At 35.6% G+C, this 138,907-nt stretch overlaps 1 protein-coding gene across 1 annotated transcript; it reads right to left on the bottom strand.

The window, feature by feature from the left end:
• Positions 1-992: 992 nt before the first annotated feature.
• On the bottom strand, positions 993-57,986 carry LOC120423148 (visual system homeobox 2-like). Its single transcript, XM_039586829.2, has 4 exons — positions 56,996-57,986; positions 40,877-40,930; positions 2,399-2,480; positions 993-1,441 (listed from the first exon to the last, which is right to left on the bottom strand). The coding sequence occupies exons 1-4, from the start codon at positions 57,342-57,344 to the stop codon at positions 1,300-1,302; spliced, it is 627 nt and encodes a 208-aa protein (XP_039442763.1). The 5' UTR covers positions 57,345-57,986; the 3' UTR covers positions 993-1,299.
• Positions 57,987-138,907: the final 80,921 nt, after the last annotated feature.

Genomic DNA, 138,907 nt, shown 5'->3' on the forward strand with positions numbered 1-138,907 from the left:
CGGGGTAAAACGGAAATCTCGCGCTGTTATTTATCACCCATAAATGTAATAATCCTGCCGTCGGTACATGGTTACTAGATCCATCCAGCCGTATAGTGCCATGTTCCGTCGGTTCTTGCGGTGGATCCGCGGGCGAACGTTGTGTTGGTGCGATGTCATCCCACCACAGCCGGCAGGTTTCTATGGTAGCAAGCCATGGAGCACGTATACTACCAAGCAACCGTCGTCGTCATCTTCTCCACTAGAAGGGGAAACTGCTACAACTTGGCGGGGACCGGATCTCCCAGCCTGCTACGAGGGATTGACCTGCGCATGCGAACTAATGGGCAATTTTTCAGTTATGCCACTTTTACTGGATGTTTTTTTATGATGTCCTTGTTAGCACTTTTTTCTTCTGCTCTCGCTGAACTAGTCCAAATTTATGAAACCAAAACTGGCTGCAATAAATTGCACACAAATTCAAGCATTTTTCACTGTAGTACTTTGCACATATAAAAAAAACCGTATGTAAATTGCAAACAAAAATTTTAATTAAATAATTCAATAAGTACTACGAAGTAGAGCAAAAAAAAAAGTCACACAAAAGGAATTTAATTCAGATCTGTCTTCCCGACCAGAGCGGAGCAGATTCCTCGTTGAATGTGTCAGCGTGCTCTCGAGTAGACTCTGCGAGAAAGTGTGAAGAGAGTAGCTCTGAAATGTATAACCACAACCACCACCACAGCACAGCATAGTCGTCTGTACAGCAGCAAGCAAACTGAGTGGCTCAAGTTCACAGGACCTGGAAGTGCCACCGGGGAGAAGGAAGTGGGGAAAAAAGAAGGTGAAACGGCCAACAAAAGGAGCGTGATTGTTAATTAAGACAAAAGCGCGCAGCCATATTGGAAATATTTTGCCAACACAAACACCTTCGTTTTATTCTGGAGTGCGAATTTGGCTTGCCTTAAATTTCCTTAAAGTGAAGAGATTAAATTACAACCGTTGTTGTTTTGCGTGTAGCATCAGCAGAGTGCGAATTTCAGCCCGACGGCATCAACAGATTTGGGAAGAAATTCCTACGCTTGACGACTATTGTATGTTTTGAAATGTCTGGTGTGGCTCATGATTCTCACCTGGACAACTCAAAACAATGCTAATGAAATTTTTAGAATATTTATGTGACAGCGATCAACGCCTTGCATATCATTATAAGCTTGATTTTCTTTTGTTGGTGCTGTCCTCAATGCAGTTTAGCATATAAATTCTACTTTCCATGTGACTCGTTCTGGATAATTGTTCTAATTAAAACAATATTTCATTTTATCTACCACGTACCTGTATCCTATCCTCTGGAAGATCTGTTTTAAGCGATAGCATTTCTCTAGCATATACATCTGGGTAGTGTGCTTCTTTGAAGGCTTTTTCTAGCTCATCTAACTGGTAGCTGGTGAATATCGTTCGGCTGCAAACAAATATAACAGGGAGTTATAAAAAGGCCGTCGGTACTAATGGGAGTAGGATGCTGGAATCAATCAGTGTCAATATTTAAGGATAAACGATTAATATTTTCATTACAAAAATGACAAAACAAATATTTTGAGCAATGGTTTGTAATGATTCATTTCAACAAGTATGTCTCATTCGAATAAAATACGAAATGTTCCAGAAAATAAGAACAAAACGGTCTGAACTTAGAAAAGGGGTTTAGCTTAAAGAAAAGAAGAGTAACACGAATCCGATTTCTTGAGGCTTTTCTTGACTGTCTTCACTGCTGCAGTGTTTAAAAAAATCCTTGCAAGCTGCGTGTCCTACTGTACACAGAAAAAAAATCATGGTAACATCTGGAAAGGGGTACATCTTTTATGTCAGAAAAAATGTGTAATTTTACCTCTGAAAATGTGTAATTTTACCACTTTTCTGTTGTATTGTCGCTTTTTCAGTCTAAATTGAGGTAAAATTACATCATTAAAGAGGTAATATTCAACCTTCCAAATTTACACAAGTTTTTACTGTGTACAATTTAGATGCAACTATGTGCGTATTAGGAAGAATAAAAGCAAACATTTTAAAATCTTGCTCCTCAAGCTAAAAAATGTTCTATGTTTATCTGGCCTCTGGTCCAATATTAGCGAATTCGGTTGATAGTATACGGTGAAGTATGAGAAGATTTGGCAGCAGGGTGTGCTATTTCAAGTGAAATAATCCTTAAAGTTAAGCTTTCATGGAAAATTTAATGCTGTGCAATTTGATTGTGCACAAATTTAACACCTTAGTTTTTTTTAAATAACTAAAGAACAGTCTTTCGCTACTGGAGTATTTTTTTTCTGGGGAAACTATGTGATTTGGCTGTAGAAGTATTATATTCATGAGTGATATTCATCATCATTTGTAATAGTTCTTCTACAGATTTGAGGCTTACCTATGCCTCCGCTTCTTTTTCTTTTTCTTGCCGTATCCATTGATATTTTCTAACGTGTAATCTTTGCTGGAATCCACTCCTCCTGTAAAGAAAAGATGAAATTTCATTTCAGTAATTATGGCTGATAAATATGTATTTACGAGTCATGGTAAAATTTCATCTAAAAAGGGGTACATCTTTTATGTCAGAAAAAAGGTTTTATTTTACCTCTAATAATGTGTAAATTAACATCTGGTAGATGCTAGTAAAAAATATCAAACCAGCGGTAGTTATATCTAGCTTACGTCCGCGCCCTAACCCGCACGGCCAACTCGCCGCTGAGTAAATTGGACGATCAAAGCCGATGTACCTCTATGCAGTAAATACAGTTTTCACAGCGGCAAGTTGGTCGTGCGGGTTGAGGCGCGGACTAAGTAAGCTAGATATAACTATTCTGCCGCTTAATTCAAATCCGTCCCATATGATATGAGTTAATGATGCTTTTTGGTTCGAATTCATGTAAACTATCAGAAACCCCAATAAAATTTAATACTTTGATCTAGAAAACCGAAGAAAATTCTTTTTTTTCGTGAAATTCTAACACGCAACCTTATGGGTGGGACAAATTTGACTTTCGTTTTTCTCGGCTTGCTGTTTTTACATATGGGACGGACTCGATTAGAGCGACAGTATTGCTAGTTTGATATTTTTTTTTGGGAGTACAGATATTTTTTCATAGTATCTACCAGTTGTAAATTTACACATTATTAGAGATGTACCCCTTTTAAGATAAAATTTTACCATGATTTTTTTACTGTGCAGAATAGTTAATGCACAAAATTATTAAAATGGCCAGATCATGACTGACCTAGACTAAATCGACCCTCATGATCCGAATATCGCGGTCGCTTGGCCGAATTTCTTAAGGGGTTACATACATGTAGAAAATCACATAATTTCATAAACCAGAAAATTTATTAAATCCGCTTAAAAGATGATTTTTAAACACTCCTGAAAGTTTCATGAAGATATTTTACGATTAAAATAAGTTACTGACGATTTAAACTGAAAATTTGGCCATGCGCAAAGCGAACTGTCAAACTTTGCGAGCGTTTTCCTCTTAACATCTCAAGATGGGATAGACCAAATTGGCTGAAATTTGGGATGAAGATTCTCAAGACATGACATTTTGCTTTTTTTTTAAATACAAAAATCAAAAACTTTCGATTTTTTTATATGCAAAACATAAAAATATTTTCATCTTTTATAAAAATAAACTTTTTGAAAATCGGCCTTCGTCATGCACACGAGACCGGTTTAAAGAGTTTTCACCAAAATTTTGAGCCCATTTGGTCAAGGCAGTGTTGAGATTTCGTGGCACCCGTTTTTTGAAACTGCTAACTTCATATAGCTATATATCAGCAATCATACAACCAAATGTCTTCAAATTTATTTTGTTAATAGTTGAAAATGTATTTTTTAATGTCCTGAAAACAAATTTGAAAAAAAGTTTAAGTTCGTGCTCAATTCAACCTCTGACATTTTTGCCGATTTACAAGTATGTAACCCCTTAAGTGAAGTGTATTGAGAAGTCGACAGTATCAAAGTATGAAGGCAAGTAATTTTTTACTATTTTTGGATGGAATCTGAATCCGATTATGACTTCTACAAACATTTACTGTGAATTGCTCAATTTAATCCAAAATGGCGTCCATTATGGCGTTGATGGAATATTATCCGATTGTCAAAACAAATGGTAATAAGCTTACGCCTGTCAAATCTGACTATTTTGATGGCGTCTAATATATTATTAATTTAATACCAGTTTTGGCTGCTGTGTTTTGATTATAATGCGAGATAATCATATAATGTACCAATTTAAACATTGATGAATCCATTGACACATTAGATATTATCAACAAAAAAGTTCATGATTGTTGATAGGTAACTTAAGTACACAGAAAAAAAAAATCATGTTAATATTACATCTGGAAAGGGGTACATTTTTAATGTCAGAAAAAATGTGTAACTTTACCTCTGAAAATGTGTAAATTTAACCACTTTTCTGTTGTAATATCGCTTTTTCAGTCTAAATTGAGGTAAAATTACATCATAAAAGAAATAATATTCAACCTTCCAAAATTACACCTTCCAAATTTACACAATTTTTTACTGTGTAGAAGTCTTCTTATTCTGCAAAGAATACAAAGAGGATTCTAAAAGTGTTCTCTCAACCGCAGATAGATTTGATGCTTCTCGAATCAACAAATTCATTTAACCTCGCCTTTACGACCGATCAGGACCAAAGATGTAAAGTAGTTGATTGCACATAAAAAGAAAATCAAATAGATTTAGCAAGAAAGCAGCACAAGAAAAGTGGCGAAAAAGGGCTAGATAACGATTGCTCTGGAGCGCATCGTCGTCGATGGAGACTATTCACAGAGTGAACCTTTCGCTGCCGGAGCTACTATTTTATTCATCATATTGTACAGCTGAGTCTCTATCTCTCACTCGTTGAGCGCTTGTTGGCTATTGTGAATTTGGGTGAGAGGGGTGAAAAAAATGCGCATGAATGGTAAAAGGTTACCCGGGAGTCGTGATCTCATCCTGGGTTGGGTTTGTTAGTTTAAGGTACAAAAGTGGCAACAGTAACGAAAAGCTTTGAAAAGCTGAGTCGAATTCGTATCATCACAAGAGGTATTTACAGTACACATTCTTAAAATAACCTTTAATTTATAGTAAATGTTAAACTAAATTTGATCGAAACTTTTCTATCCAATTTTAATCGACAGTGAAGTTCTATTTTTGTTGCAAAACTTCAACCATCCATATATTATGCAAAAATATATGCCAATAAAAAAGGACACACCCAAACCCAGCACCTTGTTCACACAAAGCCTTATTCACTTATTGATGTAAAAGGGTTGGTTATTGTGACAATTTGATTGCGGGTTGAAAGCGTGTCAATTTTCTCGAATTAAATAACTATCGCACAGGGTTGTCACAACCGTGCCATCTGAAGCTGCTTTTCACAAATTTGTAGCAGTCTGGTAAAGAAAAGAAAAAGAATAAAACATATTCCAATGTACTTTTAAACCTCGGCGCGTCTGTCACAGCAGCAGCAGCGAGAGTGAATATGTTGCGCCTTTTGTCGTCCTGTCAACCAAAATATCATTGAAACATAAAGGAAGTGGTTCCTTACACATATTCCGGGTTGCAAGTCAGAGTGAATTCTTTTTTATTTCCTTTCCCTTTTTATTTCTTTGGTAGACGGCGATGATAGTACCTTTCGAAACAGACACCTTTGCTGCAGCCAGGAGGATAATGCAACCAAAAAAAGTTTGCACAGGAAGAACAATTTTCACGTCATGTTTTTATACATGTGTCAAATGCACGCATATTTTGGGAATTTGTTGTAAATAGATATTTATGATTGGCAACCATATGTTGTACAGCTTCAAACGTGTTTTTGTTGCAAATAAAAACTTTCAAAAATATATTAATATTAACACACAGGAATTAAATTAGCTTCTTTTTCAGAAATTTCGTATGCTTTTCCGGGAAAAAATCTCATCAAATGTTGTAGATATAATGTCCAATTAGAATCAAAACATGTAGACTCTGTCGAAATGTGCATGAATAATGTATTGTGTATTGAAAAGTTATTTACGAAATGGTAGTGATTTTTAATATGACACAAAAAGAAATAATTTATTTAATGGATTATATTTAATTTCTCACAGTTAACATTGGAAACACAAAAATATATAAATTAAAAACAAATTAAATCTCAACTAGAAAAGCGTAGGTCACACTGAAAGGTGCCCAAGCCATACGACAGTTTGCTATCCATTATGAACATTCCATGGTTTCTTTTTCTGTACTCTGAATGACAATGACGACGACCAGACGAAGTAGTGAACTAATAAAACAAAAGAACCCTTCCCTGGAGCCACCATCCACTTCCTACAAAGTGTGCATAATAACTAATTTTGAGCTTCTGCGCAAAGCGAATTTTCTCATTTCCCAGTCCCTTTAAACTGGCCTGGTGTAAATGTAGTTGTACAAGAAACCAGCAACACACCAGCGACCCCCAAAACATGCACAGAGACCAGCTTTCAGCTGGTGGCGAGGGATTTGTAAATTGTGGTATGTTAGAGCAATGCCACGTTGTGTACACACATGTGCACATGTTCAACCCTTATACGAGGAAAAAGGTACACATGTGAGACCGAGACGAAACGTTTAATTTGTCGAAACCATGTACGTAAAGAATTTTCCTAATTTTGTTTTATTAGTTCTTTTAGGAAAATTAATTGCGTAATAATGAACATATATAATTCGGAATTGAAATTCTAACCCTTTCGGTAGGTTTGTTTTGCGGAAAACACGTGTGAAGATGTACCATCTACCGTAATCTGGTGTGAACTGGAACTAAAATCATGGAATTTCACAAAGTACTTTTCTGTGTGTTATTGTAGGCAGTTATACATGTAAATAAAAGTTCTTATCGGATCATTAAACCACGTGGTTTATGAGTAAAAAAAAAACATAATTGCAAATTTCGAAAAAAATAATGCTAAAAGTATCCAAAACGCTCTATACATTATTACTTTTATGCTAGTACCAAAAAATTTGAAAATATATGAATTTATGAAAATACAATGGCCTAACAATGTGTAAAAAGTAAAATTCAAACGAACCCGATGGAAATTTAACCAGTTCCTGATGTAAAATTTAAAAAAATATATACAAAATCTGTCACCATTCCCAGATGTAATATTTCCATCATATTTTTCTGTATTTCATTAAGGTGTTACATACATGTAAATCGGCAAAAATGTCAACGGTTGTTATGAGCACACACTGTTTTTTTTCTAAATCTGTTCTTATTATACTAAACTATATATTTTTAACTATTATCAAAATAAATTTGAAGACATTTGGTTGTATCATTGCCGAGATATAGCAATTTGAAGTAAGCAGTTTCAAAAAACGGGTGCCACGATATCTCAACACAGCTTTGACCAAATCGGATCAAAATTTTTGTGGAAACTCGTAAACTGGTCCCGTGTACATGACGAAGGCCGACTTTAAAAAAGTTTATTTTAAAAAAAGATAAAAATATATTTTTGTTTTTCATATAAAAATTCATCAGTTTTTGATTTTTGTATTTTTGAAAAAAGCAAAATTCCAAAATCTGGCTTCGTCATGCACACGGGATATGTCTTGGGAGTCTTCACCTCAAATTTTAGCCAATTTGGTCCATCCCATCTCGAGATATCGTGGCACCCGTAAATCAACTCAGTGTTTTGAGAAAAACGCTCACAAAGTTCGACAGTTCGCTTTGCGCATGGCAAAATTTCCAGCTTAAATCGTCTTTTACTAAGTTTAATCATAAAATATCTTTATGAAACTTTCAGGAGTGATTAAGAACAATCTTTTTAGTGGATTGAATGAATTTCCTGTGTTATGAAATTTTAAGTTATTCTAAATATATGTAACCCCTTAAGACATTGTAGAAATCTTTAGCAAAACAAAACATAGAGTAGTACGGGACAAAAGTGCGTACGGGGCAAAGGTGCGCACCAGCCGTTTTTAATACTAATTTTAACCTATATAGCTCATATTCGAGTTGTTGACTTGTTTTGAGGTCAATTTTATGTATTTGCAAAAATAATGTGAAAAACATAATTTTGTGAAAATTATTGGGAAAAGTAATTTTTGGGTCATTTTGATCTAATATTTGAAGTTTACAAAATAAGTTTTACAAAACACAATGTTCACGAACTCTTTGTGACCTTTTAACCAGTGTTTAGCCTAGCTAATTACCTTGCTAACGCTTAAAGATTTTTTTTTATATTCCCCTTCTTTTTATTTTTTACCATCATTTTTCCTATTAATAAATTTGCGGGCAAAGGTGCGCACTATTATTTCCATACATTTTTTTATGGAAAAAAATTCTAACACTTTGGATAACTTTTATTTCTGACGGTATGGATCCAAAATCACAAAAAATAAAATTTATGCAAAAATAGTAAGGGTTTCAGCCCTTAAAATTAAACTTTAGTTATATAAGTAATACTCAGTTCAAATAAGTCGATTTATCATACAATTATCTTGATTTGAGGTAAATAACAACCAAAAATTGAAAACTAAATAAAAAACTAACTTTAACACCATAAATAACTAAAAAATCACTTTGCCCCGCATAGTGCGCACCTTTGGCCATTGGAAGCTTTTCTTATGATAAAACGATTACAAACTATACAAACTGTTGAACCCCTTTAATTTATGCTCTACACCAGCGATTCTCAACCTTCTTCTAGGCTGGTACCCCCTACCATGTAAATCAAGTAGGCCCGGTACCCCCGTTGAGAATCGCTGCTCTACACAATAAAAAAAATATGGTAATTTCACGTCTGGGAATGATGACAGATTATGTGTAAAAAAATGTGTAATCCATTAACTTTAACTAGAACTAATTTTGCCGATTTAAAAATAGTAGACGAATGTAAATATCTTGGTGTCATTGTAGACAATAAATTGAATTGGTCGTCACATATTAATAATTTATTGAACAAACTCAACAAGATTATTGGAATTATCTATAAAATTAAACACAAATTAACTGCTAATGTACTTTTGATAATTTATCGTTCATTGATTAATTTTCACTTATCTTGCATAACTTCAGTTTGGGGAATCTCCTGTAATATTTTGATAAAAAACCTCAAATAGCCCAAAATAAAATCTTATGAATACGTTATAAAAAACCACTGCGAAGTCACTCTGACGATTTGTACAACATTAACAAACACATCATTCCTGTCTGAGCTATTTATGTAATTCAAACATGTTGCTTCATTTATTTATGTTTACATGAACAAACTCACAATAATACAAAATTCAAGTTATCTAACCATCAACACTTTTATTTCTTCTTTCTTTTTATTTTGCTTCCTTCCAAAACTCAGTTTAAAAAGTTAGTTTCCGACACAACTATCTTTATCCTATATTTTTGCCTTTATCGCCATAGATTATGCACTTTCTTTTATATCATTTCAGATTTCTCTTGCCAGGATCGACCAAACTTCTTCAGAGGTGGAAACCAATGGAGTTTGACTGGATATTTAAAAATAAAATGTAAACACTAAGATTTATTGTATATTGCATTGAATGATGTAGGTTTTTGGTGCTACTGCTTTGAAGGCTTTTCCTGCCGAATAAAAAATCATTCAATCAATTAAATTGGATTAAGAGGTATAGAGTTGTAAACCTGGAAAAATTGCCATTCACAACGAAATAAAATATGTTTTACAATTTGGCAGTTGATAAGTGAAATAAATATTAGGGTGGCTTGACATGCAGAACATCCATTTTCTGGTCACAATCAGGCCTCAAAACAACCTTCAAAAAATGGAGAGCGTTGAGAGCAGCATTTCATTTTTGTAGCAACATAACTTTTTTCTTATTTGTCCCCCCTCCCCCCCCTTAAATTCATTTTTTTTCACTCATATTTTTTTAAATTGATTAGAATATTTGGTAACATTTTAATGATGCCTCCTGGCTCGAACTATAGTGCTAAATGCATTCGAAAATTTTGAAACCATGGATTGTGATTTCAATTTTTATTTTTATCTACACATCACTTTATCCAATCACATTTCACTTCAACATCTCAATCTAACTTATACTTTGCAATGAGGTTCTGACATAGAAATGAGGTTCTGAATCGGTCAAAATTAAGACATAAAAGCTATCTTGAACGCCTACTGGGCCTAAGATAAAAGTAAATTTTTTCAGTTTAGGAAATTGTTAAGATATTCTTGATAATGAAATATTATTCAGAAAGTTTCGTCCTAGTTTAGTAAGACTTTGTTGAGAAAGTCTGATTTGATAGAAGCTTAACTTAACACAATGCAATGATCAGTCACAGTTTGGCTCAAAATCATTAAATTATTACTTTTTCTCAGTTCCAGAGGGTACAATAAAAAGTATTGGACATATTAAGGTCTGAATTTTTCAACTTGACTAGTTTCAGTTAACCAGACAAAGTCCAATCCTCTAATCGTATCCTCTGAACGGTATCAACTTCCATCCTGGAAAACTTTCAGTTTCATTACGTAGCGAGTCAGATTTTACGAGCCCCCCTACCCCCCTCCTCCCACCCTTCCCTCCTCCATCCTCTAGAGCCGTAAATTTTTGCACACAGTCAGATGTGGTGTCGGCTTGTTGTCGGTGGTGCTGGTGTGTTAGTACGAGTTCTACGGCTCTGATGGCATTTGTTTAGCCTAACCGGAAGCATCGGGTGCCTTCCTGGATATGGCAAGTTTATGTGCGTACGTACCACCACTAAACCGACCGGCTCGAATGGCCGTCCGTGGTGGAGAGCGAGCAGCACATACTCGGCAATAGCGAGGTAGAGGGTTATGTATGTATGTACACGTGCAGGATCAACGTGTGTACGACGTGCAAATGTGTGAAAAATTGAGGCATTCACGGCATTTCACAAATTAACCATCAACTCACATGAGAGCTCCGCTTCGTTTAATTAAGGCAGAGATAATCGATAAATCACTAAACCGACGCTAGATTGAATTTAATTAAAACAATTATTGTCCTGGAATAACGTTTAAATTAAATATTTATTCACACGACACATGAGTGTGTTGCGTATGAATGGTGTGTGGGATGCTTGTATAAATTGGGGACAATTGAATTTGCCGTCGATTCTCGATGCTTGAATGTTAAACAAATCTATTTCCAAACCGCGTGAATTTGTTGAAGTATCGTAAATGAATGATAAACAAATCGCAATTCAGTATCCGCATCGTATCAGAAGTTGACAAGTTTCAAAAGTTGTACGTGTAATTCAACTCCACCATTTCCAGCAAACTAATTGAGTTGCAGGCCCTCACCAAGTTTATGCTTTATGGTCAATTATTCACCATTTTCCCACACACCACAATCGAGAATGGATGTGCAGTTGGCAGCGGCTTCGGCGACGATGGGTTCCTTCTTCGGCCGGAGTAATATGATACTGTATTTTGTTACAATCTGATGAAGATCATAACATACACACGGAGTGACTGAGTGTCAACCCGGGGGTAAATCAATAGCAAACACAGTCTGTCGGCTGTCATCGTGGTGGCGGATGGGACAATTAACGTGGCACCCTTTGGACCAGGGGTACCGAGTTTTTTGTGTGCAGAGTGTTTATCTTGGCGTGCACAGTGTCACTCAAATCTTACTGACCGGTTCGTATGGAAAGTTGTACCACTCATTATTTTTTTTTAAAGAAAAATACGACCAATTAGATATTAAATCTCATTTGGGTGAACAGGGACAGCGATTGCTTGTATGTATAAAAATTTCAACTTTGAAAAGCGATACCTTTAGATTATGATCCTTGTTTGGATCTTACTGATTTCAACATAATCAGTTTAAGTGACCTTTTTTTTGCTTTAACAATGTTTCATCCTCCATCTGCATTGTTAAAGGTTGAGTCACGAATACAAAACGCGGTTCAACGAGTTTAATACAACAAACAGCCAAAAATTTATCAAATTGATGCTGAAAAATATTTTTCAGTACTGCTATTTTTGGCCATAAAAAAATAGAATGATTCGTCATCCGAGAATGACAGTAATTGTAAGTACTAACGTTGTAAAATTTGCAAAAAAAAAAATATCATGCTTCAAATAATATAAAGCACATCCTTGAAACTTGGCAATAGAATGTTATAGTTGATTGTATTTCAGCTCCACACCCATCAAATTATGTAACCATTCAAGAAAGCATACCAAATTACCTAATTACCGTGCAGTTTTACATAATCACTATTTATTAAAAAAATATTGTTGGATTGAATTGACAATTAATCATGCAAATTATGTGCAAAGAATTTTTGTTTTGTTTTTTATTCATGGGATTTTTATAATGTTTACTGTTATTTACGGTTTTGTAATTGGAAAAATGATTTAGGATTAGCATGCCAGGATCTGCGCTGAAGTTCAGCGTGTTAATCAATAGCTGACCTGCATAGCTAGCTTTCAACACTGTGGGATATGTTAAATAGTTACCTGTGGACTCGGAATTTGCAAAATAGTTCCAGCTGTGTTACTGTAATAAATCCAAAAATAATTAAAATGCAAAACAACAGGTGCTTCATTGATGACAACTCTGCCCTGTTTTTTTGAATTTCAGATTTCCTAGTTCTACACTTTTCTCAGGTCAGATCAGGTAGAAGGTCTTTTTTGATATGAAGTAATCAAAAATGGCGGGAAAAATCAGGGGACAAAAACAATATTGCATGTTAGGGTAAGTTAAAAAAGCTCTTGATTTTTTGGAAATTGGAATTTGTTTTCGTTAAACCTTACAATGCATTTAAAAAAAACCTTTTTTTCATACAAATGTTTAAACTATGGCTTGTTATTTCAATTTATATATTTTATTTTGCCCTTTCCTTCCCTGGACTCAGAAAAAACTCATGGAGCAACCTATTATGATGGTTAAATGAAATTCTGGCTGGCAGACATTTTCTTCTTATCCATCCGTATAACAAAGCGCTTTTTCTCAAACCACAAAATACTCGAAAAACAATATCTCTATACCTCGCTCCGCCATAATGAGCATAGCATCTGCATTACCCAATCCAATTATTTAATCAGCAAAAGTACCAATAGGACTACGGTGTGCCAGGAGCCGAGGAAATACAATGAGGGGGTAAAAACCAAAGTATTTCGCCCGCAGAATAAATCCCTCCTTGGTGCTTGCCGATTGAAATCAAAAAGAAGTTAGAGCGCGGATTGAAGGAGGAAACAACGATTGGGGAACATAGCTTGAATTCATGGCTTAAACGAACGGTACCATAGAACCAGCAAGCATAAAAAGACGACGCCACACCACACGACGGAGCACGACGCCGCGATGGTGGGTAAAAGGTAAATTTGGAAAATAAAGGAAAACGGGAATAATATCATTAAAAATACATCCTCTCTAGGGAGCACTTCGCTGAGCAAATCTTTTCATCAATTCAATTTCCAATTATGCAATTTTCCATTACTGAGTCGGGCAATACAAATGAACACACCCATATATATAACTGCTCGAACAACAAATACAAGCGAGCTAGGGGATGAAGGCAAACTACGCAGGGTTATTTTTATGTACGGTTGTGTTTCTTGTTTTTTAGCTTAACTAAATTCTATCTTTGATTGTATGCTTTATATTAAAAACATTAAAAATAACAGTTTACTTAGCACAGAAAAATACAAAAAAATATCATCACAAGAAACGCTAAGATTTTGTTGTCACGAATATATATTCTATACCTACAAGCACAAACGACACCTGAATTTAGTCCGCACGTACATCAAGCAATGAAGGATGACAGATTCACAACAGTAAGTACCGTCATCTGGGGTGAATTTAAAAAGAGGAGAGTTTCTCTACATTCGCTATGCGGTTATGCATGTCATATTAAATTTGGAACTTATTGAGAAACTCCATTTAACTTTTATAATTTAGGACATTATTAATAATCATTGAAATTTGTACGCTACGAACTTTCCCTTTCTACACTTTTAGATCAATCGTGTATGTGAGCGCCTTGTCAAAGGAGTATTATACTAAAAAAGGGCCCTAATAGATCGACAACGATCATCAAAAAATATAAAAAAATATCAAACTATCGGTGTTTTATTGTATGGAAAGTTACTCAATGCAGTCCAGTCAGGAAATATTCTACCAGAGCTGGTTCTACCAGAATCCTGCTGGAATGACAATTTCTGCTGGAATGTTATTTCTGTTCGAGAAACAATAAAAATATAGCGTTTCTACGGTGTTTTTGTTTTATTATTTGTCAAAAATTTATTTAATATGATTAAATATGAAATTTGGCATCATTAGTTATGCAAAAACTGCCGGAAAATTACCTGATGAATATAATACCTTTATCGGGTTTTTTTTATTTGTATACAAAACTACTTACATAGTTTGGTAGAGAAGTGTTCAAAAATGCATAAGAAATCGTTCTCAGCATTTTTTTTTCAAAGTTTGTTTACTATACTTATTAAAACATGTATATATAGAATTTTTATATACTCTTAAAGAGCCATGTTCTTCTCATTAAAACGAGTTCGAATTCGAAAACGAACTGCATTATCGGATTCTTTGAACCAATTTCATATTAAAAACGTTACTTAATCCACCTTTAGGGGGTTTGTGCCTTCCTCGCATTCATAAAGTGAATACACTACACAGCCTCAAAAAAAGTACTTATAACTTTTGATAGGGTTGTAAGATTTTCAATTTTTTTAGCTTGTTGGAAAGGGTTTTTTGATTACCTGTCCAACGATGGGTGGCATAATATATCCGGACAACTTTTTTATCAAAATATTTGAGATCCGGCCTCAAAAAAGTGTATAAATAACACTTAAGTGCTCATAACTTTTGATGGAGTTGTCAGATCTTCAATTTTTTGAACGCGTTGGAAAGGTCTATCAAATACCTTTCTAACAATATATAGCATTACGAGTTTTCTTACAAAAACAACCCTTTTTACAATCTTCCGAAGTTTAGCTAAAATCGTTTTTTTAGCATAACTTTTAAAGTACTTTTCTAAACTTCTTAATATTAACTAGGGTCTTGTGGGACCCCAAGACGGATCGAATGAGACTAAAACTGTCCAAATCGGTTCAGCCAGTCCGGGGATAATCGGGATACTTGAAGGTGGGTCTACGGGGTCGAATAAAGAAGTTCATTTTTCGAGTGATTTTATAGCCTTTCCTCATTGAGGTGAGGAAGGAAAAACTATCACAATGTGGTCAGTGCTTTCCTCACTCCTTACCAAAAAATGTTAAAAGCCCAAATTTGGAATTCATTGATATCTGAAATCAAATTTGGGTTTGGTAAGGAACCACTAAAACCAAAAGAGTACATAAACATTGACATTAACATTAACACTTGAGTGATGGTCATAACTGGAGGCAGGGTTACCAAAACTGTAGACTCGTTAGAAAGGTCTTTCGATAAACTATCCAAGGATGGGTCAGAGGTTTCATCCGGACATAGTTTTCATTTAAAAAAAAGTGAAATCCGGCTTCAAAAAGTGCATAAATATTACATAAGTGGTTATAATTTAAGACAGGTTTGTCAGATCATTAATATGTTGGACTGGTTTGGAAGACAAAATCAAATCAAATTATCCGCTCTACAGCATTGCCTTGGCGTTCTCGATTGTTGAGGCAAATGCAAACCTCTTTTTACACCTTAGCTTCCATCCACCCCGGGATTCGAACTGACGACCTTTGGATTGTTGATCCAACTGTCTACCAGCGACTCCACCGAGATAGGACCCAGAGAGACGACTCCTACACCTGGACTGAGCTAACGACCTAACCTTTTTAGGTTAGTCCGGAGCCAACATTTACTTCCCGTCCGACGGAAGGCGTGATCAGACAAATCTCATCTCGAAAAATGCCACCGGGACCGTCTGGGATCGAACCCAGGTCGACTGGGCGAGAGGCAATCACGCTTACCCCTACACCACGGTTCCCGGCACGGTTTGGAAGACCTGATAACCTATTCAACGACAAGTCAGATAAGTTAAATCCGGCTTCATAAAGTACGTAAATGAACATTTAAGTGCTCATAATGAATTACTTTAAGAGGAGTTTCGGTTACCTATCAAACGATTTATAACATTATGATATTTGATACAATTTGTAGCCATTTATCTAGCATCTGCATATATGTGAAAACTTATTTTTCTACATAACTTTTGAACTACTTATCGAAACTTCAAACAATTCAAAATTGATCCCTGATCAATCAGGCCGTCCCAAAAAAAAATGAAAAGTTGTCAAATCTTCGGTGCTCACCCCTAGAATGATAGATTAGGATGTCAGGAACAATGTTTTCATACAACAAAAAATTCCCAAAAATGGTTTACAACTCGCGCGCGGAGCTTGAATGAAAAAAGTGCTTTTTCGAGTATTTTTCAGAAATGCGCGTAACAATCATACTAAAGTCATTCAAATTTGGTCGCCTTGAGCTTCAAGTTATAGTTTAATGTCCCCTGAACAAATTCCTGTACAGACATAGTCCACTCCCCAAAACGAGCCAAAAAAATTTGCAGCCAAAACTAATGCATTCAGCTTATAGGAAATTTTACGGAGATCATTTAGCTTTTTTTAAAATTCAATTTATGTCCACGCAAAGCCGAGATATTTACGTTTTAGTGAACAAAAGGTGACGAATTTTCTAAATTCTTGGTATATAAGCGTTTTTAGCATAAAACATTGGCTACTATGATTACAAACGGGAAAGCATATATTTTGGAAATTTTTATTTTGCTCGCTCAAAAACGATATTTGTTCATAATATTTCATGAAAAAACATGAGATTTTCTCACAATGTGACGTAAACATGCATTAGTTTTGGCTGCAAATTTTTTTGGCTCGTTTTGGGGAGTGATTTTTGATTTTTTTTGGCTAAAAACATAATTTTTTCTCCCTAAAACACCCTGCCATGCCCAAACACAAGCTTTAATAGACTATGTCGGTACAGGAAATTGTTCAGGGGACATTAAACTATAAATTGAAGCTCAAGGCGACGAAATTTGAATGACTTTAGTATGATAGTTACTCGCATTTCTGAAAAATACTCGAAAAAAGCACTTTTTTTATTCAAGCTCCGCGCGCGAGTTGTAAATCATTTTTGGGAATTTTCTGTTGTATGAAAACATTGTTCCTGACATCCTTATCTATCATTCTAGGGGTGAGCACAGAATATTTGACAACTTTTCATTTTTTTTTGGGACGGCCTACTGATCAGGAATCCGAGATCCATTTTTCGTTACACCAGTGCTAAATTTGGGACTCGTAATTACAAGCGAAATAAAATGTAATTATCGAATCTGCCATAAAAAAATCATGTTAAAAATTCGTGGTTTTTTGTAGCTTTGCAGGAGTAATTTTTTTGAGTGATTTGTTCTTTAAAATTCAAAAAAGCAGACAATTAAAAAAAATGTTGTAACATAAGGGGTTTTCTCGTAACCATAACGAATTTTGTTATCGTAATTCTAAAAAAATAGTCGTTACACTCAGAACTGGGCATCGGCATATGAGAAGATAAAGAGCACGGTTTGGTAGCAAAGAGGTACTTTGAACGAGGATAAGTGGCGAAATGGCCGAGAGTATTATCCTCATGGGGTACATTTCCCTTTGAAAAAATGTTTCACCATCGAGAATCGAACTTATCGAATCTGGCATTTGCCATATCGGCCGCCATAGATCGATGTCTAAGTGACGGTCATTTGTCCATATAAGCCACTCAATCGGATGAACTGTTTCAATGAACGAATAATCACGATTTGTTGGTGTTGTAAGCGCGAGAGTACATTCCTCTCATTTCAATTCGGAAGGACTATCCGCTCGATCTTTAACTTTGGGTGTACATGAAAGTCAATTTTACACCCAATTTCCAAAATTACCCTTTAGAACAAAGTTTCACTCAAATCGAAGAGGGGTCGAGGCAACTGCTGTATGAGTTGGCAGAGAATGACCCTGATAGTTTACCAACATTTTACCAAAATCACTCCCTCGTGGACCACCGATCAGTGAGGTACTCCTGGATATTAGCTCCTGAAAAGTGCAAAAAATGCCTCACGGCAAGAAAAAGAGGCGGTCCTCGCCAGCAGGATCGGCAGATTTGAAGAAGCTAAAGAATGCCGTAGCGTTACCTGCAAAGCCAGGCAGTTTGAGCAAGGACGCTCAAAATTCGTCTGGAAACCAGTTCGCTACCCTCCCTGTGGACGTGAGCGAGAAGGAAGAATTTGAACGACGGGAAAAGTTGCCACCCATTTTTGTGAAAACATCGTCATCGGATTCGGTGCGAAAGTGGCTGACCGGATTTATCAAATCTGGTGCTTTACGAGCTTTCATTCGCTTGTGTGCTGATGGACTCAAAATTCTGCTACCTACCAGAAAGGATTACAACTACGTTCGAGATTTCCTGAACAACACCAAGATTGAATACTACAGCCATTACGATCCACGTAAACGCCCCATTAAACAGGTTCTCCGTGGCCTGTACGACATGGATGTGAGTGTGCTGAAAGAAGAGCTCAAAACTCTTAAGTTGAACGTGATCGAAGTCTTCAAGATGACGAGACACAACAAGGACATCAAGTATCGTGATCAACTGTACCTGGTTCATCTCGAGAAAGGATCGACAACGCCGTCTGAGCTGAAAGCAGTTCGGGCAATTTTCAACATCATTGTGACTTGGGAACGTTATCGTCCAGTGCACCGTGACGTGACACAGTGTTCGAACTGCTTGCAGTTTGGGCATGGTGGAAGGAACTGTTTCATCAAGAGTCGTTGCTTGCGAAACAATCAACGAGAACATCGAAGCGAAATGCTTCAATTGCGGCGGCGACCATTCGACCAAGAATCGGAGCTGCCCAAAACGTGCTGAGTTTGTAAAAATTCGGCAGCAAGCGACAACGAGGCACCAACCAAATCGTCGCAAAACACCACCAGCATACACGGACGTGGATTTTCCTGCTTTGGCGTCGCCAGTAGCAGGATCTGTTCCAAATCTGCAGCCATTGCCGTTGAATCAGCGGCAAAGCGTTGCAGAGAATACAACACCTCCAGGCTTCAGTCAGCAACCGAGGGAAAACCAACCAACATCAACGGGTGAAGGCAGTAGTGCCCTGTTTTCACCACAAGAACTTCTGAACATTTTCATCGAGATGACAACAACACTGCGTGGTTGCAAAACTCGCCAGGAACAAGTAAGAACGCTTGGAGCATTCATTTTAAAATACAGTTCGTAGTTTACTCGTCCTAATGATTTTAAATATTTCAATGAATTTATTTTTTAGTTTTAAGTTAGGATTAGTTGTTAAAGTGATTTTTTTTTCTTTTTTACCCAAATGTATTCGATTTAATGCAATAATGTAAAACAATTTGAAGTAAATAAAATAAATGTGATCAGTTAATAATAAAACGAAAAATACAACAAAGATGAAGAGCATTAGGCCATACCACTTAGCATGTAAAAGAAATGTAATTATTTTTATAAAGTTCAATAAAGACATATTTAATTTCAAAATTTCATTTTACCAAAATATGGCGGCATTTGAAGAACTTTACTGTAATTCGTAATGACATGATAAAATTTTGGAAGTGGAGATTTTTTCAAAACAGTTTAAAAGAATATATTAAAAGGTTTAATTTACTGGAGGTCATTTTTAGCCTAAAACGTACGTTAGGAACGACATTTTCCAGCAATGTTTTCTTAAGATGTCTTCTACATAAAGCATTAAATAGAATTACATAGGGAAGAACTTGGGAAATTGCAAAGTTACGTAAAAATACGTTTACCCCAGCTCACTCCTAGACCCAATGTCAAACCCTGACAATAATTTGGATACAAATGTTCATAGTACAAAACTAATATTATGGCAGCAAAAAAAATATTTTTCTGAAACATAATGAAGGTTTTATCCCATACCCCAGAATGACCCATTCCCAAGAATTCCACTCTCCAGAATGGCCCATTCCCCAGAATGATCTATTCACCAGAATGACCCATTCCCCAGAATGATCCATTTCCCAGAAATATTTAGGATCTTGAAAAACATGTCATCTTCCCCATTTGGTATAATGCCCTTCAGCATAACGCCGTTTGGCATATCATATTTTGGCATAATGGCGCATAATGGTCAGTTGGCATAATGATATTAAATTTTCAACATTAATTCAATATTAGAATCGCTTTAAAGAAGCCATCGCGAATTGTGGTAACTGCTGAATCTAGTTGATTTTTTTTTTTTCATTCTTTAAGACGGGAAAACTCTCTTTACTGAAATAACTGATGTTAAATTTAATTTAATTTAAGGGTACACCGCAACGAAGGAAGTTGTTGTCTTATTATTCCAAAATTGTCAAACTTACGGACCCAATCCCGCAACAACGCGATTGTAAAATTAGTCAAACTTTGTTGTAAATTACTTTATGGACAGTACTTTAGGGGATGAATGGAAAATCATATCGATATTTCCCGTAGATTCGAAGATACTAAAATGTCTGTAACAAAAATTTGGGTGCAAAATTTCTGGTTAATATGCACCGTTAATCAATTAAAAAAATATATGAAAATTGAAATAACAATGCATAATCTCAACATATGAATGCAAAAAGTGATTTAAAATGCATTTTACACTAGACCAGTTGTTTTGCAATCATTAGTTTTCAAAAGATGTAAGATTTGACGAAAACAAACATTTTAGCGAAAAAAAAACTTTTTGCGAAACTAAACATCAAAATTTTTCCAGAAATCAAATGATTTTGAAATTAATTCAGACATGCTAAAAATGATACTAGACGCAGGGAAATTGAGCTGATTGCATTTAAATTTCCATAAAAATTTTGAAGTTAAAAAAAATATTTTTTTGAGCCAACTTTGAAGGGAGGGGGAGGACAAAAACATTTAATAAAAGTTGTACCAGCCTAAGTGTATGAAAGTGATTTTAAAAAAGCCAAGCATTTGTTTTATTTTTAATTATTCATTCAGGTTGTCTTCCCATACCAATTTACAATCCGTGATTTCTTAGCTAAAAATTATATAAGTATGAAATTGTTTGTCTTTTCACATCCTTTACGATTAGTGATTATTAAATTTTTGTGTGACTATATTTTTCAGAATTTAATATTCTGTATAATGTGAAAATTTAGCCGGGACCGTGGTGTAGGGGTAAGCGTGGTTGCCTCTCACCCAGTCGGCCTGGGTTTGATCCCAGACGGTCCCGGTGGCATTTTTCGAGACGAGATTTGTCTGATCACGCCTTCCGTCGGACAGGGAAGTAAATGTTGGCCCCGGTCTAACTTAGAGGTTAGGTCGATAGCTCAGTCCAGGTGTAGGAGTCGTCTCCCTGGGTCCTGTCTCGGTGGAGTCGCTGGTAGGCAGTTGGACTAACAATCCAAAGGTCGTCAGTTCGAATCCCGGGATGGATGGAAGCTAAGGTGTAAAAAGAGGTTTGCAATTGCCTCAACAATCAAGCCTTCGAATACCTAGTTTCGAGTAGGAATCTCGTAATCGAGAACGCCATTGCCATTGCTGTAGAGCGAATAATTTGATTTAAATGTGAAAATTTAATTGGCTACTGTACTGCCCTTTAGGGCAGCAAATGGCCAAGAAGGTTAAAGCTGCATAATTTAAATTTGAGTAATACGTCATTTCAAGCTGAAAAGGTTTCTTGAATGCATTTCAACCCCGCAAATACAAGGGCGGGACCACGTTTTCCATGGTAACATTTGAATCACAGTCAGGCGACTGTTGACAATAGACGCAGCAGCCATCTTTGAACTTTGCGGTTTTATTCACAAAAACCCACACTTGCAGTCATGCATTGTTTAGAGGCGAATAATCGTAAAAAGGTGAGTTTTCCCGTTATGTGGGTGGAGAGGGAGAAAAAAGAAAACCAAGGGTTGCTATGATACACGCCAATTCGCTTCACTCATATTCATAATCATTCAACACCGCTGCAACCAATAATCATTTGCAGCCGTCAGAGGAAAGAAAAAGCCTACTACGTTTCTCATTGCGGAATATTAAGAAATATATGCAGAGTCTGTCTATGTCGCGGTTATTGTATGGAGTGGAATTTTCATATATCATACATAACATACATACACGCCTGTACAATTTCTGCAAACACACATACATATGAAAAGTCACAGAGTCCGGATGTAGAAATATGCTGAGTGAGCAATGCTCTTTATTATCCAATCTAGCGTAAGTCCAATGATGAAGGCTGGCAATCACAAAATTCTTAATTATGATGGCAATTCCCCAGTACACATAAGCCGCTCACGGATAGATGTGTGTATATGTATGGAATGTAAGAAAGAAACAACAAAAGTGGCATACACGCATATGGGGGGTCGTCAAATGTTCTCAGTCCATCAGTCAACCCTTTCTCACTCCCTCTCAGTCGTTTGCGTATTTGCTATCTCGGATTTGACTGCGGTTGCATTGGAGAAGGGGCCATTCAGGCCGAATCCACTGAACAAAACCACTCCATGATGCTCATTAATGTTAGCCCCTTCCATGGACGGTGATGATGGTGCTTCATCCATCATGGCCTGCTGCTGTAGTTTGGCCTGCATTAAACGAATCTAAATTTTCTAATAAGATTATTATTCAGAAGAGTTGATAATTCAAACATAGATTTAACGCGGTTTTGGGAGGTCAGCGATCGTCCACGCTCCATACAAAAACTATTTGTTTTGTATGGAAATTTTCCACGAGTAGGGAAGGGTCTGAGATTCCAAAAAAAAGTGTCCTCGTGGTTTATGGATGGTCCCATATTAACATCGTTCATTGAGTCAAGTGAAAAAATACATTTAAAAAGGAGAGGATCGTCAAAATATGTGGAAACTTTTGGGGCATTTGAACCTCCCTCCCTCTCGCATTTCCCACACAAAAATCACGGTCAACTTATTTTTGTTTAAATTTTTGTTTACATTGCATAGCAAAAAAAAAACTGTACGGTGGTACGATGTTTTAATCATCTCAACTCAAGTTAAAATTTTAAGTAATTATTTTAAAAACATCTCTAGAGTTTTCTTTCAAAAGGTCCTATAAACATAGGGAATCCCATAGCTTAGGCCGTTGCAATTATTTTTTGAAGTCTTTGGAACATATTTTTTTGCCCCCTGATTTTTTGAACGAATGTTGAAGGGAGGGGGGCGACATAAATTTTGAAAAATATTTGCAACGGCCTTATAGGACATTAAAAATAGAAAACTCCAGGTAGGTTTATACCTAGTAAGCATGAACTGTTTTATGTTAGATAAAGCCGTAGTAAATATTTTTTAAAGTTTATGATGCCCAAAAGTTGAAAAGTTTTACAGCACTGTACTGCCCATGTTCACATAAATGTCCCATATGCAAAAACAGCAAGCCGAGAAAAACGCAATGGAAGTTTGTCCCACACATTAGGCTACGTGTTAAGTTTTCACGAAAAACAGGATTTCCTCTTGATTTCTAGAACAAAGTACTGGATGTTATAGGCTCTTTTGAAAGAGCACACGATTTTGAACAAAACTGCATCAATAACTCAAAAGTGATGAAAATGCATATGGGACATTTATGCAGTGTAGTAGGTACTGAAAAGTTCACATTTTATTTAAAATTCCATTCAAAGGATGTTTTCGGAAATGCAAAAAAATGTGTATGCAACTCGCTACAAAATCTGTTTTTTTTAGCAGCGTCGTCTTTCTGTACAACTCGTACAGAATAAATCTACTTTTTGCAACTTGTTGCATAAACTACTATTAAATTATTTTTTATTGCAATTATGTTTTCATTCTATAGTGACGAAATTTCTTCACAAAAAATATTAGTGCTGAGAAGTTGGCTTATGTAAGACTCGTACATGATTATTTTACAACTAGTTTGTTTGTTTGTTTTTTTTTTGTGTCCCAGAACTGGAGTTGACATTAACATCAATAACCATTTAATTTTTGTTGAAGATTTATTTACCTCACGGTTTTCCCAGACTACCTATGAAAATGTAACAAAATGTGTCAATTTTGCGGGTGTTTCAGGGCACGATCCTCTTGGTATACTGAGCCCGAATCTCAATCACAGACAACAGAGTTTCATTGGTTGCGTCAAAGCTGGCGCCCCGGCTTTGAAGTTTATACGAGGTTTTACCGTAAAAAAAAAACAAAATGGGTTTGAATCATTTCAGCAATATCCACGCAAAATTGACACATTATGGGTTTGTTCAAAAATTACGTCCATGTATAGGGGGAGGGGTGGTCTAAGGTATGTGACAGCCCATGTTAAAGGTATAGGAAAAGTGCGTGACAGGGGGAGGGGGGGGGGGTCTGAAATCCCCAAAATCATTGGCCGTAATATTTGAACAAACCCTATGTTTCGTCCCACAATTTTATCAATGGATCAGTATCATATCCGTTATAGCCATAATGTAAACAAAACCATCAGGCAATAAATACACATTTAAAAATATTATTTATGAAAACGCCAGAAATAGCCAAACTCAAATAATTAAATATTTGGAAACCATCCATAAACCACTTAGACAATTCGAGGGCGGGGATAAAAAAATCTAAATGTCAAGCCTAAATTTCAAAACATGAACCAAAAAGTATCACAAAATGCTTTTCACATTTATAAAGCTAAGCTACTGTCACAAAATTGCAAAATATCAATGAATTTGTTAAAAAAGAAAAAAAAAACATTTTATTCCAACAGTTTTACACCTGTTTTCGAACTGCGGTTCCAAAGTCAAGCACAAAAGGGAAATTTTTGAGGTTCTTTTTTATTCGACCCTCTCCGCAATCAATAAAACTTTGTAGACATGTTATCCTATGCTTATATTCCAAATTGGACTGGTTTTCTAAAAAAAAACACTGCAGGAAGAAATTATTGAATTTTAAATAACAATGTAAAATTGAAAGGTGCGTTGTAAATTTTTTTTTCGTTCACATGTTTTTTTGTGAAAATAGTCTGAGATGTTAGAAAAAGTCTCACAAATATGCAGGATGATTTGTCTCTCCTAAAAAAATACAAAAAAAAAACATTTATTAAACCGTGGTCAAATTTTCAAAAGCCGATTGCGGGAATCGATTTTTAGACAATTTTACATAAAAGTTTCCATTGTCATAAGTCCAACCCCTGTGGAGATACAGCGGCTTTAAAAGTAAAATGTTGAAAAATAGGGGGTTTGACCATTTTATATGACAGAAATGATTTTTCAAAAAATCAAAAAACAAATTATTCGCTCTACAGCATTGCCTTGGCGTTCTCGATTAAGAGATTGTTATTCAAAGGTGTCCGAAGGCTTGATTGTCGAGGCAATTGCAAACCTCTTTTTACACCTAAGTTTTCATCCACCCCGGGATTCGAACTAACGTCCTTTGGATTGTGAATCCAACTGCCTACCAGCGACTCTACCGAGACCGGACCCTGGGAGACGACTCCTACACCTGGACTGAGCTAACGACCTAACCTCTAAGTTAGACCGGGGCCAACACTGACTTCCCCGTCTGACGGAAAGTGTGATCAGGCAAATCTCGTCTCGCAAAATGCCACCACCCAGTCAAATCAATCCGAATTCTGAAACGGAATCTAATTAGAATCGTATACAAAATCCGCTTCAAACGCAACAACCGGTTCGAACACGGTTGACCATTCCGTGCTTTGTCCCGAAGTATGGTTAAATTTGGTTGTTAGATACAAATATATTAGTGCATGTACGAGTGTCAAACTGGTTCTGACATGAAATCCCTTTGGCCAGTTATCGCACTTCAGCCTTTTTCAGGGTCTGTCAATATAGCACGACAACATTGAAACTTCTTTCATATGAAGAGTGATAACAATGCATGGAGTATTTTCGGTTTTTATTGAATATCTCAGGATTTAAATCAATATTTGGAGATCCTTGAAGGTCAAAAGGTGAGGCATTGAGGGCTGCACAAAATGGCGGTCTCAGATCAATTTTGCTCAAGATTTGGGACAAGATATTTTTTAATTCATTTTATTAGGTCCTTTTAGGTGCTGTGACCAGGTAAGGACCGAGGATCGGTAAACAACTAATGTATAACAAAAACAACTCCATACACTCCATACTTGGAGATCATGTAACTGACGAGGGTTACTTGCTCCAAGCGGGTCTTGCAGGTCTTGATCATGCCGATGTACTTGGAGAAAATGCCCCACAGCTCAGCCGAACTGTAGAGCACCTCCCCGGCTTCCTCCTCCGTGGCTCTACCGTCTCGGGAGCCACTGCTTCCTTTGCTGCTTTCTGCGGGTATAGGGCGATCTTTTGATTTTCCGTCCGGAACTGCCCCCTGCAGCGAAGGGTACTCCACCGGCGTGAACGCCGGAACTGCTGGACTCTGCTTCTCCGCCTTCCGTACCGACGGTTTTGGTTTCGACACCTGCTGCCACCGCTGGATGAAATCCACACGCTTGGGGCAACTGCGGTTCGTGGCTTCGTGGGCCCTAGAGCAGTTGGCACACCGATTTGGTTCGGCTTCTTGGACTTTGCAGAAAAAACAACCGCTGTCTTCAGCTGTCAGACGAAAACTGACAACAAAATGATAAAGCTAATGATTCGATTCCTAAGAAACCTTTGGATAATTTAAACTATGGATAATCGAGTGTTTACTGTATTTTCATTTTACAATATTTGTAAGTCGTGTGTTCAAATCTTGAACCGGGATGATGAAGTTGTGAAGTTTTAAATACCAGAATACAACACTGTGTCCTATAAATATTCATTTTGGCCTTCCTCACCTTACTGAGGAAAGGTTATAAAATCACTCGAAAATTAACTTCTTAATACGAGCTCCTATACCCACCTTCACGTATACATATCGACTCTGAATCAAAACTGTTTGGATGTGGATGTGCGCATCGAAATATTCTCATTCAATTATCTCAGAACTGGCTGAACCGATTTGGACCTTTTTGGTTTCATTCGATTTGTCTTAGGGTCCCATAAGTCCCTGTTAAGAAATATATAGTTTAGTAATGTACTTCAAAAGTTATGCTAAAAAAAAGCATTTTGAGGAAAGTTCGGAAGATCGTAAAAAGGATGTTTTTTGTAAGAAAACCCGTTATGTTATACATTTTTAGAATGGTATTTGAAAGACCTTTCCAACGAGCCCAAATCAGCCGGATCCCAGATATTTTAATGAAAACGTTGTCCGGATCGTTGGGTAGGTAATCTAAAGACCTTTCAAATAGGTCCAAAACTTCGAAGATCTGATAACCCTATCAAAAATTATGAGCCCTTAAGTGTTATTCATACACTTTTTTGAGGCCGGATCTCAGATATTTTGATAAAAAGATAAACGGATCCTTCAAGCGACCCATCGTAAGATGTGTAATCCAGGGATGCCAGATGAAATTTTGAGTTATCTGCAAATTTGTTTTTCAAATATCTGCAAAAATCTGCAAACTTAAATACACGTAAAACTAGGTTTATGGATTCGTATCCTACAATTTTGTTTAACTAAATTATGATGTTTAACTTAAACAACGTTTAATGTATGTTTTATGTACTTAAATCTGTGTGAAAACAAATTATTTAGCTACAATTATTTGCAATAAATTCCATTAATTTGAAAAAAAAAATGTAATAAAATGTAGATTACCTTTTCGATAAAACGACAAACAATATTTTTAAAATTAAAACATTTTTATCAAGATATCTTTTGTATTTTATTTCTCAATGTGTTTTTCTATTTCAAGGTTAGGCTAATATCAAAATACTTTTCAGGGGTTTTTCCAATGTGTTTCGAAAACAAAAATTTTACAAAAAAATTAACTGCCATTTAAAATAATTATAAATAAATAATTAGGGCACGGTTCTTAGTTTTGTGATACTTTTGAATAACTTAACAAAATGTTAAAATAAAATTAGCGATAGTCTTATTTCGTGCTGTATTGTATCTAAGGAAATTATTGTTTCAACGGTTTAAGCAGATTTCACGTAATTATAAATATGTTTTTGAATCTCTAAAGTCCATGTAGCATATTTTCAGATAAGTTCAATTTTTTTCATGACTATTTTAATGGCTTATTCTTCTTGTACCACTTTACATGAAATGTTTACTATTTGTATGGTCATGTCAGTTATTAACATAAACTTCAAAATTATTTTATTTATTATAAGTGGAAAGGAGTTTTTGTTGCATCTCGCAGTTAAAATACATATGCGATAATTTTCTAAATTGATACGAAAATTCTTATTTATTTCAAATATTTATACGTCTCTGAATTATAATTCATTCATACAAAAATTTATTGTTCGCTATTCATGATAAAAAAAAAAGAAAATAAATGGGAATCAAAATGCTGAACTAAAACAATTCAATATATTTTTTGTGATTTCTAAAGATTCTGTTCAAAAATATCACAACAACTTAAAAAAAAGTTGTTTATAATTTTAAAACTAATTTCAATAACTAATTTAAATCTCTCCCGCTCATGGTTACTTCAGAGTACCAAAATTTTGAACTTTAATATACTGACTCAACTTTTCATGGTGCTTCAAGTTGCAGTTGTTCATGTAGAATGTATGCTAACATATCTCCAAATTTAATCAAATTTGGTTTAGCACAAGCAAAGTTACAGTGCGAAATGTAAACAAAAATGGGCCAATTTCAGGGGTATAAATAATAACTGTTTCCAAAAGCCCGTAAAAATTACCAAACGCGACATTTTATGAAACAAACCTTGGACAAGAACCCCTGTGAATAACATTGTGAGTTTGGACCGATTTTGAGTGTTTTTCAACCTTTTCCATTAGGTGCACCAGAGCACCACCTGGGCATATGAGCAACTAAATATTCAGGAGCACTTTTTCCAAATTACAAAAAAAAAACATTTCAATCAAAACAAAAGTTTATAAACGTTAAGACCATTCAAAAACAAGACAAAACATTGTTATTAGACCGATGGTTTTATTATCTTCCTTAATTTTGATGAAAATGGGTGTTTGTAAGTTTTGAATGAGCCAATCAAAGAAATCTGAAAGTGCAGAGATTTTAGAATTTGTATTTCATACTTCAGAAATATGGTCTTACAGAAAAGAATTAGTAGTTTTAAACAAATTTCGATGCATTTTTAAACAACTGAACCAATAGACTTGAAGAAAATCAGTTTTTGTAATATAGTTGCTTAGTAAAAGTTGCTTATCCTATGGGTGCGCCACTTCAAATTCAACTTTTTTGCACCAATTCGATGTTTATGGGTTAAAGTAAAGTATTTCCATTATTGTACCAAAATTTTACCATTTACTTTTTTTTACGATAAGCAAACAGCTCTGGGCGTTAGAGGGTTAACGAAATAAATCAATGTTTTACATTTTTAATTTTCTTGTAAAGCCGTTGAAAATATTTTTCAAAGTTTATTTCGCCCCTCCTTCAAAATTTGTCAAAAAAAATCATAGGAAAAAAAATTATTTTTCAAAAACTTCAAAATTTCAATGAAAATAAAAATTAAATCAACTGAAAACAATCATGTTAGGGCTGGATTGAAAATATTTTGAATTTATATGAAACTCCAATGCACAGCACCGCAAAAAACTTTTTTTTTCGCGAAAAATAAAATTTTCGTCAATATTTAGATATTTTGGAAACTAATGATTGCAAAACTACTGGACAGGTGTATAGTATAATGCATTTTAAAACACTTTTTTTATTCAAATGTTTAAACCATGGCTCGTAAATTCAATTTTTAATCTTTTTTTTTTTATTTTTTTGCTCCCACCCCCTCGACTTTGGTCAGAGTCGAGCGACATAAACTTCAAAAAATATTTGCAACGGCCTAATTTAAAAAAATAATATAATGAAACAGTTAACCAAAACATAATATTGTCGATGGTAAAATATTTCAATAGTTCATCACTAACAAATTTTTTGAATGATTTTGTGATCAGAAAATCACCAGGCTAGCTCAAATCTGGCCCTGGAGAATCCAGAATATCTCCAGCCAGGAAACCGGAATCTAGGTTTTGAGGCATCGTGTTCGGTGTTAAATTACTGAGCGAACGAACCCAAAAGAACTAAAATTGGTTTAGTTTGAGCCAAGATATGGAAATTATTGAATATTAAAAACCCAAGTGATACTTAAATGGTTAATAAATCTGTAATGTAAACATTAAAAACTGTAAAATACGGTCCACACCAAAATCTCCTAAACCTTCGCAATTTGTTTATTATGGAAAATCAAATCACGTTAAAAAAATTTAAGTCGTTGAGCTCATTTATGCCCCAAAATCATCTGAAGTGATCTGGAAAAATGTAACGTGTGTAAGAATGTTTATAAATATGTACCCTTTAGGCATTTCAAACAATATGTTCAGAAACATAAAAAAATAAACCTAACTCTAAATTTTGTGAAGTAACTCATGCTGAAAATTGTGGAACAATGAGTTAGTTAAAAGATGAATTCTTAAAAATATTAAAAAAGATGATAAAATGTTTTTTTTTATATTGTGTTTGTTTATTTGTTTATCACAAGTAAATCTGTACAACTTCATAAAAGTAAAACTTGGATCAGTCGAGTCTGGGCTGTATGTGTTATCATAAATAAAATGATTTTTTTTTGTTAACATGTAAAAGTTAACACTTTATTGTCGTTTTTCTCCTCGATAAACTCGATAAACAAAAAAAAATGCAGTCGTTTTGATACAACACGCAGAAAAATAGGGCATATTTGAATCAACAAAACATTTTGTTGATTTGAAAATCAAGATTTTTGTTGAATCAACGCTAAACGTCAAAGCAACTTTTTCAAAACAACAAAAGATTTTTGTGGAATTGAGAAAATCAAGGTTTGTTTCAACGCAAAATCGGCGTTGATTATATTCAACAATTTTTTTGTTGAAACAAACCTCGTACAGGCTGATTCTACAAAACATTTTTCTGCGTGAAACAGTGATGAATCCATACTCTAATCTTCTAGCAAAATCGATTAATCTTTTGTTTGATATTTTCGCTCAATCTTTCCCTTAACGGTCCCATAAATTTAAATGCATGGAGAGACGATTGTTGCATATTAAAATAAATAAAAATATGTTAGATATTAAACTTCATATTAATATTGCCAAAGTGTTTTTTAAATAAAAGTTTCATGTTCTTATTTTTTTGTATATTTTAATCAAAACTGAATTGAAAAGCACTTAAATTGCAATTAATGTTTTAATTAAACTTATGTATGCCGCTAGCCTATAGTCCTATAGTTCCATTTTTTGTGAGTTTAATTCATCCTCCAATACCCATTTATTTATTTTATTTTATCCTGTGTTTTAATTTTTGTCCAGCATATTCTGGATTTATTTTGTTAACAGTTGAGCTTTGTTACAAGAAATTCCTCCAGATTTGATATTTTTGTGTACCATTAATAAACCATGCATTAAAAAGGTTTGATGGTGAAATGGTATTGAAATATGTATAAAATGAAGATTTTATGTTATATATAAATTGAATCATTTTACTTCTATAGTGATTTTGCTATTTCATGTTGAATATTAAAAAAAAAATAATCAAAACTAATGCCATGTGGTCTTTCAGACAACTAGAAACGCTTTAATTTTTTTTTCTGTTTTTAAGTTTATCTTCATTGGATTCTTCTGTGAGCAAAAATTTCTTTTTAAATATCTATTGTATTAAAAACTAATTCTAATTTTTTTGAATCATTTTTGTGCTGCCAAATTTTTAAGAAAAATTGCAATAGTCGTTAAGAAATTTAGAATTATAATTATTGTAATGAATCTAATTAAATAAAAAATAGGCGTGGAAAAGAAGTATGCAACTAACGTTTTTTGTACAATTTACAAAAAATATTTGAAATATTTTGAAATGATTCGAAACACAAACCCAAAATTAAAAACAAGGCAAACAATATGTGTTGAAATAATTTTATTTTAATCACTTAAAAAAACTAAACTTATCATTCTTTATATGTGAACGCCTTAAGTTATCTATACATCAGACAAAATCATACATGATTTTTTTCTTTTACATCTAGAGTTTTTCTTTAAAAAGGTCCTATAAGCTATTGTCTTTCATATGTTTATAGGACCTTTTCGAAAAAAAAATTCTAGATATGTATTGTAATACAAACAGTAATGAAGAAAGTGCTACAAATTCATTAGTAAAAGGGACCTCTTTATTAGGAATTCGTATTCATGTATGATTCTTTTGCAATTTGTCGTTTAATATATAAGAAAAAAATAAAAAGATGAGATGAAAACTAAAAAAAACATTTGCAACATCATTGTTGATTGAATTGGGATAATATTTGTTACAACTTGTTAGTTTATGTTTTTGGCAAATTGAAATTAGCTGTTTGTCATAAGCTTTAAGCTAACAAAGATAAATAGGTTATCTAAAACAAAACTCACTGAAACAAATCATCAATCAAATTTGGCTGTAGCGGTTCAATTAAAAAAGATACTCCGTACATTTTGACATATTCGAAAAAATATTGATTTTGACCAACGTTTTACTACTGAGAACCACATTGAAAATCTTATGTAACTTCGCACTTCCATTTATTTTTTTGTTTTTAAAAATAATCAGAGGTAGACTTAATACTTAATTAATACTTAATACTCAATACTCAAATTGAATTTATTTATGTTTCCTAGGGTAATTCAAATTCGAGCTTCTTCGGAACTACCCCCTGAAATCAAAGATTGACACATCACTACACTCAAAAAAATGAGTTCGCGTAAACGTGAACAGCGTTCATGCCAACGGGAACCAGGAAGAAAACTGTTCAACTTTTATAGTGCATTGCACCATGAAAGTGAACAGTTTTCTTCCTGGTTCCCGTTGGCATGAACGCTGTTCACGTTTACGCGAACTCATTTTTTTGAGTGTAGGATATATTCCAAATTTGAGCTCATTCTGACCACGGGTTCCTAAAAATATGGTGTCTTGAGGAAAGTTTTTCTAAAATTAATGAAAGTTCTACATCTGAGAAATGGTTAGAATCGGATAACTATTGCGCCCTCCAAGGGTAAAAAAGTGAAACAGTTGTCATTCTCCATACATTTTAACGATTTCTCCCATACAAATTTCATACGATTGGTCAGAATGAGCTCATATTTGGAATTAGGGTTTTTTTTAACAATAGCCAAAATCTTGGTAAACAAGCAACTTCAACCTTTTGAACACCTAGCTTTGAGTAGGAATCTTGCAGTAGAGTATACCAAAGCCATGTTGTAGAGCGCACAATCTGATTTCTGGAGCAACATTTGAAAGGGGCGGTACGACATTGCTCTTACGGCCTTTCCTCCCATTTAAACGCGTGTAATGAAAGGCCGTAAGAGCAATGTCGTACCGCCCCTTTCAAATGTTGCTCTGGATTTGTAATTTTTTTTGCGACAATTCTTAAGTGATTAAAAAGAATACACACAAATAAAAAATACTCTAAATTTAAAAAGATCGTTCGTTGGATTAAAAGTTCGCGTTGGTGAATATTCGTAGAAAGTTCAAACTTTTTAATTTAAAAGTTAAAAAGTTGTTGATACTACCATGCATTTCTGGAACAAAATCGTTGTATAGGTAAAAGTTTTTTACTTTTAATATAAGAAAAAACTTTTTATGGCAAGAATAAATAACATTTAACATTACAGTGATGATGATTTTCGAAACATGTGATGGATTTTATTTCAATATTTTAATATTAAAACAGTATGTTTTCGATTTTTTTTTTTTGTATTTAGCGGATCTGCTTATGGTTGGCCAACTTCCGCGTCCGATTCTTACGGTACGCCACCGGTCACGTTCGAAGGCCCCAGGCTGAACAGGTTACGGATGGATGTTTCGCTGGGGAGCAACATAGCGGCCTTTATTTTGGAGCGCGACAGCGATGTAGAGAACAGGGTGGTCTCGTTGCCGGCCATCATTAGGACAGGCTTGGAGGAGTTGGCCATTGGTTGATGATTTGGCAAGGGAAGTCGACTTTTTTTGGCTGGGAAGTGAAGCGCATGAACGGATAGTTCACGATCACTTCGAGAATGATACAGATATTGCCAACTCGGCGTCAAAGTTCATCCGGCCGAAGCTGCGCCGTTGCGAGATGAGCGTTTGCGGGCGGGAGTTGCTGAAAGAGTTTTGAAGTAAACGAAATTGGCTAGACACTGAACACATTCTCAATACTCACCTGTAACTTCTTCGGTATTCCAGGTAGATGTTCTTGATCAGGTTCGTCGGATCTCGCTCCAACCGAGTACGTCAACTGCAGAACTTGCGGCTTTCGTACAGACGGTCCATCCAGAACTGGTGCAAACTGTTCTTCTGGATGTTTAGGTAATAATCGTCAATCCCGCAACGAGAAATTGACTGCGGACCCTAAGGACATCCCACACTGTCCCGTCATCACTTCCGGCACATAATGCTGCTGATGGTCGTAAACCGCCGGCACCGAGTGCAACATCCGCGCTGACCACCTCCAATTATGCCGCTACTCGTCGTTTCCCTCTTCCGTCGGATCCTTCTCCTCACCGTGAAAATTAACTTTTTCGTACTTGTTCAAAAAGCGGATGTAAATCTGCTTCAACGTAAATCTCATCTACCCACCTCGGGCCACCACCACCGAATACAACCGGTGCAAATCCACATCCCGACCTCCGATCTTCGGCAACCACACAAACGGCGTCCTACAAAAACAAACAAAATAATCTCAAACTCCAACAAACACCCAAGCTTCATTCTTACCCATTTCGGTCGTGAAACAGCTGCAGGTCCTGCAGGAAGCTGCAGCCATGGCCTTATCCTTTTGAAAACCAACTTTCCCCTAATCTCCCAACCTTGTTCCGCACCCGCACCCGAGCCCGCACCATCCTCTTTCGAAGGTTTCCGCGTCCAAGTCCAGGCAGCGGCCGCGTTCGGTTATGATAGTCGTTGTGGACCTTCAATCACCGGAATTACCATAACGTTTGTTTACATTTTGGACTTAGGCGAACACGGTTACACGAGAACGACAAAATGAAAGAAATTTTACAGTCGAATTAAAAGTGAAAACTTTTAAATCAGTGAGCAATGAGATTTTCAAAAACTGTAGCAGTAAAAGTTTTCATTTTCAAAACAAGAAAAAAACTTTTAATGTAGCAAATTTTAACAACTTTTTAATTCTAAAGTAAGTTACTTTTGTCATTACAGTAATATTTTTTTGTGTGTAGTTGGTAAAATACTTGCATATTTTGACAGTAATCAAACTTGATGTGGGTCTAAGAAGATTTTTTTCTGAATTTATAAAATGCTCTGTACAGTTGGGTTACTCATCTTATTCAAAGAAATTGTCACAGAAGGATTAAAGTTTTTTTTGCAAACCTCACCGGTAAAATATCTGCAAAAATCTGCAACAAAAAAGTTGTCTGCAACAAATTTCGGAAATCTTCAAATTTGCAGAGAAATCTGCAAATCTGGCATCCCTGGTGTAATCAAAAGACCTTTCCGTTGAGCATAAAAGTTTTAAGATTTGATAACCCTATCAAAAGTATATTAATGTGAGGAAGGCATCAACCACCTTAAGGTGGATAAAGTAACGTTTTTTAGGGGAAGCCATTGCATCTTTTCGTCATCTTCTGTCGTCTTCATTGCCGCCGTTGTCGACTCCATGTCTGGCGAATTATTCTACTCGCTTGGCCGGCAGTAATAAAAGTATAAGGAAAGCAAAACTCAATTTGTACAATCTCATTATACCTACTCGAGGAACGGATTCGGCACTCGGTGTACGATATTCAACGGCAAGCTGCTCTTATGTATTCGACGAAGTCTGCTAGCGACGATGGTCGTCGTTGTTACATAGAGTACAAGCACAGAGAGAGAGAGAGCGTGGAAGAGAGTTCCTTTGCCTCCATCACAGGGCAAGAGAGGTTGGGGTTAGCCTTAACGGCTAACCCTCATTGCGCATGACTCAACTTTTCGGAAGGGGAAAATCTGTGAGTTTGCTATACACGATTCGACAGAGATGGCAAGTATTGCCATCTGTACACAGGGCGATTTTTGAACGTCACACTGGATCTAATTTGCGTCTAACTGAGCTGGAAATTGCTACCTAATAGAAGGCACTCGGGGTAATTTGATAATGATGAGTAATCTGTTGTAAATATATTCACAGACGCACGAACACACACATTCACAAACACTCCCAAGTGCAAATGTACATAGAAAAGTGCTGAAATGTCTCTTTTGGTCCACTTTTTACGATCGATTCTGCTCGATTGTATGGAATGAGACGTTTCTATATTACAGGGCTAACTTTTCGTTTATGCATCGTAAACGGAACCGGAAATATGGGCCGTTTAAAGTGAATGAAACACTTCCACCAGATAAAATCGATTACTTTACAAAGAAACAAAATTAAACTCGTGAAGCTGCGGTTAAAGCATAGCCACCATCATAGAATGGCATTTTGTTCGAGTAATAAAATATGGAGATTTCAACACCGACGGAACAAGAAAACCATTCATTCAAGCATATTACAACTTGGCATGCGGATTTAACTGATTATATCTTTTGGAAATTTGCGTAGCCTTAGAAAAAGTTATAAATACCTTCTTTTTGCCTTCCTCACCTCACTGAGGCAAGGCTATAAAATCACTCGAAAAATGAACTTCTTAAATACGACTTTTAGATATACCTATCGACTCAGAATCAAATTCTGAACAAATGTCTGTGAGGATGTGTGTAGACATGATTTTTTTTTTCCACACGATTATCTCAGAACTGGCTGAACCGATTTTGGCCGGATCCGCCTTATTCTGTTCGTTTTGGGGTCCCCTAAGACCCTATTAAATTTTATTCTGTTTAATGAAGTACTTTTAAAGTTATGCCAAGAAAAAGTTTTTTTGTAGATGCAAAAAAGGGTGATTTTTGCATAACCTCAAAGGCCGGATCTTTTTGCTTACACGCGAGAGTCGCGCAGCATGCGTAGGGATTTTGGTCCACGCGGGGGATTGGCAGCCACACCCCCTTGCATGCGTATCGCCCGGTTGCCACATTACTTAAGCAGTGTCTGCGTCTCTTCTGGAAAAAAATCTGTATTGATTATGTTGCTGCATCATTTTGTCTCGACAAAGATTTACACGAACTTTTTAATTATTTTTTTTATAGCTTTTGAGACTTTTCTCCTTTATTTTGGAGAGTTGGTAAAAAATTAATTGAAAATTGCTGTTCAAGTAAAATCAATAATTATAAAAAATAAATGAAAAAAAAAACTCTTAACGGTGCACATCAACCAGAGCTTTTGCACCCAGATTTTTGTTACAGACATTTTAGTATCTTCAAAACTACGGGTACTATCGAAATATTTTTATATTCATCCCCTAAAGTACTGTCCACCAAGTAATTTACAGCAAAGTTTCATTAAATTTACAATCCCGTAGTTGTAGGATTGGGTCCGTAAGTTTGACAATTTTGGTATAAGAAGACAACAACTTCCTTCGTTGCTGTGCACCCTTAAATTAATTTGTAAATACAACCTAAAATACAACATGAATGCGAGGAAGGCACCAACCACCTTAAGGTGGATTAAGTAATGTTTATTGTAATGCTTTAACAATTTAATTGAATGAAGTATTTAGATTTTTATTAGAAGGTTACTTTTGTCTTTGTTTTGTAACGTTTCAAAAATCATTTTGTTTGCATTTCTTTTTCCTCTGATTTTTTTATTTGGTTAAAATTTTCGATTATTTGCCGATATTTGTTTTACCTACACGAGAACGGTTAAATCCTCTGCCCACTGAGAAATGTAACGACTCGATCAGTAGAATAAAATCGGGCTGACGAAGGCCGATGGGGTCGTTACATTTTTCAGTGGGTGACAACTTCGAATATGATCTTGGATCGAGGGGTCAGTTCCAGTCAGACATTAAATTAAGCAATAAAACATGGTAGAATTGTATGTTTCTTTTATTATTCTACTTTAGTAGGAACATATTTTGCAAGGATTATTCGCTCGTCATTTTACGATTATAATTTTTTTTTTTTGTACTCTTACAGTCGGTAGCATGAGTTTAATAACTGACTGTGTTTAATCAGCATAGATTTTACCTGAGAAAATGATTGATTTACCTCTGTAAATTTTTATCACAGATTTAATCTTGCACGGCTTCGTCGCGTTATGTCTGCCTTGGCTTTAAACAAAATATTTTTAAATCATGCATCTTTTACACTATACTGATGGTATAAGTTTAATAAAAAAAAAAACTAACTCTGCTTGATTCGCCCGCAATACCTTTCGGGGTATATCCTAGGGTTCTACCTCTCCTACTAACATTGAGTCCAAAACCTCCCTACAAACATCTATACCACTAAGATGACGTAGGGGTCCCTGCGCACTTTAGATAGGTGTTTACTAACATTCCTTCATTTCCCCGAGGATAGCTTGGACCCGGCGTGGACCCCCTTATGCCCTGGGCTGTATTACACACTCATCAAAAGATGAAAACATGGTATCTCCCGTATTGGATTATTGTTCCGGATGAGGGTCTAACACAACCAGACCAAACAGTGGGATAAGCGTTGTGTAGCCTTCCGGTGGTGGGGCGTCCTCCAAATGCTAATGCTAATGCTAATTATTCGCTCGTCATTTTACGATCAGCTAAACTGCATTTTGTAACTAGACAACGTTCGTGTGCTGTCCAGTTATCTAACAAGTAATGTAAGTTACATATCACGTATTTACAGAAGCGATTCACTAATTAAAGAGGAACTGCATTCGAAATAGCGAATCCGAATTCGTTTAATGGGGTCCTAAAGCCCTTCGTAATTTTTTTTTGGGCAATGGTAAAAAAGACGTTTTGATATTTTTTTTTATTTTAATGCAAAAAAATAATAACAAGACGACGATTTTACGATGGATTAACTATGGAACGAGCTGTCAAGTAGGATGCTTTCTTTCGCTAAAAAGATTTTATAAAATTGAATAAAAAAATTATTTTAAATCCTTTGCGGCCGTACAAAGGGTAATTGTAAAATAAAAATAAGCTTTTTCGTTGTGAACTAATTAAAGCCTTATTTTAGAACCCAGTTCTAATTGGACAGCAACCAAAAGCTTGAAACCACATACTCGGCAACCGTTCACAGATCCCCAAAATTCGATTTCAATCCTGAGATATTCAAAAAAGCAAAGCAAAGTAATCCACTTTAACGACCCCCGGGTCTTTTGTGGTCTCTGTTGCAAGTTTCTGCTCATTTCTAGGCGTCCGAAGGTTATGTGTGGTGAGTCACTCAAAACCTCTTTTACGATAATGGACCGACGTTTTACTTCCCCATCCGATAGAAGGCGTGGTCAGGCAAATCTCGTCTCGAAAAATGCCACCGGGTCCGTCTGGGATTGAACCCAGGCCATACTGGGGTTTAGAGGCTACCACGCTAACCACTGAACCACCGGACCCGGCGAGATATTCAATGAAAACCAAAAAAGCTTCGAAAATGTTTATCACTTTTCATATGAAAGTAGTTTCAATCTTGTCGTGCTATCTTGTCACTCCCTGAAAATTGATGTAAGTGTGACAAAGGGCAAAGGGATTTCAGGTCAGAACGCGTTTGACGCACGTATAAGTTAGACTACCGTAAACATTTGTAATTATAACTCGGGACTCCAGCAACCAACTTTAACCAAACTTCGGGACAATGCACAGAATGGTCAGCCAAACAAAACGTGTTTGTTATTGTTTACATTGCGTGCTTTCGTTTATGTTTATTCAAGGTTAAACATTAAAACGTGTTTTTCTCGGAACGTCGAAATGGCGGGTGCGACAAGATAGCACGACGACGTCGATGTGGCCTTCATAAGGGTGTACAGCAGCCAAGGAAGTTTTTGTCTTCTTATTCCAAAATTGTCAAACTTACGGACCCAATCCTTCAACAATCTGATTGTAAAAATAGACAAACCTTGTTGTAAATAATTTTTAGGTAGTACCGTAAACCGGGGTGACTTTGATAGGATTTCAATTTGTTTTTAGAATATTTTCCAACAGGTAAGGTTTTACTCAAGATTATTATATTTAAAACATGTACTGGGGTAGGCCACACAAAGTCCAGTCCATGCACTATTTCGGAAAAAAAGTTTTTTCAATAATGTTTAGAAAAATAGTTACGTTAAAAATTCTTAGTTTTAATTCCAGGGTGACAATCAAAGTCATAGTTTTTCATGTTAAACTCATATTTAAGATGTTCAAACTTTATCTTGTGTGTATCTTCACGGGTCTCTTAAGTGTGAAGGTATGGCACGCACGTTATGGAGTAAGCAAAATATTATATATCGAAAACACCCATTGGAGATTTATACGTAGAAAGTTGTGTTTCATCTTCTTTATTAAGAATATGTTCGAATCAAAATATTCTATCGGTGAAAATGGCGTTTTCTGAAATAATTCCCATATAAGATACCATGCAAGGAGGCGCATGGTGGCTCAAGTAAATTTTTATAATTTGTTAATAAGCCTTATTACTTGTCGTGTTTCAAAATGTTTTATATTTCTTTTACCTTTGATAAGCATAAACTTTCAAAAACAGTTTTTATTCAGTACCAGGCGTCTTCATTAGTATTAAAACACATTTTTTTTCTGAAAAACGCAATTTCCACCGATAGTATATTTTGAAACGAACATATCCTTAATCAGATAGGTGAAAAAAAAAATTTTCTACGTATAAATCTCCCATAGGTGTTTTCGATTTATAATGTTTTGCTTCTTTCATACCGTGCACGGGATTGTCACCGAATACCTATATTCACACTTAGAACGCGTAGCGTCCGTCTCAGGATTCAATACGGCGTCCACTGGATTATGAGTCCAGTGCGCGGTCCGATTGATCGACAAGGGTGGGACATCAGATTTGATAAGGCTGGAAAACGACAGATCCATAAGATTACCGTTCGACTATCAAGAGTTCAAACATCCAGAAACACTCATACCTGGTAAGCATGGGCTGGTGGCGGATCCGAAGGTTGATTTCAAATGCGGGAAACCTGTGAATAGTAAACAAAACATTCTCATTGAGTTAAATTACCATACTGATCATTTATGTTATAATCATCCCCCAAACTGCTCGATAATATTGTTACATGAACTTCTTTGAACAGTAGAAACAGAAAAGGGGGAAAAAAGTTCAACTCATCACAGACTTAAGCCAATAAAGCTGGTTTCGATGCTTCTTTAACCTATTGAGTACAGACGAGGATATAGCAACTTTCAAATAGTTTAAATTTAGTTTGTTTAATGTGAAATGAAAAGGTAAATCAAACCATATTAGATTCCGCAAGGAATAGGTGTTACGTAAATCATTTACTTAACCTAAGCATTCAGCCTTAAAATTTGCTTCTGGCCAGTTCCCGCGCAGAGTGTCTCTGTGGCTAACAAGCTTTCTTGAAATTATACACCGCATCATCATCATCATGATAGATATGATTCATGACTGACACTCAATCTCGATTTCATATTCCAAAGGTGAGAATCAACGTTTTAACTAAACAACCAGCAGTAGCAGCAGCCGAGCGCGGGTCGGTGGTTAACAAAAAGGGTGCCGAGGTTTCCAAGTTGTGTATGTGTGCCTTGAAGTACCTTAAAGCGGCGGACGATCAGTTGAAAAGAAGTTGTACAAAGTAATCATTTTCAATCGATATTGATAGAATAATTGATTAATTATATGCTAATGCTACCACCGCAGCAGTTCATAAAGTACGGTGAAGCTTTTGATAGGCAGGCAGTCCGGTTTCAGAGCTATTCTGCACGGGAGTTTGGAAGCAGCTTTGATGTTTGATGTTGCCTTGCTGCCTAGCGGTTATAATTTCCGAAAGAATACGCCTACATTCCGCGTTTTTTACGTTTTTGCTCTCTTCAGTTATGGTTGAATGTTGCTTCATCGGTTGCTGCTGCCGCTTTTCGATATGTTAATGTACTTGAAACATAACAATAGAAGTACCATTCCACGGTGTGGTACATTCTCAACGTTGGTATTATGAGGTAAAACAGAACGGTCAGCTTGTCAGCAATACATGCGCGGCTATTTCTTTAAACGCTAAACATGATTATTAGTAGAGTTCCAGCGTTGCTGTAGAACGCCTTAAGTTCAAGAAGTTTTGAAATATACTTTTTTTTACTGCCTACAAATCGTTCAAGACTGTACTGTACTGTACATATTCAATGTTTGAATATGTACAGTAAATTAAATTTAGGTTCGTATATCAATGCTCTAAATGTTCTATGTTGAATGAATTCAACGCGGGAGGTTATCCTCATTAAGAGGGCTGAAGAAAAAGACCCAAATTTACCTAAATTTTTAGTGAATTTTATAGAGAATATTTATTTTACTGTACAAATGCGAAGAAATGTGACCAACTGACAAAGGTTCAACCAAAGTAGTGTTTTTCTCTCCCAGGAGGTTAGACCATTCAAAGTGATTGAACGTTCCACATCTTAGACCACAAAAGTAGCTGTAAGCTCCACCAACATTCAATAGGGTATCCCAAAACCAAGAAAAGGTCAAACACTTTTATTCAGTGTGATATCGAATCAGGTCTGGAGTGACACTCAAGTATCCCTTACATTTCTTCACGGGTCACCGTTTATCCAAAGATAGTAACCCACCGTGAAGAAAGGGGGACACAAATAAACGTCTCCCTACGTAATACAAGCTATCAAGAATAATCGAAATATATTGGAGGAAAAAAAACCATTCGTTTTGCACAAACAGCACACATGCACGAAGAACCACTCCAATTGCGGTGTGAAAAAAATTCACATCATTGAATAAACATCAATTTGCTGGAACCGAGCTAACGAGTTGATTGAAGGTAAGCTCTATTATATTGATTCCGAACCCTTCAATCGTTCGCTTCTTCGGAAGATGGCAGCAGAATAAGAAAAGGATAGCAGCCGGCACAGGCTCACATCCAAACACATGTATAGTACACAATTTCGATCTCCAATCGTTTTCCTTCTCGTACCGGTACAATAGGAAAACTGCTTTCGAGTGCTCAGCTCCACTTTTCCGGGATTCCTTTGCGCTTTTTGTAGAATGATTTTTTACACAATATACTGGAATGTAAACGAAACATAAACCCTTAACCAACAGACGGTCAAAACTGTAAAAAATAATATAAATTCTAAAATATACACCCAAAACTGGCAGCGCTAGTCCGAGAGAATGATGGTCTCGAGTCGAGAGAATAGTGGTACCATTCACGGACGCAGAGAACACAGCTCGAGATGGGCGATAGAACTATTCTCGCGAGGTTCATTTGCAAAAAAAGTTCATCCGTCAAACAAAAAACCAAAAGTGTCGACAACGGGAATCGAACCAGAGACCTTTGACAAACCAATCCAATGACTTAGCTGCCTCGGCCACCACAGCTTGGTGACCAAGGAGAAGTCAGAAGTCGATGTATGACACTTGTTGGAGATTTATTGATTCAACTAACGTATGAACTCATTTGTTATGATGGTGTGAGTTGGTACCATTATTCTATCGATTTTGGCACTGAGCCCTCAATAAATTTTGAGAGAACGATTATCTCGACTCTGAATTTTGGGTGTAGAATTATGAGAAACTAATAATTTGGATATTGATAGTTTTGAATCGGTCACATAAACGATATTCATAACCTGCAGTATAAATTAAATGTCATTTAATTAACATGGTGCAGAATGTAACGCAATTTGTAAAATATTTCAATACAGTTGACTGTTCATGTTTCGATATTGAACAAAAACAACAATCTATCCACTTTAACGACCCCCAGGTCTTTTTTGGTCTCTATGACAAGTTTCTGCTCGAATCTAGGAGTCCAAAGGCTTGAATGAGGAGAGCACCCAGACCTCTTTCTACCTCAAGGAAACTTCCACACCAAGGTTCGTACTGACGACCTTTGAATTGCGATTCCAACCGCCGCCAGCGATTCCACCGGAGCATGATTGGTTTGGTGTGTTGTTTGTCCTTATACGGGGGAGACGACTCTTTCACCTTGAATGACTTAACGGTCTAACCAAGAAGGCTGGAGCAGATGAGAATCGAACCCATGATCATCCGCTTACAAATCGGTCAGCGTAACCATTTGACCACGCCAGCTATTGAAGGAGATTTCGATAAATGAGGAATCAGGTTCAAAAACGAGGGTAACAAAATATGCTTACAGTTAGGACTGATTTTGACTTATATATGCAGAAAAGTTGGTCAACAAAAGAAACATAAATAAATTGTTCGCTCTACATTATTGTCTTGGTGGGGACCGTCTGGGATCGAACCCAGTCCAACTGGGGTGAGAGGCAACTACGCTTACCAACACCACCGGTCCCGGATCAACAAAATAAACATACCTTCCGAAATCGAGACAGTTATGCGTAGAACGACAGTACATGTATTTATGCTGCCAACCAATGACTTTCCACTGCCACACGCAAATGTTATATATTTGGCATACCTGTGGCAAATGAGTGTAATAGAAAACAAATCTCCCAGTAGGGTTTAATTGTATATCTATGGGATATATATTAATTAAATTTAATCCTTTCATTGCTGTCTTTAGTATTTTGGCGATTGCCATAATGGCGTCATCCATAAAGTATGTCACGCTCTAGGGGGGAGGGGGGACTGAGCAAGTGTTATAAGTATAGGAAAAGCGTGACAAAGGGGGGGAGGGGGGGTACATTTTGGCTGATTTTAGCATGACGTACTTTATGGATGAAGCCTAAAAAATGTCGTTTTCAACAATCACGGAAAAATTTATTCATGGTAAAAACCTCTATTTTAATCAGAGCTTCCTCCAAATTTTGGTTAACATCCTGAGTGCGCTTATTACCTTATTCGAACCTAACACAACGTGTGACCCCTCCTCCTTCTCATATGGTACAGAGATGTATGGCCTGTTTTCACAAATTAACACGTACACGCCTAATCGGAGCCTTCTTTTCATACTGTTTTTCACTCATTTCCCCTGTAAGTTGCATGCAATGAGTGCAATGAGTGCTTCAAAAAAAAGATCAACACATTTTGCGTTGCGGGAGCACCGGTTTATGCAAAGTAAAATCTTTCTTTAAGGATTTTTGAGACTTGCACTTTGGCTTATTGAAAACAATGTTCTCCCCCCCAAAATATTTTCCATTCACAAAAGCTGTACCATGCGGAAAAAACGAGGGTAAACCACAGAGTCGCGTTCCACCAGACCAAAGTTGTTGCTGGCTGCCAAAAAAAAAAGTATCAAATGACGAAAACGTCGATAAAGTACCCGGGAGCATGTGTAAACATAGAACGAAAGGCTGTCAAAGAAAGGTCTTTAGCAGGAATTCCACAGCTTCCTTTACATCCACCTTTCTCTCTCTCTCTATTTTGAGCAATATCATCTTCATTCCTCCTTCCAGAAACCACCTTTTGACGACGGACGAGCTCGTTAATAGGATGTCAATGAATAGAGATGTTTTTTTTTTTCGCTCGGCAAAACGATTATTCTGTTCTCACAATTTACAAGATTAGTTTTACTTTCCTTTTCTTTACAATTTGAGCAACAAAAAAAAGGAAACTTATTTATATATTTTCTTTATTACCCATTTCGCGTCCGCGTCAAGAGGCTTTGAGAGTTGAGAACGAAAAGAAAAAAAAATCGTTTGAAAAACGAGACGAAAGTACCAAGATAGCTCAGCGCAGTGCCAAAGCACAACATCTGTAGGCGTTTTGTTTTCGGGAATTTCGCTCGAAAACGCCCGAGATTTTGCGGCGGATTTATTTTCTTTTCCTGCCTTTTTGCTGGCTGCTGCTGGTGCTACAAGAGGGTATTTCTGCTGCAGTCATACGGGAAGCCAAAATGAGCATCGGTTGATTATGTTTAGAAGGATAATCTCCGAAAGACCGTCATCATCGGCGAGGCACTCACACTCAAAATATTGTATTGTTTTGGAATGGGATTATCGTTGTAATTCTTTAGAAACGACTTGGCAAAAGATGTTCTTCTTGAGTGGACAAAAAAAACTATAATTGATACATCTGTTGAACGTGACAAAAAGGGCGTGAAACGGAAATTGGGTGTGAAATGATTTTTGAAAAAAAGATGAAAAAAATATCGTCCTCCTTTAATTCCTTTAGTTCCAATCTAAATTGACTTTACTCATGATTATGATACGACTTTTTAGAAAAGCATTAAATTTTACCCAAAAACATTAAATTTTCTATTCGTGAAGCTTTCGCTTGATGCTGTAGTCGGCCTCTTCTAAGAACGATACGATTGTTTCATGTAAGAAAAATCATTTCATGCAAAGGGACCATCCATAAATCACATGGACAATTATATCATCACACACGATCAGACAAACGCATTGAAACGCAAATCATTAAAAAAAATTAAAACTCTATCGATCACTTCTCACTAGAGCCATCAAGTTGTGAACGTGCGAAACGGTCTAAGTGTTTGATAGAGTAAGTGCAAACACAAGGGTTTCCAGAAGCGTTTATTACTTGCCAGTCTGCCAATTAATTACTCAAATTACTGGTCCAAAATGATTAATTACATAAATTACTTAATTACTTTTCACTACGATAAAAAACATTTAATTTTAATTTAAGTATTCATTTCTACGGTTCTAAACTAAATTATTTATAAATAGCTCATTCGATAGCTCTTCTAAAAATTATGCTGTTTATTATATTTTTTTTTGTACCGATCTGGATATTGTGAATTATAATTTTAATTGAAAATAGCTATAGGCGATCAAACTTCAAAAATGCCCCCACTAGAGGACGCTGAAACTTTGGGTGATGTTTACATAATATCTTACAGTGAATTAATTGGTTTAAAATTTGGAATTGTTTTATTTTATTATAAAATTGACATCATTTCAGGTAAAAAATAAGTAACTCAATTGCTATAAACAATAATATTTGTTTTATGGCCAATTTAACCTGTTCATTATCTGATTCGAAATTCCATTATGTTTCACGTTTCAATCAACCGTACCCTTATCAATCAATTGCAAAAGAAGATTATTGAAGTCGTGTTTGTCATAAAGGCAAAACAACATACTGTACTGTTTTACTTCAATGTTTGAGTTTTAATATAATTAATTATTAATTTAAAATTGTATTCAGTTTATTGCAAGTTTATCGAAGTTGTTTGAAAAAAGGCCCCCTGATTTTTCGAGCCAAACATAAACTTTGACAAATATTTGCAGCGGCTCTTCATGAAAATTGTGAAATTCATCAAAATAACGTTAAGTTTTAAAATGTTTTTCAACATTGGTTTGACATTATTTTGCATTTTTTTTTCTCAAGCATATTAAAAAAATCCGTTACTGAAAATACGGATTATGTGAAATGTGACAATTACATTGGATTTAATTTGTGCATCTGAATATTAGTCGATTTTAATTTCACTGAGTTTGATTTTTGACATTTGTCTCAGACATATTTGGAAATTTTTCGGGAAAATAGTTTAGCTCTTTAGAGAGATAAGGACTGTCAATTTCTGCTGATTATGAAAAAATATAAAAATTGTATTTTTCGTATTATTTTTGATAATTTTTTTTATTATTTTCAATATTTTTTTAAATTATTTTTAATATACTTTTATTTATTTTTAAATTGCTATCACTTGAGAAGTTGTTTTTAGAAATGATAATTCACTAATTTTTTTAATTATATGATCCACATAAACTTTTTTTGATAATTTTGATAATGTAGTTCTTGCAAAACAAAAAAAATTATAATTACTTAATGAAAATGAATAGATTTCGGATTCACTAAACATTTTTCACTGGGTAATATATGATGGCGTTGCCTTTTGTTGTTAATCAGCTTCTATAAACAACATGTAAAAATAAATTTTAGGAGAGTTTTAGGAGAGAACTATGGCAAATTAGGCCTTCTACATACAGAGCCAGTCTTTTTTAATCTTTATGTTTCAATCTTATTTGAAATTAATAAAATACTGTTATAATAGATTATATGTAAAAAGTAAATAGTTTCGTAGAAGAAGTACAATTAAAAAAAAATTACTTAAATTACTCAAAAATTACTTAAATTACCAATCAACTACATTAAATTACTCTAATTACCATAAATTACTAATGAATTAAAGAATTACCTAATTACCAGCTAAAAATCAAAGTAATTATTAATTACTTGCCAGTCCGAGGCCTTGCTGGAAACCCTTGTGCAAACAGTTTGATGTAACTGACGAACGCGTGTAAATGAGCAGAATTGAATTCAAAATTGCAATATGATGTTATTAATACTTCAAAACTATTTAAATTGCGGATTGATGAAATCCTTTATTTTATGATATGTTTTATGTGGGGAGAGGATTTGAGGATGCTTAAAGTTGTTGTGTTTGTGTCATGTGATATTTGAACGACTCCCAAGACCAGAGATTTTTTCAGAATGGAATACAATGTTTACAATCAATTCCAATGAACGGTGATTACTCTGACACAGATTACTCGCGATATTCGCTCTGGACCATGTGGCCATGTTTCGATTTTAAATCAGAAACAAACAAACAGAAATAAAAAAACAGACGTTACTAACATTCCTGTACCCTTGTAATCGAGATCTACAAACTGACATGGCGGGTGCCGTCGGTGGCCAATGACTGTTACCTGAGCAGTTCTCCACGGAATCGGTATTTTTTCTTTGATTTTAATTTTTGTATTTTTTAATCCGGCTGAAACTTTTCTGGTGCCTTCGGTATGCCCAAAGAAGCCATTTTGCCATTTAGTTTGTCCATATAATTTTCCATACAAATTTGGCAGCTGTCCATACAAAAATGATGTATGAAAATTCAAAAATCTGTATCTTTTGAAGGAATTTTTTGATCGATTTGGTGTCTTCGGCAAAGTTGTAGGTATGGATACGGACTACACTGGAAAAAATTATACACGGTAAAAAAAATTTGGTGATTTTTTTATTTAACTTTTTATCACTAAAACTTGATTTGCAAAAAAAAAACACTATTTTAATTTTTTTATTTTTTGATATTTTTTAGAGGACATAAAATGCCAACTTTTCAGAAATTTTCAGGTTGTGCAAAGAATCATTGACCGAGTTATGAATTTTTTAATCAATACTGATTTTTAAAAAAATCGAAATTTTGGTCGCAAAAAATTTTTAACTTCATTTTTAGATGTAAAATTGAATTTGCAATCAAAAAGTACTGTAGTGAAATTTTGATAAAGTGCATTTTTTCAAAATAGTCGCAGTTTTTCATTTTTTTAAATTAGTGCACATGTTTGCCCACTTTTGAAAAAAATATTTTTGAAAGCTTAGAAAATTCTCTATATTTTGCTTCTTCGGACTTTGTTGATACGACCTTTAGTTGCTGAGATATTGCAATGCAAAGGTTTAAAACAGGAAAATTGATGTTTTCTAAGTCTCACCCAAACAGCCCACCATTTTTCAATGTCGATATCTCAGCAACTAATGGTCCGATTTCCAATGTTAAAATATGAAACATTTGTGAAATCGGAAATCTTTTCGCAAACAATATTTTCAAAAAAATTAAATCAAGACTAACATTTTAAAAGGGCGTAATATTGAATGTTTGGCCTTTTTGAAATGTTAGTCTTGATTTGAAAATTATGAAATATTGTTTTCGAAAAGATCGGAAAATTTCACAAATGTTTCATATTTTAACATTGGAAATCAGACCATTAGTTGCTGAGATATCAACATTGAAAAATGGTGAGCTGTTTGGGTGAGACTTAGAAAACATCAAATTTCCTGTTTTTAAACCTTTGCATTGCAATATCTCAGCAACTAAAGGTCGTATCAACAAAGTCCGAAGAAGCAAAATGTAGAGAATTTTCTAAGCTTTTCAAAAATATTTTTTCAAAAGTGGGCAAACATGTGCACTTATTTAAAAAAATGAAAAACTGCGACTATTTTCAAAAAAGTCACTTAAATATGGATTTAACTTGAAAACGGTGCACTTTATCAAAATTTCACTAAAGTAATTTTTGATTGTAAATTTGATTTTACATCGAAAAATCGAGTTGAAAAGTTTTTGCGACCAGAATTTCGATTTTTTGAAAAAATCAGTATTGTTTAAAAAATGCATAACTCGGTCAAAGATTTTTTGCACAACCTTGAAATTTCTGAATAGTTATCAAAAAATAAAAAAAAATTAAAAATAGTGTTTTTTTGTAAATCAAGTTTTAGTGATAAAAAGTTAAATAAAAAGTATTTTTTTCCAGTGTAGTCCGTATCCATACCTACAACTTTGCCGAAGACACCAAAACGATCAAAAAGTTCCTTCAAAAGATACAGATTTTTGAATTTTCATACATCATTTTTGTATGGACAGCTGCCAAATTTGTATGGAAAATTATATGGACAAACTAATGATGCAAAATGGCTTCTTTGGGCATACCGAAGGCACCAAAAAAGTTTCAGTCGGATTAAAAAATACAAAAAAAAACGAATGACCGAAATCCTAGAGAACTGCTCACCTACCCACCACTGATCTAGTTTAGCAATCATGGTGTTTAATACTTTCAGCGCATTCCAACATGCTATTGATAAGGTAAACACTACTAGATCGTCGAGGCCTATGACCGATAGTGCTGATAGTATTACGGTCCTGTTCAGCAACGGAGGGCAACCATGGGTAGTATCCTACGCTCATGCTCTCATTCAGCTTCTTAGACATAAGAATAACATTTGAGAAAGGTGTAAATCAAAAAGAACAAACATGTAATAATTAAAATGGCTGAATTTGAAACCGTTGCATTGTATCAAAAAGTGGGAACAGTCAACTTGTTGAAAATTTAACAAGAAATTAATGACAGAACCATATTTTTTTGTAATTCTTTAAACTTAATTCTTAACATTAAATTTCACTTAACTTCCCATAGAAATTCCCATACAAAATTGGAAAAATAGGTGTGCTCACTAAAGATGGACTACTTATTTTTTCTTTCATAGTTATATTACACCTGTTCCATTCCAAATTATTCTTTATTAAGATAATTCTCGCTTACTTTTTCAAAAGGTCCTATTAACATAGGATTGTTTTAAAAAGTACTCTAGAATTAACGTCTAGTTTCGAAGATACGACGTGAACGGGGAGGGTTGTACAATTGGGTTTTACTTTTAAGTAATTTTTAAAGTCTTTTTGTTGACAAACTATTGAGAAACATTAAAATATTATTATATTTACAAAGAAAAAAAATCATGGTTCTGGCAATATACCCTTTATCGGTCCATTTCTATTATCGGCTAAAAAATGATGTTTCAATAGCGGCTAACTTCAAAAGTGACTAGAATGGGTCGAAAAGCTTAGTGTAACGGTGTATTTCTTTATTTGTATATCTGGGAATGTGGTTATAATTTGGGTTAGAAAACAAGTTTAAAGTTACCTAAAAAATGTATTAATTTGCATCTTTTTATTCCGCATAAATTGAGGTAAAATTTCATCGAAAAAGATAAGCTTGTTATGGAGAAGCATGGTATTCTGTGTTTAAATCCTACCAAGGATTACCACTACGTCATGTCAAGGGCCTTGATTGCTCATTTCAGCGCTGCTCATGTAACGAATGCATAGCAACAAAGTATGCTGCTATGTAATTAGAATAACAATCCACGAATTGAATATTATTTCAAAGCCAAATGTTTTCTTTTGAAAATCCTCTCCTGACAAGGCATCTTTACAAAATAGTATATTTTTTTTGCAACCAGCAGACAGCTCTGTTTTCGCTTCACATAGTAAACGTCTTGAAAAATCCTCATCATGCTTTCATTTCGCGACTTTGCTAATATGTACCAGTACCTGCTGCCATATGCAATTGTTGTTGTTGTTCTGGGGGTTGCTTTTCATCCCCAGATGATGGTCATAAAGTTTTATGAGGCCTACTTGGATTGTGGGAGCTCTTCCAGTTCAGGGTAAAGCTTAAATTGGCACACATCGAGTCACACAGCGGCACAATCATTTCGCACCTAATATGATTTTTCAACATGCAAAAGCAGCAGCTAAATAAGAGAGTGCAGCACACCACATCATCATCGTCGTCGTCGCCATCCTGAGCATCTTTGTCTAAAGCGCAACAACCGTGACAACGAGGCGCAAGCAGAGGTGCCGTTTGGAGTGGCGAAACCCCGGGGAAAACAAAGGCAAACGTGATAAAACCGGAACACACCTGTACTTGTAACGATGATTTATGCTCTGGCACCTCTTGATAATTGCCACAGTGCCGGCTGATTTTTTCAAACGGGTCATGACCGCAAAGAATGCAGCCGGCTGGTGTTTGAAAAATGCAGCGCTGCACTGTACGCGGGACTTCAATTTTCATCACCCTGTTATGATTGTGCATTGAGGATTCTGAAGGATCAGCAGCATTTGGCGTTCGTCATGCGAACACACTACGCGGAGTAGCGCTGCTTGCAAAAGGGTTGTCGGAACCCCGTACTGCTGCACACGAGCTCATATTAGTATTGTGCATTTACGGTAGAGAATACTGCAAATACATATTCTGCATGCCACAGATACTAATACAGCGCGGATGGAGATACAATAGGGTGATGTGGTAAAAAGCAATTATAGTTAAATTAAACGAAAATTATAATTAAAAACTACAAAAAATACAACAAATAATTAAAACAGCCATTATAAATCATCAAATCATATAAACGTTACCCTTAATATTTGTTCATATCCTACCCATTTCAGATGGATAAATGAATGATCGTTAAACCCACAGGAATGGAAGAAAAGCGGGTGTAGAGACTCTTCACACAGACGCCCTTGTTTTCTTACCCTTTTAAACATAAAAAAAAATAAAAAATCATCCGATCATCCACGGAAATTGGTAATAAAGAAAATGCTGCTCTTTTAACTGAGCCTACCTTAACTACGTAGTCTTGGTTTACTGTCCCAGTCAGAAGTAACGTGTACCAACCCTATTCCTGGCGCATTAAAACAGTTATTCACCACAAATACACGTACCAACTCTTTGCAAAGTCTGACTGGTTGCATGTATTCGCATTACGTTATATCAACTTTACGCGACACTTCTTTCTCTCATTATCCACTGCTGTGTGCCGTACCGGCCAAGGTACGAAGTTTTTGTTTTCAATTATGTTAATACTGGATTGTGAGCTGCCGTTTTTTTGTGCTTCAATTTTTCATGCCTTTTCTGTCTCTCGCATTACTACACGAGCTGCTGCTGCTGGCTAGGCCCAGTTCAGAGTGTACAGAGAGGCACTTGAGTGGCAACAGCTTCTCCATGGGCAGAGTACCTGAATTTAGCTCTGATCACACAACTCGCCGTTTCGTTTGCACAACGAGAGGGGTAGGGGACAGGATGGTAGAGTTCTGAGGAATAGAGAGCCTATATGGAGAGGCGAAATGTCACTCTCAGGGTTCCAATCGAACTGTCAAATCGGGGTTCCAATCGAGCAACAAGATCATGCAAGAACAAGGTTGGAATCAATTTAAATTTATTTTGGCAAAAAAACGAGACTTACAACAATCACAAGTATTGTAAAACTGTTGATGGTAAAAATCTGGTAGTTTTTGTTATGTTTGGGCCAGTTCGGTACAAGTAAAATGCTAGCACCAAAGAAAAACAAAAAGTTTTTCAACCTTAAATTTGAATGACCTTGGGTGTTTGAATTTTCTCCCAGAACATTTCATTTCCCTATGTAGGTCCCTACTGAGGAAGCCTCATCCTTAGTGCTAACATATTAGCATAATTTCAGCGATAAAAAAGTGGGTTAATCTCAGATGTTTTATCGCCTTTTGTGTGAGGCGTGAGGGGACCAGAAGCTGCGGGCGGTTTTTTAAAGAACCATTTTTCAACTGTTCGCAACGAGTTTCTTGAACACCAGAACGTCTTATATGCCACCATCTCACTTCTAGAGATCACGCACCTAGGTCAGGTTTGCGATCATTGCGCGAAGGAAACTCTATCTGTGCTGTTGAATTAATAAGCAATGGTAAAGTTAATTAATGCATTCATATTGACTGCAGAACGTACAACAAAAAATAATACAGAATTTCTCGAACAAAGAGGCAATTGAAAAGTATTAAATTACAGCTGCCCCGTACAGAGCCTCGGAATTTGAGGTGAGAGTAACGTATGTTTGAACGCTCTGTGGAATTCTTCTGGTGTTATGAATTAGAGCATATTCTACGGCTGATTCCTTGCAATTAGTTTTTCAGCATTCCTAACTGTTGTTAAGCCAGTAGTGTTTGACGTTTAATTGGAATAGTTTATTTGTTTCGTGGCACTTTTTTTTTATAAATGCTCAAAGCAACAAAATTTAATATACACCCTTACCAAAAATCATGATTTTTTGAGTTCCAAATCCCACTTTTCATACGATGAGTTCAGGTACTACAACCATAAAAATGGTTATATGGGTTGAACTGAAAATAACGTATGAAAAGTGGGATTTGGAACTCAAAAAATCATGATTTTTGGTAAGGGTGTAACATACTTTTTCTTAGATGAACCTAAAAAAATGTAAAATATAAATTTATTTAAAAAAAAATGGGATCCGTGGTGTAGGGGTAAGCGTGATTGCCTCTCACCCAGTCGGCCTGGGTTCGATCCCAGACGGTCCCGGTGGCATTTTTCGAGACGACAGTTGGACTAACAATCCAAAGGTCGTCAGTTCGAATCCCGGGGTGGATGGAAGCTAAGGTGTAAAAAAAAGTTTGCAATTGCATCAACAATCAAACCTTCGAACACCTAGTTTCCAGTAGGAATCTCGCAATCGAGAACGCCAAGCAATGCTGTAGAGCGAATAATTTGATTTGATTTAAAAAAAATGCTATAACGTACTCAATTTAAAATCGATTAATAATGTTTTATCTTTTATCAATGAAAATAAAATGACAATAATACATAAATTCATATAATATTTCAAGTTCAAACAAATGGGAACCATGAACAAATTTAAAATCTATGGTGGAAATGAACGATGAAAAAGAACGTTTCTTTTTTTGGTAGGTTCTTATAACCTGAAAGCTGTAAGTGCATTTTTGAACGGTTTTTTTTCTGTAGGATAATTTTAAGAATCATAGAAAGTATCAAAATAAACATAACAGACTAGACTTAGACTTTTTTCTCCCCCATGTATAAAATGCATTTTAAAACACTTTTTCCAGCCAAATGTTGAAACTATGGCTTGTTATTTCAATATTTGTTTTTTGCCCCTATTATAAAGTATTATTTATCTTTTGGTTATTTTTGTTGAGAGCTTTTAAGAAATATTGTTCAGGTGGGGCAAGTGTACCATATGGATTTTTAGTATGGAAAATACGAATTGCTGTAACAACATATTTTATTGGGAAATGAATACATTAAAGAACTTAAAAACTGATAAACAGTTGTTGAAAAAAAATGTCCGCACAAAATATAGTGATATTATGAAAATAACTATCATCTGAATCATCTAAGTAATATTTTGTTTCGTAAAAACGATCATTTTTTTAGTAAAATATTATTATTTAATCAAAAAATGAAAGAAACGTTTCAAATACATTCTAATCTGATGTATCTAAGTGATAAAAGTTCAATTGTTAGCAAATTAACATGTTGTTTAATGCATTGTTCCTCTTGCCCCAACGGGTTGTTCACCTTGCCCCACTAGTTGAATAGAACGTACGGAAAATCAACAATTTTAAAATCATTTTTTACATTAAAAACAGTATTTTTAAAAAAATTTGTTCTATCAAAGTCTTAGTCAAGACCTGGAATAAGATGATTATAAAAAAAATCCGACAGATTTTTTAACGTTTTTAATGGGTTATAACGAGCATTTCCTTAGCTTGTTACACTTGCCCCACTTTCCCCTAATTCATTTGGTTTTTTTCGTTTTAAACGGTTTTTATTTACGTAGTCCAAGCATTACAATATACAGAAAATTTCAGCTAGCAAATGTTCAAATAATTACCAAAAATCTTCTCAAACAACATTTTATAATTCCATCTTAACTGTCTAATATGTTCCTGAAATTTCGCTACTGTTCCACTCTTCAAATTGCTCAAACTTAAACGCATTGCCTCTGCCACTAACCATAGGGGTTAGAAAGAATCGTATTGCTACAAAAATGCTACAATGTTAGAAGTGAATAATTTTTTTTTCTAAAATTAAGCCTAACCCTTTAAGGCCTGAATTAAAAAAAAATTATTGGTTAACGATGGGAAAGTTATAGGCCACCTTTGACAATTTTGATTTTTGGTATATAACTCATCTGGTTTGAAAGAGTTAATCTAAGTCTAAGGTCCAAAATTTAAAATTAGCTAAAAGTTTAAAAAAGCCCTTTTGTATGTATGTATGTATGTATGTATTTGAACCCCCGTCTTGGCAGGACTTGGCCATGACCACAGTATATTTCAACTGAGACGGTTCGGTTAGTAACCACCATATGTCTCAAGAACCTTTGAAGCGAATACCTTTCTCTGGCTAACGATTTCTTCTGAAATTGTACAGACATAGATCGGTAATGCAGATGACTCGGGCCAGGCAATCCACGACTCCCTCGTCCAGTTCATGAGTATATGAGATGGCCCTGGGCTGTTTTGAGACGGTGTTAGTAGTTATATAATGGTTTGATATATTATACCTTGTGACATTATTTCGCCACTACGGATCAATTCAGTTCTAGAGCATTAACTCCATGATGGCCGACTGGTTAGCGTCCCAGACCATCAATCCAAAGGTGTGAGTTCGAATCCCACCTGATTCTTAAAGGTTTTTTGTTCAATTCCTGATTCCAAATTTCAAGGGAACCGACCGGGATTTGATCCCTGAACCTTCTGCTTTCGAGGCAGAAGCCGCAACCATTAAGCCACGGAGCCGGTTAAAAGTTTAAAAAAGCCCTTTTGATTAAAAATGCAAAATAAACGTTATACAATCATTTGTACAAGCAACTAAAATAACAAAAAAAGTTCAATTAGTTACAATTTTTGCTCCCTCCCTTAAATCACTGTTTTTCATTCCATGGCTTGTGATTTAAATTTGAAAAAAAATGTTCTGAAAACAACACATTATAGTGTTTATACTTATGCTGTATTCTAAAACTAGGCTGTAACGAATTGGTAACTTACCGCCGCTCGTTTGGTGATGCAGCTGTAACGGCCCTCCGGCAGCGCTCGCAGCCATATTGTGCGGCAGAAATGCCGCCGCAACGGCTGCGTGCGCGTTAAAGTAGGCCATCCGCGAGGCCATCTGCATCTGGTGCGAATCCGACGAAAACGGGCTTTGGCCCATTCCCGGGTAGAGCGATGGTGTCACGGCGGACACCACGCCACTAGGCCGGGAGCTGTCGCTCAGGCCGAGGAGCTCCTGAATTGCGAACGGCGATCGCTGCGGCATGGTTTGCGGTGGCCGCACGGTGGTAGCTCCCGGCGCCGTTACGTGAATTGTTTCAGGTCGTGGTAACGAGTCCAGATTCATTGTTTCACTTCTCACACACACACACACACACACACACACGGACTAGCCAAAAAATAGGCTTTGGTCTGATACTTTCATTTCACGTATTCCGGATAAAAAAGTTTTGCTTATTTTATTATGCTCGTTGTTGTGGTCTTCGTTCTATCAGTTATTTTTTACAATCCCGACGGTATTTGCTTAGACTATATTACACTCGCTTTCTTCTAGATAAACACCTAAAAGCCATTTCCACTTGAGTAACTTTTCGTTGTAAGCTGATAAATTCTCTGAAAACCGAATCCCATAAACTGGTTTGTCACCAAACCATGATATAATGATACAAGTCCCAACCAATCTTATAAGAACAGGAGGACACACTTTTCATGAGAACTTTTTTTTTCAAGTTGCGGAGAAAGGCGCAGAAACATCCGAACGGTTGTGATATCACGGTGAAACTAAAATTTAAATGTCATCATAACCGCACGTACATACAATAATTTATCACAACCGAGCACGCGACGCGAACGAGGCGCACGAGATAAACAAAGCACACATTGAGAACTGAACACTGCACACCGCTTGCTTGCTTGCCCGCTGGTACTACACGCGCAAAGGACGAAGAAGAGTTGGTCCAAGTTGGCGACGGCGATGCCACGCGAGAGGTGCATAACACGACGACTTCAAAATTCTATATGGATGGCTCTGCGTTTTTTCCGCCCGCGAAAGGACCACGTTGCCTTCCAAACTGCTGCTTCTCAGAGCACATGCATGTGTATTGAGGCGCGCGCGAGCAGCAAAGAAAAAAAAATACTCACACTCACAATTGAGAAGGCCCTGCCGAGCATCGTAAACGTGAGGAGGAAAGCATACGCAAATAAAAACATTACACACAAACATAAAGAGACGAGGGCAAGAGCAAGGGTTTCCAGAAGCGTTTATTACTTGCCAGTCTGCCAATTAATTACTCAAATTACTGGTCCAAAATGATTAATTACAAATTACTTTTCACTACGATAAAAAACATTTATTTTAAATTTAAGTATTCATTTCTACGGTTCTAAACTAAATTATTTATAAATAGCTCATTCGATAGCTCTTTCAAAAATTATGCTGCTTACTTTTTTTTGTAACAACCTGTATTGTGAATTTCGCGTATAATGAATGGCGATGAAACTGAAACTTTGAGTGATGTTTACATGATATCACACAGCGAGTTAATTCGTTTGAAATTTGGAATTGTATAAGTATTTAAGTATACCATTATCCGGTAAAAAATAAGTAGCTCAATTGATATCTAGAGTTTTTTAATAGGTCATATAAACATTTGAAACACAATAGCTTATAGGACCTTTAAAAAAAACTCTGCATATGAACAATAATTATTGTTTCATGTCCAATTTGACCTGTTCATTTGCTGATTCGAAATTCCATTATGTTTCACGTTTCAATCAACCGAACCCTTATCAATCAATTGCAAAAGAAGATTATTAAAGTCATAAAAGCAAAAAAAAATACTGTACTGTTTTACTTAAAAATATGAATTTTAATGATATTTTTAAGTTTATTGGAAGTCTAATGCCATTAAAATATAATAGTTGTTTGAAAAAAGGCCATAAACTTTGACAAATATTTGCAGCGGCTATTCTTGAAAATTGCGAAATTCATCAAAATAACGTTAAGTTTTAAAATGTTTTTCAAAAATTGGTTTGACATTACTTTGCATGTTTTTTTTCACAAGCAAATTAAAAAAAAATCTGTTACCGAAAATACGGATAATGTGAATGTGACATTTATATTGGATTGAATTTCTGCATCTGAATATTATTCGATTTTAATTTCACTGAGTTTGATTTTTATAATTGAAACATTTGTCTCAGAAATAATAATCTCGCTCTTAATAGAGAGATATTACAGGACTGTCAATTTCTGCAGATGATGAAAAAATATGAATAAAAAAATTATTTCCATTGATTTGTAAATGGCTATCACTTGAAATCTTTTTTCTATCACTAATAATTACGTGCATTCTGGTTTTAAATATTTGACCCACATAAACTTCAAATAATTTTCGCTGCCTATTAGAAGGAAAAGCATAACAAATTAATCAATTCTAATGTAATTCTTGCAAAAGAAACATATTTTTATTATAACTTAATAAAATAAATAGATTTCGGATTAACAAAAAAAAAAATTCACTGGGTAACAGCTTCGATAAACAACATGATAAAAATAAATTTTAGGAGAGTTTTAGGAGAGAACTAAAGGCCTTCTACATACAGAAACAGACTTTTTAAATCTTTGTGTTTCACTCTTATTTGAATATAAAAAATAAATAGTTTCGTGGCAGAAGAACATTTAAAAAAAATCAATTACTTTAATTACTCAAAATTACTCTAATTACCATTTAATTACTTTAAATTACTCTAATAACCATGAATTACCAAGTAATTAACGAATTACCTAATTACCAGCTAAAAATCAAAGTAATTATTAATTACTTGCCAGTCTAAGGCCTTGCTGGAAACCCTTGGGCAAGAGCAGCATGAGGAATCCGGTGATTCTGCGGTAGTAGCATGAAATAGGCACTTCTGGCCATGTGGTGGCTGCTGGTAGAATGATAAAAACCCATCCCGAAGGGAACCACTGCAAGAAACATCCCCTCAAACTGCAAGAATGAGTGAATTGGTGGAAATGTAAAATTAACGAAGCAGGCGTGGCGACAAACACAAACATATTGAAATAACGTGCATACATCGTCATTGAAGGGGAGCAAGAGAGTACATAAAACGCCGTTGGTGAGAGAAATTGTGCAAAGAGAGGCAGAGTGGAGAACCTAAAAAAACATGGCTTGCCAATCTATGCTGGACGTCGACGCATACTACATCAAATCGACCATTCGGATCCGCATCGTAAAATTGGTAAATTTGTCACGAGTTCATATAATACTAATTACAGTACATAATTAGTTCGGAATTGATTAGCCATACCGATGACCAGTCGTTAAACTATTTTGTGTGATTTTTGTTTCTTCGTATCTTCTAAAGCTTTGCCAGGATCTTTCTGCATCTGCTGAGTACTAAAAAAACCCAAGCTTAGCATCGAGTTCCACTCTTCGAATATTTTTTCAGAACGTAACGTCATATCATCTTGATTCTTGACCAATTCAAGACGATTGACGAAGTTCCAAAAATTCAACTTTTCAGTACTCAAATAAGGCATCATCCATAAAGTATGTCCCGCTCTAGGGGATAGGGTGGGGGGCGGGGGGTCTGAGCATGTGTGACATTGCATGTTATAAGTACAGTCCAGACTCAATTATCCGAAGTTTCGATTATCCGAAGTTTCGATTATCCGAAGTTTTGTTGTATGGGATAATGAAATCACGAACAAAAAAAATCACTTTTCATTAATTTTCTTGTTTGTAACATCAAATTTGAGTTCTGCGAACCAATTTTGTTATTTTTTGTTATGCACTTTTCCAACATTTCGTTACCGCCATATTGGCCGCCATCTTGGATTTAAAAATTCTAGATCAATTTTACGTAGTTTAGGGGCTTCGACCAAATCGGCTCAAAATTTTGGTGAAGACTCGTTAAACCGGTCCCGTGTGCATGACGAAGGCCGATTTAAAATAAAGATAAAATATTTTTCTGGTTTCCATATAAAAAAACGCCAGTTTTTGATTTTTGTATTTTTTGAAAATTCAAAATTACAAAATCGGGCTTCGTCATGCACACGGGACATGTCTTGGGAGTCTTCTCCCAAAATTTCAGCCAATTTGGTCCACCCCATCTCGAGATATCGTGGCACCCGTAAATCAACTTGGTGTGCAGAGAAAAACGCTCAGAAAGTTAGACAGTTGGCTTTGCGCATGGCAAAATTCTGAGCTTAAATCGTCTTTAGCTGAGTTAAATCATGAAATATCTTCATAAAACTTTCAGGAGTGATTGAAAATCATCTTTTAAGTGGATTTAATAAATTTTCTGTAATATGAAATTTTGTGATTTTCTACATGTATGTAACCCCTAAGCAAAAAATATCTATTTGTTGAGTGAAGAATTAAATCAATATCAGTGTTTCTGTTAAGTGCAGGGGTGCTCACCATTTTGGCCCTGCAATTTTTTCATTGGTTTTTTCATTGAAATTGTGGCTTGTTATTTCAATTATTTTTTTGCGGTATGAAAGGAAAAGTTCATGGAAGGTATCGTGTATACTTTTACAAAAGGTGGATCATCCTTACATTAAGTCAATCTTGAATGGAAACATCTTAAACTCAATTCCCCTATTAAAACATTTTAGGTACGTTCACATTTTATAATAAGTTCGTTCCAGAAAACCGTGCGCTGCCATTCTTTTGCAAATAAAAATTGGTTGGGAACTGTACATCGGAATTCCACAAACATTCTAAATATTTTTAACTATGATCATCAACCAAAGATAAGAATCAGTCGATAATTATCAACATTATTGACAAGAGTCCACAATTGTTCATTATTTCATGAGATCCTACAAAATTGGGTTAGAGAGGATCATCTGGCCAACATTTAGTGATCATAGTGAAAAAACTTAGCTTTAACATTTTTTTATAGATTTTCATACAACATCAAAAACTAAAACCCCTAAGCCGATTAGTTCCTCAGCATAGATTTTGCTCAAATTCCGGGGATTTCTGGAAAGTATAAAACTGAAAAAATCACAAAGATTAATCTGATTTATTACCTGATGAAGATCAAATTCATCCGACCCTCTAAGATTTGTGGTTCCTGAGTTACCGTCGATTGAAGATAAGGGTTTCGCTCAAAAATCGCCAAAAGTCGATTTTTTGGGAGAATACAAAAATGGAGGGGGTGGCCCGATTTGGATGAAATTCGGGTTTTTGCATGATTTGATAGTCTCAACAGCTCTGCCAAATTTGAGCAGAATCGGAGATGGTAATTTTCAAATGCTGTTCTGCTACAGACGGAATGACCCTTTTGTTAACCCGAAATTGCTGACCATCACTGTGAAATCATCCGATGAGTTATCATCATCTACAACGGTCTCAGGTTTAGTTATTTTTCTTGTGGTTGGACACAGAATTTACACCAAAGCGATCCATTTGCTGCAAACAGACATATGAAATTTATTAGTAATTTTATACAAAATTCTTAATTTCGGCTATAAACTGAAAAAAGGAACGTAAACAAATGTAATTATAATAAGGAAAGAAGAAATATCAATAATGCTACTTACTAAGCTTGCATTAATTTAACAACTACTTTTGACAATACACTTTCATTGCATTTGATTCAATTTATTCAAGGTACTCCGATTCCTGAAAACAATATTTAATAGTTTTACTCACCTGTTTATTGAGTAGTCTTCTTTCAACAACATTTTTAAAATATTAATATCTTCTTTTGTATATCTTTCATTAATTTTATTTTTAAACATTTCCCATCATCGAATTTTAATTTTGATATTATGTGTACGCATTTCCATGTATTTTATGGTTGATGATTCTGAAAAAAATAGTGGTTCATTGAAATTGTATCCATCATACGCACGTAGTTTTTTGATGATTCATTTTTCTAATTAAACCACAATAGATAAATTGTTGTGTAAAAATAAACCCATACTTACCTAGATTAACCAGCATTTTGTAAAATTTGCCCGTGCAAGTATTGTCGTGCAAGAGTTCGCCCGCCTCTTCCTTTCACTGCCCTTCCCTTTCCTTAATTGTCATGAAGTCCCCTCGCATCAGAGGTCCGAATTGCGAATGTCCACGGCTTGCTCTTCATAGTTCATCACCTGCAAAGAAATCACCAACAAACTTACTCACCAATTGCTCATCCACAGTTGCAACAGTGTTCACTTCGATTTGCCACATCAACATTACCCAAATAGTGTGATTTTCACCTTTCACATCCTCTCACTCCACAATTAACAACACAAACTCAACCAATCGACCGCTCTTGTTTGAATCCTGACTTCAAATGACAGAAGTAAACAAACTCAAGTTCATCTTTTGAATATTCAACCAATTGTTAATTATATTCAACTAACAAAATTTTTGATTTCCCTAAAACCATAGCTAACAGTCGAGCACGTTCATTCGAGTTCGAGAAATCAGTTTACTTTTTGCCTTCAGCGTTTTCAACAAACAGGTTATTAAATTAATACTGAATTTTGGTTAATTTAACTGAATATTGGCAGTAACAAGTACGTTTTTGTTAAAATTTACAAAAGTAAAATCAACAATTTCAATTGTTAAAATTTCTGGGCACAGTCTCTCCGTGTAGCATTATTCTTTCTAGTTTAGCATTGAGTCCTCAATACATCCTCGACCCTGTATTTTGAGTGGATTCAAAGTGGATTAAGTGGTAATTTTACCCAAAACGTCCTATCTTTCTACACCTGACGTGTCACAAGATAGCACACAAGTGACATAGAGTTAACATGTTCAATTTAATGTTCATATTCCAGGTGTGACGATTAAATATCTTCTCTTTTCTAAGCAATTGAATCTAGAAGAGAAACGATCACCAGTTGTGTTGGTCCAAACCCAGTATTTAACTAGGCTTTATGGCTGGGCCATGCATTTTCTTTTCCGTTGGCTTTTGTAATTAATAATTGAAACTTGCCTCATACACAGCAAAAAATCCGATGGTAAAATCGTATGCAAAAGCATGCACATCACCTTCGTCAAAATAATCACTTAATATTACACACTGCATGTAAATTTTTTGCAAACACAAAAAAAATGCAATCGAAAAGATTAAAACCCAGCACCCAGCCGTAAGGATTGGCGCCTTAGCCAAATCGGCCATCAGACCGATGAAAAACTGTAAGGATAAACGCATATATGAGCTTGACATTTCGGTCAAGTAGGTTTCCCATACTGATAGACTACATATTTCAGGGTGTAAAATCACATAAAATTGCATAAAATAATGCAATATTTATTTTACACCCAGACGTTTTACACGCAGCTTGATTACTACTTTTTTAGCTGTGTACATTCCATAGAACATATGCGATTTCTGATTCGGAATACCCCGGAATATCTGAATCTGTCATTTCAATTCATTCTTAAGAAATGTATATGCTAATCACAGTAGAACAATGCTGAACATTTCAAACTGCCAATAGATTAATGAGCCATTGTACTATTTCTATTGTATTATGTAATCTGATACCTTTCTCTTGCGGTAGAACATTCCATGCTGTGTTTCAAGACCTTCTTCTTCGACAACGTTGGAATCAATAGCTGATTTCTTCCGTTTATTGGCAATGGATACAGGTCGTCGAGAATCGAGTACAACGCAACTAAACGGTCGACCAACATCTTCCCTTCCCAGAGTGGTTCTCATTCATCATTTGCAGCCCTTGGATTTCAGGTTAAAATGTTGAGGCCGCAAAAATAAATTATTTAATGACCAATAGAAACCGTCGGCCACTTTTGTTCGGGTTTCCGTCCACTTGGACAAATAAAAGAAATGTTAGCCCATTTGGATATCCTTTCAACGTCTGTCAGCTTCACGCCCGTTGTCGCTACAATTTTTCCGGCTTTTTATTTTCTGTCCAAAATCTCAGAACTGGATGCTGGATGAAGAAACAGAAGAAAAAAAAACTATTCTATATGACAGTGCTGCTGTGCGAGCATGAAAATGTTTTCAAATATTATGACGGGATCTCAACGGCATATGGACAGGACTTATGGAATAAATGTGTAAATAAACACAAACATAAGCGAACCAACAAAACATATTGATAGCATCCCGGAGCTGCGAGAGTAAGTAAGTAAGGACGACTCTTCCTGTACTGGTCCTTTACTGGTTCATTTCGCAAAGCATGAGAAAAAATGAACTTTTGTTTGCCAGTTTATCAGCGGTTTTGAGAAGTGTATCTCGTTGTCAAATTACAGATTCTCAACTGTTATCAACGGTAAAAAAAAAGTCGTACATCTTTTACAAGGTTTACCGAGTTGAAGAATTAAAGCTTGTTTGTTATATTGCGCAATTCCCACTGACTTGGACTTCGCACTATATTATTGCTATCGATCGCACTATTGCGACTTGTCAAACTGCCTTGGGAAATTTAAATTTTCCTCAAAAACGGTAAAAGCGAGCCGAGTTTGTTCGGTCGTTTTCACCTGTCAATCGCACCTTTAAGTGCTAAAAGTTCTGTTTGGTGGAAACTGCGACTGGAAATGTAAATAAACAAAACGTGGTTGCCTAGCTTTTTGAACTCTTGTCGTCAAAAGTGCGGGCTAAATCCAAGTTACAGTGCAAGGATCAATATAAACAGCATTAATGATTTAATTAAATTGCGCTTTTAAATATTTATAAACATGGTCGGTCCGGTGGTGTAGTGGCTAGCGTGGTAGTCTCTCACCCCAGTATGGCCTGGGTTCAATCCCAGACGGACCCGGTGGCATTTTTCGAGACGAAATTTGCCTGACCACGCCTTCTATCGGATGGGGAAGTAAAACGTCGGTGCATTTGCGTAAAAGAGGTTTTGGGTGACTCACATCACATAACCTTCGGACACCTAGAAATTAGTAGAAACTTGCAACAGAGACCACAAAAAACCCGGGGTCGTTAAAGTGGATTGCTTTGCTTTTTTTTTAAATAGGTGTTTTCATACAATCAATCCAATGTAATGAATTAAAATTATTAAATAAAAAGTAAAAGTTTTGTTAAAGGATTTTTTTTATTACTTTAAAGAAACTGTCTAGTTATAAAAACTCCTTGTTAATATTTATTTTATTCCAAACAGCTACGGCAGCTATTTTTTTTAAATTAAACATGAAGCTTTGTCCACTGACTCCTTGCGTCCAAAAAAGGCGAGTTGTATGTTGTATTTCTCCATACAAGGCTGTATACAAATTTAGATGTTGTACATACAAAAGTTATGTGAAAATAATCGAAAAAATCGATTTCGTGTCTTTGGTAAAGTTGTAGGTTATGGTTAGGACGTTAAAAAAGACAACGTTCTAACAAAAATATTTTTTTTAGTCATGGCCAACCAAATTGTTAAAGCGTCTGATTTGCAGAAAACATTTTTTTTTTTTCAAAAAACCTTTTTCTAACTTTTAATTAAATTTGCTATCCTACGTTTCGCTAAACTAAAAAAATAAGTTAAAATTTGCAATTGATGTTTCTTTTTTTTTTCAATTGTAAAAATAACTTTCTGAAAATTCAGGAAGTTATCTGGCTAATTCTCGGCCAACTCACACAGCAGTTGCCCCGACCCTTCTTCGATTGCGTGAAACTTTGTCCTAAGGGGTAACTTTTGTCCCTGATCACGAATCCGAGGTCTGGTTTTTGATATCTTGTGACGGAGGGGCGATACGACCCCATTTATTTTTTAACATGCGAAAAAGAGGTGTTTTTTAATGATTTCCAGCCTGAAACGGTGATGAGATAGAAATTTGGTGTCAAAGGGACTTTTATGTAAAATATGATGGCGTATTAAAAATTCTGAAGAAACGAATTTTTCATCGAAAAAAAAATCATAAAAAAAGTTTTAAAAACTCAGTCATTTTCCGTTATTCAACTGTAAATTTTTTTTGGAACATGTCATTTTAAGGGAAATTTAAATGTGTTGTTTAAATCACGGTATAAATTTAGTGTTGTCGTTCTTAACATACACCATTTCTTATTTGAAGAGAAGAGTCAATCTTATGCAAAATTTGCAGAACTTTTCGATAGAAATGCCTTTAAAAGCACACGATTTTTTTTTGTTGGTTTGAGGCCACTGCGACCATGACTTTGATCTATTGCGGTATAAGCACACGATTTAACTGTACAGTTTTTTTAAAGGCCCACCACACTCTTTCACACCAAAAAGCTCATAAGAACTTCCTGGTAGTGGACGCATACTATCCTTAGCTTGTACACACATAAACAAGAAAATTTTAAATGAAAATTGAGCCAAGGACTAATTACATGTACGGTGAGATAAACTACAAGGATGGTATCCCAGTGGAAGAATCTTCCTTTTAAGGGATCCACGAAATTGAAATTTATTATTTAAAAGCTACCATTGACGAGTGATTACTTTATACTAAATTGTTTAATTAAATAGTTTGTTGAGTTTTTGTTTAAAATTATGTTTGATTTTTGCATTCAAAGTGGAGCGGTTAAGAACTGTTTGCAAATTAAAGTGGATGTAAGCAAAATAATATGTTAACAGAGTTTTTGATGGAACAAATAGCCTTACCCTCCACAAAATCCAAATGTACGATGAGACACGTTTTCCAATTAAGTTAAGGGGTTACATACATGTAGAAAATCACAAAATTTCATATTACAGAAAAATTATAAAATCCACTCAAAATATGATTTTCAATCACTCCTGAAAGTTTCATGAAAATACTTCATGATTGAAGTAAGTTACAGACGATTTAAGCTGAAAATTTTGCCATGCGCAAAGCGAGCTGTCAAACTTTGTGATAGGGCGTCCAAATTTCCCGGGTTTTGAATTTCCCGGGAAACGGGAAAAATATTTTTGGAAACAGTCATCAAATCTATATTTTCATTATATTTGTTATATTTTTCAAGCTTAAATTCATAGAATTAGCTCAATCATGTTGATTGGAGATAACACTTCAATGTATACAAGTATGACAGTTTTTAAATAGCTTAAATGAAATTAAAATAAGTTTTTTTTGTTCTTTATTGTGCTTTGGTTTTTAAATGAACTACAATGTAGTTCAAATTAAGTAAGTCTTATATAAATATATTTCTTTTTTTATATGACATGACCAAAAAAGCTTGAAAAACTTCTTAGAAAATATCGTTAAAAAAACAAGAGGCAACAACAGATAAAATGACACCAGTCAATGTAAAATTTTAGATAAGTTTTGAATTCATGTTTTATATAATAAAAATATATGCAACAAGGACAAAAATAAGATTTTTTCATTTATCGGATGAATCTCGATTACTTTTTCAAAATTTTCTATGTAGATAGGAAACTCTTGGCACATTGGTTGTTTTGAAAAAATAATCTAGAAATACGACAAGTGCTGGAAATGTTTGCAATCCTGAATAAACGCCTTTTGGATGGAATTTTTGCAAACATCCATGTGTTAAATAAATTGACCGTTAAAATAAAAAAAAAATACTGAAAAGTTCAACTTTCACAAAAAACTTTTGCATAAAACATATTTTGAAAATTATCTTTAAGTTACTACCGCCAACTAGGAAAAAACAGAAATACAGTCTGAATAGGTAAGGGACCATCCATAAACCACGTGTACACTTTAAGGGGGGGGGGGGGGGTATGGCGATTGTCCACGATCCATACAAAAAAGGGGGGAAGTAACAGATTCTCAAAAAAGTGTCCACATGGTTTATGGATGGTCCCTAAGGAGATTTTAGAGCAATAAATTTAAAAATCGGTGTTCTGTGAAATTGTTTTGGGACCATCCATAAACCACGTGGACACTTTAGGGGGGGGGGAGGGGTTATGGCGATTGTTCACGATCCATACAAAAAAGTTTTTTTTTGTATGGACAATTGTCCACGAGGGGGGGTAACAGATTCCCAAAAAAGTGTCCACGTGGTTTATGGATGGTCCCTTTGTTCCGTTCCTGTTTTAACCAGTCATTCAAAACATCATGCAAAAAAATGGCTAAATAGCTGTCTTAATATGTTTCATTTGTCCTGATTTGCCCCACATGCCAGCGTTTGACGAAAAATAATTTGATTTGATTTTATTTCCAAATTTGAAATTAAAAATATACGTAGATATCTAAACCTTTTAAAAATATATAAAATCAAATAGGAAATATTTAAAGCGCTAGGCATTTTGCAGATATGTAAACTCAATTTTTAACAGTTTTCCCTATACACCAAAATAATGCTGATATATGCCGAATACAAATTAAAATGCTTTGAAATTATTATCGATTACGAGGTATTTAACTGTTCATCTATTTCAGCAATTCCACAAACAAATCTGAGTTTCCAGACCAAATTTGTTTTTTTTAATTATTTCAGGAATTCCCGGGACAAATTATGAAAAATCCCGGGATTCGGGATTCCCGGTTTTGGAAAAATCCCGGGAATTTTGTCCCGGGAATTCCCGGGATGGACGCACTATTTGTGAGCGTTTTTCTCTGAACACCGAGTGAATTTACGGGTGCCACGATATCTCGAGATGAGACAGACCAAATTGGCTGAAATTTGGAGTGAAGACTCGCAAGACATATCCCGTGTGCATGACGAAGCCCGATTTTCAAATTTAGCATTTTAAAAAAATACAAAAAAATCGATTTTTTATATGAAAAAACATTGACATATTTTTATCTTTTTTAAAAATAAACTTTTTGAAAATCGGCCTTCGTCATGCACACGGTACCTGTTTAATGTGGTTAGTCCAGAACAACACAGGATCAAACAGAATTCCCAAGTACCGTCGACAGGGGTGACATTGGGTCTGGGGGGTGAAATTGGGTCATACAAAAATGCCGAAATTTGTATGACCCAATCTCACCCCCCCAGACCCAATGTCACCCCTGTTGACGGTATTTGAAACAATAGACTTTTTCGATTATGTTAGAACCAAGCCTAACTTGATCGTGATCGGGCACAATTTTTCTAATAGATTTGAATATCATGTATTTCGTTTTGGAAGCATTAAGCGACAATAATTTAGCATTAAAATATTCATTTAAAGTTCGAGATCCTTTTCCATGAGTGATATTATTGTGTGAATGTCATTGTGAGGATAAAATAACGCAGTATCATCCGCAAAAAGATCATTAATAAACAATGAGAATAATAAGGGCCCAATGATACTAACTTGTGGTACACCAACGTTGATGGGAGATAGATAGCTAGTCTCTCCTTCAATGTGAACAAATGTTTTCTATTTGTCAAATAACTTTTGATTATTTCATTAGCAACACTTCTGATACCATTCATCAAAACTAAAAACGACCTCCAACAAATTACCCTTCATCAATTCCTTTTACAACCACATCTACATGGTCAATCACAGCTGTTTAAGTGCTAGACCCTTGTCTAAACCCTTACTGGAATCTATAGAAAACATCATGTTTGTTAAAAAAAATCAAACAGTCTAGTCACTAACATTTTTTCAAAAAATTTATTAGAAACTGACAATTTAGAAAATGGGCGATAATTATTACAATCCCAAGCATCACCAGATTTAAAAATTGGGACAACTATTGCTATTTTCAGACAGTCAGGTTGAAATCGCAAAAAAAAAACTGGTCAAAACTGGTTTTGGTTGTTCTTACACACAACTGGTTTTGGTTGTTCTCACACAAAACGTCAGGCGACAAACTCGTCGACACCAAACCAAATGCTCGAAAAATGGGGTACCGTAAAACGGGGTGACTTTGATAGCAGGGGTGACTTTGATAGGTTTGAGATTGTTCCGCAAAATGAAGAGTACAAATTAAATACGTACGGAATGGTAGTAAATCATACTGAAAGTGGTAGAGAAGTGTTCAAAGTACCTCAAGAAGAACTTTTCATAAAATTTTGAAATGTTTGAAAAGTTAGTTAACTATAATTAAGAAAGTGTTGATGAATAGCAATATTTAAATCTTCTCAAAGTGTCATGTTTTTCTCAACGAACATGATTTTGAATCGGAAAACGGATTGCATTTTTGGATTCTTTGGGCAATTTTTCGATAGGAGAAGGTAAAATAAGTTTGTAAATAATAAATATTATGTGTTTTTGAAACAGTAATCGAAAAAAATCCCTTGTTTTATAAGCATTTTCAGTTGAACAAATTTCATATAACATGTGAAAACTTTTGATGTTTGCTTCTAATTCAGTTTGAAATGCAATATTAATCGATAATTTCATAACCAAAACTAGTTTCAACGAATTTCAGGCAAATTTCTAACTTTTGAACCATTTTTCCTAAAATTTATATGTATTTTAATAAAAAGCTTATAAACTTAGTTAACTAAATATAAACAAAGATTTTTTCCTTGAAAACTATATTAGCAACCTTTTTTGCCTTTCTTACAAAAGAAAGGTTTAAGGTTTGCTTTTGGAAAAACGCTCGTTTCAGAAATCTAAAAAAATTCGTGCACGGCGAGGATTCGTCCCAGGAAAAAATCCTATTACTAAATTGAAGGTTTAGATGCGCTCTTTCGATTGAATTTTGGCCCGAAACCCGGAACTCAAAGTCTGATTTTTGAGAGCTCTTTTTCTGAAATACATGGCCGATGTCTGTATCCGCTCTTAAAAATTTGTGTCTTCCATCACTGGAAAACCGCTCGTAAAACCCACAATTTTTAAAAGTCAGATCTGTAGCCGTGGGGTCGGAGACGAACATTTTATTTTTCGATTCACAATTTTCGACCAGTAAATGTGGTCAAAGCCATTTTTAGAGTGATTTTTTGGACTATTTCACAGATAACACTATCAAATTTAAAGAATTCAGTTTCAAACAAAAAGCCATTCGAAAACATGCGCCATAAACTGTTTGGGCCCAAAATTTGAAGCTTTTCCAAAATGTATTTCCAGAGATATAGCGATTTTAGTGTTTTTCGTCTTATTTTTACCCTATTTTTTCCTATATTTTTTTTGGATTTATACAAAATCATATACTGAACATCAAATTCGAAGTCCCGGCTCGTTCTCGCTCGAAAGCACGACAAGTCGTCAAGTCTAAGCCTCAACGCCAGCGCTTTTACGCTTGCGCGTTTTACGCTGCGCGTGAATGTGTTCTTTCTGGCTTCTCATAATTGATCGACAAAATGCAATAGCGATACATATTTTTTTAAGTTAATCATAGACTAACATTATAGACTGAGTACCCTTTATTATTTTTTTTTTAATAATGTCAATCCAATATGTTTTTCTTAATTAAATTTAAATGTCTTGCGACAAATAATGTACTTCTGAAATTAAAAAAAATGGCATTTGAGGTTTAGCCTTTAAAGATTCGAAGCTTTAGGTAAAATTCTCACTGGATGGTATCATTATGTTTTTGAAAAAATAATTGCACCAATATATTTCTCGGAGTTTCATCATTTTGTAAGAAAGGCTCTATTTCACCTCTGGTGATATTAAATCGGGTTTTTTCCAAAAATATTAGCAACCTTAGTAATGGTACTTTTGACGAAATACAAAGTTTGAACACCTAAAATCTGACTTGAACAAAAAAACTATGACTATCAAAGTCACCCCGGAATTCAAACTAAGAATTTTTAACGTAACTATTATTTTAAACACTATCGAAATAACTTTTTTTTTCAAATGGTGTATGGACCTCATGTGGCTACCCCAGTACATGTTTTAAAAATAATAGTCTTAAGAAAAACCTTACCAGTTGGAAAATATTCCAAAAATAAATTGAAATCCTATCAAAGTCACCCCGGTTTACGGTACTTTGGGGTTAAAAAGTTTATTCAACAATTTTTATTGTTGGTTAAAACTGCTCAACAATAATCATAGAATGCAAATGAGTTGAAAAGTGGTAACAGATCCATCAACCATCAAATACTGTCAACATTGAGCCATTTTTGGACAAATCGTCGCCGTCGTGCTAACTTGTCGTAAGTGCATTTTGGGCTCGGAACGTCAAAAAGCGACGTACGGCACGATTTGAAGTTGAAAGTAATGTTTTAACCCCATGTGCCCATTGTTTTGAGGTTTCGCAAACTGTGTGTGCAAACGATAAAAACATAAGCATAAGCTAGAATGTCATGATTTGAAATGTTGTCCCAAAACATCCTAGGTTCATCATACTTTTGTTACATTTGGCTATGGAAAGATTACACAATACATTCATTAGCTCTGATTTTTTAAAGTTACATTTTGAGTTACATTTGAAGACAATTATTCGAAATAGTTAGTTGGCTCGTAATTTCCAGTAAACTTATGACACATTTCCATAGGGCATCGGTACTCATGCACCAAGGTGGACAGATTGGATGCAAGAAAATCCTGCGCGCGCGTTGTACTGGTTGGCAAATAATTTCCACGTTAAAAAAGCCATCTCATAGGCCCCCGTTGGTTGCAATGATGACGACGCTGGATGACGAAGGATGGAAGATGATTATGAGTAGAGTGTATGGACGGTAATAAAGAAAATGCTGCACAGCAAAAGCGAATTTCTGCAAGTGTTTGAGAGCGCAAACCGTGAATGTGTTTTGGCGAATCATGAGTACATGGAAGCATTATGAACCATGATGAGTTCGCCCGGAAAAGGTAGAGTTGATGAAAATTTCCCTTTCTTTCTCGCGTTGCCTCTCCGATGATAACTTATGCCTACCTGCTCACCCATGTGCTCATGTGCATCAATGACAGAGAAGGAAAAAATCGCGAAACAGACCGCAGACCAGAAGAGTGAGCGCACAATCTACAAAGAAGAAAATAGGGACGAGAAACCTTGGGAAGTGCAATTATGGAATGAGCATTGACGTGTGGTACAAAAGGGAAATTTAAATACTTAATGGTGAATGCTGACGACTAAATTAAATGCAAATTTTTAATTTCTTTTGTAAAATCTGCCGCATCACGACCGTGGCGCTTAAGTATGTACAAGTTAAAAAAAAAGTAATAAGGCAGTACAGCGAATACTATTTATGAGAAGTTTGTCCTACTTTACTCGAAGATTTATTGTGGTATATAAAAACAAAAAAACGTTTTTTAGCTAGGTACTATTAAATTATACTAACAAACTATGAACTGAAAATAAACACTCCAAAAATGTGTTAAATTGCATGCCGACACCCCCATTCGAAAGAACATTATATGAAATCCACATGACCGAATTAATGATAGCAGAAATATTGTCTCATAAGTATGATTTTTTTCTGGCTTGTTCGGGTTTTGAAAGTTGTTTAGGCCAATGCTTTTTGTAACATTTTTGTCTACCCATACTATTGATAACTAACTTCTTCGCACATTTTGAATATCCAGGAATCCTTTTCTAGGAATCCTGCTATGGAACTCCACATTTTTTGGAAATGTTAAGTCATATATTCCTACCAAATTCCCTGAAAAATCGGTAAATTTCAGGAAATGGAAAACATTCCGTGTAAGTTGATATAACACTTCCTCTATATTCAAGAGAACCTGTAATAGTGAGACAAAGCCATGCCAGATATACAGTAAAATGTATACAGTATGTAAAAAAAGTATTTACGGCCCTTGGGCACTATGCACATTTTGTGATGAAACATAAAAAGCAATCCACTTTAACGCCCACGGGTCTTTTGTGGTCTCTGTTGCAAGTTTCTACTCATTTCTAGGCGCCCGAAGGTTATGTGTGGTGAGTCACCCAAAACCTCTTTTACGCACGGTTACGTGTGATGAAACATGTAAACAATTTAAAGTTTGACAGAAACCTAGAACTACGTTATGTTCAGAAACTCATGCCAAACATTTTGCTACAAAAAGCTCATAAAAGATGATTTCTATAAAAAGTTATATAACAAATACTATTACAAAAATCAAAAAAGGTGCAAAAAAAGTTTGTTCACCATAAATCCAGTCTCCCAAACTCCAAATAGGCATCCTTGGCTGATTAAAAAAATAATTTAGATTTAATATAAAGTTTACTAACTACTTAGTATAAAAGTTTATATAACTCTGGAATCGTTCAAGAGCCAAACGACATGCGACACCTTGTGTTGAGTAGCAGAACAGAGCGAAGAATGTCGATTGAAATTTCCGCCCTTTGAGGTTATGTATGCGAATTCTGTTTTGTTAAATTCCAGCGTTCAAAACAACTTTTGAGCAAAAAATCGAGCTGATACTTTGTTAACTTTTGATGCTCTATCATTTTAAACAATATATTTTTTTCAAAATTATTTTTTTTTCAAAAAATGTTTTATTGCGTTAATTTATAGAGGGCAAAAAGTTTACACTCTTACCACTTTAATTTTTTCTCAAAAGTTGTTCTATGAGCTGTAAATTCAATTTTAAGTTTGCATTCCTATGTAACCCAACAGCGAAAATTTGAATCGTCATTCTTCGATGCTTTGCGCCATCTGTCGGAATTTTTGAGCTTTTAATAGCGAATTGCGTCGTCGGAAAATCCGCCGGATCCGAACCGGTAAACGATTCACAAGTCAACCTATGTGGTATTGGAAAGGGCATAAAATTTCCGAACTTTTGATACTTACACATCTAGGTTTTCTATAAAACCCACGTTTTTAAATACCTGGGCGGTTCGGATGCCGGCGGATTTTCCGACGACGTAATACCGGGTTGGTACGAAATTCCAACGAAAAATTGTTGGAAATTCCAACGATATTGAGGTTTTGCAGCGCGCCTGTGTTTCAAATGTACCTAGGTGGCGCCAAAATGAGGTTACTTGCCAAAAATCGTATTCCTTTTTGCTGGATTGAGGTTTTGCAGCGCGCCTGTGTTTCAAATGTAGGTGGCGCCAAAATGAGGTTACTTGCCTAAAATCGTATTCCTTTCTGCTGGATTGAAGAACAAAATCGCTTATTTCTCATGGTTCCCTGCATCAATCTTAATGAAACTGGTTGCAAAAGACGAGAAAAATTTTTTGCTTTAGAATAATGAACATCAAATTTTGGGCGCGCAAAAATTTGTGACCTTTTTCTTTAAAAAACATGTTTTGGAACACGAAAAAATTAGTTTCCCCGTATATATCAATTAAATAAACAGTTATATAGTTGATAACAGATGTGTTAACGTATATTTAACTATTTTCATTGATTTTTGACAGACTTTCTTGCCAAATAGTCCAGATTACTATCTTTTTCTAAATTTACAGTTTTCTCATAGAAAAATCAAACAAATATTGGAAAGTTGTACTACAAATTGTTGGAAATAATTTTTCTCATCCGAATTCGGCATAAATTTTATAAAAATGTTGATTATGAAGGAAAAAACACATTTTTTCAAAAAATCATAGGTTTACGCTATTTGTTCATAGGTGGCGACATGTGTCTTTTAGCTTTGCTGCAAATCCTCTATTGAAGAACAAAATCGCTTATTTCTCATGGTTCCCTGCATCAATCTTAATGAAACTGGTTGCAAAAGACGAGATTTTTTTTTGCTTCAAAATAACAAACATCATCATTGTTTGGGCGCGCAAAAATTTGTGACCTTTTTCTTTAAAACACGTTACTTAATCCACCCTTAGGTGGTTGGTGCCTTCCTCATATTTAGAGGGTAATGCTATCCAAAATAGATACAAAAGGGCGGACCTTTCAGTGTTCTATCAACTTGATTCATTATTCATACCATCAGATTGGTTAGTCAGATCTTCATAATTCAGGGCACTTACGTGCTTATAACTTTTGACAGGGTTGTCAGATCTGCAATCTTTTGAACTCGTTGAAAATGTCTTTTGATTACCTATCCAACGACAGGTCGCATGATAGATCCGGACAACGTTTTCATCGAATTATCTGAGATCCGGCTTCTAAAAAGTTCATAAATCAGCAATTCCCCACGAAAACAGCTCAAAATTTTTCTGGGGGATCCTTGGCCGAAATAATTAGACCCGTATTTTTTTGTTTGGCCATTAGGGTGACCTACGCCGTATTAGGGTGGTTCGAAAAATGGCAATTTTCGTCGATTTTCGCAAAAACCACTTTTTTTCAAAAAATCATATCTCGGCCTCTAAAAAGTTCATAAATAACACTTAAGTGCTTATAACTTTTGATAGGATGGTCAGATCTGCAATCTATTGAACTCGTTGGAAAGGTCTTTTGATTACCTTTCTATACAACCGTTACATACAAAAACCACCCTTTTTACAATCTAAATCCGGACTTTTGTTAAAATCGTTTTTTTAGCTTAACTTTTGAAGTACTTAACTAAACTTTATAATTTTCAATAGCAACTTACGCGGGACCCCAAGACGGATCAAATGAGACCAAAACGGCCCAAATCGGTTCAGCCAGTGCCGAGATAATCCAGTGCAAATTTTTTTGATCAACATCCCACCTCACACACAGACATTTGAATTTGATTCTGAGTCGATAGGTATACGTGAAGGTGGATCTAGGAGGTCGAATTAGGAATTTCGTTTTTCGAGTGATTTTATAGCCTTTCCTCAGTAAGGTGAGGGAGGCAAAACATGTTTTGGAACACGAAAAAAATGTGTTTCCCCGTATATATCAATGAAATAAACAGTTATATAGTTGATAACAGATGAGTTAACGTATATTCAACAATTTTTATTGATTTTTGACAGAATTTCTTGCCAAATAGTCAAAATTACTATCTTTTTCTAAATTTACAGTTTTCTCATAGAAAAATCAAACAAATATTGGAAAGTTGTACACCAAATTGTTGGAAATAATTTTTCTCGTCTGAATCCGGCATAAGTTTTATAAAAATGTTGATTATAAAGGAAAAAACACATTTTTTCAAAAAATCATTGTTTCAAGCTATTTGTTCACAGGTAGCGACATGTGTCTTTTAGCTTTGCTGCAAATTATCTATAAAAATTTAATTATACTTTAAGAATATTTAAAAACGTAAATCTACTCTGGTTGATATCAGTTTAGAATTGTGTTAAAAATATTTAAAAAAAACTCGGATGAATATTTATAAAGATCGGTTCAGTTATTTACAAAAAAAACATTTTCAAACATTACATGATATACGCCAAATTCACAGTTTTCACACAGCCTCGTCTGGTAATGAAGTGGGCAGGCAGCATAAAAAGTGAAGTGAGCTGTGCACACACTTTTCTTCAAAAGCTTCTGTTTGCGGGTATCCGCCCTCCCGACTCAATGTCTACTTTGTGATGTGATGCCGCGGAGTCTGGACTGTCGGCTCGGCCCTACAACTGCACTTCCAAACGGAAACGAGTTTGATGGGAGGAGTAGCAGTAGGCTTCGCCATCAAGCAGTCATTAAATAATTTATCACGGAAAATTATGATATAATTAACAAGAAAATTTTTAATTGAAGTGGAGCTTTTGCTGCCTCTTGATTTCTGCGCACCTAGATTCCCAATATAATGTGGCACTGGTGGCAGTGGTAATTTGAGCTCGAAGTTGGCCTCAAAGTAAGTGGTAAAATGAAGAGAGGCGTTTGTTTGCTGCGTTGGTCATTAGATTATGTTGCAGGTTTGACAACAAATTTGCTTATGGAGGAATACATTATTATTCAATGGACACAGATTTGTACGATTTTCAGTTATTTGTAAGATCAATAATGATAAATTAATAATAATAATAATAAGATCGAAATTCTTGGATATATTATTAATTTAAATAAATCATTTTTTTACTAAAACAGAACAGGATTTTTTCTGAAACATTAATATCCAACCGAAGAATATCTGAGAAAACTATGTTGTGATACAAAATCTCAGAGGAACTGGGTATAAAAGGATTTTGAATAACGTCTTACTTGCAGGTACTGAGGTTGCATTCCGAAAAACCCAGACCGCACGCCCGAAGATAAGAAGTAAGATCTTAAACAGTCATATTTTTTGTATCGTTCGATTTGAAATTGTTTAAATATGGCGAAATTGTCGGTGCCCTGGAGAAGTCTTGATATTGACTGAAATATTGATTTAAATTATACTTCACCGACCAACAAAATTAGTGCGATTCCCTTCTCCTACATATTGCATGCAATTTATGCATTGTATGTAAACGCGATGAATCGCCCTAATTTTACATATAAAATTTGGTTGGCTTGGCCATGTCTGAATATTTTTGAAATATTCAAAGTGCACGTGTTTGTTAATATATTTCGTCCCAGCTTCAAAATTGCCGCAAAAAATCAGGGAGCAAAAATATCTTTTCAAGGATCTTTAAAAATTTAAATGGAAGGTGTAACCAACTCCCGAACATGGGTAAATAACAAGCGTAAGAATACCAAGTTTTGGTATTCAAGCAATGTTCAAAAATCCAGAAGACCTCAACTTGGTATTGAACTGGTTTTATTTTGTGGTATTATTTTACCCTTGGAATAACATGGTTTGATATTGTTGAGCCCTTCCACATAAAAAAAAACGAAGTTGACTTTATAGCTGTCGGCCACCATTGCTAGTACCAACCACTAGTGTCTTCCTTTTATCTACAAGGACTTCGCCGCCCTGGGCTCCTAAGTGTATGAAAGTATGGCACGGAGCGACGGCGCCGAATACCCATATTGACACAAAGAATTTTAGAGCGCCCGCCGCGGGATTCGAACCGGCGACCTCTGGATTGTGAGTCCAGTGCGCGGTCCGATTGATCCACACGGGCGGGACCTTCCAAACTAGAGCCCTTCCACATACAAGACTTTTTATGATTTCATGGTGTTTTACCATCTATTTCTAGGCAACCAAGGGCACATTTTGGTCGCTATCATTTGTCCAAGTAACACCAAAATTTGGTATTCCCGTGTTATTTACCCCTGCTCGGGCTAAGATAAATGTGCATTGCATCTTCCTTCGTTGATACTTATTTGAATGAACGAGAATATTTGGAATCGTTATTTTTTATATTGGTGAATTTTCGATGATAGGAAGCAACAATTATTTTTGTCGAAAAAATATTCAGTTTTCGTTAAAATGAAGCCGTCAATCACTTTGAAAGGAATCTAAATATCACTCCTAAATGCTATGTATTTAATTCAGATTTACGAATATTTGCACCAAATTGAAATAGTATGTGCAGATACAGAGAAGTAATTTTGAATCTTCAGAAAAGGTGTCTCAAAATTTATCTAATTTTGTGATACAACCATTGCATTTCTAGTCGGTGAATGATTAATGACGATTTCCATAACTTTACAACGAAAATTAAAATCGTCACCAAAAAGAATCACGACGTGTAGCCTTAACAACTTGTAGAATGAATTTTGTAAAAATATTTACAGCGAAACATTATTTTTTATCTTTTAAGGAAAAATCATGTCATTGATTGCCGGCGTCACGTTATGGATAACTTTTTTGTTAACTGCAATGGTAAATGAGACATTTCACTACCTCATTTTTCGCTATAATTTTAAAAACGATGACTTAAATTGCATTACTTGCAAGGTGTTCTCACATCGAATCTCGAAACACGTCATGTGTTACAGTACATGTTACACGTTTTATTTTATCTCGGTCCTAAGTCGTTTGTCCGGCGGTGTTATTACGATTGCGTTGAAAGAAAAATAAAGTGTTTGCTTGCATCATCAAATGCTATTGAATCATCAAACTAAAATTCGAAAAACTTAAGTTTCGTTAAAATGCATATTAGTGAGTTTAACAATTTTAATCATTTATTAGATCTACTGTAACAGTGCAGATACAAGCTGACAAAATAAATGTTTTTTTTTTTAGATTTTTGATTACCGTCATCAGGGGTGACATTGGGGGTGAGAATGGGTCATACAAATTTCAGCATTTTTGTATGACCCAATCTCAGCCCCCAGACCCACTGTCACCCCTGATGACGGCAGTAAAAAATTGCATCTCTTAGCAATGTACATCGGAATTTCTCAAAATTCACTTTTTTAAACGATCCCAAACACGCTATCACAGGGATATTTATTTATTTATTTTTTGTTTGTTGGATTTCTATTTTAATTGAAACTTTGAAGTTTTTAGAAATGAAAATTGTTTTGCCCTCAGATTTTTCGGGACGTTTTTGAATTGAGGGCGACTTAGTAACGGCCGTACTGCAAATTTTGGAAAAAAGGTGTTCAATATTTAATGTTTTCAATTTTCAAAATTCAAAAATTTATTAAATTTCAGCAAAATAGAATCTAGTTTGAATCGTTGTAATTTCAAGAGCTGCTCAATTAAGCTTTTAGAACAAGCTTTCAATTATATTCAGACACCTAGCGGCGAATAGCAAAACGATTACAGAACCGATTTTCAGTCAGATATGTTGCGCGACGACGTTGCTATGTCGCACCGAATGATGAAACGGATCGCAAACAATGTCACAGGCACAAAAGAGCTTTTTAATTTTAATTTTCCAAATAATTTTTAAATCATCTGTACAAACAGTTTACACACATACAACAACCATAAAACAGCAATACAAAAATGTGCATTTGTTAACATTCCAACGCCCAAGGCTCCAACAAAGTTGGAACGGTAACTTAAACTCGCTGGTTCTCGGGCATAACTCAACCAATCAAGATGATTCTTTTTTCCAAAGATTTGTTAGGATGTCTAGATGATTCTAGAACTTTGCAGAACTTAATTTGATCAAATCTGTAAACTATGCGATCAAAAACATCGTTCCAACTTTTTTTTCACCAAAAATTCCGCGGGGGTAGCTGTTTTAAAAAAAGGTGGAACGATGGTTTGGGTCGCAGAAATTACAGATTTATTCAAATCAAGTTCTGCAAAATTTTAGGATCATCTAGACATTCTTACAAATCACTGGAAACAAGAATCGTCCCGATTGGTTGAGTAATGCCCGAGAACCAGCGAGTTGAAGTTACCATTCCACCTTTTTTGGGAGGCTTGGGCGTCCGTGTAAGTTGGACATGCGTTGGGCGTTCCAGTGTTAATAACGTAAATTACGTTTATTACGCAACCAGGACCGTACCCAAAGATTCGTTCCAGCAAAGTCCTATTGCACTGTTAGGTAAATCTTAAATGACCGAGATTCTGACTATTAGAAATTTACTTGTATGCATCCACATGGAAGTTTTAAAAAATAATAGTTTCAAAAATCATCAGGCACAACCATTATTTCTATAGCCGTTACATAGAAAAATTTCCACACGCTGATTAGAAACCAATGGTTGACTTGTGGCATTTTTCTTTTTTTTATTTATATTTGTTCAGATTTTCTTTTCCATGTACATTCATTCAGTTAAAATATTATTGAGTGTCCAATCACAATCGATGACTTTTCACCTCAATTTTAAATACGGCGTCATCCATAAAGTATGTAAAGCAAAAATCGGCCAAAATTTACATTTTTCATGAAATATTGTAGCTTTCGCTATTCAGTGATTTCAAATGTAGGAGGTCCTACACTCACAAAAGGGAAATGGAATACCTCAAAACTAACTTATAAACTATATAAAGAGCGGATCAATGCAGCTGAAGACTACAACGATTGTTGTCAAAATGCATCAATTATCTTATTGGATATAACAGCTGAAGTGTCCACTTTGGCTGATTGATGAAGTTCACTGGTGCTGAACCAGGGAGGAAGTTTCAGAATCATTTTGTGGCATTTTTCTCTATATCGGCTATACTTTTCCAAAACTGAATTCATAAAAACTTGTTCCGGAAGATTATAGGAAAGGAATTAAAAGAAATCAACAGAATCAAAGTATTTTCCATATCTCGCCTCCCAAAATTGAAAAAAAATGCTTAAGAAAATTGGCAAACATTCAATTATTCCGTTCACTCTGTCTGGTTAAAATTCCTTGTTGAAAAGAACGATGCGTACGCGTCGTTGTCGCCATGTCCATTTTATTTAACACTGCAAAAAATGCCGAGTTTTATTATTGCCATTGCCTCTTCCCTTTTAGCATGTCGTTGGACAGTGAAAATGGTGTTTATCAAAATCACAGTAGAAATACCATAAAATCAAAACAATGCTGAAAGGATGTGTATTATTTTACTCCTTATATCCAGCTGCTGAATTAAAGAAGGGGCTCAGTAGTGGATCACATAGATTGAACTTCTCAATTATGTTCAACACTTTATCGTTCATTTACACGTTTGTTTTATGGTTAATTTTCCCTATCTAACAATAGATTTGAAGAACATTGCACATCAACCGGATTATTTCAGTTGTACGCGATTCATAATGGAAATTGGAGATTTTCGAGCCTTGCCTCAACTGTCCTTGTCCGCTCAACAAAACCTGGTTGACGAAGGTGTAAGAAAAATGTCAAAATATTTGTAAATACAGCGACAGTTTTTATTCATTCTGAAATGTAAAGTAAAGAGCTCTAAATGAAAAACAAGAACAATGCACATCCTTTTTGATTTCATTTTCTGCCTCAATGCGATCGGAAATTTTCCCATCAACGTACGCACGATGCGTTGTCATTAGACCTAAACATAATAAGGCTGACAATCGCTCCGGGCGAAATGGAATGATGCACGATGCTAGTGCCAAATTGAAACACGTGCCCGTGTCGATCGACGAAGAAGGGGGTCAAAAGTTACTTTACAATCATAATATCACGCCCAGCTGGGGGTTGATTATGTAGCTGGATAATTTTAGCCTAGATGGTTTTCTAGACATCCTTACAGATCATTGGAAAAAAGAAGCGTCCCAATTGAATGAATTATGTTCGAGAACCAGCGAGTTGAAGTTACCGTTCCAACTTTTTTGGTAGGCTTGGCCGTGTAAGTTTGGCATGCGTTGGGTGTTCCAGTGTTAGGGTGGCTAATTTGAATAGCTGTATTTTTAATAACTTTTAGATGTGAAGTTAATTAAGTGTTAATTAACTCTACCAAACATTAAGACGTCATCCATAAAGTATGCCACGCTAAAATCGGCCAAAATTAAACCCTCCTCCCCCCTATGTCACACTTTGTCACGCTGGCTCTGACCCCCCCCCCCTTCGAAAAGTACGTCACATTTTGTCGGTAGGGCCTTGTGTTTTGTACAATTTTAGCATGATTTATAAATAGGATTAAATTGTTAAATCCGAAATTCAATCGAGAAAGTTTTAAATTTCTACAGTTTGCGTTTGGATTTTTTTTATTTTGTTCAATGTTGTAGTGATAGATTTCATCATCACAGTTTTATAGAATATTAAATCTATCATCAAAAACTCTGTTTCTTAGATCCTTGAATCGCTTTTGATTTATGAGTTAAGTTTATCAAACATTAAACTTTTTAAGCAATATTTAAAGAATGAACTTTCAGTATTAAATAAATAGTCTAGCGTGACGTCACAGTCTCACGGTCCCCCCCCCCTCTCCCCATTGTCACACTTTGTCACACTTGCGACAACCCCCCCCTCCCCCCAGAGCGTGACGTACTTAATGGATGACGCCTATATAAGAGTTCGTACAAAAATTTACTTTCTTGGATAAGGGTAAGGGGAGGGTGTTCTTGAGTTTGTGCATGTTAAAGGTAAAGAACGTACATGAGAGAGGGAGGGAGGGGTTGGCTCTGAGATTTCAAAAATCTCTAGACTTAATAATTGAACAATCCCTAACTAGAGCGAGTTCAGTTTTCGCCTTATAAGCGGAAGGTGATAGGTTCGATTCTCGTTTGGCTCGGCAAAGTCATTTCGTGTGATTCCCGTACCGGAATGAATACCTTCAATATATTGGCTTAGGTGTGAGGCCGAAGGATCCACCAATCCCCCATACTTCAATTACATGTGGTTGAATCAAACAATTCATCTTTGATATGATAAAAAAAAGAGTTTTGCATTCAGTTGTACGTTTAGTTTCACAGTGAACGTCTTTTCTTACCTTTAAGCTTAATTAAACATCATCTTTCAACTGGTATCGTATTTCTAAGAAGAAAGTATTCTTTGAAACATCATTACGAGCGTTCCACCGTGCCGTAATTCAGCCGCATATCTTTGATTAACAACAGCATCACGTTACCATCATGCCACCAGAGCGACAAATGTCACCAAACAGGCTGTCAGGAATCACTGACTAAATAAGTCTCGCAAGGCAAATGTCACGTTTCAACAGTTTAATTTCTCATCATTATTACCGTGTATATTGGTGATTATTTTTTTTTCCTGTTTCTGATCGGTTTTCTCCTGGCGGGATCAAACCTTAGCATATCAACCATGAGCCACCCATCGAACATGCAAGGATTCAGCAATGTAGAGCCACCATCAACCTATAAAATAAAATGACAAAAAAACTTCAGGCATTGGTGTCCCCTTCCGAAAGTGTCATCATTATTTTCTTGCCTTATGCTGGTTCTGACTTTTTATGCAGGAGATGGGGTAAACGAGAGCAATCTGATCGGTGTGGTAGCTTGTCTTTTTTATACTTTGGAGATTTAATCATCTTTATCAGGGAAATTTACTATACTGCGTGTACACAATAGAACATGGATGCAAGAATAATTATGGAAGTGAAAAAAACTTCGAATTCAGAAGCATAATTGTCGTATAAAGTCATGTTATATAAAAAATCTATACATAAAAAATCAAATCTCGCAAGAGTAGTCCAACATGCCTTCAATAAATAATCAAAATAATAGCTAAAAATCAAATGGGTCACTTGAATACAGAAGCAAACACATAACCTTTGTGAGAAAAACCACCCTAATTAAAAATATCGAGAAATTAAAAAGAGAGATGTGAGCCGGTAACATGGAGTGAAACTTTTGCAAGTGTCATGGAAAACTTCACATCAGCTTGATAGAAAGTTTAACTCCATGCTGCTATTTTAATTCATCGATTAAACCAAAATTGAGGAAATTAATCGAGGAATTAAAAAGAGAGATGTGAGCCGGTAACATGGAGTGAAACTTCCGCATCTATCATGGTAAACTTCACAGCACCTTGACAGAAAGTTTAACTCCATGTTGCACTTTTAATTTCTCGATGGCACTTCTTAAGGGGTTACATACATGTAGAAAATCAAAAAAATCATATTTCAGAAAATGGAATAAATCCACTTAAAAGATGATTTTCAATCACTCCTGAAAGTTTCATGAAGATATTTCCTGATTAAAACTGAGTAAGAGACGATTTGTCGAACTTTGTGAGCGCTTTTCTCTGAACACCAAGTTGATTCACGGGTGCCACGATATCTCGAGATGGGATAGACCAAATTAACTGAAATTTGAGATGAAGACTTGCAAGCCATATCCCGTGTGCATGACAAAATCTGGCGATTTTTTATATGAAAAACATAAAAATATTTTTATCTTTTTTTCAAACAAACTTTTTGAAAATCAGGTTTCGTCATGCACAAAGGACCGGTTTAACGAGGCTTCATCAAAATTTTGAGCCGATTTGGTCAAAGCAGTGTGGAGATATCGTGGCAACCGTTTTTTGAAACTACTAACTTAAAATGGCTATATCTCGGCAATGATACAACCAAATATCTTCAAATTTATTTTGATAATAGTTGAAAATATATATTTTAATGCCCTTAAAACAGATTTAAAAAAAAAGTTTAAGTGTGTGCCCAAGCCAACCTCTTACATTTTTGTCGATTTACATGTATGTAAATAATAAATAAGTAATTTGGATAATTATGTTGGAAACAAATCTGACAAACATAAAACTAGAGATGTACCGTAAACCAGGGTGACTTTGATAGGATTTCAATTTGTTTTTGGAATATTTTCCAACAGGTAAGGTTTTTCTCAAGATCATTATTTTTAAAACATGTACTGGGGTCCATGCACTATTTTGTAAAAAAGAGTTTTATCAATATTGTTCAGAAAAATAATTACGGTAAAAAATCTTGGTTTATATTCCGGGTCGACTTTGATAGTCATAGTTTTTCTTGTTAAAATCATATTTAAGATGTTCATACACTAAAGTAGCTGATAAAGTTTTTAAGAAAAAAATCAATGTTTACATGTGTAAATCGATAATTTTATAAGGGTAATTCTCCACCAACTCACACAGTATCACGAGTTATCGTGATTTTACGAAAAAAAAGTTGTGAAAATGTTGGTCGTCGTTGATCATGACCGTTCATGGTCACCCGCGACAGACACGGATTTAATTTTACATAAAAGTCCCTTTGACACCAAATTTCTATCTCATCATCGTTTCAGACTGCAAATTATTGAAAAACACCTCTTTTTCGCATGTTAAAAAATGGAAGGGGTCGTACCGCCCCTCCGTCACGAGATATCAAAGAACGGAACTCAGATTCGTGATCAGGAACAAAAGTTACCCTTGAGGACAAAGTTTCAGGCAAATCGAAGAGGGGTCGGGGCAACTTTTCCCGATTTCGTGTGAGTTGGTAGAGAATTACCCATAAACAAAACTAGTTTTAACAAACTTCAGGCAAAATTCCGACTTTTTAAAAAAATTACCTGAAATTTATATGTATTTTGTTAAAAAGCTTATAAACTTAGTTAACCTAAGTTTATAAGCTTTTTAACAAAATACATATAAATTTCAGGAAAAATTGTTAAAAAGTCAGAATTTTGCCTGAAATTTGTTAAAACTAGTTTTGTTTATAAAATTTTCGATTTATATTGCATTTTGTACTGAATTTGAAGCACGAATCACAAGTTTTCACATTTTACATGAAATTTGTTCAACTAAAATTGCTTATAAACTAGGAGAGTTTTTAAACTTGTGTGTTCAAAAACACATATTATTTATTATCTACAAACTTATTTAACCTTCTCCTAGTGGAAAATTATCCAAGGATTCCGAAAATGCATTCCGTTTTCCGATTCAAAATCATGTTTATTGAGAAAATCATGACACTTTGAGAAGTTTAAAGTAATGACTTTCATCAACATTTTCTTAACTATAGTTAACTAACTTTTTGTTATGGTACCAAAAGTTGCGTCTTTTAATTACGAAAATTTTAGTACCCTAACATGTATAGGTCATCGCTGAAATTTTAAAGTTATCGCAGTTTTAGTGAAAAATGTCGATTTTTTCCCGTTTTCATCATTTTCCAATTTTTGCGCGTGGCGCGTCGAAAAACCCAGGTTTTATTTTCAAAAACATCGTATCTCAGAGTATCGAAAACATAACTTCACCATTTTTTGATATGTTATGTGAAATTTTCCGAGGAATTCGATAAAAATATTTTCAGACATAGGCTCTTTGGTCCCGAGACCTTCAAAACAGCATTTTAAGTTTTCATATGACCTTTTCAAATGTTAAGCTAGATTTTCGAAACTTCTTACTATTTTTCCCAAATAGCCAAACTAATCACCTTTCTTTTGCGTCTAGGACAGCTAAAATCGGATGAAATGGCGCGGAGATATGATTTTTTGAAAAAAGTGGTTTTTGCGAAAATCGATGAAAATTGCCATTTTTCGGACCACCCTAACACGGCGTAGGTCACCCTAATGGCCAAACAAAAAAATACGGGTCTAATTATTTCGGCCAAGGATCCCCCAGAAAAATTTTGAGCCCGATCGGAGAACTTTTTTTTCGAATCATGCTGTTTTCGTGGGGAATTGCTGTATATATATATATTAGGATGGCTCGACATGATCGATTTTTCAGAACAAAGTTTTTTCGGTCCCTTTTGGGTCCCTGAACAACCCCCCAAAATTTGGGAGCGATTGGTTCAGCCCACACTTTGCGCAAAGCGATTCAATTTTGTATGGGATTTAGTATGGGAAAACCAACTTTTTTGTATTTTGATTTTTATAATTTTCAGGTTTCACTGAATTTTAAAACCAATACCGTAGGAGTGTAGCCCTGATTGTCCTCTAAAACTTTCCCGAAGAAAGTATGGTCCTATCTCTCTTCTAAAAAAAGATATAGCGTTTTCAAAAGTTCGATTGGAAAATAAGTCAGGAAAATTATATTTCCTGACAACACTGGCAGTACATTTACGTAATATGAGTACGACATTTATTTTTAACTCGTTTCAAGTGCATCCTAGGTAAATGGTGTCTTCTGGAAAGTTGTTGTATATAAACAGGGCTATCTTTTAAAAATATTGACGTACAGGGTGACACAACTACAGGGTGTCAACCCAACCCTAACTTTTTCTGTTGGCCATTTAGAGGATTGGTGTATTCGACAAAGTTGTTGAGAAAGTTATTTAATGTAACTTTTTATCATTAGGGGAACAGGGTGACACCACTGCAGGGTGTCAACTCAATCCTAACTTTTTTTTGTTGGCTATTTGGAGCATTTGTGTATTCAGCAAAGTTGTCGAAAAACTTATTTTATGTGTCCTCCAACAATGAGTGACGTGGTGACACCACAACAGGAGGGAGGAGAGAGGGGGAGGTTACTCAACACAACAAATTCTCAAGATGGTCTTTTAAAATATTGATTTTTGCAGCAAAAGTGCAAAGAAGCTTATTTAATGACATTGGGTTAAGAGGATTACACGACAACCGGGTGTCATTTCATAACTGGGTCGAGCTAATCTCCAATGACTTTAGATAGTTTCCAGATACATGTTTTAAAAATACATGTGTCTGTAATCAACATAACTTCTAATCTCCAATCTATCATAAGTAGAGGGTGACGAGCGGGAATTCCCGGGAAATCGACCATTTTTGAACCTCTCAATTCCCGGAAAATACGGTCGAGACTCTCGGAAAATTTCAAACTTATAAATATCGAAGCAAAATTATATAAACTAATCAGGAAAGCATTTAAATATTCAAAAATATTTAGAACATTAAATGTTCAATGTTTGATGTTCAAGTTCGAATAAACCAATGCTTCTCTAATCTTCTTATTCAGCAATTGTAAATTTTGACTTGTCTAAAATTTCAATAACTATAATTGAGAGAGAAAAAAAGTGGACCCCAAAATTTACCTTACAAAAGTAACATCCCAGAATTGAAATCATTTTTTTATTTTGGCTATTATATTTTTCATATACACAAATATTTTTCAATTTCCATATTTTCTCATGCGCATAGCAATCCTCATATTTTTTTTTGAACATTTGGGTTTTCCTGATAATTGTAAATATTTCTTCAATGAATATATAAAGTAGACATTAAAAATCAAAACAAAAAGTTTAATTCGTTGTTTTGAGTCGTCGTTTATTATATTGCAAAATTCCCGATACTGGGAAATTATATATCAGCTATATTAGTTATTTTTTTTTACAAAAATCTAACAACAAATTTGTGCAACTTTTTAAAAAATCACTCAGTGCGAATTAAGATTAGTAAATATTTTAAACTACAATTTTGTGTCTTAAAAAGCTCAAGACAGGATTTGTGTTTGCTGAAAAAAAATCAAAAGGTTTTATATAGTTCTTCAAAGTAATGGTCTACCTTAAATTAACGTTTTATAGAATTAGTATGAATGTAACTGAATTAATTGAAAAGAAGCTTATTTATTACCATTCATTTTAAATTTTTGGCACTATTGACATAAACAAAAAACTCCCGGTTCAACTCTCGATTCCCGTGAAATTGAAAATCTCGAGAATCGTCTCGCTCTCATCATAAGCATAACAAATCAGATGTATTTGTTAAATTCAAGTTTTGGAATGTAATATAAGTTGATTTTGAATAAAAATTTCAACAATTGTTGGAAAAGGTTTTTTTTGTTTATTTAATTTATTAAAGGTGCTGTTGTTATCTTGCTACTTGGTCATATAAATAAGCTTTAGTGTACGTCGAAATATCACGGTGGTGAATAATAAATTTTAAGATTTAAGTGTAACTCAAACACGCGTTCTAGAGTTTTTTTAAAAGTCCTATTAGCTATTGTCTTTCATATGTTTATAAGACTTTTAAAAAAACTCTGGATATCTTAATATATTAGGCTGGTACAAATGTTTATTAAAGTTTTTGTCCCTGAACTCTGGTCGAGTCCAGGAAAGGGGAGAGGGCTAATTTGTTTGGGACATTTTTAAGGGGGGATAAAAACCTGCATTTAAAATTGCAATGGTATTAGTAAACTTTTATAAGACATCGGTTTATGTTTGACGTTGTTTTGCCAGTTAAAAATCCCAGTTCTAAGGCTTCATCCATAAAGTACGTCACGCTAAAATCAGCCAAAATTTACCCCCCCTCCCCCCCTTTGTCACACTTTTCCTATACTTATAACACGCAATGTCACACTTGCTCAGACCCCCCCTCCCCCCCTAGAGCGTGACATACTTTATGGATGACGCCTAAGTGTTCTTTTTACTTGACAAACATTGCTTACCGATTTTCAATACATTTTTTTAAATTACGCATTTCTTTATTGTACAATGTTCAAAACATTGCTATTAAAATTCTAAACGATTTATTTTATTTTTCAAACATATAACTTTCCTTATTTGTTTACACATTTGTAAAATGTAGCTGTTTTGAATTGATTCAAACCTGTAATTTTTGTTAAATTACCCTATCCCTAATAAATTTTAATTTTAAATAGAGTACCGTAAAACGGGGTTTCTTTGATAGCCGGGGTGACTTTGATAGGTTTGCGATTTTTCAGCAAAATGAAGAGTACAAATTAAATACGTACGGAATGGTTTGGAACCATACAGACCATGGTAGAGAAGTACTCAAAGTACCTCAAGAAGAACTTTTCATAACATTTTGAAAGGTTCAAAAAGTTAGTTAACTATTATTCAGAAAATGTTGATGAAAGGCATTATTTTAAACTTCTCAAAGTGTCATGATTTTTTCAATGAACATGATTTTGAATCGGAAAATGGTATACATTTTCGGATTCTTTGGACAATTTTCCCTAAGGTAAACTAATTTTGTAAATATTAAATAATATGTGTTTTTGAAACATAATTCAAAAAAATCTCCAAATTTATAGGCAATTTCAGTTGAACAAATTTTATATGAAATGTGGAAACTTGTGATTCGTGCTTGGAATTCAGTTTAAAATGTAATATAAATCGATAATTTTATGAACAATACTATAGATTTAACGAATGTCAGGCAAAATTCCGACTTTTTAACGATTTTACCTAAAATTTATATGTATTTTGATAAAAATCCATAAAACTTAGTTAACTTAATATAAACATTGATTTTTTTTCTTTAAAACTATATCATCAACCTTAGTGATGGTTCATTTAACGTAAAAATGAAGTTTGAACACCTATAATCTGATTTTAACAAGTAAAACTATGACTATCAAAGTCACCCCGGAATTTAAAATGAGAATTTTTATCGTAACCATTTTTCTGAGCATTATAGAAAGATAACTTTTTCCAGAAATAGTGCATGAACTTTGTGTGGCCTACCTCAGTACATGTTTTAAAAAATATAATCTTGAGAAAAACCTTTCCAGTTGGGAAATATTCCAAAAATAAATTGAAATCCTATCAAAGTCACCCCGGTTTACGGTACTTCAACAACCTCTAAAATTTTGATCTGTAATTTTATGTTAATCATTTAATTGTGCTCAGAATTATTTAGATTATGATTGAATGATTAGTTGAATGAGATTGAATGGAAAAAAGCGGATTAAATTAGATCTGTTGATACTCCTTTTTGCAAATCGAGGGAACCATAATTGAAATGATTTTATAAAAAAGATGTTTAATCAATGAAACTGATATTCCTGGCTCAAAGTTGGCAATGATTCTTAAAAGAACAATACAGTCGGGAATAATGTACGCTACAATAATCTTCAATAAAAATTTAATAACACAAAAAACAGAGATTTGTTTGAAAAAAAACTTATTTTGTTATCAAAATTTTTTTCAAGAAAATCCAGAAGCCGAGGACAAAAATATTCTCGAGATAATTTTATTGGCAATGGTAAATAACTGTTATAAAAAATAAAATAAAACTTAAAACAGTCAAAATAGTGATCTTAAAAAAAACATCAATAACTTTACTTAAGTTTGAAAGTACCTTTAACTGAAGTTCTAGCAATATAAACAAAATTTCACTACATGCAATTAGAAAATTTTCAAACAATTTAGTGGTTACCTTGGGCGGGATATCAATAATTAAATAATCCGTTTGCAATTTATTTTATGACCGGAATAATGTTCTTGATAAAATTGCTCAAAATTTTCTCATAGTTCTAGACATATAATGATGGTTCTGAATTCAGGGTCCAGAAATAGTAAATTGAAATGATCAAAGTATGTAAAATGCTTCTACAAACAACACGAAGCAAACCATTTTTTGACTGAAACATTCTGTTCTGTTGTTGAATGTTTTTCTAAAACAAACATGGCTGCCAAACGGCCGATCGGGAATAATGCCTTTCAGAGTCTTAAGCAAAATAAAAAGTTAAAACAAATTGCATTTTTTTTAAATTTGGCTTGAATTTTCATTTTTTTTGCCCTGCAATGATCAAGCCAAGGTAAAACAAACATAAGGGGAATATCCATAAATTTAGTATATCAAGCTTTTTTCAAATATTAACAAAAATGCCGAAAAGGTTGTTGTAGAAAACAATTTGCAGTGTTTAAACACTGTTGAAACTCATTGTTACATCAAAAATTTGGAATCATTTTGAAAAATTATCAGGCTCCTGAGTTTCGAAGGCAAAGATGAAGGGAAGATGAATGAAAAAATTTGATTTTTTTTTATTTCCAATAAAAATGTAATATTAATAATTACGTAATTAATTAATGTTCTACAAAATTTGAAGGCTAAATTAAAATAAAAATATTCATGAACGATTTGCTAATTAATGTTCTACAAAATTTGAAGGCTAAATTAAAATAAAAATATTCATGAACGATTTGCTAGAATCCTTCACGAGTTATTCATTGAATTTTGATCATTTTAATACAACTTGTGCATTCCAAATCATACAACTTTGCAATAAATAATAAAATAGAATTATTAAGAATTTTGTTTGAATTGATTCCATTGACTTATCTATTTTACATATTTGGAAAGATAATTGATTTTCCTACATCAAAAAATCATGTAGCCATTTGCCAGCCATTTCTTTGCGTGACGGGACAACGAAAGGAGCAGATTTATGAAAAAACTCATCTCCCATTCAATGGTTTGCAGTATTTATTTGGTCAATATTGTTGGCGTTTGAGGCAAGAAAACGTATTTAAAGAATATTGCAATTTTTAATTCATAATAACAGTTAAATTTTTAATTTAAAAAATAGCATTAAAAATTGAAAAAAGTGACTTTTTGGTGTAGCTTTGCTAAGAATCGGTCTAATGTTGAATTGACAAATTTATACCTTTCTTTGCATCATTTTTGTTTCATTTGATCTAATTTCATTTTGAGATTAGGTTGGTTTTAAGACAAGTTTCATCAAACTTCACTAAATTTTGGTATGATTATGCTCAATTATCAGATAATTTTCTCCTTAGTTGACTTACTAAATCCATTAAATACCAGTAAACTCTGTTCCTCACTTTGAATTAATCAGCTAGTGCGTCCATCCTGAAATTTTCCGGGCAGAATGACCGGGAAATTTTCCAAAACTGGGAATTCCCGAATCCAGGGAAATTTTATATTTTGTTCCGGGTTTCCCAAATAAAAATACATATTTTGGTCAGGAAATTCAGATTTTGTTGTGAAAATAATGGAACAGTTGAATTCTGAGTAATCGATAAGTTGATAATTGTTGATGATTGATAATGTTATTGAGACAGCGTGAATTTTACTTTTTATGCAAAATTGTAGAAGTTTTAAAGTACAAATTTACTAAACGTTTATTTTCTATGTAGTTTTATGTATTATTAAAATGTTAGGTAATAATTTACGTTAATTAATGTTATTTTAATTCAAAATAAATTATATATTTTACCATTTTCCTTCGGTACAATCATCTTCTGTGAATTGGGACAAATGTATCGTTTTGGGAAAAATGTTGAATCCACATTTTTGCACAGTGTTTTGATATTTCTGATTGATTTGGTTAAAATTAAACAAAACAACAAAACTAGTACACCAAATAATGCTGTAAAATCTATTCCAATTTATATTGAAGTTCTGATTTGCACCAAATGGCATAAGATAAACGATAATATTAAAAATTTAAGTTTTAGAAAACTAAAATTCTAAACTTATCAAAAATGTAACAATGACTGGATGCGATTTTCATTGTTTCTTTTTTTTCATGCCTTACAAAATACATATTTTTTGTAAGCTTCTTTTTACTTATTTAATCTGAAACACATTTTATAAAGAATTGCGGTTGATTCAAAATCTAAAGCATACCAAAGTACATTAAAAATACCAACTGCTGTCTCTGATAAGATTGTAGTCTAGTTTCTAGACCAGTTAATGGCAATAAACTTATTCAATGATTTTAAGGTTTAAAAACACATGTACTAAAAAAAAAAGTTTTTATGGCAATTTAAAAAATAACCTGGGATCCCGGTAATTGCCGGGATTTAAATTTATGTTTCCCGTTTCCCAGGAAATCCAAAACCTGGGAAAATTGCTGATGGAAGGAGGTTCAGCTTGGGCATATAACAGCACACGAGTTAAGCTAAAACATCGAAATAAATTTATGTAGCTTGGAGAAAATAAAATAAATTTCGATGCACTTTTGCTGCAAAAATCAATATTTTAAAAGACCACCTAGAGAATTTGTTGTGTTGAGTAACCTCCCCCTCTCTCCTCCCTCCTGTTGTGGTGTCACCACGTCACTCATTGTTAGAGGGTACACAAAATAAGTTTTTCGACGACTTTGCCGAATACACAAATGCTCCAAATAGCCAACAAAAAAAGTTAGGATTGAGTTGACACCCTGCAGTGATGTCACCCTATTCCCCTAATGATAAAAAGTTACATTAAATAACTTTCTCAACAACTTTGTCGAATACACCAATCCTCTAAATGGCCAACAGAAAAAGTTAGGGTTGGGTTGACACCCTGTAGTTGTGTCACCCTGTACGTCAATATTTTTAAAAGATAGCCCTGTTTATATACAACAACTTTCCAGAAGACACCATTTACCTAGGATGCACTTGAAACGAGTTAAAAATAAATGTCGTACTCATATTACGTAAATGTACTGCCAGTGTTGTCAGGAAATATAATTTTCCTGACTTATTTTCCAATCGAACTTTTGAAAACGCTATATCTTTTTTTAGAAGAGAGATAGGACCATACTTTCTTCGGGAAAGTTTTAGAGGACAATCAGGGCTACACTCTTACGGTATTGGTTTTAAAATTCAGTGAAACCTGAAAATTATAAAAATCAAAATACAAAAAAGTTGGTTTTCCCATACTAAATCCCATACAAAATTGAATCGCTTTGCGCAAAGTGTGGGCTGAACCAATCGCTCCCAAATTTTGGGGGGTTGTTCAGGGACCCAAAAGGGACCGAAAAAACTTTGTTCTGGGTTGATTTGATCAATTTGAAAATTTCCCATATAACGACGAGCCAGTCTAATATATATATATATATATATATATATATATATATATATATATATATATATATATATATATATATATATTATATATATATATATATATATATATATATATATATATAAATATATATATATATATATATATATATATATATATATATATATATATATATATATATATATATATATATATATATATTTATATATATATATATATATATATATATATATATATATATATATATATATATATATATATATATATATATATATATATATATATATATATATATATATATACAGCAATTCCCCACGAAAACAGCATGGAAAAAAACAAAAGTGCTCGGATCGGGCTCAAAATTTTTCTGGGGGTTCCCTGGCCGAAATAATTAGACCCGTATTTTTTTGTTTGGCCATTAGGGTGACCTACGCCGTGTTAGGGTGGTCTGAAAAATGGCCATTTTCGTCGATTTTCGCAAAAACCACTTTTTTCGAAAAATCATAACTCCTCGCCATTTTAACCGATTTCAATTGTCTTATACGCAAATGAAAGGTGATAAGTTGGCCTTTCAAAGAAAAATAATAAGAAGTTTCAAAAATCTAGCCTAACATATGAAAAGGGCGTATGAAACTTTAAAATGCCGTTTTGACGGTGTCTGGACCAAAGAGCCTATGTCTGGAAATATTTTTATCGGATTCCCCGGACATTTTTACATAACATACTAAAAAATGGGAGGAGTTCATTAACAGGATTCCGAGATATGATTTTTTGAAAATAAAATCCGTGTTTTTCGACGCGCCGCGCGCAAAAACCGGAAAATGACGAAATCGGCAAAAAATCTACTTTTTTCACTAAAACTGCGATAACTTCAAAATTTCAGCGATGACCTATAGATGTCTGGGTACCAAAAGTTGCGTCTTTTAATTACAATATATATATATATATATATATATATATATATATATATATATATATATATATATATATATATATATATATATATATATATATATATATATATATATATATATATAAACAGCAATTCCCCACGAAAACAGCATGGAAAAAAACAAAAGTGTTCGGATCGGGCTCAAAATTTTTCTGGGGGTTCCCTGGCCAAAATAATTAGACCCGTATTTTTTTGTTTGGCCATTAGGGTGACCTACGCCGTGTTAGGGTGGTCTGAAAAATGGAAATTTTCGTCAATTTTCGCTAAAACCACTTTTTTCGAAAAATCATAACTCCTCGCCATTTTAACCGATTTCAATTGTCTTATACGCAAATGAAAGGTGATAAGTTGGCCTTTCAAAGAAAAATAGTAAGAAGTTTCAAAAATCTAGCCTTACATATGAAAAGGGCGTATGAAACTTTAAAATGCCGTTTTGACGGTGTCTGGACCAAAGAGCCTATGTCTGAAAATATTCTTATCAGATTCTCCGGACATTTTTACATAACATGCTAAAAAATGGGAGGAGCTCATTAACAGGATTCCGAGATATGATTTTTTGAAAATAAAATCCGTGTTTTTTGACGCGCCGCGCGCAAAAACTGGAAAATGACGAAATTGGCAAAAAATCAACATTTTTCACTAAAGCTGCGATAACTTCAAAATTTCAGCGATGACCTATACATGTCTGGGTATCCAAATTTTCGTGATTGAAAGACGCAACTATATTTTCAGACATAGGCTCTTTGGTCCAGACACGGTCAAAACGCCATTTTAAGTTTTCATACGACTTTTTCAATAGTTAAGCTAGATTTTTGGAACTTACTAATATTTTTCCCAAATAGTCAAACTCATCACCTTTCTTTTGCGTCTAAGACAGCACAAAATCGGATAAAATGGCACGGATATATGATTTTTTGAAAAAAGTGGTTTTTGCGAAAAAATTCGAAAATTGCCATTTTTCGAACCACCCTAGCACGATGTAGGTCACCCTAATGGCCAAACAAAAAAAATACGGGTCTAATTATTTTAGCCAAGGAACCCCCAGACAAATTTTGAGCCCGATCGGAGAACTGAAATTGCTGTATATCAAGTTGAAAAGACGGCATCGATAACGTTAACGTTAAAGGTAAGAACAAGATTGTCCGTCAGGCCTGAACGCAAACGCAAAATTTTGCGCCTGTCATCATAGCCTGTCAGTAATCGACCATTGAACAAAGCAACCCCTGCAGATTGTTCGACTGACAGTTGATGGAAAAATCGAACTGGCACAGCGTTCTGCGTTCACCACTGCGTCGAACGGACAATCTTGTTCTTAGCTTAAACTTGGAACGCCCAACTGTTTGTTACACACATTTTGGTATCGTAGAAACTACGGGAACTATCAATATATTTTCTTTTATTAATCCCCCATAGGGGGGGAGGGCAAAAACATAAAAAAAAAATATAAAAATCGAAATAACAAGCCATAGTCTCAACATGTGAAAAAAGTGTTTCAAAATGCATTTTATCATAGTTAAGTTGTTTTGGAAAAAATAGTTTTTCTTTCAATTCAATTCAATTCAATTTATTTTATTAGTAAATAATCAATTAACAATTCCGTATTTCTTATAACCTAATAGAGTTTTGGAGTTCCTTTCAACTATGATTGTGTGTGTGTGTGTGTGTGGTCCAATCCAATACCCGCTAACCGGTAGCGAAATTATGGGAAAGTATATAATTTGTATCAGACTTTGTATATGCCGAATGCTGATACAACTTATCTCAGTCCCGGGTATTAGGTGGTGATAGCCCTCGCGCTGCTTCCAACGACCCGTTTCAGAATGACAGAGCTCCGCTCCTTGCGGTCCAATTCCGAGGTCGCTGGGCATTGTTCGGCCCCGCCTAAACATAGAAGCAAGCGTCTGAAGGAAACTCGATCTATATTTAGACTTCCAATCCCATCAGGCAAATCAGGGACCAGCACGTATTTAATATGAGAAGATGGCATTTTTCAACACTACGGATCAGTTCACTACTGGAGTGTAAACCTTCTGATGGCCGACTGTTAAGCGTCCCAGACCACCAATCCAAAGGTGTGAGTTCGAATCCCACCTGATTCATTTTCGTTTTTTTGTTCATATTCAATGTTCAAATTCATGATTCCAGATTTCAAAGGTACCGACCGGGATTTGATCCCTGAACCTTCTGCTTGTGAGGCAGAAGCCGTAACCATTAAGCCACGGAGCCGGATGGAGTTCCTTTCAACTATGATTTGAACTATAATTCATTTTGATGTAATTGGATATTCTAACAATGGATTTGGCAAGAGAAGGAAAAATTAAAAAAAAAAACCTTCGAAATTTGCTAAGGAAAAGGATAGAAATATAAAAAGCTTAAAACTAAATCACAGTATGTTTTGTCTGTTGACGTCGAAAAACTTCGCTGCACAAGGCAGCTTATCCGTTGTAGATGTACTTCATCATCAGCTCACTGAGAGCTTGAAATTGTTCTGCCTTGTTCCGGCAGGCACGGAAGCGCGTGAGCATCTCTCCAGCAAGAGCGAAAAACTCGGGAAGCGTGAAGAGGTCATCTCCGGTGACGTCTGCTTGTCCCGGTGAAGTACCGCTCCCAGAAGCGGCTACTCTAGCGTAAGAATCTCCCCAACCGGGAGGGAACGCTGGGTTGGTCGATGGAACCGCTCCGCCGCCAGCTGCTGCAGCGTTCGAGCTCGAAGTCTTCGGAGGTTGGCGGGACACTGGCGCTTTCTTCTTTTTGTCCTGCTCCTCGAGGTACTTTTTCCGCGCGGCACAGCCACGGAAATTCGCCGTGTGGTTTCCACCACAGTTCGCACACTTGACGCGCGCTTTGTGCTGCTGGGCGTTTTCCCCCAGCTGGTCTTTCCGCGGAAGATTGCACCTTTCGGTGAAGTGGGTCTCACCGCACTTTACGCACCGGGGTGGAAGATTGCAATTTCTGGAACCGTGTCCGAATTTCTGACAGCGGTGGCATTGGGCTGCATAGTTTTTCTTTAAATTAAAATTTTTCAACATTCCGAACATGCTAAAAATGATTCTAAACGCAGAGGAATGCATTTAAATTGATTTCAGCTGATTTCACTTAAATTTTCATTGAAATTTTGAAGTCTTATGAAAAAAAAATTGTTGCCCCCTGATCTCATTTTTTTCCTCATTTTGAGCAACTTTTATTCCATGAAAAACATTACTTTTCTTGTTTATTTTTTAAGTATTTTAATTTGTATTTATCTTATTTATTTTATCTTTGTTTTTAGTAGTATTTGGCCTGTTCTACTATCTCCTATCATTATCTTTTGCCTTTCTAATTTTTTCGTGTTTTTACAGTCACTTTTTCAATTGAGCATTTCCATTCGAGCAGTTTTTGCTTTTTTCTACAATGTATTCCTTATGGGAGAACTGTCATTTCTACCACTCGAATCGGGTGCTCCATTTTTCGCTTGTTTTCACATCCCAAGTAGCATTTGGCAACATGATAAATTTGACTAAGTCCAGTTTTTGTTTTGTTTTGCTGTAGAAACATAAAAATGACATTTTAGCAACAATACGTTGCAATGTTGCAAACGTTTCGAATTGAAAACAACTTTGCAACAATCCATTTCGTTTTGTAATCGAAACATATTGAAAACTTATTGGTTCCATTGTTGCAACATGTGACTTAGCCCGATTTGTGTGCTAAGAATAATATTGAAATCAAAAATCCTCAGATACAGTTCAGCCCAACCATATGACCTTTCATCAATTCATCCGTGGCTCAGTGGTAGAGGCAAGGTGTGAAGATCTGAAGGTACCAGTCCAGAATCCCGACAGGGGCACTTTAGTTTTTTTGTTCAAATAGATTTTTTTTGTTTCGCGCAAATTAAACGACAACATAATGGCAACATCATGACAACACAACAAACTACTTTACCGACATATTTAGACAAACAAATTGTTTCTGGAACTTCGTCGTAACAAAGTTGAAACAAACGGCTAAATGTTGCCAACACAAAATTTTCGTGCGCTTTTTAGGGCACCACGAGTGTTCTAACTATGTTGTGATAGCACATTTTGGGAGTTACGAAATAGTTGCATTTAAGGATCCGCAACAAAAAATGTTACTTGGGATTTGCTGCTCCAGAAAGGCACCATTTGACGAAGTTGACTTTATAGCTGTCGGCCACCATTGCTAGTACCAACCACTAGTGTTTTCCTTTTATCTACAAGGACTTCGCCGCCCTGGGCTCCTAAGTGTTTGAGTACGGCACGGAGTGACGGCGCCGATTACCCATATTTACACAAAGAATTTTAGAGCGCCCACCGCGGGATTCGAACCGGCAACCTCTGGATTGTGAGTCCAGCGGTCAGATTGATCCACACGGTTTGAAAGTTGTTCTTTTCAATGCTTTTTAAGGATCAAACATTGGTTTAAAATAGTAGTTTATGCAACAAGTTGCAAAAAGAGGATTTTTTCAGCACGAGTCGTACATTATCCAACGAGGTTTACCGAGGCAATCCGTTCCCCAAAGAATAGCTTAGACCCGGCAAGGACCCCCTTATGCCCTGGGTACACTCATCAAAAGATTAAGACATGGTATCTCCCGTGTTGGATTATTGTTGCGGATGAGGGTCTAACACAACCACACCAAACAGTAGGATAAGCGTTGTGGAGCACCCAAACCTCTTTCTACTCCAAGGAACCTTCCACCCCAGTGTTTGAACTGACGACCTTCGGATTGCGAGTCCAACCGCCGCCAGCGATTCTACCGGAGTAGGCTTGGTTTGGTGTGTTGTTTGTACTTATGGCATGGAGACAACTCCTACACCTGGAATGACTTAACGGCCTAACAACCAAGGCCGGGACCGACATTTTACTTCCTCATCCGATGGAAGGTTGGAGCAGATGGGAATCGAACCCAGAATCATCCGCTTACAAAGCGGACAGTGTAACCATTCGGCCACGCACTGCCACTATGCTATTTTTTTACCATATCAAACTTTTTTTTTTGAAAAACATTGTCAGTTTTCAAAAAAGTTTCTCGAATCGATCTGAATATTTGGTGGTTGATTCTACAGGCAAAATGAGGCCGAAGGGCAATGTTTGAACCAAATCCATGCATGGGAACCTATCGCCCAATGATTTTAAAAAATTTGACCTTGTTGTTATATATATGAAAAACGATAGAAAATCAAAGTAGGCAGATATTTTTTTAAAGTAGAATCGGTGCAGATTTGACGATTTTAACAAAACAAATTGACAGTTTTATGTTGATTTTGCCAAATTGACAAATCTGAATCGATTTCGCTGAAAATTGCACAAGGGCCGTATTTTTATCCCGAAGCAGTTTTACAAATTGTTGATTACCTCCATTGCAAAATACCAATATTACTGGTCACTCCAGTTTCAAACTACACATCGTTGAAAAATATATCAAAGTAGAAATTAGAATTGAAATTCATCGGATAGGCGGTGTCGTACCATTTTTTCTTCACGAGATATCAAAAAGTTGGTTTAAATTGTATAATCAAGGACAATTTATTCAAGCAGTGGGATTAGAAAGACCACTTTCATACATTTGGTTTTTAGTTTCAAATTCAAAAATATGAATTTTCATTATGAAAATAACCCTACTTCCTCCGAACAATCAACTTTTCCGAGAAAAGAAAATGGCTCTGATTGATTGTATGGATGCATGAGTTAGAACGATTTGCACATTCCGTAATTATTCCCATTGAAATCAGCTCCGCTCATCATGCGCGATTCCTGCAGGGCAAAGAAGAACCCTCTTGAATAAAACCGCGCCCCTTCCACTGGCAGCTGATTGCGCGATATTTCCCTATATTTTCCCCCGAATCATTTTTTTTATCGAGTATATGGGATGGGCAGCATGGTTTCTTTCTGGCTAGCTTGTCGTCTCCCCTACCACACAAATCAACAACATAACAAGCCAGTAGGAGCAAAATCCGGACGTAAGGGACGGAATCCACATGAAATCAGAAATTATTATTATATCGTCGTTTGTCCCGCCCTAAAGCTGGTTGCTGACGACGAATCAAAACCCAGCGCGCGCGGTCATGCCTGGCAGACGACGAAGGCAGAGAAAAAGAGAAATCACAATTTATGATTTCTTTCGCATTTTTTAATCAGCAAAGTACGACTGTGTCAGCGCCAGCGTGCACGGAAAAGTACAGTGAGGTTTCGTTTAATTTGGTTTTTTATTCAACTTAGTTGCTGAATGACCGAGCCACGTAGCACAGTCACGGGTCCCCCACAGACCGTTATTATGAAAAAAAAATTTCCACCCAAACCAATGATTGGACATGGTTTCTGGGACCATTCTGCACCTCTGGGCCGAGTTTCAAAATATTTGCCGGCAGAAATTTCGAATACGGTCAGTTTTAGTATTTTGAGTAGAAATTAAGGAGAAATCACATGTAAAATGCATAGGAAAAGATCAAAGTTTCAATGTTTTAACTCCAAAACGTTACTGGTCATGGTTTTAAATTGTACTAACATGTAGCAGAATGATATAAAAACGATTTACGGCACTGACTTAGCCGGATTAAGCCTAAGTCAAGTGACTTAAGTACATTATTTACAAGTTTATACCTTAATATTGAAAAAAACTCCTACTTCAGGGAATTTTAAGTCAAGGAAAACTAGACTGCACAAAAATAACTTAAAATGGGGTGACTTTGAGCCAAAGGGGTGACATTGTACCAACAAACGAATAAAGATTGCTTTGATAAGCTTGAGTTTTACGTTTATTTATTTATTTGTAGACGGATTAATTTGGTCTATTTATTTTCCTACAAAACAATTTGATGATATTGCTACGCAAATCTGCTTATTCTGTTTGAATAAAGCCTGTTGATTAAACATTAAATTAACTAAAATTAATTTAAAATCTCCTGGAAGTGACAAATTTGAAAATGATGCGCATATTTTTCAGTTCTGAATCAATTCCTACTGAAATCAAATAAAACAATCAAAATATTAGGGCAACAAATTTTGTGACTTGGCAAGTTTGTGACATTGCAATTAGAATAAAAATGTGCCATGCCAAGCTTGTTGAAGGATTGATTGTGTTTTCACATTGGGCAGAAGCAGGTTTTGCGCATATTTTTCAGAACTGAAAAATATGCGCATCATTTTCAAATTTGTCACTTCCAGGAGATTTGAAATTAATTTTAGTTAATTTAATGTTTAATCAACAGGCTTTATTCAAACAGATTAAGCAGATTTGCGTAGCAATATCATCAAATTGTTTTGTAGGAAAATAAATAGACCAAATTAATCCGTCTACAAATAAATAAATAAACGTAAAACTCAAGCTTATCAAAGCAATCTTTATTCGTTTGTTGGTACAATGTCACCCCTTTGGCTCAAAGTCACCCCATTTTAAGTTATTTTTGTGCAGTCTAGTTTTCCTTGACATAAAATTTCCTGAAATAGGAGTTTTTTCAATATTAAGGTATAAACTTGTAAATAATGTACTTAAGTCACTCGACTTAGGCTTAATCCGGCTAAGTCAGTGCCGTAAATCATTTTTAAATCATTCTGCTACATGTTAGTACAATTTAAAACCATGACCAGTAACGTTTTGGAGTTAAAACATTGAAACTTTGATCTTTTCCTATGCATTTTACATGTGATTTCTCCTTAATTTCTACTCAAAATACTAAAACTGTCCGTATTCGAAATTTCTGCCGGCAAATATTTTGAAACTCGGCCCAGAGGTGCAGAATGGTCCCAGAAACCATGTCCAATCATTGGTTTGGGTGGAAATTTTTTATTCATAATAACGGTCTGTGGGGGACCCGTGACAGTGGTAACGCTTCCGCCTCGTAAGCGGTAGATCGGGGTTCAAATCCCGGCTCGGACCAACACAACTGGTGATCTTTTCCCTTCTCGATTCGATTGCTTAGTAAAGGGAAGGTAGTGTATCGTCTCAAACTGAACCTTATCAAGACACCTTAGGAAGACAACCTATGGAATGTTAACATTAACCATAACATGTTAACATTAAGTTGATTAATAAACTGTCACTGAATCCGCATTGTAAATGCCGGCCTCGATACTCTTCACGGGTGTTCCCCTCAGGAACAAGGAAAGATTTACTTTTAGTTGCTGAAGTTATGATAAAATATACCTTTGAAATAAGTAGAAAATTTAAATTTAACTTTCCAGTTCTTTCGAATAGCTGACTGTATGTAAACCACTCTGATTTCTTTTGCTCACATTTCCTCTATGTGAATACAACGCTGCTTGATATGTACGATAAAGTGTTCGTACATAAGGTTTTTTTAAACGACGCCACTATACGACTCACCTTTGACCATCATCGTGTGCGCCGTAGCAGTTCTCGCGGTTGAAGCCGATAGCGCAAAAGGACAGATGACACTGGCAAGTATGGTCGATGTCGACTCCTAGAGTTGCCTTGTGATTGCCATCCCGTTCCTCAAAAAGTTGAAAACACTCATTACGCTTATAAAAGGCTGGGGTTACTTTTGATATTCGATACCAGTTACTAAAACTTGGTTCAAGAACCTGTCGAAACTTTCTTAAATGCTGATAATTAATAAAGTGTCGCTTTGCGCAAAAGCTAGATTCGGTTGCTGAAACAATGATTATGAAAATCTCAACTAAGGACAAATTGGGACACATGGAGAAAATTGGGACAGCTGTTTTTGCTCAATATTTCAATATTTTTGATTTATTTCTTCTAGCACAAGATCCAAGACATGGAAATTAATGAATGTACACTAGCGTGTATAAAAAAAACACAACGTCGAGGCAATAAATAGGGAAACAACTCTTTCATACAAGAAAACTTTCGTAAAATCGTCGTGTTCCCTGAGCGTTTTTTAGGTCTGTTTTTCGATAATTTAACAATATCTGCTCAGAAAAAAGGTAAATCTGATCTGATGGTATTTGGTCCAATAAACAAGTTAATTTAAATCTTTTTAAACCTTGATTTTACTTTCCCGGTAGCATTTATGTCGAAAAATAAAATTTTTGTTTTACTTTTTTTCAATACTTTCTCTTGGCATTGAACACAAAAAAACTCAGCTGTGGGTGCCCGGAAAACATGACCCCCTGCTCCACAAGCGGAAAACGGTTTTTGGGTTATTTTTAGCATCATTACGAATGAAGCGAAATTTGATAAGATTAGCCGATTGATACCCGAGCCTAAAGCTGGTAAAAAAACGTTTTCATACAAAGATTACATACATACTAAACATACAAATCAGCTTATAACACCATTCGCGTTACCCGTGCTGTAAATAACAAGGGAATGTGTAATAATACCTCTCTCTGGTATTAATACCAAATTTTGGTATTGCAGGACCCTTTCAAATTTGTCTTATGGATTTTGCAAGAGCATAATTTGGTATCATACCAATTTTAGGTATTGTTTTGAAATTGTAAAATTGCAGAATTTGTCAATGATCGGATACCAGATTTCGGCATTCTTTTGGTATTACAGTATCAAATTCCCCTGGAACTATGAGAAAATTTGGACCAAGTTTGACAAAATAATTGACTTTGCGCTAAAATGATGTCTCAAAGCAAGTGCTTTCATTGAAAACCGAAAATTTCAAACTTGATTTTAAACATTTTTGATGCACCCCCTGAAGAAATGACTTGAAATTGTGAAAAATTGTCTTGTTGTGTTATTTCAAATTCCTCTGAAACTATGGGAATTTTTTACCAATTTTGACAAGATAATTAATCTTGCACTAAAATGACTTCAAACCCATAAATGTTAAAGCTGATTTTAATTTTTTTATATACCCACTATTTTTTTTAAAATTGTTGAAATTTCTCTAAGCCGGGATAACCAGATACTTTAATTTACGAATCAATCGACAGATTATTGAATTTTGGTGAATTTCAATCCAATTTTACGTTAGTAACACTAATTTTTCAATCTAGTTATTTTTCAGCAGCTTCAAGAACTTCAAGCACAAGCCGTTCATCAATGACAAATGTTTTTGATGTGGTGAAGAATATCACTAAAAACAACATGGAATCATCAGGTGAGTAGATTTGGCTGTTGCATATGGATCAATTGGATCATTTTCGTTTTTTTCACTAACTGCAACTGCTGCACTAAAAATGGTATGAAAATACCACATTTCGGTATTACTGCGACCAAAATATGCCCTTGTTGCTCAGTAATAGATGGTAAAATACCATCAAATCATACCAAAATCATGTATGTGAAAGACCACAGGAATACCAAAATCTGATTTTCCAAGGGCGCGGGAATACCTAAAAATAAAACCATGGCAATACCAAGTTTTGGTATTCAAGCAATGTTCAAAAATCCAGAAGACCTCAACTTGGTATTGAAATGGTTTATTCTGTGGTATTATTTTACCCTTGGAATAGGATTGTTTGGTATTGTTGTGCCCTTCCACATACAAGAATTTGGTATGATTTCATGGTATTTTACCTTCTATTACTGGGCAACCAAGAGCACATTTTGGTCCCTGATATTTGCCCAAATAATACCAAAATTTTGTATTCCCGTGTTATTTACCCCTGCTCGGGTTGCTCGGTTCTGGGCTGCAGTTCGCCAGTCTCCTAGGGTGCAAATCTTTTCGGCTTTTCGGCCGGTGCCGCCATTCGGTCGCGCGCGGTCAAAGAGCAACATCCTGTAAGGTCTTTGTCCATCCTCGCGACGTGGCCGGCCTACCTAAGACTCCCGATTCAGCAGACGGCATAGGATCTCCAAAGCCGTCTCCATGGGCTACATCGCAGTTGAGGTGCTCGTTGAAGAACTGCTGCCACCTGTCCAACACCTCGCCTTTGTCCATGGGAAGGTTTCACTCAGCGTCCCGACAAATGTTGGCTTACGGCGCATAGCCTTTGTGGGACCGGTTTACCTTCTCGTCTCGTTTGCGTCTCGTTCTGCCGGAACAGCTGCACCATTTCAGCGCTGGCGCTTCTTAAGCTTGAAGACCGTTCTCTGCTGTTTCAGCGCATGTTTGTATCGCGCCACGTTCTTATCAGTTGGGGCTACCAGCTTTACCGCAAGAGCTGCATTCTTCTCGTCAAGTAGCCGCTGGCACTTCTCGACGAACCAGCGCTGCTTTCCAACTCGGACCGTACTACCTGGCGCGGCTTGAGCAGCACTGCCGATGGCCGAGCATATTCTGCTCCATCCATCCATCCGTCTCGCTTCCAACTGCTGCATGTAGTGCTGCAGCCGCTCGGTGTTCAACGGCGGTGGGAGCCGACTCCGTCGTCGGTGGTACGTCGTCGACAGGTTTGAGTGCATGTTTGCACCCACCAGGTAGTGGTCCGAGTGGATGTCCGCACCGCTGTACGTACGGATGTTCCGTATGTCCGAGAAGGATCGGCCGTCGATGAGGACGTGGTCGATTTGTGTTTTTGTTCGTTGGTTAGGTGATGGCAAGGTGCCTTTGTAGATGTTTTTTTCCGGGGGAAGAACGTGCTCAGTACCACTATACCGCTAGAGGCTTGCTGGAAATTGATGCACCGCTGGCCGTTATCGTTCGTGACGGTGTGCAGGCTGCACGGCCCGATCACCGGCTTGTACATCTCCTCCCTTCCTATGCGGGCGTTCATATCTCCGATGACGATCTTCACGTCCAGCTGTCGAACTTCTGCTCCAGCTTCGCGTAGAACGCTTTCTTCTCGGCATCGGATAATTCATCATGTGGGCAATGTACGTTGGAAATGTGTTAGTTGAAGAAACGGCCTTCAATCCTCAATCATTCCGGTTGTTGATTGGCTCACAATTTATGACACGACTCCTTTGAAGTTTGATCAACTCTGAGCTGAGATATTCCAATTTTTGTGAAGATAGCAAAATGATTTTTTGAAAAAGTTGAAATCAATCATAATTGGCGAATCTTAAGCCTAATTTGAGGTGAGGCTATATCGCATCAGTGTTTAAACATAATTGGGTCATCCATCATAAGCCATCTGGTGTTGTTTTCTCATGGCACACTTCATGTTAATCAATTAGTTACTTTCAGTACCTAACTTATTTTAAGAGCAAAAACACGCTTAAAAACTATTTCTGATCACTTTTTTTTATTTTAATGCAAAAAAAAAGTTGACAAGACAACATTTTTTCGATGGATCAACTATGGTTACCTTGTAAAGAGCTGTCAAGTAGGACCTTTTCTGTCAAGAAGGACCGCGAGGTTTATTTTTCAAAATTGATTTAAAAATCCATTTTAACTCATTGTTGTCGTACAAACCCGAGCAGGGGTAAATAACACGGGAATACCAAATTTTGGTATTACTTGAGCAAATAACAGCGACCAAAATGTGCCCTTGGTTGCCCAGTAATAGATGGTGATGGGCATGAAATCATACCAAAGTCTTGTATGTGGAATAGTGTGGTTCAGGGCTCCTTGGAAATGCAAAAATGTCAGCAAGACCGCTGCATTGTTGATAAAAACATTGCTCTATGTCCACAGAAGCTCCCCTGAAATTTTCAGCCAATTTGGTTCAGGTTTCATCAAAGCTCTATGGCTTTTAAGTTTGTGTGAGATTATCATTGTTTTACTATGGGGAAAAAACCTTTTTATATTTTGTTACCGCAAAAAATCACAATTCCAATCAAATAAACTAAAACTTCAGATTTATAGAGATTATGGTATGGAGAACAACTTTCTAGAACATCACAACTTAATCTGAACAATTCCAATCAAATAAACTAAAACTTCAGATTTATAGAGATTATGGTATGGAGAACAACTTTCTAGAACATCACAACTTAATCTGAACTAATCTGGCTTAGTTATTAGTGGATTAAGCCAAGATGTACTTACTGTATTTTGCAAAAGGCCAATGCTGGCATTTTTCCAGATTTCATCTAGGCGCTCACTGTGATCTGTTTTTTCCTCACCAGGCAACTTGTTTGTTGTCACTGTCAAAATAATTTTTCTAGTCAAACAATGAGATGGTTTTTTGAGATCATCCGGACAAATTGACCAGTTTTTGTGTTGTTTCAGGTCCCACCGCGGTGCATCAAGAAGAACAAGGAACTAATCATGCAGCAGACCCAATAAATTTAATGTGGCCTGTTTTCCCTGGAGTTCCTGAAGTTTTTAAGGGCGATGTGGCAGATCTTAAAACAATCAGCTTACACGACGGAACTGCTACACTCGAAATCATGCTTAGAGGTCCTTGACGGAGGATCTCTGGCAGGAGTTTAACGGCCTGGCTTAAATCGGCCAATGTTTGAATCACACGGCATGGATTTAGTAGAATGGAAATAAAATCTTACCAAAGTAGGGTAAATTTAATAATGACGTTCTAAATAGATGGAGCAAGAAAAATGGAAAATCCAACGAATCCATGGCTTGTTATATAGAAATTCTGAAAAACTTCATTTGTTTTGCCTTCCTCACTGAGGTAAGGCTATAATCCTGCTCGAAAAATGAACTTTTGAAAAACAGCTCGTAGACCTATATTCATGTATACCTTTCGACTCAGAATCGAAAACTGAACAAATGTCTGTGTGTGTGTGTGTATGTGTGTGCGTATTCCCCTTGGTGCTCAAAATTCTTGCCAAGTTTTCTCGGCACTGGCTGATCCGATTTGAGTCAAATAAGTTGCATTCGATCCGGTTTGGTGCCCCATACTGCACTATTGAATTGTTTGAAGATTCGATAAGTAGTTCAAAAGTTACGTATAAAAAAGTGACAGAGTTGCGAATCGGATCTCACTTAAATGCATGTAAACTATGTCCAGACCCATCACCCGACCCATCGTTGGATAGGTTATCAAAATACCTTTCCAATGAGTCCAAAACATTGAAGATCTGGCAACCCTGTCTCAAGTTATGACCACTTAAGTGATATTTATGTACTTTTTTGATGCCGGATCTCACTTAAATGTATGTAAACTATGTCCGGATCCATTATTCAACCCATCGTTGAATAGGTCATCAAAAGACCTTTCCAATGAGTCCAAAACATTGAAGATCTGGCAACCCTGTCTCGAGTTATGAGCACTTAAGTGATATTTATGTACTTTTTTGAAGCCGGATCTCACTTAAATGTATGTAAACTATGTCCGGATCCATTATCCAACCCATCGTTGGATAGGTCATCAAAAGACCTTTCTAATGAGTTCAAAACATTGAAGATCTGGCAACCCTGTCTCAAGTTATGACCACTTAAGTGATATTTATGTACTTTTTTGATGCCGGATCTCACTTAAATGTATGTAAACTATGTCCGGATCCATTATTCAACCCATCGTTGAATAGGTTATCAAAAGACCTTTCCAATGAGTCCAAAACATTGAAGATCTGGCAACCCTGTCTCAAGTTATGACCACTTAAGTGATATTTATGTACTTTTTTTGATGCCGGATCTCACTTAAATGTATGTAAACTATGTCCGGATCCATCATTCAACCCATTGTTTGATAGGTTATCAAAAGATCTTTCCAATCAGTCCAAAACATTGAAGATCTGGCAACCCTGTCTCGAGTTATGACCACTTAAGTGATATTTATGTACTTTTTTGATGCCGGATCTCACTTAAATGTATGTAAACGATGTCCGGATCCATTATTCAACCCATTGTTGGATAGGTCATCAAAAGACCTTTCTAATGAGTCCAATACATTGAAGATCTGGCAACCCTGTCTCAAGTTATGACCACTTAAGTGATATTTATGTACTTTTTTGATGCCGGATCTCACTTAAATGTATGTAAACTATGTTCGGATCCATTATTCAACCCATCGTTGGTTAGGTAATCGAAAGACTTTTCCAATGAGTCCAAAACATTGGAGATCTGGCAACCCTGTCTCGAGTTATGACCACTTAAGTGATATTTATGTACTTTTTTGAAGCCGGATCTCACTTAAATGTATGTAAACTATGTCCGGATCCATTATCCAACCAATCGTTGGATAGGTCATCAAAAGACCTTTCCAATGAGTCCAAAACATTGAAGATCTGACAACGCTCAGTCTCAAGTTATGACCGCTTAAGTGACATTTGTGTATTTCTTTATTGAGATACAAGCCTTACCTGACAAACTTCGTTCTGCCTTTTTTCGTTTGTTGACGTTTTTGACTTTTTTGCTTATTCAGCCTCCTGTGATCAAAACTTGATTTTAACCTTTCCCATACAATCTGCAAATATTCCGGAATTGGTTCCAGAGTGGCCAAATTTGTAACTTTTTGGCGTAAGAACCTTCCTTGGACTCACGAACTTACCATACGAACCCAACGCAACAACAATCAACTCGATCGGACGTTCCGTGTTGAATTGATTCGCGTTCGAACAAAACCGTCGAAATTTTGTATATATAATATGTATAGAAGATAGATAGAATTTGTATCCAAACCCATCATATCACTCTTTGATATCACCAAATGTTGGTAAAAAGTGAGGAAGGCAACAACCACATAGGTGGATTAAGTTAGTTTTTTTTTTGTAATTTCTCTGTTCCTTAGAGAAACTCAGTTGTGTTGGTCCGAGCCGGAGATTGAACTTCTGCTCTCTCTTAATTTCCTGCTAATTAATAGAGAATCAAAATTCATAACTTGATTAAAGCTTAGGTTTTAACTGCGTGAAAGCTCCTGCCCCTGTCTAACCTAGAGGTTAATTCGTTAGCTCAGTCCAGGTGTAGGAGTCGTCTCCCTGGGTCCTGTCTCGGTGGAGTCGCTGGTAGGCAGTTGGACTAACAATCCAAAGGTCGTCAGTTCGAATTCCGGGGTGGATGGAAGCTTAGGTGTAAAAAGAGGTTTGCAATTGCCTCAACAATCAAGCCTTCGGACACCTAGTTTCGAGTAGGAATCTCGCAATCGAGAACGCCAAGGCAATGCTGTAGAGCAAATAATTTGATTTTTGAAGGGAGGTTATTGGCATGTTTGTATTGTTAAGAAATTGGCCTTCGTATCAATTCAACGTGATATTCTAATACCAAAAATAGAAGTCTTGCAAAAACGGTTCGAACTCATGACTTTTGTTGTACGTACTACACAATACAGAAAGATATGGCGGACCCCGAAGGTCAGCAGAATTCGAATGAAGTCACATGCCCAAAGTTCGTCGAAGGAATCATTTTTGGAAAAAAAAAATTATGTTGAGTTCTCGAGATCCGGCTAAAAAGCCACAATGATTATCAAGGAAGGGTTTCACATTCTCTCGAGCTCTAAGCTGGTACCTACTATCGTAGACCACCACACCTTGGGCATCTCGTAAGAGAATCACTGGTCAGCCGGAATCAACAGCAGACGCCCCATAGCCACAGAATTCTTAAGTGCCGAATATAGACGAAGGGACCAACCAGTCGCAGAAGCAGCAGAAGTCAATACCGATCAAGCAGAGTTCTGGTGAGAGGTCTGGCTCGGAGGATCGAACTGGGGTGATGATAGTGACCAGTACCTTGAGTTTGTGGAATATCACAGATTCACAACGAAATTCAAAAACTGCTCGGAAGGGCGCTAAAATACGTATGACTCATTTTTTTTTCTAAATTTGAAGGAGACAGACATGGGTTCGACTAAACATGAGCTGAGAACGATTTTAAGCCAGAGTTCCGCAGTCTAGGAAGATTTCAATTGTAGCAGTTCCGTCGTGTAAGCAGATTGTTATAAGATCTGCCACAACGCCCTTAAAAACTTCAGGAACTCCAGGGAAAACAGGCCACATCAAATTTATTGGGTCTGCTGCATGATTAGTTCCTAGTTCTTCTTGATGCACCGCGGTGGGACCTGAAACAACAAAAAAAACTGGTCAATTTGTCCGGATGATCTCAAAAAACCATCTCATTGTTTGACTAGAAAAATTATTTTGACAGTGACAACAAACAAGTTGCCTGGTGAGGAAAAAACAGATCACAGTGAGCGCCTAGATGAAATCTGGAAAAATGCCAGCATTGGCCCTTTGCAAAATACAGTAAGTACATCTTGGCTTAATCCACTAATAACTAAGCCAGATTAGTTCAGATTAAGTTGTGATGTTCTAGAAAGTTGTTCTCCATACCATAATCTCTATAAATCTGAAGTTTTAGTTTATTTGATTGGAATTGTGATTTTTTGCGGTAACAAAATATAAAAAGGTTTTTTCCCCATAGTAAAACAATGATAATCTCACACAAACTTAAAAGCCATAGAGCTTTGATGAAACCTGAACCAAATTGGCTGAAAATTTCAGGGGAGCTTCTGTGGACATAGAGCAATGTTTTTATCAACAATGCAGCGGTCTTGCTGACATTTTTGCATTTCCAAGGAGCCCTGAACCACACTAATGTGGAAGGGCACAACAATACCAAACCATGTTATTCCAAGGGTAAAATAATACCTCAAAATAGAACCATTTCAAAACCAAGTTGAGGTCTTCTGGATTTTTGAACATTGCTTGAATACCAAAACTTGGTATTGCCATGGTTTTAACTTTAGGTATTCCCGCGCCCTTGGAAAATCATATTTTGGTATTCCTGTGGTCTTCCACATACATGATTTTGGTATGATTTGATGGTATTTTACCATCTATTACTGGGCAACCAAGATCACATTTTCGTCGCTGATATTTGCACAAGTAATACCAAAATTTGGTATTTTCATACCATTTTTAGTGCAGCAGTTGCAGTTAGTGAAAAAACGGAAATAATCCATATGCAACAGCCAAATCTACTCTCCTGATGATTCCATGTTGTTCTTAGTGATATTCTTCACCACACCAAATGCATTTGTCATTGATGAACGGCCTGTGCATGAAGTTCTTGAAGATTCTGAAAAATAACAAGATTGAAAAATAAGTGTTATTAAAATAAAACTGGATTGAAATTCACCAAAATTCAATAATCTTTCGATTGACTCGTTTTTCAAAGTATTTGGTTTTTTTTCAAGTCATTTTAGCGCAAAATTTATTATCTTGTCCAAATTGGTAAATAAAAATCCCATAGTTTCAGAGAAAATTGATGAAACCATACAATACCAAAATAATACCAAAATGTGCCATCCTGACTTAGAAAATTTTCCACAATTTCAAGTCATTTCTGTAGAGGGTATATCAAAAATGTTTAAAATCAAGTTTGAAATTTCCGGTTTTCAATGAAAGCATTCGCTTTGAGACATCATTTTAGTGCAAAATTAATTATTTTGTCAAAATTGGTCAAAACTTTTCCCATAGTTTCAGAGGAATTTGATAAAACACTGTAATACCAAAATGTGCCATCCTGACTTAGAAAATTGTCCACAATTTCAAGTCATTTCTGTAGGGGGTATATCAAAAATGTTTAAAATCAAGTTTGAAATTTCCGGTTTTCAATGAAAGCATTCGCTTTGAGACATCATTTTAGTGCAAAATTAACTATTTTGTCAAAATTGGTCAAATTTTTCCCATAGTTTCAGAGGAATTTGATAAAACACTGTAAAACCAAAAGAATACCAAAATGTGCCATCCTGACTTAGAAAATTGTCCACAATTTCAAGTAATTTCTTTAGGGGGTATATCAAAAATGTTTAAAATCAAGTTTGAAATTTCCGGTTTTCAATGAAAGCATTCGCTTTGAGACATCATTTTAGTGCAAAATTAATTATTTTGTCAAAATTGGTCAAAACTTTTCCCATAGTTTCAGAGGAATTTGATAAAACACTGTAATACCAAAATGTGCCATCCTGACTTAGAAAATTGTCCACAATTTCAAGTCATTTCTGTAGGGGGTATATCAAAAATGTTTAAAATCAAGTTTGAAATTTCCGGTTTTCAATGAAAGCATTCGCTTTGAGACATCATTTTAGTGCAAAATTAACTATTTTGTCAAAATTGGTCAAATTTTTCCCATAGTTTCAGAGGAATTTGATAAAACACTTTAATACCAAAATGTGCCATCCTGACTTAGAAAATTTTCTACAATTTCAAGTCATTTCTTTAGGGGGTATATCAAAAATGTTTGAAATTTCCGGTTTTCAATTAAAGCATTTGCTTTGAGACATAATTTTAGCGCAAAATTAATTATTTTGTCAAAATTGGTCAAAATTTTCCCATAGTTTCAGAGGAATTTGATAAAACACTGTAATACCAAAAGAATACCAATATGTGGTGTTCGACCATTGACAAATTCTGCAATTTTTCAATATCAAAACAATACCTTAAATTGGTATGATACCACATTTTGCTCTTGCATAATCCTCAAGACAAATTTTAAAGGGTCCAGGAATACCAAAATTTGGTATTGATACCAGAGAAAGGTATTATTACGCATTTCCCTTGTTATTTACCCATGCTCGGGAAGGGTCATTGTGCTCAGAAAAATAAGCTTTATCGCTGTAAACAATAATATCAACAATCTATGCTTTATTTTAGGACCCAATTTTGGTGGATTTTTTTTATTGTTTCATCGGTAAGTTTCTCATGTCATGTTGGTGAAAAGTTCGGCGGGGTTTGACACTTCTCCGCGAAATGTCAGCCTGACATGTGTAATTAATTTTTTGCTATGAAATGTATCCACAAAATCCACCAAAGTTGTGTAACTCAAGTGTCCGGCATTGATCTCTAAATATTAGATCGTTCTTTATTTTACACTTCTTCGCTGATCGTCCTAATCGTGTAACAATAATCTGGATACAAAACGCTCTGGTTGATGTGCACCGTTAGATGTGATAAGCGATAAAAAAAATTTTATCATGTGTTCGGTCATTTTTCTAGTATTAAAACAGTTATTTTGTAAATATTTTGATAACAGATCAGATCAGATAACAATGTTTATCATACGTTGCATTCAAATTAACGTTTCGCTTTATTCAGCAGAATTTCATTTTATTTTAACAACATTCTATCGTTTATCACGTCCAAAGAAAGTTTTTACATTTGAGAATCCTTAACTAAAATATCACCTCTTGAAAGTTATTTATGCAAGAAAGTCAGATGTGCATTTCATGCTCAAAGCACATTATTTATAATTATTTTCTCGTATGCACGTGAAAACTCATTATGCAAACATCAAAGCCAGGAAGGAAACTGTTTTTCTTTTCTTTCGAGCGTCAATGCAACGCTTCAAAGCGGCGACGCCATTAAAATGCAAAGTAAAATGTTTGGAGTGGAAACCCTTTACACAGTTTATATTCTTATGCACAGGAAAAAAGCCCTTATACCTTAAGTGTACACAAAAAAAAACACAGTTTGTATTGCATATATTGCGGGCGGTAACATGCAATATTCGTCAGAAGCATAGCTTTGAATTAGGAGAAAGTTGGGTTTCAGTTTAGTGGCAAAAATATAAAGTTGTAGTAGTGCCGGAAACTTATATCGTTGGCCAACAAAAAAAATAGTTTATTAGCACTGGAATGCCCAACGCATGTCCAACTTACACGGACGCCCAAGCCTCCCAAAAAAGGTGGAACGGTTCTCGGGCATTACTCAACCAATCGGGACGATTTTTGTTTCCAGTGATTTGTAAGAATGTCTAGATGATCCTAAAATTTTGCAGAACTTGATTTGAACAAATCTGTAATTTCTACGACCGAAAACATCGTTCCACCTTTTTTAAAAAGACTGCCTCCGCGGAATTTTTGGCGAATTTTTTTTTACACGGGAAAAAAAGTTGGAACGATGTTTTTGATCGCAAAAATTACAGATTTGATCAAATTAAGTTCTGCAAAGTTCTAGAATCATCTAGACATTCTAACAAATCACTGGAAAGAAAAATTATCTTGATTGGTTGAGTTGTGTCCGAGAACCATTGAGTTGAAGTTGCCGTTCCAACTTTTTTGGAGCCTTGGGCGTTGGAATGTTAGGAAAGTGATAGTATCTTTAATCTAATCTAAAAAGTGATAGTATCTTTATAACATTAAGCGGTATACGCACTTCGGAAGGAACCGGTCAAGAAAAAAAATCAAATGGGCAGCAGCGGCAGCGCAAGCAAGTCAGAGAGGGTGAAGAAAAGCCCCAAGAAATCGCTCCTTCTTCTTTGTTCTGCTGTTTGTAAAGCTGTTTATTGACCCCTTTCCTTCCGATCTGCATACTAGCCTTTAACAAGAAAACGGTGGAAGAAACCGTCCAATGCAATGTCATATACTTTTGACCAGTACTGTGAAGAGTATATGACGGATGACGGTCTTTTTCGGAAGCTAACAACTTTTCCTGCATCTGAGAATTGATAAAAATTGGACGACTTTTGCCCTCCACAGGTAAAAAACTAGAACAATTGCCTTTCTCGATACATTATGACGATTTTTCCCATACAAACTTAAAGCGATTAGAGGGATAGGTTCCCGTGGTCAGAATGAGCTCAAATTTAGCCTAATTACACTGACCAATAAAAAATACAAAAATGACTGCGCAGGCTCAACTCGAGGGGAAGCATGAAGTTTGAGGTCCCCAAATACACGTACACTTTAATTTTTCGAAAAAAGATATTTAGGCAGGGCCGAATGGTTTTTCTCCAAAGCTTGTATGAAGAATTAGTGCTGTTCGCTACTCCCACATATTGCATGCAATTTTTTGGTTGTATGCAACAGCGACGAACCGCCCTAATTCTCCATACAAACTTTGGAGAAAAACCATTCGGCCCTGTCTAAATATTTTTGAAAAATTCAAAGTGCACGTGTTTTTGGGGACCCCAAACTTCATGCTTCCCCTCGAGTTGAGCCTGCGCAGAAATTTTGTCGGTCAATCTTTGATTTTAGGGGGTAGCCCTAAGAAAGCCCGGATTTGGACCACCCTAATACACATTAGCCCGGGTAAAAAAAAATAAAATTGCTCAAATCAAAAAGTATATGAGATTGCCCGAAAGAGTACTCCAAATGGGGCCTCCAGCTCAAATTTCAGCCCATTTGGTTGAAAATTGGCTTGCCTTGAGCAGGAACAAGTTTAAATGGGAATTAACCCGTAAAACTTAAGCAGTTGGGTACATTGCTCTGTACAAGTCTGTCGTTGAAATTTAACGACTTTTGCATACCATGAGGTCCAAGAGGATGGTCTGGGGAACAATTCCTCTGAAGGGTGCAAGATGATCCGAGGCCTCTAATCTTGCCTAGAAGCAGATTCATTCCGGCGTCGCCGAAATTCTCATGGTCCCAGCAAAATGTACAGGGATAAATCAAAGCACACTAAGAAGGCTGCCTCGATCAGAGGACGCCACATGTCAATCAGCCACCGCGTGGCAGGAGGGTTTCTCCAATTTTGGCTTTAAAAGTGGGTTTTGTCAATGTTATATCATTTTATTTAGTCAGATATTAGTGCAGAAACACTTTATAAACGTCAAATATCATTTTAAAACCCGATTTCCAGATACCCTCCTACCACGCGGTGGCTGATTGACATGTGGCGTCCTCTGATCGAGGCAGCCTTCTTAGTGTGCTTTGATTTATCCCTGTACATTTTGCTGGGACCATGAGAATTTCGGCGACGCCGGAATGAATCTGCTTCTAGGCAAGATTAGAGGCCTCGGATCATCTTGCACCCTTCAGAGGAATTGTTCCCCAGACCATCCTCTTGGACCCCATGGTATGCAAAAGTAGTTAAATTTCAACGACAGACTTGTACAGAGCAATGTACCCAATTGTTTAAGTTTTACGGGTTAATTCCCATTTAAACTTGTTCCTGCTCAAGGCAAGCCAATTTTTAACCAAATGGGCTGAAATTTGGGCTGAAGGCCCCATTTGGAGTACTCTTTCGGGCAATCTCATATACTTTTTGATTTGAGCAATTTTATTTTTTTTTTGACCCGGGCTAATACACATATTTTGTATCATAATTCAAAATATAAACTTATTTTAAATAAACAATTTTCATTTAATTTGAAAACAGAAATAAGAATTATACCATTCCATCTGAAGCCAATAGGTTTTGGTGGCCTCTATTGAGATTTCTAGGAATCTAGGTGTCCAAAGGCTTGAAATGAGTAGAGCACTCATCCCTCTTTTAACATCTCAATATTTTTACATAATTTGAAGGTTCTACGGCGAATATGTCGCATGACGTTGTAACGTCGAGAACAAACAGGCTATGATTCGATTAGTGCGCTGGCAGTGGGGACGCGCAGTCTTGATTTTTTGTTTATTTTCATTTATTTTGTGTCACTGTTCGTGTGTTTGTGTGAGTAATTGTTATAATTAATTAATGGCATAATTAGTGCACTGAAAAAGGGGACGGACATTAAAAAAAATGTTCCTGGCCATCCGGTGATATTTCGGATTTACCGGAGGTGGTTTTGAGGTGCTTTTCTGCTGATTGAGGTACTTGAAAACATGATATTTTGGAAAAGTTACAAGCAAATAAGTTGTAATAAGAATAATATTAATATAATTAAGTGCAAGAATGGGCATCTGAAATAATCATTTCAAAACACATTTGAGCTTCGAGCTATACTTTGACCACTTCTATTTTTAATGATGAAGTGGATAATTTAAGGACGCAAAATATTGGATTTTTTATTAAATTATTCAAATCTTTCATAATTTCGAGACAGTTTTAACAGAACAAATATCTACCATTTGCATGACCCTGTACCCCTCTATGGCTGCATAATGCAGTTGTTGCCACATCCTATTTTTTCTTCTGCTACTGCTTCTGTAGTGTACGACGCCATGCATGTTGCGCAGAAAATCCAGGATTCTATGGCGGATTATTCATGAAAAGAAGTTATACACACAAGGCACTCCCCCTTGAGCCAAGCGCGAATAATAATCATCTTTTAATTTTTGCATTTCGACGTCACGGAAATGGAATGAGAAAAATTGTGAAAGGAAGAAAGAGAAGGTATCGTGTCATTATAATATGTGCTGCTGCCGTGCCACACCATCATGACATACACCTTCGTATTTCGAATGAATGAGAATGTGCGCGAATCGCGCAAATATTCTTTTTTCCCCAACGACCGACACTTCATTATAATAACGCGGATAATGATGGCAGTGCAATTCCCTGAAGTGTATAGTCGCGGCAGCTCTCATCTAGCAATGGATCACAAGAGGATCTGAAATGGAAGCCTGGCCTAACGAGCATGTGGGTGGAATTCGTCATATTTCCATTAGAGCAGATTTTTTAATGATTTCGAATTGATATGTGCAATAATGAAACAAGCTCGAGAAATTGCAAGCTCTGACGATTTTTTTTCTTCGTCGATGATTAAACGTGGCGTTAATGAACATGGATGAATGATATCCTTCTTTGTCTATGCTCAAACACATGAAATCATCGAAGCTTTATGTTTTTCTTTCGAGGAAAATGTTACTCAAGTATAATTACTTCAAAGATCATCTCACGAATAATCTCTGTTAAACAAATAATCTCTAAAGTTTCTCACAATAACTAAGGTAGATGATCCAGATATCGCCCACTATACAGTTATTACTGTGCAATCTTGTGACAAGTTTGCTGTAAAAAGATAGGACGTGCAACAAGATAACACATAAGCGACGAGACAATGCAAATCTAGGAAATTTTGCTAAAATTCGTTGAAAATTGTACGATTCTTGTTTGAAACTGTTAAAGAATTTTAGTACACTATATGGTCATCATATTTCATAATACGTAAAATGGCTTTGTAAACAAATGTGCCCACATACAGCAAAAATTTATTGTCCATTCTGCAGTCAAATCACACCCAAATTTACTTGCGTTGGACCTCAGAGATGCCATTATATTTTGAAGAAATCATATTGACAGAATGCTATGTGCTACAACAGAAAACTAATGTTTGAATTCCTTTTAGAGCATTTAAAAATGTGCATTTTCGTATTCGTATGTCGTGATTCGTGCAAGTTTGAACATTACAATGATCAAATTAAAAGCAGTTTTAAAAGGAAATTAAGACTTTTTTTTTAAATTCCAACTATCTCACAGTTGCACCGGCCCGTCATATTCCCCTAAGTGCATTTGAGAGTGGAGATTTGGTGTAACCAAAGGCTGAGAATCCAATAAATGTTGATACAGTAATCCTACATACTCGGAACTCCCGCAAACTCGAAATATAGTATGCTAAATGCAACTTTTCTGTCGACCCTTATATAAATATATATAAAGCATATTAAACCTTTAGTTTCAATGGCTCCAGTGCTTGAATTCAATATTTTGTTAAAAATAATTCCCCCTTGGAGATATCCAAAGTTTGTTAAAGTTTGTTAGATAAAAAGTGTTCCGCATTTGTGAATTTCAAGGGTCAATGTTTTTCTTCAAAGAACGTGAAATATTTTTTTTAAATTTGCAGACTTTTGATGCTTTATTCAAAAGACCTCAAAAATTTCACATGAATGTATAATATTTAGATTAACAGCAGAATTTGTTTATGTGTGAATCAATTTATCAATATGAGGAAATGTGCATCAAACTGGTTAGTTCCCATGCATTTATCAAAAAAACCATCAGGGAAGAATTTTTATGTTCTCACTCACAATAGCTGACATTTTCAAGTAGTTATCGGCAAAACAGAAATCTAATCCACTTATTTGTATCTCAGTAGCACCTTGGTCAAAGGTATAATAGAACAACGGAACATCTTGTTACAGAAACATCAGAAAAAAGGTAGCATTTTCGAAGAAGCAGATGTTACACTCTTTATTCTTTTGTATGAACCAAAAAAAAAACATCGTGAAATTTCATTCTCTTTCTGGTTTGAATAGTGCACATCATGGCTGTAATTGACATAAAGAGGAGGGTTTTTCCTACCACTGCTCCTTTCCTTTCTGCGGTGAACGATGCCATCAAGAGGCACCTATCGTGCCGATTTTGACACATTATTAAGTTTGTTTGGATGTTTATTGATTGTATCTTGGCGTGGAAATCAGCCATTCAATTCAGTCCAGTAGCAGGTAAAAACTGAAGAGGGTGCATAATTTATTATTCCAGAAGGTTGGTTAGCGGCCATTTTCTCTTGCGTCACAATGGAAATAACAAATTGCTGTGTTTGGGAGATTCGGTCCACGTGGTGTACCACTGAAATTTGAAAAGTGGAGAGAGACGAAAAAGTTCAAATAAATAAAATACCGTCATCTGGAGTAAATCGGGCAAATTGGGACAGCAGTTTTAGCAATGATACAGCCTAATATTTTGATATTTTTGAGTGGTTTCGGTTAGACCACAAAATGTGTGCATCCCTTTATAAATTTGAAGCTTTCAAGTGCTATTCCTATTCAGACTGTAATCCCGATTCTCCCCAGTTGACGGTAGTAACAAGGAAATAATATATTTTTAGAGCTATACCTTTTTTGTTTGAATAAAATGCTGATATTGGGCAGATTTGCTGTCATTTTTCGATGAGAATTCGGACTCACAATTGGATGAACTTCGTAATTTTACGCTTGAATTGATTTTTAGAGCATTTTTTTTTAAATTCAATGTTGTTAAAGTCAAAATTTTCAGTGGGTAGTAAAAAAGGCACCAACGACATAGGGATAATTCACCGCCAACTCACACGAAATCGGAAATCGTAAATTGCCCCCAATCATGTATCCGAGCTCCATTTTTCAATATCTTATGACCTCTTCCATTTTTGGAACATGTCATTTTATGGGAAAATTATTGTTTTTCCAATCTGCAATAACCCAGATCCCAATTATTATTTTATTTAGAACAGCAATTTATTAAATGTTAATTTTATTCTATTTAAAAAAAAAATGTTTTTGTAACTTTGCATGGTTATTTTTTTATAGTGAAACAATGTTCTACAAAGTTGTAGAGCAGATATTTAAAAAAAAATGTTCAAACAAAAGGGTTTTGCTTGTAACCATTACGGGTTATAGCGATTTACGAAAAAAAAGTTTCCATCTTCTAAACTTGTTGCATGCATATAGGACATTTATGCGAACGTGGGAAGATAAGAAGCTAAAAATATAGAAATCGTTGTATTAATTTTGTTTTGCTCTGTGTCTGTTCTTACCAAAACCAATCTAAAACATCCAAATGACTAGATAACGGTAAAACATTCATGATTCCCCTACCGCTACACGGAGAAAAAAGAGTTCCCAAAATCGTGAACAAGCGTTCATGAAAATGGGAACCCCGAACAAAGCGTTCAAATCCCATGGTAAGATTTTGAAAAACGTACTATGAAATTTGAACACTTTGTTCTTGGTTCTCATTTTCATGAACGCTTGATCAAGATTTTGGGAACTCTTTTTTCTCCGTGTAATTAATTATATGTTACGTAATATTTCGATTAACTCTAAACTAATATTTTGGCAAAAATGTAAACACTGTTATTGTTTGAATCATTCTGAATATGTTATGTTTAAATTCCAAACAGTACAAGACATGAAAAGCTGCTCTAAGGCATGAATTTTTGGTCGATCAAATCAAACCGCTATCTTCTAACCAAACCGAAGCATTACCATCGGAGCGTTACATTATCTCCTTTTCCTTTTATCGCCAAGACATTTGAAAGAAGAAAAAAAAATCATATTAATGTAATTTGCCCGTTTTCCTTTTATCACTGTGCGATCTGAATGGAAATAATTTCATCTCCCAAGATTTGCAAATTCATAGCACCGATTTTCCCTCAATTTATATTTTCCGCTTTTGATTTCGTTCACTTTTTTCTCGTATTCTGCAAATTTTGTCCCCCGATGCGAGCGGTTGCGCTTCGGATCCCCAACCAGACAAATTTATTCATCAGTTATAAATTTATCATTATTGTGATGTTCGTTATTATCATCATCATCATTTTCCTTGTCATAACTAATGGTCCTTTTGAGAAAACCCGAAGCGAGCGAGTGCTCGGCGAGGATATTTCCATTTCGAGAAGGGATTTGTGCTGAATAGGTGAATATCGTCGTTATTTAGCACCACCACCATCACCACGTCTCTCGCCCATTTCCGTCCCACTTCTTCGCAGTAAAAAAAAGGGATCTCTTGGACCATGGACCAACGGTTTCTCGATTCCGGTCCGAGGATTAACAGCGCATTCGAGTCCTATCGAGTGGGTGGTGGTAAGGACTGGCATGAGACGAAATTGAAATTTTTCTCCATTGAATGATTTTTTGATGATTCCGATTATTATAGCTCCTTATGAATTATTCAGCAAAACTGTATCGGGTGGTGGAAGTTATCTCATTACAATGCTGATTGCAGTTCAATGCATATTTTGCATTGGATGAGAGCTTTGTTAGATGGAATATTTGTGTGAAAACTTATTTTGTTGTCCCGCCCGTGTGGATCAATCGGACCGCGCACTGGACTCCAATCCAGAGGTCGCCGGTTCGAATCCCGCGGCGGGCGCTCTAAAATTCTTTGTGTAAATATGGGTATTCGGCGCCGTCGCTCCGTGCCATACTTTCATACACTTAGGAGCCCAGGGCGGCGAAGTCCTTGTAGATAAAAAGGAAGACACTAGTGGTTGGTACTAGCAATGGTGGCCGACAGCTATAAAGTCAACTTCGTTCACTTATTTTGTTAGTGTTAAACATGGAGGGCACACGATCCACTTGATTACAGGATGAGTTTACACGTATGTATGCCATAATCTGAATTTAAAGTGCTAGGCTGCCCAGAAGAGCATAACTGTCCCATCTGCTTGCACTTGACGGATGCGACATATCCAAAGACATATCCAGAGTGTTTTGTTAAAGGTCCTATAAGCTATTGTCTTTCATATGTTTGTAGGACCTATCCAAAAAAAAACTCTAGAGATTTATCTTGAATTTTTGGACTATCATTCAACTTTAAGTAAGAACAAACTTGCTGCCTGATCTTTTCCGTCAGAGATCCGGAAACGATCAGCTGCATAGATTTTTTTCTGTTTATGAGCTTTTGAAGAGGCTACAGAAATCTTGTATTTCTAAACGTACTAGAATAGAACTTTTCTTTTAAACACTTGGGCGCAGTCTAACACATTTTTAAAAAAATACAAGAGCCGTCAGTTATTCGTCAAGATTTGTTATATTAGGTCCATAAATTGTATGATTTTCATTCAAATCCACAAAAGTTTGTATGAATTAATTGTTGTTTTCAAATTTTAAGAATTAGCTCGACATAATATATCAAAAAAATATTGTAGTTATCAATAGATAGATAGGGATATGGGATGTCATAGAAATGGTGTGATTTTTAGATTGCGCAACAAATGCTGATATTATTACAATCCTGTCAAGCTTCGTCCACTCCATGTAGCATCCAATCGTACCATTAATCAACCACAATAACTGGCTCAACTAAACGGTCCACGCTAGTCCATCTACTCTCCCAGCTGTACGACTTGTGGGGGGTGCCAAAGTGTAATTATTTGTTTCCTCCCTGGAAACGCAATTAAGGTTCCGACCCGAATAATAACCATCACGCCGTTATTTCGTTATACAATTTAGATTATTTTCCTGTTGAGCTCAATAGAGGGAAAATCGAATGAAAGAAAATGTGATTTCGAAGCAGCGCGGAACCACATCAACCAACAAGCTCCGGGATTGGCAGGTTATGACAGATTGAATTGGCCCGAGGGCGTCAATATTTGATTTCTATTTCTCACTCCGATGCGATGCTGATGTCGTGAATGAAGGATCGACCCTAGCTAGCAGCAGCAGCAGCACAGTCAGCACTAGTTCATATGGCGTCAATAGAGAGTACGTAACATGACGACGGGTTGCGCCATCTTTTTATTTGGTGAATTCAGTTTACAACTGGGCAGGAGAGTAGTGCAACTAATTTTGAACTGCTGCTGGTACTTGAAATACTTATGAAAGAGTAGATTTGCACTATATGTTTTACCATCTTCCTCAGAAACCTAATTTCAAATTTAAACAGAACAATGTTGCGTTGGATTGTGCTGTTTTCAAACCCCAACCTTTCAAATATGTTACAATTTGGTTACCTATCTGAAAATGTTTAGGCAAAATATTTTAAACAGAAACATTAGCATAACTTTTTTTAAATAATGAATATTCAACAAAATACATCATCACTCAATTGCACAAGCTAAATTATTTTGCATGCACAAAGAAAAAAAATCAGCATAATTTAGCAATAAATGTTGTTGTGTTGTTGTGTATGTAAGTTATTTTTTTTTTTTTAATAATTTTAGCCATCGTTTCTTCTCGAGAATCAAACTCAAGGTTTTTGGATTGTAATTGTAAATGCCGAAAATTTACATAATTTTTTCCACTAAAATAGACAAACAGCAACTCCATTTGAAAAGAGCCTAAATCGAAAAAAAAAAGTTTTCCGATCGGGCTCAAAGCTTTTCTGGGGGTACCTTGGCCAAAATAATCACACCCGTATTTTTTGTTTTGTTTGGTCATTAGGGCAATTTTGGTCATTTTTAGCAAAAAACACTCTTTTCAAAACAAAATCATAACTCCACGCCACTTCAACCGATTTTAGTTGTCTTGGACGCAAATGAAATGTGAAAAATTGGTCTTTTATGAAAAATAGTTTAAAGACCGCAAACCCAACATTTGAAAATGTCGAATGAAAATTTAAAATGACGTTCTGACAGTGTCTGGACCAAAGAGCCTATGCCTGAAAATTTTACGTCAAATCAAAATCAAACCATCCACTTTAACGACCCCCAGGTCTTTTGTGGTATCTAATACAAGTTTCTGCTCGAACTTAGGAGTCCGAAGGATTGAATAGGGAGAGCACCCAAACCTCTTTCCACTCCAAGGTACCTTCAACCCCAGGGTTCGAATTGGCGACCTTTGGATTGCGAGTCCAACCGCCGCCAGCGATTCCACCGGAGCAGGCTTGGTTTGGCGTGTTGTTTGTCTCCTACACCTGGAATGACTTAACGGCTAAACAACAACCAAGGACATGACCGACGTTTTACTTCCATCTGATGGATGGGCATGTAACATACTCAAAAATGGGAGGTGTTCATTTATAGGATTTCGAGATATAATGTTTTGAAAATAAAAACTGGGATTTTTTTCACTAAAGCTACGATAATTTTAATATTTCAGCGATGTTATGATACATGTATGCGTACTAAACGTAACGCATTTTAATTACGAAAATCGGGCTAGATTTTTTGGTCTATAAACTATTTTCCCTAAAAGGAAAAAGTTCATTTGCGTCCAAGACAACTAAAATCGGTTAAAATGGCGTGGAGTATTGATTTTTTTGAAAAATGTGGTTTTTGCTAAAACATACGAAAATGACCATTTTTAGGACCTAACGGTCGAACAAGAGAATACAAGTCTAATTATACAAGTCTGATTTCTTTTCTGCAAAATTGTTCTTCATATTGTTTGCAACAATGCTGGATAATCGAAACTTCAGATAATCGAGTCTGAACTGTTATTTCATTTAACAACTGCCATCATGAAAATTAAATGAGTTGTTATTTGAGATACTTTAATGATACCTACTCAATGTTTAAAAAAAAAGTAGGCTCGATATTAGAAAATATTTTTTTCTTTTTTAATTTATAAAGTATAAAATTTATAAAGATAAATAACATATATTCGAACAGCCAAAGAAACAGTGAATGCTGGGATTGTATATTTTTATACAAACAGAAGTTTTTTAACACTTCTATAGAAAACCTACATTTTTTTCATGTTGATGCTGACTACAATGCAAAAAAAAACAAAATAGTATAGGTTTCCTAGGATTTTTGCTGAAAAAACATATTTCCCGGCATTATTCTTACCCTGGGTGAATGGACACTCAAGAGAAAAAGAAAATACTACAGTTGGATTAGCTTGTTACTTGCATAGGAAATATATAAAATGTCTTTGTTTACCTCTCAACTTGAACCTAAAGAAAGCGTCAATAATTGGAAAGGGCAAAAAAATGACAGATTTTGAATCGGAAAGAATATATTTTAGTATTTCATGCCACCTGGATGTCAACAACAATCGAAGAATGATTTGATTATCATATTGTGAATATAAATAATGAGAAAAATTTAAATTGTTGTACCCCTCCTTCGACAGGGCCGAGGGACAAGAAATTTATATAGAATTTGTACTTGTCTAAACACTTTTTGGTACCACCAAGTTCATGGTAAGTTTTTAAAATTTGCCAACCGTTAACCTCATAAAGCATAAACATTTACCGCAACATACATATGATTCATGCTCAGTGCAACACTTTGCATGCTACAATACAACATAATGTTGCACAGCACGCCATCTGTACGTCAATATCCAGCATGCTTTTGAATCTTTTCGCATAACGCCACGATGCAGCTTTGGTCTGCTAGACGTTACGAACTAGGCGGAGCATTCATAAATCACATAGATTGATGCTTTATATAATTCCATTCATAACTTATATTTTCTTCAGTTAACTTCAGCTGCCTCTTTTTTTTACCACGTCGTTTCTGAATTACCCCTTATCCAATACTTACCAGCTCTGCAAAAGAAGCACTTATGCTCGTCCTTGTATTTGCCGAAGACTCGACTCAATCGGTACGATTTACCCTAATCTGTTTCGAAAATAACCAGTGCGCAGCATGAGGTGAGGTTGGGAAAATTAGTTTAAAAGCAAATTATAGTGAAAATCCCTCTTCAAGTACTTCTACGGGCGATGCGGGATCCCTCATGTTTGAGATACAGAATGAACTTTAATTAAACCCTCGAAGCATGACTTCAACGCACATTTGAAAAAGAGGGGAGTGGGCCACGTTTTTATCTGAGTTCTTTGTTATGCTGATTCTTTTTATTTTAAACTCAAGGGTGTCAACCAGTTCGGCCATGATGGAACATTCGTTGGAATCAAATATGGTTGACTTTGATTAGAATAGTTACTTTAAAATTTATACACTGCTGTAAAGGTCGTCCGCAGTATAATATTTCTACTGAACGAGATTGTTTTTTTTTCTCCTTTTAAAATCACTATGATGACGATAGATAGATTTCCTAACAAATGAACTCGTTAATATGGTTTTAACATTTAACCTGTGGTGAGGAAAACAAAAGGCGTATGAAATATATTTACGATTTAGGACAATTTTTAATCATCATTTTTTTATTATTTATATAAGAGCAGTTCTCTACGGAATCGGTATTTTTTCTTTAATTTTAATTTTTGTATTTTTTAATCCAGCTGAAACTTTTTTTTTTGCCTTCGGTATGCATAATTAGTTTGTCCATATAATTTTCCATACAAATTTGGCAGCTGTCCATACAAAAATAATGTATGAAAATTCAAAAATCTGTATCTTTTGAAGGAATTTTTTGATCGATTTGGTGTCTTGGGCAAAGTTGTAGGTATGGATATGGACTACACTGAAAAAAAATGATACACGGTAAAACATTTTTTGGTGATTTTTAATTTCACTTTTTGTCACTAAAACTTGATTTGCAAAAGAACACTATTTTTATTTTTTTTTTATTTTTTTTTATTTTTTGATATGTTTTAGAGAACATAAAATGCCAACTTTTAAGAAATTTCCAGAATGGGCAAAAAATCTTTGAAGGATGTAAAATTGAATTTGCAATCAAAAAGTACAAAACCGAAATTTTGATAAAGTGCACCGTTTTCAAGTTATAGCCATTTTTATGTAACTTTTTTCAAAATAGTCGCAGTTATCGATTTTTTTAAAAATAGTGCCCATGTTTGCCCATTTTTGTGTATTGGTATCTTGGTACATCGTACCAGCGCACCACGACACTCTCGGCTCGCCCCATCGGTTTTGTGTCTGGCACTCACCCACGGCATGAACCCAGCGTGCCGTGGTACGCGCCGTGGTATTGCCCGTATTCCCGAGAAAGACACGCGGCAAACCAGCCTCGGAACGACGCGCCGCACTTTCGGCAAATGCGCGCTGTCAAATCCCATACTGCACGTTTTGTTTTTGTTGATCTTCTTCTTCGAATCGCCTGGCATTGTTGGCAGATATGTTTTTAATTACACCAAAAGAGCAGAAAATCGCTGGCAACAATGTCTACGGCACGTTCTGAAATGCCGCGCGGCGTGTACCTTTGAAAGAAACGTACAATATTGAACCCGTTTTGTACCGCCAGCGCGTACCACGGCACGTACCTCGGCTCGTATCGAGTGAAGCACCTTGGCTCATACACCGGGTTCATGCCAAGGGTGAGTGCCAGCCACAAAACCGACGCGGCGAACCGAGAGTGTCGTAGTGCGCTGGTACGATGAACCAAAATACCCTCGGTTCGTGTGAGTCGGGTACGGGTGTAAACCGAACAAAGCAGGCGCAAAGCAAACCCGAGGTGCAAGTGAACCGCGTGTACCGCACGGTGCAGGGAAGCTTGGTTTAAAAACAAGAAAATTGATGTTTTTTAACCCTCTAACGCCCAGAGCTGTTTACTTATCGTAAAAATAGTAAATGGCTAAATTTTGGTACAATATTGCAGGAAATACTTTACTTTGACCCATAAACATCGAATTGGAGCAAAAAAGTTGAATTTGAAGTGGTGCACCAGAGCACCATCAGGAAGATGAGCAACTTTTTTTTTAAATCACAAAATCTCGTTTTCTTCAAATCTATTGGTTCAGTTGTTTGAAAATGCTTCGAAATGTGTTAAAAACTACTTATTCTTTGCTATAAGACTATATTTCAGAAGTATGAATTACAAATTCAAAAATCTCTGCATTTTCAGATTTATTTGATTGGCTCATTCAAAACTCACAAACAACCATTTTCGTGAAAAATAAGGAAAATAATAAAACCATCGGTCTAATAACAATGTTTTGTCTTTTTTATGAATAGTCAAAACGTTTATAAACTTTAGTTTTGGTAAAAATAAGCTTTTTCTGTGATTTAGAAAAAAGTGCTTCTAAATATTTAGTTGCTCATATGCCTAGGTGGTGCTCTGTTGCACCAAATGAAAAAGGTTGAAAAACACTCAAAATTGGTCCAAACTCACAATGTTTTTCACAGGGGTTCTTGTCCAAGGTTCAAATGATAGCAAAACATTTTTTGTTTCATAAAATTTTGTGTTTGGTAATTTTTACGGGCTTTTGAAAACAGGTCTTATTTGTTTCCCTAAAATTTGCCCATTTTTGTTTACATTTCGTACTGTAACTTTGCTTGTGCTTGACCAAATTTGATAAAATTTGGGGAGATGTTAGTATACATTCTACATGAACACCTGCAACTTAAAGCTCAATGAAAAAATGTGTCAGTTCCGAGATATTTGAGTTCAAAGTTTTGGTGCTCTGGAGTAACCATGGGCGGGAGAGGGTTAAGTCTCACCCTAACAACCCACCATTTTCTAATGTTAATATCTCAGCAACTAATGGTTCGATTTACAATGTTAAAAAATGAAACATTCGTGAAATTTTCCGATCATTTAAAAAAATGCTTCCAAGAATTTTAAATCAAGACTAACATATCAAAAAGACGTAATATTGAATGTTTGGTCCTTCTGAAAATAAAAATCAAAAGTGGGCAAACATGGGCACTATTTTAAAAAAATCGATAACTGCGACTATTTTGAAAAAAGTTGCATAAAAATGGCTATAACTTGAGAACGGTGCACTTTATCAAAATTTTACTAAAGTACTTTTTGATTGCAAATTCAATTTTACATCGAAAAATTTTTGCGACCAATATTTCGATTTTTTGAAAAAAATTGTATTGTTTCAAAAAATCATAACTCAGTCAAAGATTTTTTGCCCATTCTGGAAATTTCTGAAAATTTGGCATATGATGTCCTCTATAACATATCAAAAAATAAAAAAAAATTAAAATAGTGTTTTTTTGCAAATCAAGTTTTAGTGACAAAAAGTGAAATTAAAAATCACCAAAAAAAATTTACTTTGTATCATTTTTTTCAGTGTAGGCCATATCCATTAGGGTGGGTACGGATTTTGAAAAGTTCTCAGATCAGGTGTGGTTTCCCTTGTAGGGCATATCCATAGGGACTCTCACGCCAAATTTCAGCTCATTTGGTTGGAAACTGGCTTGTCTCAAGCGAGTTCAAGTTCGTCCGTGGTTCAAGTTTACATGGGATTTACTATGGGAAATTTTGAATTTTCGTTCATTCGCTCCTACAGGTCTGGGGAAAACATGTAGAAACTTCTAGGATGGCAAGAAATGAGCGGAATCGTCTGGAGAACAACTTTCCCTAAGAGACCAGGTCGATACGTTCAACCCCCATCGAGCTAAACGGCAATACATCCGGGGTTTTCGGAACCAACGGTTTTCCCCAGAAAGCATTAAAATTTCCTTAGCATGCTATGAATGCTAGATGAACACCGCGACGCCACATGTCAAACAGCTACCACGTGGACTAGCATCGCCTATGAAAAATTACTTTTTGCAATTCCGTCGTGAAACTACTTACCGTAAACCGGGGTGACTTTGATAGGATTACAATTTGTTTTTGGAATATTTTCCAACAGGTAAGGTTTTTCTCAAGATTATTATTTTTTAAACATGTACTGGGGTAGGACACACAAAGTCCATGTACTATTTTGGAAAAAAAAAGTTTTTTCAATAGAGTTTAGAAAAATAGTTACGTTAAAAATTCTTAGTTTAAATTCCGGGGTGACTTTGATAGTCATAGTTTTTCTTGTTAAAATCATATTTAAGATGTTCAAACTTTATTTGTACGTTAAATGTACCATCTCTAAAGTAGCTGTTATGGTTTTTAAGAAAAAAAATCAATGTTTATATTTAGTTAACTAAGTTTATAAGCTTTTTGACAAAATACATACAAATTTTAGGTAAAATTGTTAAAAAGTCGGAATTTTGCTTGAAATTTGTTAAAACTAGTTTTGTTTATAAAATTATTGATTTATATTGCATTTTATACTGAATTCGAAGCACGAATCACAAGTTTACACATTTTACATGAAATTTGTTCAACTGAAATTGCCTATAAATTTGGAGATATTTATTAATTGTGTTTCAAAAGCACATATTATTAATTATTTACAAACTTTTTTAACCTTCTCCTAGTGAAAAATTGTCTATAGAATCCGAAAATGCATTCAGTTTTCCGATTAAAAATCATGTTCATTGAGAAAATCATGACACTTTGAGAAGTTTAAAATAATGACTTTCATCAACATTTTCTTAACTATAGTTTACGAACTTTTTAAACTTTTCAAAATTTTATGAAAAATTCTTCTTGAGGTACTTTGAACACTTCTCCACCACGGTCAGTATGTTTCTAAACTAATCCTTACGTATTTTAATTGTACTCTTCATTTTGCGGAAAAATCGCAAACCTATCAAAGTCACCCCGGCTATCAAAGTCACCCCGTTTTACGGTACTTTTCCTGTCATTCTTGAACGACGAAATAGCCTACTTTTCTGTACCAAAAATAACAGAATCGAATAGCAACACTTTTCAAAATAATTGATGAAAAGTTCTACTTTTCAGCACTGAAATGGGTGCTGAACTTTTTAGCACTTGTTTCGAAAAGTAACACTTTTCAACATTTTTTTGATTTAAACGATTTATAGACAAAAAACATGAAAATTCGACTTAAAATTTCACTCAATGGGTGTTTTTCGAAATTGCAAAAAAATGTTGTATGGAACTCGTTGCAAAACTTGATTTTTTCAGCACTCGTCGTATTTATCCAACTCGGTGAACCTCGTTGGATAAATGTACGACTCGTGCTGAAAAAATCCTCTTTTTGCAACTTGTTGCATAAGCTACTATTTTATTACTTTTTGAACTATAGAATCATTTATGGTGATCCTGTTACTATTTAGCTGTATTCTAAAGCTCCAAGTAAGAAAAAAACTGTTATGGCGCAAATTTTATAATCACGTGGTAGATGTTTGACATGTGGCGTCGCGGTGTTCATCAAGCATTCATAGCATGCTAAGGAAAATTTGATGCTTTTCTGGGGAAAACCGTTAGTTCCGAAAACCCCGGATGTATTGCCGTTGAGCTCGATGGGGGTTGAACGAATCGACCTGGTCTCTTAGGGAAAGTTGTTCTCCAGACATTTCCGCTCATTTCTGGCCATCCTAGAAGTTTCTACATGTTTTCCCCAGACCTGTAGGAGCGAATGAACGAATATTCAAAATTTCTCATAGTAAATCCCATGTAAACTTGAACTCGCTTGAGACAAGCCAGTTTTCAACCAAATGAGCTGAAATTTGGCGTGAGAGTCCCTATGGGTATGCCCTACAAGGGGAACCACACCAGAACTTGATCTGAGAACTTTTCAAAATCCGTACCCACCCTAATATCCATACCTACAACTTTGCCGAAGACACCAAATCGATCAAAAAATTCCTTCAAAAGATACAGATTTTTGAATTTTCACATATCATTTTTGTATGGACAGCTGCCAAATTTGTATGGAAAATTATATGGACAAACTAATGATGCAAAATGGCTTCTTTGGGCATACCGAAGGCACCAAAAAAGTTTCAGCCGGATTAAAAAATACAAAAAAAATCGAATGACCGAAATCTCAGAAAATTGGTCATATTCATAACTCAAAAGTTTCAGATATTTTCATTTTTAGTGTTTGTAAAATAGATTTTTTTAATAACCAAAAATTTAAATGACGAACAGCTTAAAACTGCAATTTTATTTTTATGATTTTTACCAATTATTTTTTGAATAATAAGAAAATCAAAAATGTACTTCGTCACTAGTCACAGTCAGAAGAAATAAAGCAAGAATACAGATTATACATTATATATAATGGTTATCATCATTAGCTAAAAATCTAAGCGGAACAAAACATTTATGTTAGACCATACACTACGATTTTAGTAACATTTTCAAAAATCAAAAATCAAATTATTCGCTCTACAGCATTGCCTTGGCGTTCTCGATTGCGAGATTCCTACTCGAAACTAGGTGTTCAAAGGCTTGATTGTTGAGGCAATTGCAAACCTCTTTTTACACCTTAGCTTCCATCCACCCCGGGATTCGAACTGACGACCTTTGGATTGTTAGTCCAACTGCCTACCAGCGACTCCACCGAGGCAGGACCCAGGGAGACGATTCCTACACCTGGACTGAGCTAACGACCTAACCTTTGTAGGTTAGTCTGGGACCAACATTTACTTCCCTTCCGACGGAAGGCGTGATCAGACAAATCTCGTCTCGAAAAATGCCACCGGGACCGTCTGGGATCGAACCCAGGCCGACTGGAGAGAGGCAATCACGCTTACCCCTACACCACGGTCCCGGCTAACATTTTAAATATTATATAAGGCCGTTTCAAATATTTTTCAATTTGCAAGTTGCAAATATTGCTCGAAAATGGTCCAACAACCCCCGATTTTTAAGTTTCAAAATTTCAATTGATTAAATATTCGGTTAAATGATGATGACCGAATACTACTATTTCAATATAATATAATCGAACATAAGCGCATCCTACAAAAACCTGTGTTAAATTGCGCCCCATGTTATTTCTTGACATCATTAATGTTAGCAGTACTTTTCGATAACCCCCAAAATTCATTGCACTCATTAAAATGGCCCGAAGGAGGAAGGAGACGTGGACATACCGTACCCAACAAATCAATAAATATTATGGTGTGTGTTTGGGGTAAGGAACCACCATAAACGTTCCACCAATTTCCAAAAAATTGCAAAAAAGCATAAGAGTATTATACAGTTCCACCAATTTCCAAAAATAGCAAGAAACATTTTTTTGTGGACAATTATCCACGAGGGGGGGGAGGTTGTGATTTCCAAGCACGAGCCGTATCCATAAAGCCGGTCTATAAATTGCGATATATAAAAACTGCAATTCAAATCATTATGAAAATAAATCGTCATATTAAGGTTTTTAAGGTTGCTATTTCAATTTTGATTTTTGAGGCAAAATTTAAAACATGAAATTATCTAAATTGTACTTTAAATATTGTTGCAAGACCTTTTTACACTAAGCCAAGCTACATTGGACGATTAATTTTTTTTTTTAGATTCCGAAATACCTTGATAAATTTAAAACTAAGCATTCCAAATTTGCATTTGCCCTCCGGTCACGTTGAAGCCCATTCAAACGTAACATTTTTCTCTTAACTCCCGAACGCGTAAACGAGAACCTTCTTCCTAATGAACGCCATTCGCTCGATTCTCAAATTTGGTTTTCCGCCGCCGTCGTCGTTATCTTCATTTCCATTGCACTTGTTAGTGAGGACACTTTTTTTTCTCTTTCATTGTGGAAAGTCCAGAACGCGCGCACCGCCGCCGTATTGCGCGCTCAATGGGTGCTCACAGAAATATGAATAATTCAATTCATTTTCATATTATAATGATGATTTTGTAATCATTCCATTTCGACGCCTGGTTTGTGTTTGTGGTGGTTGAAGAAATTCTGCCTCACTTAGCATATTATGTCACCTCGGTGAATCCTCGCCGGAGGGCTCTTCTCCATTCGCCACTGCAATTTGTGAATGGAATATTTCTCTCTTTCGAATAAAATATGCCACCAGGCTTTGCTGAAGGACAACGAACGCGCGCCTCACGACGGATATAATAACAAGACCACGTGGAACTATGATGGCGATTCCGACGGTTTGGTGGGGAGAGAGCGCCGGGATATCTCTGATGAAGATCATCCACCCTTTGCCCATACAGACACTGCTTTTTTTGCACCATCTATTCACAATTCCAGGGGAGGTCTTGTTGTGAATGCAGATATTCATGACGACGTTTTTGTTATCGTCACTTGTGGACTCTGCGGTGTGGCAGAGTATGTAGCAAAATACTGTAATTAATGTTATGGCATTTACATGCTTTTTTCCTGCTGCCTCTGGGTGCTTTTTCAGAGTGGAGATTAATTGAAAAGTGCGCGAGAATTTTCATTATGGTGATCAGTTCTGTTTCCTTTGCTATTGCTTACTATTTCTAGTATTGCTAAGAAGTATTTAAACATGCACAAATTTTAAAAATACGATTATTCAAAAAAAATAGTACCTCAAAAGATGCATTCATGTTTCCATTTAACACCCCACAAAAAAACCTTCCTAATGAAAAAGTACAGTCTCGAGAAAAAAAAAACACTGAAAAAGTGTCTGATAAGACAAAACATTGCCAAGCAGTACATTGGCACTCTCTATGTATTATATATCTGCCATGCTTGAGACAATAAAAAATCTCAAAAAGAGGGTGACTTGGCTGTTCTTAATGACAGAATGGAAAAGTCACTGTAGTGCAGCAGCTTTTGTTCTCCTTCTTCTTGTAATTTGTGGCCTGAAGCATTGGAAAAATAAACAAGATCATCAACATATCACCGGCAACATAATGCATAATTCATCAAGTCCTGATGATACTTATCTTACTCATCTCTTGCTTTCGGCTGCTGGTATTTTGCTCCACTGGAGTGGCATTTGCATAATGCCAAACCGCTAGAGTGTGAATTTTGCAGTATTTTAAAACGTTTCCTTTGGGCGTTGCTTTTCTCGTTTTATTTAGGAAATTTACTTGGATCATAATTGCTTATCCTTATAGTTTTTAAGAGGAACTGCAATGCAACTTCAAAAATTCTTTTTTTTTTGTCGTGGTCACCAACTAGTTTACTTTACCTTTGCTAGCAAGAAATACTTGAAACTCATTTTTTTAATATTTTAAATCTTCAAGAATCAAAAATGTTGAAATTTGTATGACCCAATCTCAACCCACAGACTCAATGTCACCCATGATGACGGTACAAATAAAATAGATTAAATTGCAATTCACATGGCCGGGAGCGAATGACCCATAGGGTTAGAGTTCCCCTAATAAAATCAACAACAACAACAATTCACATGGCAAAAACGTGTGTTATTGTTACTAATTGATGATGTTTAAAACAGATATATCAACGATCATTCTTGTCAAAACACAATTACTTTAAAAGAATTTAAGTCAGGAGTGCTGGGATGTTCAATCTAAGAAGATTTCGGGGGTACTGCTTTCTATTATTGAGCAATGTATAGTTTGATGAATAAATTAATACAAGCAAAAAAGTTGGTCAAGGGAAATCCCACTAACAAATATATCTCGTTTCAAAAAAGCGGCATTTCTCCTCTATTAATAAAACCGACGGCACTCCTCCAGACCCTAAAATCTAAGCGAAAATAAATATTG

Source organism: Culex pipiens, chromosome 2, assembly GCF_016801865.2.
Source record: "Culex pipiens pallens isolate TS chromosome 2, TS_CPP_V2, whole genome shotgun sequence".
In the NCBI taxonomy this organism is placed as follows: domain Eukaryota; kingdom Metazoa; phylum Arthropoda; class Insecta; order Diptera; family Culicidae; genus Culex; species Culex pipiens.

Coding starts and splice junctions, on each gene's coding strand:
- LOC120423148 (XM_039586829.2), bottom strand. CDS start 57,344: ATGAATCTGGACTCGTTACCACGACCTGAAACAATTCACGTAACGGCG. Junction 40,931..56,995: donor GCATCACCAAACGAGCGGCG/GTAAGTTACCAA, acceptor TACTATTCACAG/GTTTCCCGCATTTGAAATCA. Junction 2,481..40,876: donor CACCAGCCCATGCTTACCAG/GTATGAGTGTTT, acceptor TTTTCTTTACAG/GAGGAGTGGATTCCAGCAAA.